The 121,896-nt window shown below is 42.9% G+C and overlaps 2 protein-coding genes across 2 annotated transcripts; one reads left to right on the top strand and one right to left on the bottom strand.

Annotated features, from left to right (window-relative positions):
* Nucleotides 1-5,126: 5,126 nt before the first annotated feature.
* LOC132655966 (histo-blood group ABO system transferase 1-like) lies at nt 5,127-13,058 on the top strand. The gene is made up of 7 exons (XM_060390519.1): nt 5,127-5,199; nt 5,686-5,755; nt 7,082-7,138; nt 7,955-8,002; nt 9,436-9,471; nt 9,961-10,095; nt 12,052-13,058. Exons 1-7 carry the CDS (start codon nt 5,127-5,129, stop codon nt 12,737-12,739), a joined length of 1,107 nt encoding a protein of 368 aa, XP_060246502.1. The 3' UTR covers nt 12,740-13,058.
* A 58,376-nt stretch (nt 13,059-71,434) lies between these two features.
* On the bottom strand, nt 71,435-121,001 carry LOC110541067 (uncharacterized). The gene is made up of 12 exons (XM_060390520.1): nt 120,842-121,001; nt 119,195-119,328; nt 118,490-118,563; nt 118,299-118,406; nt 116,439-116,540; nt 113,613-113,695; nt 75,929-76,150; nt 74,976-75,109; nt 74,157-74,230; nt 73,966-74,073; nt 71,680-71,784; nt 71,435-71,556 (listed from the first exon to the last, which is right to left on the bottom strand). Exons 1-12 carry the CDS (start codon nt 120,962-120,964, stop codon nt 71,528-71,530), a joined length of 1,296 nt encoding a protein of 431 aa, XP_060246503.1. The 5' UTR covers nt 120,965-121,001; the 3' UTR covers nt 71,435-71,527.
* Nucleotides 121,002-121,896: the final 895 nt, after the last annotated feature.

Consider the following 121,896-nt stretch of genomic DNA (forward strand, 5'->3'; position numbering starts at 1 on the left):
AACTCATTTCTCACTCTCCCTCTTTTCTACCTGTGGTAAAATATATAAAACAAAATTATCATCTTAACCATTTTACCCCATAACAAAAACGACAGAATTTTCCTACTCATGTCTGTGTGCAATGTGTACACATGGGTTTTGTGAGGAATTCAGAAGGCAACTCTGTGGAGATGCTTCTCTTTTACCTCATGGGTTCTGGATCTCAATCTTAGGCTGTCAATCTTAGGCAGAAAGGCTCTACCTACTGTGAGATCTTACTGGCCAATCTTAGCAATTTTAAGTGCAGATCTCAGTGTCTTTAAAAGTGTTATCAGAGGTATGTGGAGGGCTGGACACCCAAGGGATCCAGTTTGTCCTCATTTGTTCAGCCATGGCTGGTGGGTAAACTGTCAGAGGAACAAAGAGATTAAGCAGATAAAGGCTGCCCAGTTGCCAGGGCAGCTGGGTTATTGGCAGGTAGAGGGAAGTGGCAGGTGGGAGAAAGCCTGGGGTTTCTGATCTGGGCAGATTTTTCAAGTGTTTCTACAAAGGGTAGAAATACACCAGACATGTGTAGGGTTCGGGTGAGGAGGGTGGGTGGAAGGAATATCACCATTTATCCTCAGAGGACAAGGCTTGGAAAGCTCTTGAAGAACATACATTTGTTTTGAGCACATGAGAAACTACTAGCACAGCAAATGTAGGAAGACAGAGTGACCCAGCTCTCGCTGAGGTGTGGCCCAGGGTAATACAAAGTGTGAGGCACCAGGCAAAGGGGAAAAGGAAGAAACCACAGGAGCAACCAAAGGCTTGTTTTGTGGGAGTTGTAGAATCTTGTCACTGAGGTAATGATGTGAGATCTGTCCTGCAAATAGGACAACTGTGTTTGTTGTGGGAGACCAAAAGCACATAAAGAAGGAGCTTGGGAGGCATCAAAAAGGACAATAACATCTTGGTTTCCAGAGCTGAATTTGTCATTTATGTCCTTTTCCTTTGAGATCAGAAATTAAGTTGATATAGGAGTAACAGATCCTTGGGGTTGAGATGGCAAATTTGTTCATTTTATGATGCTAAGGGCAGGGGTTAATTGATTTATAATGCTTGTAGAGAATGAGTGAAAATAAGGACATGATGTACCTAGGCATGCTTCAGAAGGTTTTTATTGTAGGTAAGAGGAAGAATTCAGCCAGAGGCATATGTATGAAGCCAAATTGAATATGGCCAGTCAAATAGGCCAAGCCCTGAAAGGAGAGAGGGATGGAGATAGCAAGAGATAAAGAGAAGAGAAAGGATAGGAGAGAGGGAAAAACTGATGGAACAAAGATCCAGGCACAGAGCCAGGAGAGAAGAACCAAGAAAGTGTAGTCAAAATGGCTGAGTTATGTATGAAAGGAAAGCTGGGGAGAGGGGAAGAAACTGAAGAGAAGGGAACAGATGATCAGGCACTGAAGGGGTTCAAGGTGGAGGGCAGAGGTGAGAAGTTCTGAGAGGAGACAGGACTCAGCAACATATGCTTGCAAAGCTGGGACTGGCAGGCAGTTAAACTAGATTGTAGACATCTGATACACATGTTTTCCCGATACCCTCAAGCCCCAACATTCCTGCCTCTTGTTGATGATATGGACAACATAATCTCTTCTATATCTGCTTCTGAGGTGAATTTGAGTTGTCACTGTTGGTGGCCAGCAGCAAGGCTGGAATGATGGTCAAAGGGTGGGAAAGGAAAGAAGAGTGCAGTTCAGGGACATCTGTCTTGCTAGGTGTCCAGGTCCAGTGAGAACACCTGTAGACAGCTTTGGGCAGTGTAGGATGCAGGGGCTCAGGAAGGTGGAAACTCCTTCAAAAGCACCTAGGGATGCCACATTTGAAATAGTTTTCAGTCTTCATTTGATTAGAAATCTGCTAGGACAGCTGTAGACTAGGGAAAAATGTAAGTTAAGGAGTTTAGAGGAATATTTTAATCTTGGATATACTTTAGAAACTTTCAGTGCCGTGGTCCTGGTAGCTGGGGGAAAGGGAGGAATTAAAAGACCAAAGACCAGTGTAAGGGGGAGGCCTCTCCCTCAGCAAAAGGCAGGTGGAGAAACTCAGAGAGTTGATTGACAGGAGTTCTTATCCAGAGCCTATTTTGACTTATGAGAGGCAGATTTTTAAGCATCAGGTGACTTCCTGTAAGCTTACATAATTTTTTAAGTTTACAAATGAGATAAAAGTTTTAGAGGCATTGGCATTACCAGACTTTGTAATCTGCACTGAAATCTATACTATAGAAAAAGCAATAGATTCAGACTTTGAGTCATATTAAAACATGACTACTATATATATACAAATCCCACACCCTGAACTCAGAATCATTTCTTTGGGTCATATATATATATATATATATATATATATATATATATATGATAGAGATGTTTTCAGCATGGTCAGAGCACTTTTTAAAGTCTATACTTAGAAGACAACCAAAAGACATTTAAAGTTTTGAGCTTGTGACTATGATAATAGCAGTCAGTGTTTTGCCAGGACTAGCTTAACAGTTTATCAGAATTTCATCTGTTGTTAAAATTCTGAACTTTAGAAGTCTTAGTATAATGATACTATAGTGAGAAAGAAAGATATCTGAAATACTTTTTTTTTACATGCTGTTAAATCAGTTTTTCCGACTTTTACAATTTGCATTTACACACTTTAAATCATTTTCTTAGATACTGATAACTTACCTAAGCTTTTACTTCAGCAGACCTTTGTGTCTTGCATTTACACATCTTAAAACAGAGGGGGCTACAGCTGGGATACAAAGTGAATATATTGTAATAAATAAAAAATATAAAAAAACCAAAATATTTTCTTAGGCAAGGAGAATAGGTGGGGCTAGGAGCAGAGGAGGCTACAACAAGGAGATAAACTGAATTAAAAATAATTATAAAGCAAACAAAAAGAAAAGAAAACATTTCCTTAGACTCCCACGGTACTTCACATGCTTTTGTTTTGTGCTTTCATTTACCATGAGACACAGGTGGTTGATTACTGACAGCACTCCCTATAAAGCAAGTTCCTTTAAATAAGGGATTTATAAAAAGTTACACTGAAACCTGTTTGGTGAGTTTTTCTCTTTCAGAGTGAAGTCTAGCAGCAAGGTAAACTGTTCTGTCTCTCTCAGCTGGAGACCTAGAATCTCTAGAAAGAAGTGAGGCCTGTTTATACTTATGAAAGGAACTGACAAGCTAGCTGCAGCCTTGGGGAAGGAGCTGTTTGCTCCCTGCTGCCAAACTAAAAAAAGCTACAGTTAGCCTTCAACCTATCAGACATCTGAGAAGGATAAATTATAGCAGGAAGTATAATACAAAGGGACTATGTACCAATTAAAATGACAGAAACTTACTGTTATCTGGCTTACCCTAGCTTCCTCTGGGCTCAATGGTTTCCTTGAGGGATAGAAGTCACAGGTCTTTGGCTGCCTGAGAGGACAGCATTGGATTTTTAACTCCTACACAGGACAACATATTATGCCTTTGGCTGCAAGACACAGACCCAGGAAGTCTGAGAGATTGTCCTGTGGAACTTGGAAAAACTGGCCTGCTTTAATGGGGTAGATTAGAGGGGTCAACTCAGTGTCCACAGATTGGGCAGGGCCATGGTGGTGGGCCAGAAACTCACCTAGTGGTTAGGGTTGCCATAATTCAGATGGAGTTGTCTGTGCCCCATTTGTTTCTTTGGTGACCTTGGGGTAGCCACTAGCAGCTAGCATTTCTGTCCAGCACTAGAAGGTTTCTTTTTTCTTTCCATTACACATTTTAAATGCCACATCCAGCAGATCTCTGAACAGTTTGAAGATCGTTTGTTAAGTATACAGTATACTTATTTTAAACCGACTTTACTTGTTTTTAGTTATTTTAGGCTTAACCTTGAAAGCATAAGAAGCTAAATCAAGCTTGTCATTGTAAATGAGTTACATTTGTACTTAGCATGACTGAACATAGTTCTGAACACTGAAGAGTTTGATAATTTATGAGGAGACTGAGCATTAGCGGCATGTTTTAATTATCTCTAACAGCTTACAAGGTAGTGGCTTTTATAAGATTAGTATTTTACACCTTTACCCTCCTATGTTTGATTTTCACATGCTCATATGCCCCCCTAGAATCCCGACTTACACCCATACCCTTATAGGGTGAATCCTTTTTTATTCCAGGAGTAAGTCATTTATCATTCTGTGCTGGATGAACCCAGAGGATGGAGCCTCTTAGGGCCAAGATAGGGTGAAGAAAACAGATTTCTACCGTATGGAATCACTCAGAGCAGGGCATTCCAACACTCACTCCAGCACTCAGTGTTAGTGTTTGTTCAGCCATACTGTGTTTAGGCTCACTGACCTCTCAGTGTGAAGAGGTGAGTTGCTCTCTTTTGGCTGTGGGAGAGAGGTTTGGAGAGAGACAGCAGATGGGGTGAATAGAGTTGGGGTGGTACAACTGCCGTCTCTGCTCCTGTCACTGGGAATTATTTCTTGGGATGTCCTTTTCCTTCTAATGAATGTCCACACTTATTATGTAGTAAAACATACAGTGTGTAAAGTTTGATAATTTTGGTATCTGAGACAGATTCTCCAGTCAAGGTAAGGAGCAAACCAATTCCTTAATTCTTCCTGCCCTCAGGTCAGAGACTATTCATTAGCCTAGTTCTGGGACCCTCAGAGGACTGGGTCTTTTCAGTGGGTGTTCACACCCTTGAGACACCAGTTCAGGGCCTGGTCCACACCTGTACCTGAGACAAATGTCTTGAAGATTAAAATGTTTATGGTTTTTGAGGAACTTGACAAACTAGTGTCTGTTCTTAGGCTACCCACATTGTTTCATATCTGTTCGTCCCCAGTGAAGTTTGTTGAACACTGATGGTATCAGGAAGCCAGGTTCCAGGAAGTGTGCCTGTCACAGTGAGCAGGAATAGGAGGTAGGCCTGGAGACACGAGTCTCCATGTAAGTGAGAGGCCTGGTGTGTGGGAGTCTGGGAAGTAGTATGCCCTGAGAAGAGCCACTGCAGGGAGACCCAGGGCTAGAAGCTGGTGGGGTGTGCTGGAGGTAGAGAGGGCTCCCACCAGAAAAAGTAAACCTGGAGTTTAGATGCAGTGGTGGCTGGTGAGCTGGTTGGGCATGGCTGCTGTGTGGAATGGCTTCTTAGAAAGTGCTGGCTCCAGGAGAACTGACCAACCAGAGATTGTGGAAAGTGGGTGCATGCTTGTTTTTCGATTCTGCTCTTTGCTCAGAGCTTGACACATCAGCCCTGGGTTTCAATCCCAGCATGAAAGAAATTCACTAGAAAAGACCAGTTGCTGTCCCTGTGGAGATACGCGTACAGGGGCTGGGGGGAAGCTGGACCTAGCCTCCTGAGATGGAGTCAGCAGAGAGCCCAAGGTACTCATTTTGGTTATTTCAGTTTACCATGGGAGGGAGTGCTCAGTGACCTGAGGACATGGGCACCCAAGGAGACCCTGAGGGCCTAGGGAGCCACTGGAGTCATGAGCTGGAAGGGAACAACCTTCTCTCCCCTCTGAGTGCACAGTGGGGCTGGAGCTCCAGCCAGGATTGGGGCTGGCTGAGATGCAGTGGTGGCTGCAGGGCACAGGATGACCTCTGACTCTCAGGAGAGGCCTGGAGGGGCATCAGGCCTGAGAAGGACAGAGTAACTGGATCCTGTGCTGCTGTTTTTCAGGAAGACCAAATTGCTACTCGACTCACCTTGGAATCGTTCCCCTCCTAGTGCTTGTCTTAGTCTTCTTTAGGTAAGAATACAGGCTCATGAGCAACATTTGTGACCCTGATGGGGACCCTGAGCTGTGTATTAATGAGGGTGCTCTTTTCTCGGCACCCACAGTGGCATGTCCAGCTTTGGCTTGTCCACATAGTGAAGCCTCTGATTCCACAGAAGGGATCTGGGGCTGGATGCCCAGTCATTTGGCTCTAGCTGTGAGGGTGGGCTTGGGGAAGGAGAGGAAGTCAGGCCTGGAGCCTGGAGTTCAGCCCTTTCTCTGTGTGGATGGTCTGTGAACCCCCACAGAGCAGAGACACTGCCATGTCTAGTGGGGCTTCTGTAGACATACAGGAAATAGGTCCTGATGTGGCCTTGGCTTATAGGACCTGGCACAGAGTAGGGGCTGTCCACAGGTGCTGCAGGTGTCCAGAGGAGGGCCTTGTTTTCAGAGCCCTTCTTGGCCACAGAAAGAATCAGACTAACTTTGTAACCTATGTTTCTTTTAATTGCCTTATAACTTATATTTTCAAGTTTTCGGCCCATGTTAATTAAAGCCTCTTAGTGCTTCTCCAGAGAGCAGAGGAATGTAAGATTTCCTGACATTGGCCATCTGTGAGCAGAGATAAGTAAAAAAACAAGAAGAGATCTCTACTAAGTGGAGAGCAAATCGCCTGTGAGATAAACTTTGTTAGGAAACTGGGCCAAATGGCCCCAATCCTTCTCCTGAATAGCTCCTGACCTTTGACCCAAAGCCTGTAGCCCCTACTCCTCAGAACAGACACAGGATGAGTTAATCACTCTCCCACCTTTAACTGTGAGTATATCTCATATGGCAGGAAATTCCAAACTGATTTGAAGTTCAGATATTCCCCAGATATTCAGAACAGGGCTGACCAGACCTAAGGGTGCCCAGAACCAACCAATTATTTTGAAAGTTAAATACCTCATCCAATCCTGAATTGCCAAGACTGCAACCCCTGAAAATTCCTGCACTTTGTCCTTTAAAAACCTAAGGCCTTTGTCTCCCAGTGCCACTCCTTGCTGACCAGCAGGGGTGACCCCATTGTGCAATGGTTAAAATAAACTTCTTGCAATTTTGCATCGATGATTGGTCTCCTGAGTTCTCTTCATCCTCCTTGAGAAGTTAGGGTCCCCTAGGGTCCCCCCACCTTGGGCCTAACAGCCACCTTCTCTTCCAGTGGGGTGAGCATGCTTAGTCCTGTCATTTGGACCAGCATCTTTACTGGGACTTTCTGTGCTTACTGTGGTGGGTATGTCTGTAGTGCATTTGAAGAGGACAGAGAGAGTCTCATGTCTTTGTCCTGAGCAGCTGCCACTATGCCTGTCTTTCCTACAGCTATGGGTACCTGAGCCACAGAAGCCAGGAACTGAGAGACCCAGGAGCAGTGACTAGGTGAGTGGGCATTGAAGTGTGTGTGTGTGTGTGTGTGTGTGTCATATTGAGTGTGTGATGTGTGAACCCCTCCAGCAGCCTGCCACTCTGTTACTGAACATTGATTTGGGGCTCTGGCCCTGAAAGTTGTCTGTGCTTCCCACTAGATTACATGGCCTCTCACTCTCTTTTGGTTCTCACCATCTCCCTCTTGTGTCAGTTTTCCACTGCTTCAGAGCACTCTGCTGCATGCTCACTTATGCTGGGAGGGAGACACAACTTTGACGACTGCCAGAGTCACGGGGGGAGGGGGGTGTACAGACCCTGGTGGCTCTCTTATATTTCCAGTGGTTGAGTCCCTGGGCCTCCATGTGTGACTGGATTTCTCCTGAGCCAGGCTGGAAGGTTCTAGACCACTGACCTATTACATCTTACCTTGGGCACCCAGATGCTGGGGTTGAGGTCATCTAGCACCATTTCTGCCTTAGTTTGTCTCCTCTGGGACAGGAATAGACTCCACATCTTGGTAGGAGAATGTGTTGTGTGCTAGAACTCCTCTTCTGCTCAGGATCCACTCAGGAGTGGCTGGGGAGTGTGGAGCCGTGAACCTTGACTGTAGTCTCTGACCCTTGCGTCTATGGCATGGCAGTGTTTGACTTTGGTGCTGTAGGCATAATTCCATGGGGTGATTTCCATGGGGTGATCACCATGGTGTTGGTCTATAATAGTAATAGACTACTGTACCCTCAGGCACACTCTGCCCTTCCACCCAGCTCTGTGGGACTGAACCCTAAACCCTCCTGGTATAAACCTGTCTCTTGTGTTCTCTTTCTGCAGTGTGGCTGTTAGAGAGCTGGATGTCCGGGAAATTGTAACCCTGTCAAGGTATCTGGACTTCACATGGTGTTCTTCAGCTCTGGGCTGTGTGGTGTGGATGGAGGGCTGTGTGTGTGTGTGTGTGTGTGTGTGTGTGTGTCTGTGTGTAGCATGGGCCTTTGCTCTGTTCTTTCCTGAAGTGGAGCACACAACCCTACACTTTGTTTTGACTAAGTGCATGTCACCTGGCCTTTGAAGAGCCATGCTGGCATCTGGTACAGAGCTGAGTTTATGTGTGTGTACCACCATTCCCAGGACAACAAGCACAGCACAGGAGTTTACCATGCTCACAATTGCCACAGTTCAGTGTGGTAAGCACAGCCATGCTGTGGTGTAGCCATCTCCACCATCTATATCCAGAATATCCCATTATAGAAACTGTCCATTAAGCCCTGACTCATACTGGGGGACCTGTTACCCACCTTGCTTCTTCTGCAGTGTTCCTCTGAGGCAAAGAGGCCATAAAAGGCCCTCAGGTCCCCTGGAATGGGGGTTATAGACTGTTGTGTATCTCCACTTGGGTGCTGGGAACTGAATCCAGTTGTTCTGCAGGAGTAGCCATTGCTACTACTGCTGAACATCATTCCAGCCCACTGTCTGCTTTCCACATCCTCACAGGGCATGCCACGTACTAGCCGAAGCAGCTCTTGTCCCGTGCAGCTTGACATCCTTTGTGTGGACAGCCCACGGCTGCACACTGCTCCAGGCATTATGGTGGGAAGCACTTGACACTGATGTTAGGACTGGACTCTGACCAAGCAGGAAAGCCAAGATTCTATGTGCCACCAGCCAGGAGAGGACCAAGGCAGGATGCTGGCCCAGGAGGGATGGTTCTGAGACATGTTCAGTCTCATTCAGCTTGTGAATTAACACAGTTTTTAGATCTCCCAGCCTGAAGTATGGGGAGAGGTATCATGATGTCCTCACCCTTCCTTATGTCAAATAAGATTGTGATCTTCCTGTTAGTATTTTGGAACAAAACCTGCTTCTGGGTTACCTAGCAACTTATGATGTCATCATGTGTCATCTGCCAGGTGGCCACACCTTGAGGTTACCTTGCCCCTTAAAGGGACAACCCGACACGTGGTCGCTCTCTTACTCTTCTCTCTTAGTCTTCTCTCTCTCTCTCTCTCTCTCTCTCTCTCTCTCTCTCTCTCAGGAATCCTCCTCTTTTTCCCCACCATGTCCTGCTCTCCCTTCCCCCTTCCCTTCATATCCACCTAATAAATCTCTTTCATAGAAGATGGGTTGCCAGCTTCATCTTTAATTAATAGATCTAACACTTCCTGGTTAGGTTCAGCCTTTGATCCCAGGATCATGGGCAGGCAGGGTGGCTTGGTTGCCACTCCTCATGCAGGTCTGTCTATCTGGTGCATAGCTGTCAGTGACATGCATCCCAATGACCGTCCTGTCAACTTGAGTTCTGGTGTTTTCTTTTCCAGGATGACCTATCCCCACACAAAGGCGCTAATACCCAGGTGAGTAGATTAGGTCACCTCCTGGGCAGTGCAAGAGTCCTAAAGGCTTGAAAGGCACCAAACTATTGCCCTGGGGGAAGAGTGAGCAGCACCTGAGACTCCATGTCAGTCTCCAACACTGGGAAGAACTAAACTCAGAGAAACACAAAGACCTGAATAATTCTCATTGGCCTCAATTTACCTAACCTTTCACATTCTTAGGGCTGTCTGATTTCAGAACTGGAGCCCCAGAGCATCTTCTCTGTCTCCTTTCTCACTTGGGCTTCCACTCCTTGTCTCCTGTTCCTGTCACTATGGATTTGGGACATGGTGGTTGTGGTGGTAATAAACTCAATTGCTTTTATGGCTGGGGTGTAGTCAATGAGAGCTGCTTCTGATTGGCCCAGGCCCTCGTGATCATCCCTGAGGGAAGCTGCGGGTGTGGAATCTGAGAAGGGCTCCTTGCAGGACCTTTGGTCACATGTCGCCCCTGGCTCTCTCTCCATGCAGTAGGAAAGACGTTCTCGTCCTGACTCCTTGGCTGGCTCCCATCATCTGGGAGGGAACCTTCAATATCGACATACTGAATGAGCAGTTCAGGCTTCAGAATACCACGATTGGACTGACTGTGTTTGCCATCAAAAAGTAAGCAGTGGGGCTGGAGCGATGGCTAGTGGGTAAAGCACTTGCTTCCAGGCATGAAGATCTGAGTGTGATCGCTACCATCCATCTGGGCATGGTGGCATTTGACTGTAGTCAAATCAGGTAGAGGAGAGAAATGAGTGGATCCAGGCAGCTTGTTGGACAGGCTAGCAAAACAGTGAGCTTCAGAGTCAATGAAGAGCCCTGTCTGAAGAACTAAAAGGTGAATAACAGAAGAAGACACCCACAGCCAACTTCTGGCCTTCACACATGCACACAGGCACATAGATATGAACACATACAATCTGCACACATACACACACATGTGCACGCACAAGGGTCAAGGTGGAGGTGTAGGCATAACAAGCTCCATGGCTGTGTTTAGGATGCAGTGGGGGTGGGGCTTGTGGCACCTTCCTGAGCTCTGGTGGGCTCACAGGTGAATGAACCAGCTCTGCCTCCTCCCAAAGCCCCAGGCCAGCGTCCTTTGTGCTCTCAGTGAGGTGTCATTTGCAACCCTCAGCATACAGGTCAGGTGGGTCTCTCATTCCCAGGGCTGGCAGCAAGGAACAGGATGCCAGCAGAGCTGAGGCCACTGAGGTGTCCTCAGATTCAGGACAAGGTAGACAGCAGGGGTTGGGTGAAACACTCAACTTCTGACTTAATCTCAGGGTGAGCCCTGAGAATCTGCATCAGGCTGGCTTACCTCACAGACAAGAAATGGGGCCTGTGGGGGAATAAGAGACACCATTTGTGGTGTCTGCATTTGAGAAGGGCTTTGTACTTCCCTGCAGTGCTAGGTGAGGTCCAAGGACAGCTCTGAAGCCTTTGCACCAATCAGACTTGAGAGAGGTTTGGGGTTCAGCTGGAGGGCTCTTAGGTACCTTGAGAATGCCTGCCCCCCTCCCCCAGGGACAAAGGACTGCACAGTAACAAGACACAAACACTAGTTGTCTGGGTGCTGCTGGTACATGAGCAAGAGCCCTGCCAGGTAGGGTAGGTGCTTTGTGGGAAGAAGGCTCCTGAAGAAACTAGCTGGGAGCCCCATGGTCACCTTTGCACAGCCACTTGCCTGTTTCTGACATTGAAGAGGGTTGGGCTTGGCAAACTTCCCAGGTGATAGGGAGACCTGTTACCATGGTGGGGCACGAGGCCCTGGGGGTCATCAAGGGAGGAACAGCCCTTGAAGCAGGTGAAAACTTCTTGGCCTGGAAGATGACACAGAACCTGGGTTATAAGCCTTTTCGACTTGGACCTGAGGGTTTTGGTCTACGCTTATGCTTCTTCCTAAGGAGTCTGTCCCCTGTTCTCTGCCTACCCTTTGAGACTGGTTCTTGCTCTTGTGGAGTTCACAGGAGATGACCCTTAGGGACCTAAGAGAGTTACTGAGTCCCCTGTCCACAGGCCCCTTCTAGCCTCTGAGGAGGAAGGTCTAGGATACAGAGACCCTTTGCTTTCCTGAGACAGCCCTGGAGAGTGTCCAAAGTGGGCACACAGATACCAGGCCCTTGAGGAGCCACCTAGTTCCCCCGGGGTTGAGAAAGTGTGGCCTTAGGAGCCCAGGCGCTATTCAGGCCACTGCAAGGGCTCAAGGTGTGGAGTGTCTTGGGATGGAGCTGTCATTAGCAAAGGGAGGATGACAGACCCATGGGCAAGTGGCCTGCTGAGGAGTCGCCAAGACAAGAGAGACCTTCGGGGGATCTGCCTGGAACTCCAGGTCTGGAGTCAGCCTGCTCCCTGGCTGAAAGCATCCAGGATTCTACCTCAATGTTCCTTGCTAAGATGGGGTGCTGATGTTGCATCCTTCTGCTGCAAAGGAGGGTGAAGTGAGGTACAGACTGTGGACTGGTCAGGAGAACTGTAAAGTTGGGGGATCAAGCCTCCAGGTAGCCATGGTTTCTGCAGCCTGGGCCTCTGTCTTGGTAAGTTTTGTTCATACCTCTTTGTCCTCCCTCCCAGGTATGTGGTATTCCTGAAGCTGTTCCTGGAGACGGCAGAGCAGCACTTCATGGTGGGACACAAGGTCACCTACTATGTCTTCACTGACCGGCCAGGTGATGTTCCACAGGTGCACCTGGGGACAGGACGGCATCTGGTTGTGCTAACTGTGCGCAATTACAGCCGCTGGCAGGACGTGTCCATGCATCGGATGGAGATGATCAGCCACTTCTCAGAGCGGCGCTTTCTGCATGAGGTGGATTACCTGGTCTGTGCAGATGTGGACATGAAGTTCCGTGACCACGTGGGCGTGGAGATTCTCTCAGCACTCTTCGGCACCCTGCATCTTGGCTTCTACAATAGCAGCCGGCAGGCTTTTACCTATGAGCGCCGGCCAAAGTCCCAGGCCTACATCCCCTGGGATGAGGGAGACTTTTACTACATGGGGGCCTTTTTTGGGGGGTCAGTGGTGGAGGTGCACCATCTCACCAAGGCCTGTCATGAGGCTATGGTGGAGGACAAGGCCAATGGCATTGAGGCTGTGTGGCATGATGAGAGCCATTTGAATAAGTACCTGCTTTACCATAAGCCTACAAAAGTGCTGTCCCCAGAGTACATGTGGGACCAGCAGATGTTGGGCTGGCCATCCATCATGAAGAAGCTGAGATATGTAGCTGTGCCCAAGAACCATCAGGCAATCAGGAACTGATAGCTGAGTTCCTATTGGAGAGGCCAGGCCTATAGCCAGGGCACGTGAGGCTGGGTTGGAACTGGAAGGATTTGAGAGACATTGCTAAGTGTCACCCTCCACCCCACCCCAGAGTCCAGCAGGCCCAGTGCCACTTGGCTAACCACACACTTGCATCTGTCCCTGGAGTATCAACCACCTTCAGCTCCCCCTGTGTGCCTAAGCTCCTTGTATTCAGTGATATGGTAGACACAGACTTCAGAACGTGGGCAAAACTCTGTCACCCAGTTACCTGAGGGCCTGTGCATCCTCACTCAGTCCTGTCCCTCCTCTGTTGGGAGCTTTGACAGAGGGCCAGGGCCCTCAGGTAGGCAGGAGGGCAGGGAGTCAGCCTGTGGGCCACAGAGGTGCCTAGCTCCTGTTCAGCCCACTCAGGGCAGGTCAGTTCCCTGTGTCCATCAATGCTGCTCATTTTTTGTTTATTTGGGAATAGCTAGTGATCCATTCCTGACAATAAATGTATTTCTAGATGACATGGAATACTTTTTAATTTACTTTTTTTCCCTTGTTTTGAGGTATTTGACAGTGAAATCAGAGGCTCATCGATGCCCTCGCATACCCTTGCATGCTGCCATGGTGGTACATTTTTGTCACACCCTATTTTAGAGACACATAGTGACTGAACTTGCTGAGTGTAGCGTAACCTTGTTATTTTTGTACTCTAGTTTTCATTTAAATTTTTTTGTATTTTCCCTTATTTATTTATTTTTATTAATTAAAGTTTATTCACTTTGTATCCCCCCTGCAGCTCCCTCCCGCCTCTCCTTCCAATCCCACCCTCCCTCCTCCTTCTCCACCCATGTCCCTCCCCAAGTCCACAAATAGGGGAGGTCCTCCTCCCCTTCCTTCTGATCCTAGTCTATCAGGTCTCATCAGGACTGGCTGCATTGTCTTCCTCTGTGTCCTGGTAAAATCTGCTTCCCCCTCAGGGGGAGGTGATTAAAGAGCAGGCCAATCAGTTCATGTCAGAGACAGTCCTTGTTCCCATTACTGTGGAACCCACTTACACACTGAGCTGCCATGGGCTACATCTGTGCAGGGATTCTAGGTTATCTCCACGAATAGTCCTTGGTTCGAGTATTAGTCTCAGAAAAGAGCCCTGTGCCCAGATTTTTTGGTTCTGTTGCTCTCCTTGTGGAGCTCCTGTCCTCTTCAGGTCTTACTATCTCCCCCTTCTTTCATAAGATTCCCTGAACTCTGCCCAAAGTTGGCTATAAGTCTCAGCATCTGCTCTGATACCCTGCAGGGTAGAGCCTTTCAGAGGCCCTCTGTGGTAGGCTCCTGTCCTGTTCCCTGTTTTCCCCTTCTTCTGATATTCCATCATCTTTGCCTTTCTGAATGGGGATTGAACATCTTAGTCAGAGTTCTCATGAAACTGAAAAGATTCTGTAAAGCAAAGGAGACTTTCATCAAAACCAAAAGACTGCCTACAGATTGGGAAAGGATCTTCACCAACCCTATATCTGACAGAGGGCCAATATCCAGAATATATAAAGAACTCAAGAAACAGCAACAAATCAGTTAATCCAATTAAAAAATGGGATACAGAGCTAAATAGAGAATACTCAATAGAGGAATATTGACTGGGAAAGAAACCCTTAAAGAAATGCTCAATATCCTTAGTCATCAGGGAAATGAAAATCAAAACAATCCTGAGATTTCACCTTACACCCATCAAAATGGCTAAGATCAAAAACTCAAGTAACAACACATACTGAAGAGGATATGGAGAAAGGGAACCCTCCTCCATTGCTTGTGGGAATGTAAATTTGTACAACCACTCTGGAAATCAATCTGGTGCTTTCTCCAACAATTAGGAATAGTGCTTCCTTAAGGTCCAGCTATACCACTCCTAGGCATATATCCAAAAGAGGCTCAAGTATACAACAAGTACATTTGCTCAATCATGTTTGTAGCAGCTTTATTTGTAATAGCCAGAAGCTGGAAACAGATGCCCATCAGCTGAGGAATGGATACAGAAATTGTGGTACCTCTCTATAATGGAATATTACTCAGCAATAAAAAACAAGGAAATCATGAAATTTGCAGGGAAATGGTGGGAACTGCCAAAGATCATCCTGAGTGAGGTATCCCAGAAGGAGAAAGACACACAGGGTATATACTCACTCATAAGTGGATATTAGATATATAATATAGGATAAACATACTAAAATCTGTATACCTAAAAATTTCAATATCAAATTTATAAAATTTAAATACCCTTTTCTCCTGTGTAGTGTTGGGGTCTGACTCGGTTCCCATCCTCAAATTTTACTGTTTTAAAGGTGTTGTTGCTTGTTTTATTTTTATTGATACAATATCTATAGCACTCTGGCTGGTTTCAGCCTAACTTTGTGGCCAGGCTGGCCTTGAATTCATGGTTCTCTTGCCTCATCCTCCTGGAATGATAAGCAAGCCAACACACCTAGCAATGATATTCTTAATTTTGTTAAAATCCAACATATCTTGTTCCAAAATGGTTTCTGGGGTCCTGAAGACTTTATACCCTTGGCTGTTTTTTCATTTCTTACATTGTTATAATTTGTTTTCCTGTGACAGGATCCCTATGTCTTTTTCGATGTCCTGGAATTTGCTACTAGACCAGGATGGGCTGGAACTCAAAGACATCCATGCCCCTCTGCCTGTTACCACACCGGGCCGGCATTTTTTCCCTCAATCATAGGTGGGCAACCTACCAGTTACGAATATTCCATTAGCCTCCCACATATTGACTCCCATGTTTGTGCTGTCTGACATGCCCTGAACACTCCTGAGACTTGACTTCCTATAACACCCTTTCGTTTCTCAGCAATTGTGAACTAGTCAATAGCATGAGTGTTGAGTTCCAGCTCCCACCAACGCACCTTAGGGATAAGGCACAGTCACACCCTTGTTACCTCAAACACAAGCAAATTCTGGCCTTGTGTGCTTGTGCATCCTGTCTGAGTGGTGGAACACTCTTTTGCAAAATGAATTGCCTTGGTATGTTGATTTTTACTCTTTGTCCAAATACTGTCCAACGATGTGCAAGGTACAGCACAGTGTCTTACTTTCTCTTCTGTGCTCAGTAAATTTCCTGAACCCTGGAAATTTTCTGAAGGTTCTTCAAAATGATCAGATCCAGGGTGTAGACAGAGACACTCCTTAATGCCAAGAGTGTCATTTCACCTCAGAGATTATGGTAATCAAGAAAAAATGTGTGTGTGTGTGGGGGGAATTAGTGGGAGGAGAGGAGAGTTCAGACAAGCCAAAAATCAAGGAAGCCAACCTTAAAGCTTCTGAGGAAGGGGAAAAGGTGGGGTGAAGGGGGCTGTCACACACTGTGGGGAAGTGAGAAAGGCATCTAGAGGACATGGGCGAGGGGTGAAGGAAGGTAACCTTAGGAGTCCCTCCTTGGGGTTAAGGGAGATTTGCTCACTGATGTCTGAAGTCTCTAACTTTCTAGGTGTCTGCCATTCTTCTGACTCTGGAAACCTAAGGACCAGCTATTTCTACCCCATAAAACCCCAGCAAGCCCAAGGGAGCAGATTGAAGGAGAAGTTGGGGAAGAGAGAGTATGCGCTATGGGAGAGCAGGCAGTGTCTCAGGTGCCTGTCACAGCCTCACCCACAAACTCCTGGTGCCCTGCCTCTTAGTTTCTATCAGACCACAGGGAAACATGGTCTGCTTAGCTCTAGCTCAGGGCTAAGTCTACATGTGTAAAACATTCTGATGCTTTGAGCATGCTTTTCTGGCCATGCCTGGCAGCAATGTTCACACAAGAACAACCCCGGACAATGTTTTCTCTAATTAGAAACGAATCCTGCCTTACTCATGGGAGAGACCTGTGGTCAGCCCGGGCAGGAGATCAGAGCCTGGTGCCTAACCTTGCTCCTAGTCTGCAAGGTTCCTGGAGGCTTTTGAGTCAAATAATGGGCCCACTCTTTCAGTTTCCATAGCCAGTGACATCAGCCAGGATATTTACTCAGCTCAGCCCTGAAGGTCTTGTTGCTTGAATGTTCTCTGGTTTCCTGATGGAGGTTTCTATGCTTTTTTTTTTTTTTTTTAAAGTGCTACCCTGTGTCCAACTGGGATGGTTCATGGTCACAAATGACATTGGATTTGTGTCTCTATCTGGAACGTTCTTTCCTTACATCATTTCTCATGGGGTTGTTTTGGGTTTTCATAGAAGGAAGGTGGGACTTTCAGGGCAATTTACTGTTGTTGGGGTGATGGGGTCTCTGGAAGAGGACAGTGGGATGGACAGAGGATCTTTGGCAGGTTTCTGCTGCTGCTGTCCTTGTGAGGACTGGGTGTGTGCTCAGCCTCTGCTCTTTTTTGGTAAGTCTAGGCAGAATTGTCATGGGTGGCCACTCTTGCTGTCCTGTGGTGGAGCTTGTCTCTCTTTGCTAAGTCTTTTTGGTTACCTTTCTTCATTGATTATGGGACCTGCTGAGTCCAGGATGTTGTTCTGGGCTCTGCTCTGTTTATATCCAAAGGCTGAATCCATCCCACCCTGTGCTGCAGGCAAGATGCAGAGCTCTGGTCCTACCTTCAGGATGCCTGCATCCATCATCTTGATTCCTGATGATCCCTGGGCCTGTTAGGTTTCTGCCCTAGCCCCTTTCCATGGTCCCCTTTCCATGGTTTGGGATGAGACACCTTCATGCTCCAGCATTCCATGTTGATGTTCCCATGCGTCCACCTGCAACACAGTTCACCAATCCTCCAGCTTGGCACACCTCAGCTCAACTTCAACCAACCTGTTCTAAGCCAGTGTCATGTGTGCCTGCATGGTGGACTGTGGCTTCCCTGCTGTGCTGTGTCTGCCCTTGCTCCTGCATGCCATTCTTTCCCCTCTGCCCATGGTTGTTCCTTGAGTTGCTCCTCTTTCACGGCCTTGGAGGAGCCCTACAGCTTTCTAGGGACTTCTCTGTGTTCTTTTCAACACTGCTTGGTCTTCACTCCCCACTCATGGTTTGGATATTTGGGGCTGGAAGCTGAGAGTTTGGGAGTCTTTATGGGAACAGGTGAAGTAAGGTAGAGACCTGAGTATTAAGATGGAAAACACTGAATGATCCTTTCTGTTAAAAGCCCCTCAGGTGCCTTCCTTTATCCTTTTTCTCCAAACATCATACAAGCTCCATTTTGAGAAGAACTAAAATGTCTTCAAACGGTGCCTTCAGCGTCCCAGGGTCCCAGTTACTCTATTCCCCTGTTTCTGAAACCTCTTCCGGCTTTTTGTGCTCCCGACCTTCTTCCCTCAATCTTTGATCATAGGTCCACACTGGAGAGTCTCGCCCCAGCGACATCCATAAAATGGCAGCTTCACCCCACACACCGCTGCCTCACTTTCTAAACATCACAGAAAAATGCTTAGAATGATCTCAAGCTGGATCTAGGACCACACACCTGTAATCACAGCACCTTGAAGGTGGGAGTCAGGAGGGTCAGCAGTTGAAGGTCACCCTCAGCTTCTTATTGAGCTTAAGGCCAGGCTCAGCTACATGTGACTGAACCACAAAATATATATTAAAAAACAGTAGAAGTAAAAAAAAAAAAAAAAAAAAAAAAAGCAAATGACAGAGTCTCAGGAAGTTGAATTCGTGCTATGGAAAAGACTATCACCCACACCCCAGCTTCCCTCATTCTTCACCCCTCCCTGACTGTACTAGGATGGGAGAACCAGGAAGCTGTGCTTGTGCCTGAGAACCAGCAGTGCAGACATAATGACTTCTCATGGTTGAACTGAGCCCCAGCAGCCATCTGCTCCATCTCTAGCTGTGTCCGTTTCTGGCCACACCCAGTTGCTCTGGTTGTTGACCCACAGCCTATGTGTGCATGTGGCAGTGTGTCTAATCTGCCAGTTCCCTCACTGAAGGCCCAGTTTGAGATAATTGCAGCCATGAGAACTTGTGTGAGATTTCCTTGCAAATTTACTGCTTAGTTCATACCTTGGAGTGAGATGTTTGGATTGGGGAGAGGGCTGTTAAGAGTGTGATCCATTTGGCAAATACTGCCTAGTGTCTCCATCACCAGCTGCAGGATTTTCCACTCTCTCAAAAATCAAGGTTTCAGTTGCTCCCCTTTCTGCCAGAATTGATGATGTAGGTGTTCAGGGTTCTGTCCTTTTAACACAAGCATGCCCTATTGCTTGATTTATTGGTGTGTGTGTGTGTTTGTGTGTGTGTGTGTGTGTGTGTATGTTATGGGGGAGGAAAAGAGGAAGAGAGAGAGAGAGAGAGAGAGAGAGAGAGAGAGAGAGAGAGAGAGAGTTAGTTAATGTACCGTGGCAGACATGTAGAGGTCAGAGGATAACTTTTGGGAATCGGTTCTCTTGCTGTTCAGCTTAGTGGTAAGCACCTGTGCCCACTGAACCCTCTTGCTGGCCTGTGTTTTAATTTGCAATCCTCTGATAACATTTAATGTAAAATACCTTTCCATGTTTATTTTTACCTGTATGTTTTCTCATGAGATCCCTCTACAATTTTAGCCCATTTTCCTGTTGGGTTGTTTGTATTCTTATTGCTGAGTGAGGAGAGCTCCTCTTTGTGCGTTTCATGTCTTAACTTTTTGTATGAGAGATGTGCTTTGCCAATGTTCTCCTCTCATTGGTATCTTGTCTTTTAATTCTCTCTCCTTTAATTCTCTTTAAAGCATCTTTTTTTCCTGTTTTTCTTTTTGAGGAAGACTGTTGTGTGTCACAAGCTGGATCTGAACTGGCTATGTAGCCAAGGATGGCCTTGAATTTCTGATCTTCCTGCTTCCACTCTTCTGGTGTTGATGTTGTACTCGTGTGCCTCCACAGCTGGCCAGTGTAATGCTGGGGACTGGGCCCTGAGCTTCCTGAATGCTGGGAGAGCGTTGTAACAGCTGAGCTATATCATCACCTGAAGACCGCATCCTTTCCAGGGCAGGAGTTTTTCATTTCAATCGTGTCATTGTATCAGTTGGCTCTTATGGCTTGTGCTTTTGATGTGAGACTGCCTGGACTTTCTTCCAGGAATTGTCTAGGTATTGTATGATTTTTTTCACTCCATAGTTAAGTTTAAGACCTGTTTTCAGTTTTGTTTTGTTTTGTTTTGTTTTTTTTGGGGGGGTGACAGAGTCTCATATCTAGGCTGATGTTGAACTTACCATGTAGCCAAGGATATGTTTGAACTCCTGATCCTTCACCCTCCACTCATTAAGTACTGGGATAAAGTTTACCAAATCACACTCATCTAAAGAGCATTTTTATGAGACAGGCATGTGTGCTTTTTTTTCCTCACGTGGGTGCCCAATTATTTCAGCATAAATTCTGGAAAAGACTGTCTTTTTCCATTGGGTTAATTTACTCTTGTAAACAAACAAATTGGCTGCACATCTGTGGTTCTGCATTTTCTGTTCCCTATCGTGTTCCACTATGCTCTGTGTCTCCCTCTGCCCATACCACATACTCTCAATCACTGACTGTATAGTGCCGTAAAATCATGAAGACTTTCCAAGTGTGTAGAAAACTCATGTTCAGGTGCAGGAGTTGGAAACACTAAAAGTCTGGCCCTCTTTTCAAGTCACAGTAAAAACAAAAACTCTGTGAAGCAACATTTTTATCTGTGCCCTGTGTATTCAGTGAGGCAAATAGATTCCTGGAAGAGCTCCTTGGGTCATTGTGTATTCCAGCTTCCTACCCACACTAACATTATCTCTACCATCTCAGAACTGTGTGACCAGCATCCCAACTGGGCACTTTCCTCCATTCCATGATGCTGGCAAGATGCAGTTTGCCTCAGCATCTGCTGGCTGAGATAAAAAAAAAAAAAAAAAAAAAAAAAACCACACCTGTGTTAACCTGCCCTTCAGGATTGGTAAACTTAGGATCTTCTGAAGTGTCAGGTAATTAGGAGGAAATACATGAGGAAAATGGCAGTGGAAAAACTGAGGTTAAGGGAGAATGACACTCAGGCAAGCAGACCTGTGTCAACCAGAGTTGAGAAAGAGGTCATTTCAGCAGCAACAGTAGGACCTAGACAGAGCTGTAGTGGCTTTGATGAAAGCCATTATGCTGGCTGTGGAGGGAGAAGCCCTTACCAGTGGAATACCCAACAGACACTTCCCTAATGGCATGCCTAAGAGTCCTCAGGTGTGGCCCATGCAGGGTGACTAGAAATCCCATGCTTAATTACTGATTTATAGTCTTTATAAATGTGACAAATGGTTGGGCATGGGTAAATGTGGGAGCCATGTTCAATATATTCTTGTGCTGCCCAGAAATGTCAGCCACAGAGATGGAGATACTGTGGCTACAGGTAGAAACAATGAAGTTGGCTTCCTTAAATATTCCCTGTGCCTTTTAGTCCTGGGGCTGAGCCTAATTTTCTCAGTCAAGGACCTTTTAATAGCCAGGTATGGCTGATGGAAATCAGGTGGCTAGAACTGCATGCAGTGGTGTTCAGGACTCTTTGATCCCAAGCAAATGGGCTTCTGGTAGCAAGCTACCCTATACCCTTTTGTCATTAGGCATGGCCAAGTAATATGACCTGGCTTCACTGAATTTATCAAGGAAATGGAGATACACAGAGGCCCCATGGGAACAACCCCAGGATAAAGAAGCAGAATGAGTGGGAATTACAGAGAACTATTAAGGGGTGCTCATATCCATCTATCCATGCTGCTGTAGCCACACTGACCTCCTGAGGAAGTGACTGAGATGGCTGGGGGATCATTCCATGCTGCATCAGCCCTTGCTAACACATTACTCTAATATCCACTTAGTTGCTGACTCAGGGTTGGAATGGATTGCAGTGGACTTTCAGAGTAATGTTCAGAGGTTATCCGCACAGCCCCACTACTTGTCATGATCATGGATGGCGGCCCAGGTCCTTGCTCTCTAACGCTGCTCACCCTCTGTGAAAAGTGTTCACCGTGTAGATGACATCATGCTAACCTGGTTTGTTTATCAGACTTGCAAACTCACCTGAGAGATATGCCATCATCCCTGGAGGTGCAAAGGAGGGAAACTGTATCCTTGAAAAGGAGAGGAAACAGAATGGCAGCTGATGGCTGAGCCGCACAGTGTTCAACTCTTCTTACAGGAGAGTGGCTGAGTGCCGCACAAGGCCTTAGCCGCGAAAGGCTTCGTTCCCAGAGTCCTTGGGACCTGTCAGGTTGACCTTGGATTCTGGGGATTCTCCTAGTAAATTTCTGCTTTAGAGATCTGCAGAGACTGAGTTTACAGAATGACCAACAGGGAGAGCAAGACACCAAGAGAAGGTTACTCAGAACCTGCACAGACACAGTGAAATCCCACTGTGCGCTTACAAGTATGACTTTCCTACTCTATGCATTTCACAACGCTCCAAAGTCCCATCATTTGGCTTCCATGTGTAGAGCCTGGCCATGCATAAGGCTGCCTGAATCTCATACACACAGTGCCTGTCTGCGTGCCATTTCAGCTGTGTGGCTCCACCTGGTGGTTTCTCACCGATTAGCTTCCTCTCATGTGATCTGCAGCTGTCTGTGGCATACCTGTGTGATTCCTCAGCTCTGCAGCTCCTGTCTGTTCACATGACTCCTATATACTTCATGTCTGTGGGGCGCTGACTTTCTCCCACTGTGCAAGCTGTGATGTGAAGCCCCTGAGACCCCAGCATCACTGCTACTACTTCAGCCTTCACTAGCCTGATCTGTTTTCTGGTCACAAATGACCCTGGCTTCAAGCTGCCCAGGGCACCATCATTGAAGAATCTTTCCTATAGGACAGGAAATGAGCCCCCTTTTTGGCCCATCATACTGCTCCTCCTCCACACATTTCTTTTTTTTTTAATTTTTATTTTATTTTACTCCCCACATTTCTGTAAAGGACTTCAGCACTCCCTGTGTCTCTGTATGCCTAGGGGCAGGTAACCCCAGATCCTTTGAGGATCTGCTGAGAGGAGGATGAGTGGAGAAATGGGCAGGAAGAGTAGGAAGACAGACGAGGATTACTCCTGGTTCTCTTGGTGGTGCTCCTAGATAAAATATAGGTGGTTCTAGATATTAGGGGTCAGAATTGGCCTTGGGCAGTACACAGGACTAAAGACATGCTTGGGAGGATGGATTACATTGCCCTGCTGTAGTTGATAAGACATCTAACCCACACTGGGGACAGAGGCAGGAGCCCTTGACTGTGGCCGTGTTATTGGACAAAGCTCTTGAAGAGTGTCAGGCGAGTCATCATGCTGCACAGCTCAGTGTTAGGGTGCTCCTTCTTCAAAGCTGTGGATGAGAGGTTCCATCTGGGCTGACTGACAAGCTCACATGTCTGCTGTTTCTGATACAGTCTGATACGTTTCAGTATCATTGTTGATTGTCACAAAGAAATCTCTCATCAGATTGTGGCTCCAGCTGTGCTGGCAGAGGGAGGTTAACGTGTGCAAACAAGATGTGGAGTCAATCTTTCTTGAAATTTTTCTCAAAATGGAGTAATTCAGGTCAAGGCAGTGACTGTGAAATAGATTAACTCAAGGCTAGACTCACCCTGAAAGCTGATATTGCCTGCAACATGGAGGAGCTTGGAGCAGCCCTGCCTGGTGTCCTCATCAGGCTGCAGCCTGAATGCTGAGCTGTCTTGAAATCTCCACTGAACAAGTGAGCCCATAACTGTTCAATTCAGCCTCACTCATACTGCCAGGACATCAGCAGAATGTAGCTAGATTTTTACCATGGTGTGACATGAGTGGCTTCTAGCTCTGGTCCAGATAGCAGCCTCACTCCCATCCTAAACCTCAGAAGCTCAGGGTCTCCTGCCTGCAGCTTCTAACCTTCTGAATTCTCTTGCATGATGCACTGAGCTGTGTGAATGGTGTTGCAGGATCTCTGTAGTGCACAGGCCCAATCTTCCCAATTTCCTCTGCACTCCACTTTCTAAGGTCTAGGATCCACATGCTCAGGCTTATCAGGGCAAAGATTGAATTTCTTAGTAACAATTTCTCATGTCAGATCTCGAAACAGTGACAAAAGACACAACAGACACACCTGAAGGGAGGAGGAGTTTATCTGGCTCATGGTTCGACAGCAATCATGATGTTGGGAATGCAGAGTGCCTGAAACAGCACTACTTTCAATCAATACTGATGGATATGGTAAACAAGATATTCCATGACAAACTAAATTTAAACAATATCTTTTCTCAAATCCAGCCCTACAGAAGATACTAGAAGAAAAACTCCAACACAAGGAAGATAACTATACCTAAGAAAATAGTTTCACCCCAGCAAAACACATACACACAGACAGACATATATACATGCACTCATTCACATGCCTGCATGTGCCCGTGTGTGTACATGTGCGCATGCACACACACACACACACACACACACACTACTATCACCAACATTGAAATAACAGGAATTAACAAGCATTGGTCACTAATATCTTTCAACATCGATAAACTCAATTCCCTAATAAAAAGACACAGGCTAACAAAATGGATACAAAAACAGGATCCATAATTCTGTTACATACAAAAAACATACATCAGCAACAAAGATAGACACTACCTTATAGTAAAGGATTAGAAAAAGATTTTCAAAGCAAATGGACCCAAGAAACAAACTGGAGTTTTTAACCTAACAAATAAGACTTTCAATCAACATTAGTCAAGAGTTGGTGAAGGACACTTTACACTTACCGAAAGAAAAATCCACCAAGATGATATATCAATTCTAAATATCTATGTCCCAAATGTGAGAGCACCTACATTTGTAAAAGAAATATTAAAGCTTAAATTACACACCTTAAGAGTAAGAGACTTCAACATACTACTCTCACCAATGGACAGGTCATTGAGACAGAAACTAAAAAGTAAAATCATGAAACTAACAGATGTTATGAATCAAATGGACCTAACATATTTACAGAACATTTCACCCAGACAGAAAAGACTATATCTTTTTCTCAGCACCTCAAGAAACATTCTTCAAAATTGACCATATACTCGGACACAAAGCAAGTCTCGAAAGAAAAAAAAATTGAAATAACTTCCTGTATCTTATCAGACCCATAATTTAAAGCTGGACCTCAATAATAACAGAAATAACAGAAAGCCTACAAACTCATAGAAACTGAACAACTCTATACTCAATGATCATTGGGTTGTGGAAGAAATTAAAAAAAAGAAATTAGAAACTTTCTATAATTCAATGAAAATGAATGCACAACACACTTAAAATTATGAAACATTATAAAGGCTAAGAGGAGAGTTCATAGCACTGTCTCCAGAGGGAGCTTGGGGAGGTCACGTACTAACAATTTAAAAGGTCACCTGAAAGCTCTAGAACAAAAAGAGGCAAACACACCCAAGAAGAGCAGATGGCAGAACTCAAACTCAGGGCTAAAATCAATAAGTTAGAAACAAATAGAGCAATACAAAGAATCAACAGAACTAAGAGCTGGTTCTTTGAGAAAAACAAGATAGACAAACCTTTAGCCAAACTAACTAAAAGGCAGAGAGACAGTATTCAAATTAACAGAATCAGAAATAAAAGGAGGACATAACAACAGATACTGAGGAAATCCAAAGAATCTGAGATCTTACTGCAACAGCCTGTACTCTCCAAAATTGGAAAATATAAACAAAATGGATGATATTCTAGATAGATACCAATTACCAAAGTTAAGTCAAGATCAGGTAAACAATTTAAATAGATCTATAACCACTAAGAAAAGAGAGTCATTAAAAGTATCTCAACCACTGTCTCTGATATGAACTCACAGGCTGGCTCTTGGATCACCCCTACCCGAGGGGGGAGCAGCCTTACTAGGCCACAGAAGACAGTGAAGCCAGTCCTATTGAGACCTGATAGACTAGAGTCAGATGAAAGGGGAGGAGGACCTTTCCTATCATTGGACTGAAGGAGGGGCATAAGAGAAAAAAAGGAAGGGAGGGTGGGACTAGGAGGGGATGGAAGACAGGGCTACAACTGGGATACAAAATGAATAAACTATAGTTAATAAAAATAAAATTAAAATTAAAAAAGTATCCCAACCAAAAAAATGCCCTGGGAAATAGGCTTCTAGTGTAGAATTCTGCCAGACTTTAATATGAAATTTATTAACTATTCTATACAATAGAAACAGAAGGAACATTGCCAAACTCATTCTATGAGATGACAGTCATCCTGATACCTAAACTACACAAAGACTCAACTAAGAAAGAGTTTCAGACCATTTTACCTTCTGAGCATTGGTTCAAAAATACTCAATAAAATACTAATCCAACAACACATCAGAAACACCACTGACCATGATCAAGTATTTTTTATCCCAGGGATGCTGGGATGGTTCAACATACAAATATCTATCATTGTAATTCATCATATAAACAAAATGAAGGGAAAAATCCACATGATCATCTCATTAGTTACTGAAAATGCCTTTGACAAAATTCAGCACTCTTCCCTGTTAAAAATCATAGAGAGATCAGAGTTACAAGGTACATACCAAAACACTATAATGGCAATATTTAGCAAGCCAATAGCCCACTTTAAATTAAATTGAGAGACACTTAAAGCAAGTCCACTAAAATCAGAGACAGAGCAAGGATGCCTACTCTTTCTGTGTCTATTCATCATAGTACTTGAAGTTTTAGCTAGAGCAATAAGACAACTAAACGAGAGCAAAAGGATACAAATTTGAAAGGAAAAAGTAAAAATATTGCTTTTCACCAATAGTATGATAGCATGCGTAAGTGAGCACCAAAATTTTTTCCACAGAGCTTCTTCAACTCATAAATACCTTCAGCAAAGTGGCTAGATACACAACTCAAAAAAATCAGTATCCCTCCTTTATACAAACATTCTGATAAACAGGATGAGAAAGAAATTAGGGAAACAACACTTTTGACAATAGCAACAAATAATGTAAAATATCTTGGTGTAACTTTAATCAAGCAAGTGAAAGGCCTGTATGAGAAAAACTTCAAGTTGCTGAAGAAAGAAATTGAAGAAGATAGCAGAATATGGAAAGATCTCCATGATCATGGATCAGCAGGATTAACATAGTAAGAATGCACATCTTCTGGCTATTACAAATAAAGCTGCTACAAAACATGGTTGAGCAAATGGCTTTGCATACTTGAGCATCTTTTGGGTATATGCTTAGGAGTGGTATAGCTGGAGCTTGAGGAAACGCTATTCCTAATTGTCTGAGAAAATGCCAGATTGATTTCCAAAGTGGTTGTACAAGTTTACACTTCCACCAGCAGTGGAGTAGTGTTTCCCTTTCTCCACATCCTCTCCAGCATGTGCTGTCATTTGAATTTTTGATCTTGGCCATTCTGATGGGTGTAAGGTGAAATCTCAGGGTCATTTTGATTTGCATATCCCTGATGACTAAGGACTTTGAGCATTTCTTTAAATGTTTCTCTGCCATTTGATAATAGCCAGAAGCTGGAAACAACCCAGATGCCCCTCAGTTGAAGAATAGATAGAGAAATTGTGATGCATCTACACAATGGAATATTACTCAGCAATAAAAAACAAGGAAATCATGAAATTTGCAGGCAAATGGTGGGAACTGCCAAAGATCATCCTGAGTGAGGTATCCCAAAAGCAGAAAGACACACAGGGTATATACTCACTCATAAGTGGATATTAGATGTATAATATAGGATAAGCATACTAAAATATGTACACCTAAAGAAACTAATTAAGAAGGATGACTCTGGCTAAGATGCTCAATCCCCATTCAGAAAGGCAAAGAGGATGGACATCAGAAGAGGGAGAAAACAGGGAACAGGACAGGAGCCTACCACAGAGGGCCTCTGAAAGGCTCTACCTAGAACCCCTGCACAGATGTAGCCCATGGCAGTTCAGTGTCCAAGTGGGTTCCATAGTAATGGAAACAGGGATTGTTTCTGACATGAACTGATTGGCCTGCTCTTTGACCACCTCCCCTGAGCGGGGAGCAGCCTTACCAGGCCACAGAGGAAGACAATGCAGCCACACCTGATGAGACCTAAAAGACTAGGATCAGAAGGAAGGAGAGGAAGACCTCCCCTATCAGTGGACTTGGGGAGGGGCATGGGTGGAGAAGGGGGAAGGAGAGTGGGATTGGGAGGGGAGGAGGGAGGGAGCTATAGGAGGGATACAAAGTGAATAAACTTTAATTAATAAAAATAAAGAGTTTACAAGGGTGAGAAAAAAGAATGCACATCTTAACAGATGTCACCTACATACTCAATCCAATTCCCATTAAAATTTCAACACAAATCTTTATAGACCTTGAAAGAGCAATTCTCAACTTCATATGGAAAAAAAAAAACAAACCAGGGTAGCTAAAACAATCCTGTACAATAAAAAAATCTTCTTGAGGTATCACCATTCCTGATTTTAAATAGTACTGAGAAGCAGTAGTAAAAATCAAATGCATGGTATTTACATAAAAACAGACAGGTTAATCAGTGGAATCAAACTGAAAAGACCGCAAAATAAACCCACACACTTATGGACACTTAATTTTTGACAAAAAAAAACAAAAACAAAAAACATACAATGGACTAAAAGCATATTCAATAAATGGTGCTGGTCTAACTAGATGTCTGCATGTAGAATACAAATAGATCCGTATCTATTACCCTGCACAAAACTCAAGTGCAAGTAGATCAAAGATTTCAAAATAAAAACAGATACAGTAAATATTTTTGTTTTAAATCTAGGTGTGTGATATGAGACTGCTTCAGATTATCCACAGCATCTGATTATGATTTGCCTAGTGCTCTATTTTGTCAGCTGCAAATAGTTTCTGTGATTGTGTGATGTTTGTAATTCTGGAGACTTTCGAGAGGCTTTATAAATGCTAGGGCCCCGAGATATGAGGGGTTGTTGGGAATTGTTGGTTGGTTGTTGTTCTTCATGGTTTGTTAAGTAGTCATGTGCAAAAAAAGAAACAACAACAAGAAGAAAGTAGATATCCTGATGGCAAAGAACAAACTTGACCCAAGGAACTCCATGCTACTAATCAGCAGCAAGTAGTGTAAGTTGAGACAGGTGATGCTTAGAATAAGTATCACAATTCAATGTCCGGATTGAAACAAGAGAGTGGGGGAGAGAAATCAGCATTTGAATGAAGAAGGGTAAGGAGTATACATTTCAAAAGAACATTATGCCAACAGAAATTGTTTCCTGTTTTCTTGGGTATAGTTAACGTCTTTGGGTTGGCTTTTTTTTTTTTTTTCTTCTAGTATCTTCTGTAGGGCTGAATTTTTTGATAGACAGTGTTTAAATTTGGTTTTCATGGAATATCTGTGTTCTTCATCTATGGTTATTCAAGGTTTTGCTGTGTATAAAAGTCTAGGTTGGGTTCTGTGGTCTCTTAGAGTCTGCAAGACATCAACCCAGGCCTGTTGACTCTTAGAATCTCTGCTGAGAAGTTGGTATAATTCTAATAGGTCTGTTTTTATATGTTTAGCGGCCTTTTACTTTTGTAATTTTCAATAGTTAGTAATTTAGTGTTTTGATTATTATGTATCAGGGGGACATTTTTTACTGGTCCAAACTTTTTGGTGTTCTGTAAGTTTCTTGTGCATTGTTTTAGCCATCTCATTCTTCAGGCTACAGAAATTTTTTTTTTCCTGATTTTGTTGAAAATATTTTCTGGTCCTTTGAGTTGAGAATCTTCTCCTTCTTGTATTCCTATCATTCTTAGGTTTGGGCTTTTCATAGTGTCCCAGATTTCCTGGATATATTGTATTGGTAACTTTTTAGATTTAGCATTTTTTGACTGATGAATCAATTTCTTCTATCATATCTTCTACACCTGAGATTATCTTCTTTGTCCTGTATTCTGTTGGTGATGTGTGTGTCTGTAGCTCCTGTTCACTTACTTAGGTTCTTTTTTTTTTTTAATCTCCTGGATTATTCTTGGTTTGCGTGTTCATTATTGCTTCTATTTCCATGTTTAGGTCTTGAACAGTTTTATTAATTTTCTTCACTTCTTCATATTATTTTCATTTCTTTAAAGGATACATTCATTTCCTCTTTAAAGGTGTCTATCATCTTCATAAGATTTGATTTAAGGTCATTTCCTGTGCTTCATCTGCTTTGAAATACCCAGGGCTTGCTGTAGTAGGATACCTGGGCTCTGGTGGTGCCATATTGCCCTGGCTGTTGTGTTCTTATGCTGGCCTATAGTAATTTGGGTTTGGGTTTATTGCTGATTTGAGTGCTTATTTCTGAAGTTATCTTGAGAGACCAAAAGATAAGCAGCGATTGTTAACACTATGTAGAGTAGGCGCGGTATAGCAGTAAGTTCCCTGAGGGGAGAGCTACCTCGCTGCATTCTTTCCCGCCTTCCCGGTTCCGGGTACGTGACTTGGCTCACAATCTGCCTTCCCGCCTTCCCTGTTCTGGGTCCGTGACTTAACTATGGCTTTGTTCAAACCACCCAATCAGACCCCTGTAACTATGCTTCTCGCTTCTGTAACCGCGCTTCCTGCTCCCGAGCCCTATAAAAACCCGTCACCCCAACCAAGAGGCGCGCAAGTCTTCCATGGGAATCTGGTGCTGTCATGGCCTCTGGGAAATCAGCTGGAGTTGTGAGCCAGAACATGGAGATAAAGGGACAGGGATCTAATGGCCAACTTCATTCAGAGCATCTGACAGTTTATACTCTGGAGGTTAAGAATAGTCGCATGAATATAGTTCACAATTAGAAAGGAAGCCAAAGTGGCAGACAAGCTGCACATGGAAAAGCCACATTTATACATAGAGTCATATAAACAAAAACAATAGCCAGCTGTAATGAATAATCTAAAGCAAACTCAATCTTATCTGCAGTACCTGAGAAAAGCAGAAAAGCATAATCTAAGAACAGTCCCTTGTTTTTCAAAAAACTGAGGTCCCTAGACCCTTGTCTTAATTTTCACTCAAAAATCTTCTCACATGATTCTATTCTTAGACAGTGTTCCAATAATCATCTGCCATACTTGAGTTTTTCTTTGGATAATTTTTAATATATGTTATTTATTTTTAATTCACTTTACAGCCTGATCATAGCCCCCTTCCTTTTTCTCCTCCCAGTCTCACCCTTACACCTCATCCCCAATTCTCCCATCTCCTTATACCCAGAGAAGGGGAGACCCCCTTGGGTACCAAACCACCCTGGTACATCAAGTTGCAGAAGGACTAGGTGCATTCTCTCCCACTAAGGCCAGACAAAGCAACCCAGCTATGTGAAAGAGATCCAAAGGCAAACACCAGAGTTGGAGACAGCCACTACTCTAATTGTTAGGGTCCGCCCAGGAAAAGCTAACTGCACATCTGCTGCACATGTGTGGGAGGCCTAGGTCCAGTCCATATGTGCTAATTGGTTGGTGTTTCAGTCTCTGTGAGCATACATGGGCCCAGGCTTATTTGACTCTGTAGGTCTTCTTGTGGTGTCCTTTTTCCCTCTGGATCCTTAATCCTTCCTTGACTCTTCTATAAGACTCACTGAGTTCCACTGAGTTTGGCTGTGGGTCTCTTCATTTGTTTCTATCACCTTCTGGATGAAATCTATCATAAGACACTTATGCCAGGCTTCTCTCTGAAAGCATAGCAGAGTGTTATTAATAGTGTCAGGAGTTGGCTCTGTCCCATGGAGTTGGATGTGAAGTTGGGCCAATCATTGGTTGGCCATTCCCTCAATGGCTTCTCCATCTTTACCCCTACACTTCTTGTAGGCAGGACAAATTTAGGTCAAATATTTTGTGGGTGGGCTAGTCTCTCCTCTTCTCCACTGGAAGTTATGCCTGACTACAGAAGGTGTTCTCTTCAGGCTCCATTGTACCCTGCAGGTAGAAGTCTCAGCTAGGGTCACCCACAGAGACTCCAAAAGCCTCCCCCATCCCAAAGATGCCCCCCATTGATTTCCATTTTCTCTCCCAGCCTTCTCCAATCCCCACTCGTGATTTTCACCCCTGCTCCTCTACCTATTTGTCTTCCATTCAGTTCCCTCCCTCATTCTAGTTCAGATGCCTGTTTTCTTTTTTGAGTGTGATTCAAGAATCCTCCCTTGGGCCCTTCTTGTTACTTGGCATCTTTGTGTCCATGGATTATAGCTTGGTTTTCCTGTACTTTATGGCTGATATCCATGTGTAAGTGAATACATACCATGTGTGCCTTTCTGTGTCTGCATTACCTCACTCAGGTGATATTTTCTAGTTCCATTCATTTGCCTACAAATTTCATGACGTTCTTCTTGTTAATAGTTGAGTAAATATATCACATTTTGTTTATCTATTCTTTGTTTGAGGGACATATAGTTTGTTTCCAGTTTCTGGCTATTATGAATAAAGCTGCTATGAGTATAGTTGAGCAAATGTCCATGTGGTATGGTGGAGCATCTTTTAGGTATATGGCCAGGAGTAGCATAGCTGGGTCTCGAGGCAGATATTTTGCCATATTTCTGACAAACCACCAGAATCATTTCCACACTAGTTGAACAAGCTTGCAGTCCCGCCAGCAATGGAGGAGTGTTCCCCTTGCTCCACATCCTTGCCACCATGAGCTGTTAATTAAGGTTTTAATCTTAGTCATTCTTATGGGTGTATGATGGAATCTCAGAGATGTTTTGATTTGCATTTCCCTGATAACTAAGGATGTTGAATATTTAAGTATTTTTCAGCCATTAGAGATTCCTCTGATGAGAATTCTCTGTTTAGCTCTGTACCTCATTTTAAAACTGGGTTATTTATCTTGTTGTTGTTCAATTTCTTGTTCTTTTTTTATATTTTGACCTTAGTCATCTGTCAGATGTAGGATTGATGAAGATATTTTCCCATTCTGTAGGCTTCCATATTGTCCTATTGAAGATGTCTTTTGTTTTACAGAAAACTCTCAGGTCCCATGTATTAATTGTTGAGCTTAGAGCCTGTGCTGTTGGTGTTCTGTTCAGGAAGTTGTCTTCTGTACCACTGCATTCAAGGCTATTCCCCACTTTCTATTTTATTAGATTTGGCATATCTGGCTTCATCTTGAGGTTTTTGATCCACTTGAACTTGAATTTTGTGTAGGGTGATAGATATGGACCTATTTACATTTTTCTACATGCAGACATCTATTAGACCAGCACATTTGTTGAAGATGCTTCTTTTTCCATTGTATGGTCTTGATTTCTTTGTCAATAATCAAGTATCCATATTGTGTGGGTTTATTTCTGGGTATTCAATTCCATTCATTTACCTGTCTATTTTAACAGTAATACCATGTGGCTTTTGTTACTATTGCTTTATAGTATAGTTTGAAATCAAAGATAGTGATACTTCCAAAAGATCTTTTCTTGTACGGGATTGTTTTAGCTAGTCTGGATTTTTATTTTTTCATATAAATTTGAGAATTGCTCATTCAAGTTCTGTAAAGAATTGTGCTTTACTTTTGATCAGGATTGTTTTGAATCTGTAGATTGCTATTGGTAAGATGATCATTCTTACCATGTTAATACTACTGATCCATAGGCATGGGGGATCTTTCCACCTTTTGATATCTACTTCAGTTCCTCTCTTCAGTGACATGAAGTTTTTGTCATACAGGTCTTTTACTTGCTTGGTTAAACTCACACCGATTTATTTTATATTATTTGTGACTACTGTGAAGGTTATTGTTTCCCAAATTTCTTTCTTAGCATGTTTTTTATTTGTATAAAGAATGGATACTGAATTTTTTATTTTTTATTTAACTTTTATTAATTACACTTTATTCACTTTGTATTGCCCCATAAGCCCCTCCCTTCTCCCCTCCCAATCCCACCTTTCCTCCCCCTTCTTCATGCATGCCCCTCCCCAAGTCCACTGATAGGGGAGGTCCTCCTCTCCTTCTTTCTGATCTTAGTCTATCAGTTCTCATCAAAAGTGGCTGCATTGTCATCTTTTGTGGCCTGGTAAGGCTGCTCTCCCCTCAGGGGGAGGTGATCAAAGAGCAGGCCAATCAGATTATGTCAGAGGCAGTCCCTCTTTCCATTACTATGTAACCCACTTGGACACTGAACTGCCATGGGCTACATCTGTGCAGGGGTTCTAGGTTATCTCTTTGCATGGTATTTGGTTGGAGTATGAGTCTCTGGGAAGTTCCCTGCATTCAAATTTTCTTGTTCTGTTGCTCTCCTTGTGGAGTTCCTGTCCTCTCCAGCTCTTACTATTTCCCACTTCTTATATAAGATTCCATTTCATTCTGCCCAACAGTTGCCCATCAGGCTCAGCATCTGCTTTGATAGTCTGCAGGGCAGAGGCTTTCAGAGGCCCTCTGTAGCAGGTTCCTGGGTTGTTTCCTGTTTTCTTCTGGCTTTCAGAGGCCCTCTGTAGCAGGTTCCTAGATTGTTTCCTGTTTTCTTCTGCCGCTGATGTCCATCCTCTTTGCCTTTTGGGATAAGGATTGAGCGTTTTAGTCAGGGTCCTCTCTCTTGCTTAGTTCTTTAGATGTACAGATTTTAGTGGGTTTATCCTATGTTGTATGTCTATATGAGTGAGTATATACCATGTGTGTCGTTTTGCTTCTGGGACAACTCACTCAGGATGATCCTTTCCAGGTCCCACCATTTACCTGCAAATTTCATGATTTCCTTATTTTTCATTGCTGAGTAATACTCCATTGTATAGATGTACCACAAGTTTTGCATCCATTCTTCAGTTGAGGGGCATCTGCGCTGTTTCCAGCTTCTGGCTATTACAAATAGAGCTGCTACAAACATGGTTGAGCAAATATCCTTATTGTGTACTTGAGCCTCTTTTGGATATATGCCTAGGAGTGGTATGGCTGGATCTTGAGGAAGCGCTATTCCTAGTTGTCTAAGAAAGCGCCAGATTGATTTCCAGAGTGATTGTACCAGTTTACATTCCCACCAGCAGTGGAGAAGGGTTCCTCTTTCTCCATAACCTCTCCAGCATGTGTTGTCACTTGAGTTTTTGATCTTGGCCATTCTGATGGGTGTAAGGTGAAATCTCAGGGTTGTTTTGATTTGCATTTCCCTAATGGCTAATGACGTTGAGCATTTCTTTAAGTGTTTCTCTGCCATTCGATATTCCTCTACAGAGAATTCTCTGTTTAGCTCTGTTCCCCATTTTTTAAGTGAATTACTTGGTTTGCTGCTTTTCAGCTTCTTTAGTTCTTTATATATACTGGTTATAAGTCCTCTGTCAGATAAAGGGTTGGTGAAGATTCTTTCCCAATCTATAGGCAGTCACTTTGTTTTGATGACGGTGTCCTTTGCTTTACAGAAGCTTTTCAGTTTCATGAGGTTCCATTTATTGATTGTTGCTCTTAGAGCTTGTGCTGTTGGTGTTCTGTTCAGGAAGTTGTCTCCTATACCAATGAGTTCTAGGATATTCCCCACTTTTTTTCTAGCTGATTTAATGTGTCTGGTTTTATGTTGAGGTCTTTGATCCACTTGGACTTCAGTTTTATACAGGGTTATAAGTATGGATCTATTTGCATTTTTCTACATGTAGACATCCAATTGGACCAGCACCATTTGTTGAAGATGCTATCTTTTTTCCATTGTATGGTTTTGGCATCTTTGTCAAAGATCAGGTGTCCATAAGTGTGTGGGTTTATTTCTGGGTCCTCTGTTTGGTTTCATTGATCCACCATTCTGTTTCTATGCCAGTACCATGCAGTTTTTAAAACTGTTGCTCTATAGTACAACTTAAGATCAGGGATGGAGATACCTCCGGAAGATCTTTTATTGTAGAGGATTGTTTTAGCAATTCTGGGTTTCTTGTTATTCCATATGAAGTTGAGAATTTTTCTTTCCAGGTCTGTAAAGAATTGTGTTGGTAATTTGGTGGGAATTGTATTGAATCTGTAGATTGCTTTTGGTAAGATGGCCATTTTTACTATGTTAATCCTGCCAAGCCGTGAGCATGGGAGATCTTTCCATCTTCTGATATCTTCTTCTATTTCTTTCTTCAGAGACTTGAAATTTTTTTCATACAAGTCTTTGACTTGCTTGGTTAGGGTTACTCCAAGATACTTTATGTCATTGTGAAGGGTGTTGTTTCCCTAATTTCTTTCTCAGCCTTTTTGTCTTTTGTATACAGGAGGGCTACTGATTTTTTTAAGTTAATTTTGTATCTGGCCACTTTGCTGAAGTTGTTTATCAACTGTAGGAGTTCCCTGGTAGAGTTTTTGGGGTCACTCACGTATACTATCATATCATCTGCAAATAGTGACACTTTGACCTCTTCCTTTCTGATTTGTATCCCCTTGATCTCCTTCAACTGTCTTTTTGCTCTAGCAAGGACTTCCAGAACTATGTTGAAGAGATATGGAGAGAGTGGGCAGCCTTGTCTTGTCCCTGATTTCAGTGGGATTGATTTAAGTTTCTCTCCATTCAGTTTGAAGTTGGCTATAGGCTTGCTGTATGTTGCCTTTACTATGTTTAGATATGTGCCTTGTATCCCTGATCTCTCCAATACTTTAAACATGAATGGATGTTGGATTTTGTCAAAGGCTTTTTCAGCATCTAGGGAGATTATCATGTGTTTTTTTTTTTTTCTTTCAGTTTGTTAAGATGGTAGATCACATTGATGGATTTCTGTATATTGAACCACCCCTGCATACCTGGGATGACGCCTACTTGGTCATAGTGGATGATATCTTTGATGTGTTCTTGTATTCGGTTTGCGAGTATTTTGTTCAGTATTTTTGCATCAATGTTCATAAGGGAGATTGGTCTGAAATTCTCTTTTTTTGTTGGGTCTTTGTGAGGTTTAGGTACCAAGGTGACTGTGGCTTCATAGAATGAGTTTGGTAATGTTCCTTCTGTTTCTATTTTGTGGAATAGTTTGAAGAGTATTGGTGTTAGCTCTTCTTTGAATGTCCGGTAGCATTCTGCACTGAAACCATCAGGTCCTGGGCTTTTTTTGGATGGAAGACTTTCGATGACCACTTCTATTTCCTTGGGGGATATAGGACTATTTAATTGATTTACTTGGTACTGATTCAGCTTTAGTAAGTGGAATCGATCAAGAAAATTGTCCATTTCATTTAGATTTTCAAATTTTGTTGCGTATACACTTTTGAAGTAAGTCCTAATGATTGTTTGGATTTCCTCAGTGTCTGTAGTTATGTCCCCCTTTTCATTTCTGATTTTGTTGATTTGGATGGTGTCTCTCTGCCTTTTAGTTAGCTTGGCTAAGGGTTTGTCTATCTTGTTGATCTTCTCAAAGAACCAGTTCTTGGTTTCATTGATGCTTTGAATTGTTTTATTTGCTTCTAATTGATTGATTTCTGCCCTGAGTTTGATTATTTCTAGCCGTCTACTCCTTTTTGGTGTGTCTGCTTCTTCTTATTCTAGGGTATTAAAATGAGCCATTAAGTTGCTTGAATGAGCTGTCTCAAATTTCTCTTTGAAGGCACTTAGTGCTATGAACTTTCCTCTTAGCACTGCCTTCATTGTGTCCCACAGGTTTGGGTATGCTGTGTCTTCGTTTTCATTGAGTTCTAGGAAGACTTTAATTTTTTTCTTTATTTCTTCCCTGACCCAGCTGTCATTTAGTAGCAAGTTGTTCAGTTTCCATGTGTGTGTGTAGGCTTTTTGCTATTTCTGTTGTTGCAGTCCAGCTTTATTCCATGGTGATCAGACAGGATACAAGGGATTATTTCAATCTTCTTGTATCTGTTAGGGTTTGCTTTGTGACCAACTATGTGGTCTATTTTGGAGAAGGTTACATGAGGTGCTGAGAAGAAGGTAAATTCTTTTGAGTTTGGGTGAAAGGTTCTGTAGATGTCCGTGAGGTCCATTTGATTCATGACCTCTGTCAAGAGTTATTGTTTCTTTGCTTAATTTCTGTTTTGTTGACCTGTCCTTTGTTGAGAGTGGGGTGTTGAAGTCTCCCACTATTAATGTGTGGGGGTGTATGTGTGGTTTAAGTTTTATTAAAGTTTCTTTTACAAATGTGGACGCCCTTGCATTTGGGGCATAGATGTTCAGGATTGTGATATCTTCCTGGTTGATTTTTCCCTTGATGAGTATGAAGTATCCTTCTCTATCTCTTTTGATTAATTTTGGTTGAAAATCTACTTTATTAGATATTAGGATGGCTACTCCTGCTTGCTTCTTGGGTCCATTTGCTTGGAAAACCATCTTCCAGCCCTTTAGTCTCATGTTATGTCTATCTTTGTGACTTAAGTGTGTTTCTTGTATGCAACAGATTTTTGGGTCTTGTTTATGCATCCATTCTGCTAGTCTGTGTCTTTTTATTGGAGAATTGAGTCCATCAATGTTGAGGGAGATTAATGACCAGTGGCTGTTAGATCCTTTGATATTGGTGTTGGCCATGGAAATGTGTTTGTGTGTTTGACTACTTTTTGTTTTGCTGTAGTGAGGTTATTTATTTCCTGTGATTTCTTGAAAGTAGTTAGTTTTCTTGGGTTGTATTTTTCCTTCTAGTATCTTCTGTAATGCTGGATTTGTGTGTAGGCATTGTTGAAATTTGTTTTTGTCGTTGAATATCTTGTTTTCTCCGTCTATGAGGACTGAGAGTTTTGCTGGGTACAGTAGCCTAGGCTGACATCTGTGTTCTCTTAGGCTCTGCATTATATACGTCCAGGCTCTTCTGGCTTTCATAGTTTCTGTTAAGAAGTCAGGTATGATTCTGATGGGTTTGCCATTATATGTTACTTGGCCTTTTTCCCTTGCAGGTTTTAGTATTTTTTCTTTGTTTTGTATACTTACTGTTTTGATTATTATGTGGAGGGAGGATTTTCTTTTCTGGTCTAATTTATGGTGTTCTCTAGGCCTCTTGTATTCTTATAGGCCTCCCCTTTAAGTTGGGGAAATTTTCTTCAATGATTTTGTTGAAAATATTTTCTGGGTCTTGGAGGAGGGAATCTTCTTTTCCTCTACTCCTATTATTTTTAGGTTTTGTCTTTTTATGTTGTCTTGAATTTCTTGGTTTGTGTCAGGAATTTTTTAGATTTATTATTTTCTTTGATGGATACATCAATTTCTTCCATTGTATCTTCCACACCTGAGATTCTTTCTTCCATCTCTTGTAGTCTGTTGGTTATGCTTACCTCTGTAGTTCCTGTTTTCTTTCCTAGGTTCTCCCTCTCCATGATTTCCTCCATTTGTGTTTTCTTTAATTCTTCCAATTCTATCTTCAGATCTTGAACCGTTTTGTTGATTTCCTTCACCTGTCTGACTGTATTTTCCTGTTTTTTCTTCAATTCCTTCAGCTGTTTGTTTGAACGTTCGTCTATTTCTTTTATTTCTTTCAGTGACACAAACTGTTTGGCAGCATCTTCCTGTATTTCTTTACGGATAACCATAATCTGTCTTATTATATCTTCCCCTAATTCTTTACACATTTTATTTACTTCCTCCATTAACCTCTTCATAAGCATAGATGTAAGGTCATCTTCTTAAATTTCACTTATGTTAGGGTGTCCAGGGCTACTTGCCCCTAGATAACTGGGTTCTGGGGATGCCATATTGCTTTGCCTTTTGTTGGTTGTGCTTTTTCGCTGGCCTCTACCCATTTCTCTGTCTCAGGTGTTGCCTGTTAATTTCTGGTGCCTGCTGAGTCCTGGTATGGGGAGAATCCATTTGGCGGGGTTCTGAAGTTCTCCTCTGTTTTTTGGGTGTGGTCAACTGAATGGTGGTGCTTCTCAGGAATTGTCACAGTTCACTTCAGGTGTATGGACCTGTATGGTAAATGTGGTGTTCAGGAAGGCTCTCCTCTCATCAGGAGAGGTCCTGGTGATGGCTGCCCTGCTGTTGGGTTTCTTGCTCTGAATTTAGTGAGCAGCCCTCTTGAAGAACCAGGGATTCCCACAGTTTTGTCAGTCTAGCTAGGGATAACTGGTTGATCCTTGGCTCAGTATCTAAGGGCTGCTGTAATAGCTCTCTGGCTTTTGTAGGTCTGAGGATACAGCTATGTGCCCCAGTGCCCTAGGGGTACTCAATAATGGCAGGTGAGCACAGCGCTCCTGCCTGCAGTAGAAGGCTAGAGCCTAGAGTCTGCGTGAATCCAGAAAGGCTTTTGGAGCTGGGTGTCCTGAGTGTTGGCCCTGATAATCCCCCTGCTGTGGGGTTTCCTTCTGACAGGGACACCCAGTCTTTGCTTTGGGGATAGCCTTTCTGTCTGTGATGGTGAGTAGAACCTGCAGGCACAGACTTACTTCGCTCTGCCTTTCTGCCTTTTTGGTGATTGGGTGCCTGGGCGTCTGCCGAAACTGGGTAACTTTTCCGAAGACCTTTTTAGGGTGGTTATCAGCTGAGTGCTCTGAGATCAGACTGGCCGTTCCCCTCCCTGTGGGTTTGCATCCGGCAGAGAAACTCATTCTCTGGTCCCCTGGGGCCCACAGTTCTATCTGGGGCAGCGAATCAGGTGCGCAGGCAGGGCTCTGTGCCAGCACCTGGGTCCCTGGCTCTGGCTCTGGGCTGGCTCCTGGGGCACCCGCAGAACCCGAGTATTTTCCAGGGCATGTCTAGGTGACCTAAGGTCTGTCCTAATCGTTTCCTGCACCGTGGGGTTATCTCTCAACTGGAAATCTCAATATCTGATATTGTGGTGCCCACAGTACAGTCTGGGACAGTGATCAGAACATGCTGGCATGTGGCTTTGGGCTGGCGACCAAGCGTCTGGTGGAACCGGGATCTCTTCCGTGGTTTAACTGGGTGAGTTAAAGCTGATTGAATCCCCTACCTCGGGGTATCTTTTCACCTGGAAAACACAATCACTTGTGTTTTACGGCCTCGAGTTCTGACTGCTGGTCACTGTGCTGATCCTGCGTGCTGCGAGAGTCATCCCGGCACCGCCATCTTGCCCTCCCGAAGGCATCTGTTGTCTCTCACAGGCTGAAAGTTATCTTTCCAGGTCCTTCTAGTTTTTAGAGTCTCTGTGAGAATTCAGGTGTAATTTCCAAAGGTCTGTCTTTATAAATTACTTTGCCTTTTTCTTTTGCAGCTTTAATGTTCTTTCTTTGTTCTGTAGATTTAATGTTTTGATTATTATATAGAGGGAGAATTTTCTTTTCTGGTCCAATCTAATTGCTAGTTTATATGCTGTTTGTATGTTTATAGGCATCTCTTTCTTTAGGTTGGGGAAATTTTCTCCTTTGATTTTGTTGAAAATATTTTCTGATGCTTGGAACTGGGACGCTTCACCTTTCTCTATTCTATTATTCTTAGGTTATGTCTTTGTATAGTATCCCAGATTTCCTGGCTGTTTTGTGTAGAGATTTTTTAGATTTAATATTTTTTAACTGTTGTATCAATTTATTCTATTATATATTCTATGCCTGAGAGTCACTCTTCTTCTGTGGAGTGGTGGCTGGACAGTAGAGCCTGGAATTGTGGTATAGCATGAAGCTCACACTAGTTATAATGCTGCAGGGGACATGGAGAGCAGGGGATTGTTGGAGAAAGGGATATAACTTGGATGTTCTGGAGAAGCAGACCTGGTGAAGGTGGGCAGAGCTGCATGGGCATTTTTTAAACAACAGGGTGTTGACCAGGGATCTTGTCTCATGGCACTGGATGCTGGAATCCAGTCCTGATACTATATAACAGTACAGATCTTTAGTGGCCATCCAGTATGCCCCATGACAAAGGATCCCATTTACATTCCTGCTCAGTGCAAGAGTACACAAAATGCCAACTGATAGGGAAGAAATGGTATTGAGGATGGGTGGATGGGCTTGGATGTAGGTCTTACACATCAGGAGGGATTATCTGAAGGCTAAGGCTAACAAATCTGTTTAACAGAGCCAGGAATCACAGATATTATCACAGATAAAATTTAGAGCTGGGAAAGCAGGAAGAAGCAAGCAACACTCTACCCAGAGCCCCAGGAAGCCATGCCCAACACCAGCAAACTTGGGAACAGCAGCATTCATCCATGAATATTGTCATCATCTCTGTACATCATTGATTTTGTCATTTAAGTAGGCTAAACCAACGTTCTCCCCTCCAGGGAACACTATGGTGACCTACTGTCACATACCTGCAGACAAAGAACAAGACTGTGGCTGTCAGGTTTTCTCCCAAAGAGTCTGTGAAGTGTGACAGAGTAAATATTTGCACTTACAGAGAGTGAAGTATCAAGGTTTGTTCTTTGTTTCATTAAATGCCATCTTGAAATCAACACATCCAATGGGTTTCCTGGACACAGGGCAAAAACACATTTCTCTCCTTCACACCTGCCCTGTCCTGCTCCCATGTCTGGTGCCCAACAGTAAGCTGAGCTCATTTCTTCCCCCTAGTACATACAACAGCCAGCCATAGCCCCAGGCTTCCCACAAGCCATGTGTTTTGTCCTGTGTGTTCCATGCCACAGTGTTGTGGAATGATTGATACATAGGTGCTGAGCCTTTGACCAAACTATACTCTAAATTCAGAACAGTCTTCCAACCACCACACCCCAGACTGTCTTCCATGAGGATGCTATGGGCTATGCTATAAGTAGCTATGCTGTGGTCTCCAAAGGTTTTTTTGTTTTTTGTTTTTCAATGGAGGGCATCTCCCAGATGACATGATCCTGAATATGCCCACAATCTTCCAGGTTCCTAATTAACCCCAGAACCCACTGAAATCCTGAAGAACCAGAGACTCCCTCCCTATACAGAAGTAAGTAAGCTCTGTCCACACTGGTTTCTAAAAGAGACAGAGCATTGCATTTGGAAGTTACTGTTATTCCCAGTATGCAAAACTACAAAATGCCTTAGGTGGGCCCCTATGTCTCCTGTGCTAAGCTCATTGTTCCTAGAAACAACATTCCTGAAGTTACAGAAGTCACCTGAAACGTTGCCCAGACAAGACTAGAGGACTCCATGCTTACATCCATTGTCTCTCTGAAGTCAAGTACATGTGGGCAGTGAAGATGAGGGGATCATGGAGCCAAGATCCAAGCAGGCAGACTGAGGGAAGGTATTTATGACACGTTCATCTTGAACGACAAGTCACAGATTCCAGTTTTGGCTAAAGGAAAGGGTGGCAATGGGCTTCTTAGCTTTGAATTATGAATTCATTTCCTAAAATCTAAATGGGGAAGCTATCACTGAGCAGAACATGAGGGAGAAAAACTGTCAGGCAAAAGTGCATTTTAGATTGTAGCTGAAGTGGGAGCAGAGACAGAAGGTGTTTTGAAAGCATCTCAGTGCATACTGGAGGGTCAGGAGGACCTTTGTCATGGCCAGTACCTCTGCATTGTTGGCAGGCTGTTCTAGGCAAGGTAAAGAAGAAGTCTCCTGGGAAATGCTGTTCCTGGAATTGGATATGGTCATGGCCATACACAAATCACTTTAAAAGAGTGGGGAAAAAAGTCACCTACTTGATAAAGCTGTTGGTAGAGTGTATAGAGATTAGATATGCTCAGCCATGGGTGGGCAACACCACTAGAATCCATTGAGTATTGGGTCACTGATGACCATACCCATCCTAGCTGTGTATGCCTTGTTCCTGGCGTCCACTCTCTGCATCTTTCACTAAGGACTGGAATCATCAATGTTTTCCCAAAACCTCATTTGTACTTAGTGGTATCTCTGGACTACAGTTCTGAAGAATCAATCATGTGGGATTAAAAGAAGGTCCTGAGAGAGCATGGCTGAGAGAAGTAGGCAGTGTGACAGAATGAACAGACAGATGCCTCCATATGCCATCCATCTGCCTGTGGGTCCCACCTGCCTAGCAGAGAATATGAAAATGCCATGTTCTTGGGCACAAAATTAGGTAGCCCACAAAAGTCTCTAAAGAAACCCACACTCTCACCCTGTCCAACATCATGATCCTGAAAACCTGGTTTCCATCTTCAGTCTTCCCAGAGATCTCACCTTGTCTGTTGTAGCATATGCTTCATGATTAATATAGCCTCCCACAGAGAGTAATGGTCAGAAAAATGGTCGACAGGAACAGCAGCTTGGTTGCCATGGTGCCTATGCCTACCTGGCCTCTGATAAGCACATTTATCCTACACTTGGTGCCAGACACCCCTATCTCATCTGCAAAAGGCTCTATTCCTGCTGTGGGCTGACTACACTGCGTCTTTCAACCTGTTGAGTTGCATAGAAATGAGGATAAATGAACGGTTGGAACCACTGGGAACTTTAGTCAATAGCCTGACTCTCAACTTCTTGGTGCCTGGCAAGAGGGAAGGCAGCAGCTGTGAGACACGGTGACAATTTCTGTAGGAGATGCCTGGCTGTGCCTTCACTTGCTCTGAAGAAGCCCATCTGGGGTGTGGTGGTGTTAGCAGTGTTAGAAATTCTGCCCAAGAATCCCAAGCCAGGAGGATAACCAGGGCCCCGGTGTTCACACCTGCCCATGCACAAGCACCATTCCCACCAGAGACAGGGGCCACTGGAAGTGAAAGTGAGTAGCCATTGGACGCAGTCCAATATATTCCCATAATAAGTTTCCAAAGAATACGTAATAAAAGGAAAATAAAGATCAGAGCAGAAACTAATGAAAGAAAACAACAGGGCAATCAGTTAAGCAAAAAGTGAAACATTTTTTTTAATTAACAAGCTTTTTAAAAAATTAGCTAAGCCAATCAAAACAAAATAAACACACATTAATATATTAGAGATAGGAGTTGGAGAGATGGCTCAGAGGTTAAAAGCGCTGGTTGTTCTTCCAAAGGTCCTGAGTTCAATTCCCAGCAACCACATAATGGCTCATAATCATCTACAATGAGATCTGGTACTGTCCTCTCGTGAGCAGGCAGAATGCTGTATAAGTAATAAACAATAAATGACAAATCTTTAAAATATATATATATATTAGAGATAAAAGGATAATTTACATCAGATACCAAGTGAAATTGAAATAATCATCAAGGAATGCCCACAAAACCATATTACAAACAATTAATAAGCATAGAAGAAATAGATAATTAATAGACAACCATGACTAAAAAAAGTTCAACATGAGAAAAAGAGCAACTCAAGAGTTCAATAATGATGATGAGGTGCAAAATAAAATCCTATCTAATAATTAAAGCCCAAGCAAACATGGAGTCAATACAGAAAGATAACATACCTTAAATAAGAATAGCCCTCAACAACTTCATAAGACAGAAAGAGGTGGAGTGCTACCAAACCTTTCACAAACCTGGCAGTACAGTGATACTAATTCTAGAAACACACACACACACACACACACACACACACACATCTTTCAAATGAACATGGAAGCAATTCTCAATTAAATAGTTGTCAACACATTAGAAAAATTAGTTACTGTGATCAAGTTGACTTCATTCCTGGGATACATGGATGGTTCAACATACGCAAATAAAAGATGTAACACGGCAAACAAGTGAATTCAGTGACAGAAATGTCGTGATAATGTTTGGTGCAGGAAAGCACTTGGACAAAGTGAGCTGCCCTTTGCTATACCTGCCAGAAGAAAGTAATAGCAGATGAGCAAATCTGCATAAAGAAACCCTGTTAAGAACTAAGTATCAGGTCACAAAATCAAGGGAAAAAACGGTAACTTCTATGTGTTGTGTCACTGTGCACAGTAGTGCACACATCGATAACATAACCAGGGAAATCCCATTATCACTAGTTCAAAAGTAAAAAATTTAATGTCTTGAAATAAACCTACCAAAAAGTGAAAACTCTAAAAAAAATTTAATTGAAAATGTTAAATTGAAGAAGACACTAGAGGGAAGAAATACTTCCCATGCTCAGAGATGAGCGGAATTAATACTATGAAAGTATCTTTATTATAAAAACAGTCTAGATATTCAATACTATTCACATCAAAATCAATACAATTCTTCACAGAAAGAAAAAACACAATGCAAAAATTCACATGGAAACACAAAAGACTCTAAATAGACCAAGTAATCCTGAGCAGAAGAAAAGATGTCAAGAGTATCATCTTCCTAGATTTCTATTTATAATATGGTACTGGCAGAAAATATAAATATAGACCAAAGAGAAGTAATAGATGGCTTTGGAATGAAGCTACACCTTGTGAGCACCTTATTTTTTATAATTATGTCCCAAAACCCTACATTGGAAGAACAAAAGCTTCTTCAACAGATGCTGATGGAGAGCTGAAGGTCAGGTCCAAGAACGGAACTGAATCTCCACTTCATCCTGCCAAAAATCAATGAAAAAAATGAGTCAAAGATCTTAATGTAGGAGCTGAAACTCTGAAATTGTTAAAGAAACTAAATCACAGAGGCTTCAAGGGAGAAAATATCTGGAAAGGAGCACAATAGCTCAGGAAATAAAGCCAAGAGTTGACAAATGGGATTGGGTAAAATGAAAAAGCTTTTCCAAAGAAAGATACAACATGAGTGAAAACAGGCCTACAGAATGGGATAACCTCTGGCAGAGGATTAATATGTGCAATGCATAAAGAGCTAAAAGGGGCACTGGAAAGATGGTTCAGAGGTTAAGAGCACTGGCTGTTCTTCCAAAGGTCCTCAGTTCAATTCCCAGCAGCCACAACCATCTATAATGAGATCTGGTGCCCTCTTCTGACTTCCTGGCTCACATGCAGGCAGAATACTGCATAAATAATAAAGAAATAAAAACAAGATGATTCTTAAAAAAAAAAAAAGCAAAAAGAACCTGAATACAAGCATCCAAACAATCCAATCAATAAATAAACTGAAATCAATAGAATTCACAAAGCTGAAGAATACATGGGTAATGAGAGATAACAGTACCGATCATTGTTCACAATTTTTGAAATACACACTCGGATCCCACCTTAGGGCAGAAAAAGAAGAGGCAACTGATGTAACATTTCAATCATTTTTAAGTGAAAGGGGCGGACATCTTTCAATAATGCCAAGAAAATGAAGTTAACTAAGAGGCCCTAAAGCAATGTGGCAAAGATCTGCGTTGCAAAGTCTGGTTTGCTTATGAGGAGTACCAGACACATCTATAGAGATCATTATTAACTTTAGCTTAGTGGTGGTATGCTGCACTTGAGTTTTTGATACATTTAATTATAAATTGATAAAATTAATGTAACTTTTAAGGCATTGTTGACTCAAGTTTCTAGAATAATGAATACAAAGTAGAGTTATGTCAGTCAAGTCTTCTGTTTGCTGTAATCATGGACGTTCCCATCATGCACCTCAAGTTACTGAGGCGCTGCCCTGACTCTGCCGCTTGAGGCTGTCTCATCGTTACATGGCTTCCATGGAGACGACGTCTATTCAAACACCACAGGGCAATCACAACAACAACAAAAAATTCACTCCTGTTCCGCTTGCATCACCAGTGAGATTCCGGGTGGGAACTTGTGAGGTTACGCTCATGAACAGAGGTGTCTCAGAGAGTTCCATCCTCAATACCCCCACTCCAACAGGGGAGAGCCTCATAAAACTTCATCGCTAAGGCAACTGCAGCAGAGTCTTCTTCCCGGCAACTGCTACAGCTTTGTGATCATTCAGAGAGAGAGAGAGAGTCATGAGGCTTGTGAGTTCTAGTAATTTTTTTTTTTTGCGAGTTTTGTGAGTCTCCCCCTCTTTTCTCCATAAGAGAAAACTTCCATCTGGAGGAACTAGCCATGAGGAACTCTACCCCTTTTCTGGTCTCATTTTCTGTGCAGTCTTCTGACCCAAAAACGTGTTTTTCAGATGTTTGATTTTCTTTAATTTTTTTATGAACACTGGGCCGCTATACCTCTCCAACAGTCACCTATTCTCAGCTCCTTGATCAGTTACAAGCTGTAGTAACCACCACCCACAGCATAAATAACTTTCCCACTGAAATGATGCTGACAGCACCAGTGATCTATGGGCATGAAGAGAAGCACTTAGAAAGCATTTGTCAGGCATATCATCTGCCTTTAGCAAAACAAAAGGAATGCTCTCCTCATTCGTGAGTTTCAAAATGTTCACTTGCTATTATTGCTTTCATTCTTGAGAATTCTCTGTCCATTTCATCAGACCATGTGTTAAACGAATTTACTAGACCTTCGTTATTTAGGATCTTGAATTCTTTTCATAGTTTGCATATAAACACCCTGAGAGTTGCATTGAGTTTTGAACAGCGTGAGATGGAGAGCCAGTGCTCTTCTGTACATGTGGATATTTACTGCCCAGCAACACATGTTGAAGTGTCTATTTTTTTCCAAAAGTCACAGGGCTGTTGTCATGTGAATCTTTTCTACTTTTCCCCAGTGACACACGTACTGCTTTCTTCTGCCCGTAGCATGATGTTTTGTTAGTGTGGACTAACTTGAAATCAGGGTTTGTAGTATACTAAGCTATAACTTTGAAGCCAATCTTGTCCATGTATCTCGGGATTGCTTTGGCTATTTGGGGTCTTTTGTGCTTGCACATAAAGTTTAGAATTATATTTCCTATTTCTGTGAGGAACTGTAAGTTTAGTGGGGGTTCAATGGGATCTGTAGATTGCATTGATAATACAGTCATTATCCCAGTATTGATTCTGCCAATCCATGCACAAGGAAACTTTCCATATTTCATCTTCTTCAAGGTTTTCCTCTTTGTGTTTCAAATGTTAATTCTTCACTGAATATAAAATTTCACTGATGATGCCTTTAACTCCCTTGCTTGGCATTTTTCCATGGTGTTTTATTTTTCTTTTGCAAGCCAATGCTAATTGGAGTATTTTCTTGATTTTTCTCTCTGTATGACTCCTATTGGTATGTGGGAAAGCTGTTGGTTTGATTTTGTAACCTAATGCTTTTGTGAAAGTGTTGTTTTGTTCTTAGAGGGTTTTTTTTTATATCTGTATCACAGCCTCCTCCCTGAACTCCTTTTGGCCCCACCCTCCTTCCCTTTTCCACCTATCCCCCCTTCCCTACTCCTCAGAAAAGAGGAGCCCCACTAACCCACCCTAGCACATCAAGTCACATCAGGACTGAGCTCCTCCTCTTCCCTTGTGGACTGGTGAGGCATTCCTGCCAGCAGGAAGCGATCAACAGTCAACAAAGTCCATGTTAGACACCCCCTTTGCCCCCCTTACTAGAAGACTCACATGAAGACTGAACTGCCCGTTGGCTATATCTGTGTAGAGGGTCTAGGTCCAGTCCATGCATGATCCTTGGTTGGTGTTTCAATCTCTGCAAGCTCCCTGGGCCCAGGTTAGTTGGCTCTGTTGGTATTCTTGTGGAGCTCCTGTTCCCTCCAGCTCCTTCTATTCTTCCCCCAACTCTTCCACAAGACTCCATGTGCTCTGCCCAATGTTTGGCTGTGAGTCTCAGCATCTGTTTCAATCTGCTGCTGGGTGGAGCCTCTCAGAGGACAACTATGCTAGGCTCCCTCTGAAAGTATAGCAGAGTGTGGTTAATAGTGTCAGGGATTGGTTCTCTCCCATAGGGTGTGTCTCAGGTTGGGCCAGGCATTGGTTGGCAATTCCCTCAACCTCTGCTCTATCTTTATCTCTGCACATCTTGTAGGCAGAATAAATTTTGGGTCAAGGTTTGTGTAGGTGTGTTGGTGATACCCTCCCTCCACTAGGAGTCCTGTCTAGTAAGAGAGTGGCCTCTTTGGTCTCCATGACCCCTACTACTAGGAGACTCAGCTAGAGTCACCCCACATCCTCCAAGGAGCCTACCCTGTTGTAGGTCTTCAGTTTGTCTCAGAGACATCCCCACCCATGGTTTCTCTTCTCTCTGCAAGCCTTCTGTTCTCCCATCCCTGCTCTCCCCACATCTGATCTTCACCTTCATTTCTCTCCTGCTCCCTCTTTTCATTGGCTTCTGATGTCTATTCTATTTCTTCTTCTGAGTGAGATTTAAGCATTCTCCCTTGGACTCTCTCACCCAAGCTACCACACAGCAGATGAGAGTCAGGGACAGCTCTCCTGTGCTCACACCCCTGGATCTGGTTCACCAGCGACCCTGCCATCAGGGTCTGCTCTATTGAGATTCCCAGGTAAGAAGTGGGTCAACTCTCCAGTGTAGTGTCTGGCAATAGTTGGGACCAGATCAGCACAGTGCTTCAGGCGACAATCCAGATCAAGGACACCTGCACGACACATGAGCCTGGAACATCAACACAGACCCTTGCTGCCGTAGGACCCCCATGACCTCAAGTGTCAGCACAGGCACTCAAATGGGCTCCAGTAGCAACCCACACAATGGATATCCCCTTGGCCTTTGGTGGTAACTTGGGCCACAGTCATAAACAGATATTCCATCTACAACAATGCAGAGACCCAGACATGGCCCTTGGTGGCAGCCTGGGCCAGGATTTCACCATCACTTCCTCATCTTTTCATTCCTCACCCCTGTCATGTCTGTAGTTCCAGTTTTCGCCACAGTGTAGAAACCCCAGTTTTGCTTTTTCTTCCATCTCTCCACAGTGTACTCCATCTTTCCCATCACACATTTGCACATTATAGTGGTGCCCACATCAGTTTCTTGGGTGTCTTTCTTCTGGCTACCCTGGGCCAATATGACTGGGGCAGATGCTTGTATATCTTTGGGCCACCCATGCTGGGGAGTAAGTATAAGTTTTTAAAGTGTATTCTCAAGATCCTCTGAATTGTATAGGTTAGCAATGTGTCTTTTCTTACATCTCTGATTGCATTTAAGTTTAGGTTTTATTTCCCTCCTAACATATTTTTATTGCTTCTTTGGCAATTTCACATCATACACTTTGATCATATTCTCTTCTCAGTCCTCTACTGCCCTTGTGAAATCCACCCTGGAAAAACAAACAATAGTCCAATTTGTGTTTATATATTCAGTGGAGCATGATCAAACTCTCAGTGGTCTGCCCATTAACTAGAGTGGAGTCCTTTCCTCCCACACCCATGTTGAAATCCATCCATGGATGGATGAGCTGTGGAGAGCTGTAGTGAGCTGCTTTCTTTAAAAGCCCAGTTATGCTGTGTGAATATGCTTTGCTTTAATCCCAGGTGTGAGCTATGGAGCTGCTTTAGATTGTCTACTTCGGCTAGCTATAAAGTGTCTCCTGCTTTGACAGAGGTGTGATTTTTGACAATTGCAGATAGTTTAATTCTGGGAACTCCTGAGAGGGTAAAATGCCGGAACCCTGAGAGGGACTGGGGCTCCACAGAGAGGCTGATGCTCTCTTTGCTGTTGATGCTGCTGGGTAGTTTCAGTTTGTTGCAGTTGGTTGTGGTTTGCCAGGCAGTTATGCACAAAGAGATGAGAAGAAGAAATTGAATATCCTGACCTTGAAGGTCTAACTTTCCCCAAGTAACACTACACCCCTGATCAGCAGGAAGTAGTCAAAAGAGGTCTGTGCCCCCTTTCCCATCTAAACATTTTGTTCAGCTCCCTAGTGTTGGGGGGTTGAAAGGGATTGAGGTGGAGAAGGGTGGTAGATATAGGATCCCAATAAAGTAGCCAAAAAACCATGTCTATAGAAAGCGACACCAGTTGTTTTTTTTTTTTTTTTTTTTTTTTAGATTTCTGTCTGTATATATGCCAACACACCAGAAGAGGACACCAGATGTCATTATAGATGGTTGTGAGCCACCATGTGGTTACTGGGACTTGAACTCATAATCTCTGGAAGAACAGCCAGTGCTCTTAACCTCTGATCTCCCCAGCTGGACACTTCAGTTTTTAAGAGTTATCTTTCATGGCTTCCTGTTTAAGTTGTTACTATCTGGGGAGGTTGAAGTAAAAGTATGGGTTGTCTCAAAAGTGTTCAATGTCCCTCCTCAACTGTGTGCCTGTAGTCATCAATATCACTGACAAAATAGCTTATTTAGAATTTATGATCCATGGGAGACCATGATCAGAACTCCCAGTTTTAGTAATTTAATGGATATAGATAAAGTTTTCAGATACAGCTGGGATTACAGACATCAACATGGCTTCAGGTCAAAGCACAGACTACAGACATGTGTCAACATGGGCCACAGACATTCACACAGACTCATTTACAATAAGACCACAGATCCATACATGGGCCTCTGTGGCATTAGGTATTATCTTGCTTAGTTTGGCTAAAAGTTTGGTATTCTTGTTACTCATTTCAAAATATCAATTTTTTAAAAACTTTGTTTATTATTTATATAGTGTTCTGCCTGCATGTACACCTACACACCAGAAGAGGGCACCAGATCTCATTATAGATGGGTGTGAGCCATCATGTGGTTGCTGGGAATTGAACTCAGGACCTTAAAAGCAGCCAGTGCTCTTTAATCTCTGAGCCATCTCTCCAGCCCCCTGAAAATATCAATTTTTATTTTATTTCTTGTTAGTTCTGGCACTTGGGGGAACTTGAACAAAAGCTTGTTCATATTTTGGTGGATCAGGAAGCTGAGTGCTCAGGGCAGACCCAGATGGGGATTCCGCTGACATCCATGTCTTCTAGAGTTGCCACAGTGCCAAAGGTTCCATATTCCCCCCCCAATTGTATCTCCATCATTCCAAGCTACCCCAACCCAAACACATGCTCCACCAAGCACTCAAAACCTGTGTAGAACATTTCCATAATATCCAAGAAACTAATAAACAATATACACACAAACACACATAGACCTATTATAACAATTCACACAGACATATGTGAATGAGCCAAAAAAGGTGTGCACACAGTCACACACATATGCTCAGTGACACTAGTCACACAGAAGCACACAATTGTGAGTAATCATAAATATAGGTACAGATTCAAAGTACATACACAGTGATACAAATACAGTCAGAGAAACATACAGACACAAGTTTACACAACAGGCAGAAATACTGACATACAGACACTTGCACACATGAACACATAAATACTAATACTGAGGTGCAATCACCCACAGCTGCACAGACACACATGCACATTAAATATACCAGGCACACACAGCTACACATGTGTGCAGTAAAAAGACAATGAATTTGCTTTGTGATGTGGCATAGAATTAAAGAAAATTGGTGTGGCACAAAATAAAAGATAAATGAGAAGTGGGGAGGCCCGCGGTACTTTGGTCAAGGGGCCTGACTCCCAACTTTTCCTGGAGCCTGGAGAGAGGTAAGGCAGCTGCACTATGAAAAGCTAGGTTGGGATTGAGGTGTGTGTAGGGGCCCAGCTAGTAGCTTGGTGTGGCTCGGCTGTGAGAGGGTAGAGAGTGAGGGACGTTGGCAGCACTCTCATGAACATGGGAAGCTAGAGGAAAGACCAGCCACGGTGCTGAAGAGTGATACCATAGCTCAGTCCACAGGAGACTGTGGCTGAAAAATACGCTCCTGTGGGCAGCAATGCTGGATGAAGACTTCCTGTGGCTGTTCTTGAAGATGGAGGTTCTGAGAAGGAAGAGAACATGTTGCGACATTTTTTGGGGGCAATTTAGCCAAAGCATTGGGAAGGTGAGAGCACAGGAGCCCTTTTTATCCTCCTCGCTCTGGGTTTTCAGGGCTCACTGCCCACTTTGATAACATTCTCTCTCTTGACAAGGCTTCCTGAGAATGAGTAAGAGTACAGGATGTGACTAATTATAGAAATGAGCACCATATATTCATGAGGTCCAAACAAAGCAGAACAATAACCCTACTGTTTGGATGCTGTCTTTGTACAGAAAGGGTATCACCCACGGCAGATAACATGCCGCAAGGATGCCAGGAACACAGAGGCATCGCGGTGACCATGCGGATGCTCCTGCTGACTGTGGTTCTGACCCTGCCCTCTGTGGAGGGAATCCTCAATGTTACCCCAGTGTTGACAAGGTGAGGGTGCTGGGAAGACTGAGTGTGTGATCTGGATTGGGTGAGCTTCTCAGAGATGCTGAGAGCTACAGTTGGACATCAGTGAGATACCCTGTGAAATGACTCCGTGTCTGTCCTTCAGCCTGGTTTTTCTTGATAGCTCACATCTGGGGCACCCAAATGGCAAGGGATAGCTTATGGAGGTATCTGTCTTATCAGTCTGCCACAAAACCCCATGCCTCCATTCTCAGCTTGTGACCTTCTAAAGACCTTCTTTTAATTCCACAGAAATGGCTGCTCAGAGTTTGTTTCTCGATGAAAGCCTTATGCAGGATTATGTGCACAGTGCAGGGCTGCTGTTGCAGAGGGCTGAGCACTGCTGTGGATGAGGAGGTCTGGAGGGACGGACTTCCTAAAACGTTTTGATGTTTAAAATAATGATGTGTATTGAGAAAATAAGAGAGTATGGAAAGGTTATGGTCTGCCTTCCTCCCAATGCTGGCACTGATGGATAAAGGTGCCCCTTGTGGCCTACCCAGTTTCCTCCTGCATCTCCTCACATCTCAGTTCTTGCCAGGAACCTATTTGCATGGTTTCTCCTTTCCATGCATTTCCCTTCAAGGTGGTTTTCCTCTCTAGCTTCTAGGAAAATGGTGCATAACTCACTGGGCAGGAAATGTGCCTGTTCCTGCACAGAAGAAGTCAAGCCTTCTGCCTCCTTCATGTCTGTCAGGAACATTATTGGCAGGTTGGAGTTGAGGATGAACATCTCGTGAGTACCTTTCCTCAGACAGCCCTCTCTGCTCTTGGCCCCCATGGCCTCCCCACCCTCACCAGAAACATGTTCCTGATCTTAGCTAGACAGTCCATGTCAACATGGAATCCTTTTGTATTGTGTGAGCAATGTGTCAGGTGACTTCTGTAAGCACAGAAGAGATGTTCACACGACATCAGCCACAAGCCTAAAGCCGAGTGCATCATATGGTGTTTTCCTATGACACTCCTGGGGGACTGAAGCTTTTCTTTCCAGGGCACCCTGGAGCCAGTGCAGATGCTGTGCCTACTTCAGTGCAGGCACAGATCCTAGTGACCATCAGGATTTCACTGATTTGCATGTGCAGTGAGGAGACAAGGGTAAGGAAGAACCCTTACCTGTCTTCTCTTAGCCCTTTCTTCCAGGGATAACTTTGGAGGTACATTAGCAGAATCAGGGCAGTTGTTGGCCTTTGAGGTACAATGTCCAGGACTGGCTGGAAGTCAGTCCAGAACTAGAAATATGGGCAGGTCTTCAGATATATACCATTTCTTTCTGGTTCTCCCTTCTGTCAGGGTGTGGAGCACATAAAGAGGTGTCACAGGGGTAGGGGGTTGGCAAGCCATGTGCTGACACTTGGTTAGCTGCTATATGCATCAGAATAAAGATCAGGGGTCAATTTTCTGTATAGACTCACAGATAGCAAAAGGGGAGGTCAGAGCTGGTGGTAGGGGGAAAGCTGTGCTTGCGTCCTGTGTTATAGAAAACCCATTGGGTGTGTTGAGTTTAAGATATATCTGGATGAAGATAAAGATAAACCTGGTTTCTTCTGCATCTGTGGGTGCTTGGGTTCAGGTTTTTCATTTTCTGTAGCCTTTAGCAAGAGATTTGAAGATCACGTGGCACATTTTCTTCCTCAGGGACAATGCACGAGATTGGCACTACATTCATTGGTGAGGAGGATTTTATTATTGCTTACCATATAGAAAGAGTCAGTAACAAAATCCACCAGATGATAATGTTCATGGGTGAGTCTCATCCTGCCTAAAAGCTGAACATAGATTTTTGGGTCGCTATCTTCTAGTTGCCACTTGGGAGTCCTTTCCTGAGATGGCTGGGGTCTTTGAGAGAGGATTTTGTAAGCTCCTGGTACATCTATCCTCAGATCTCTCCAGATCATCTTTGAAGGACAAGGTTCACAACCACCCCCATCCTGCTTAGTCACAGTACCTCCATTCCTTCTCAGTTAGTTTTTCTCCTGTCTTGGTCTAGGAAGGGATCTGGTGGAAATCATTTCCCACTGGGAATACTAGGAAACCTTTGGAGACAATGTGCCCTTGTCATGGCAGCTGGGCCTTGCATGACATCCGGCTGGTGAAGGAGTCCTGCACCATACCTGTTGTACACAAGTTGCTGCCCTTTTACCAGGCAGGTCTGAGGTACTCAAGTCAACAGTTATCACATTAAAAGAGAAGTGAGAGAAAAGTAGGTGAAGGAAGGTTCCAAGTACAACTTTGGCCAGTGCAAAGTAGAGGAAAATGTTTCCTTGCTCTCTGTGCTTCTCTCCAACAGTTTAGAACTTAGTGGGAAGCTTGAGCAAGGCTTGGGATTACTGAGTTAAGGGTTCTTGCTCTGCAGGCATGAAGACCTGAATTCATGTCATAAGAGCTCACAGAAATATCTGGCCATGGCTGAGTGTGCCTGTTACCCCCTCATTGTGAAAGAGCTGGCTGTCCAGACAACCTAGCCGCAATGATGTACTTCCAGTTCAGTGAGAGGATGTGTCTTAAGGCAACAATGTTGAGAGCGCTACAGTAAGATGATTGGCATCCTACTCTGATTATCATGCTTATAAACAGACACACCTAACTATCCACCCTACTTCCCTGTTCTCTCTCTCTCTCTCTCTCTCTCTCTCTCTCTCTCTCTCTCACACACACACACACACACAGACACACACACAAACACACACATTGGGAGGAAAAACCAGAACTACTTAGGCATTTGTGTATTTCCTAAGAGACAGGTTTTCGGTCACATCCTGGGAAAGACAGGTGTCCTGATCAAGTGTCCCATGCTGTCTCTGTTCTCACAGGGGATCTCTGGACATTGAGGTAGGCATGGAGAGTACCTGGGTCCCAAACCACCAGTGCTAGGTGGAGATGTCATCTCCCCTTGTCACCATCACCAAGTACTGAGAGCCTCTGCTTGTACTCTCCAGTACCTCTGCCCACGTGATCCTTCTGAACATTGAGTTGCACTGTATCCCCTCCTTTTCTCCAGGTCACCCTGTCCACCCACCAGTCTTCAGCCAGTAGTCACTGAATTCAGGAGATTACAATGGAGAGTGTGTCTCTGCCTAGACATGAAAGCTCTAGACAGAAACACCTACTTTTGTCCACTGGCCCTACCTTCAGATATTGACCCCTAAAAGCTTTAGGGGTCATGGTGCTGCCCAGAAGCTGTAGGAATTTCTAGGTCACTCTCCCAATTCAAATGTCGCTGGGCCCTGGAGGAAACCCTCAAAACTAGTCTCATTTCAAGATGTATTTTTGTGAAGCTGATAAGCTACTGAGGGCACTGTTGGAAGACTGGGTTAGCAGGTGCCTGAAGCATAATTCTGACAGAGCTGGCCAGTCGCTCTTCCGCTCCTTCCCACTTCCAGATGTTGTCAATCAAACACATCCAGGAAAGAACTGAGAAGGGTGGGTCAGAGTGCCCCATGGGCAAAGGATGTGCTTTGCATGGGGTGTTTGGGGTGGTTACGTGATTCTTTGCATATGACTTCTCCCAACCATGTGTGAATATGTGAGAGCCTTTTTTTGAGCAGCCTTTGTTGAGTGTGCCAGGGGCTGCCCACCTCATGGGAGACCTATGTGCTCAGGTGACACTTGTCACAAACAAGATGTAAACAGGGTTTACTCTGACCGTGCTTACCTGGCCTCTCCTCTGCTCAGGATTATTCAGATGGAAATGCTCTTTCTAGGACTTAAAATCTCAGGTGTCAGAAAAATTCCTGAATGATCTGTGGGGAAACTGTCCATAGTAATATTCTTTTCCACCTCCTTGTTCCATACCCGCGTGGCCTCCAGGTGGCAACATGGCTCCAAAGAGAACACTGCTATTGGATTTTGAAAAGATTGTAGAATATATAGGACTGAAAAGAAAAGATATCATCAACCCTAGATGTGACGATAAAGAAACTGTAATTTTGCTTATTTACAAAAGCCTTCCACTCACGATATCCCTCTAAGACAAACACGCCTCTCAGATAGCTGTGTTTGTCTGTAGCGTCCTGTGAGTTGTCCAGAGAAACTTAATGCATGGAAAACTGCCACAGAGTCTGCATAGGAACATGGATCCAAGATGCCTGCACTCACCCTCTGCTCCTGTAGACAGAGCGCTAGCGACCAAGAGAAGACATCCCCTCATCCGCACCCCCTCAGAGCCTCAGCTTTCAGTAAATGCGGTAAATATTCCCCTCTCTGTGTTAATGTTTAATCAAATGGCTCCTGACTTAGTGTTATACTCAGGTGTAAACTGCATGCAAAGCATTTGCTGTCTCTGTCAATTAGGAAGCCTGGGGCTGAGGGAACCAGAAGCAAAAAGGTCCTGATATAGGATCACCAAAAAATGAGGGAGTAAACAGAGTCATGCTCCTCCCCAGGTCCAGACAAAAAGAAAGAGAAAATTTACACATCTCCACTGACATTCCATCAAACCATGGGTCCTTCTTTTACATATCACCAGCCTTTTCTTGGGAAATATTCATACAAAATGTAGACATAGCATAATGTAGACTTTAGCATAATGACTCAACTAGGCTTTTTCATGAAGTTCCTGAAGGCCAGGCTACCATGACCATGGACTGTGTGCAGTGAAAATTCAGCCCATCTGGCTCCTGACAGATGCCTACCATGTATTACTGTCAGGCACAGCTGGTGTGCTACCTATGTAGTGAGCAGAAGGGAGGACCTCAGGTGTCACAGCCATAGCTTTGGATGACCATGTTCATGGAGCAGGAAATAGGATGGATTCTGTTCCTGGAACTTTCTTAAGATACCCTTTGTGCCTTGCAGCTAACATTCGTAGACCTCCTGGTAATGGATAGTTTCAAAGTGCTCCTGGCCCTCTGGTAGGTACTGTTGTGTGAATGGACAAACACCTTGTCACCCAGGACTGGAACATACAACAAGACAAACTACAGTTCCACTGAAAACCAACTCAGTAAACCAAAGGTTAATGTGGTTATGTAATGATCAATGGTGAGGGGTTGCTTAGAGGAGTGCAGGCAACCGCAAGCAGCCACACCACTGAAAAGCCTCACTCCAGCATGGGTGACAACTTCCCCACTGTTCTATAGTGGTGTTTTCCCTCAGTTAACTTTTTATCTATTTCAAAACTACTATGTTGGTACAGAGTTACTTGCATCTGGTAGGGAGGTCCAGAGGGGCATGGCTGGAATCTCAGCTGAGGGCTTACGGGCCCACCCTATGGTATTTGAGGCAATGTCTATAGACCTGAACTGAATGGTTTCTTTAGTCTTCACAGCCACTGAAGAACTTGGTTGTCATTTAAGCTTGGGAGACAGTGTTCTAACACAAGGCTGAGCAGGAGTTTGTAGACCTCTGTGGTACAGGAGGATGGTGGGAATCATCATGATCCCTTGATGAGGCTCCTGCACCCTGGGAACCCTCAAATCCCCTCTGTAGCTTCCCTCTGAGTTAATACTAGTAATGCTTTACTCCCTTTATTCATTTGGACCATAGGTGGGAACAATTATTGGTATCTATGATATCCCTGCACACTTGACCCCACCATAAAGCCTGGGTGGCTTTGCTCTATCAATAGAGCATTATGGGATTTAGACACTGAAAAGGGTGGACTCCATTCACATTATCCCCTGATCTAATAGACTCAAACAGATCATTGGTCCCTTGATGTTTTTTACCCTAGCCTAGATATAGAAGTTCATATAGTGGATGAGATTTCACAGGGAAACCACAGCATTGTTTCAGAGACCGTGGTAAGTGGCAGAAGAGCCTGCTGGATCAGGGTGCGATGAGTGGAATGCTGTTTTGTGAACTTCCCCCATAGTGCCCTGTGAAATGTGATTCAGAGCTCCTCTTGACTAGAGGCCCTGATATAAAGCAGCTCAGAAGCATGGCCGTATAGAAGCTTGCTTCTTGGATATGGCAGAGGTGAGCTGGATCTTACAAACACTGAATATGTAGCTTGTTTCTTGGGCTCCGTGGGAGATGACGAATTAAAGGTGCGTCAGGGCACATGCCTCTTGTTCTAGGTTATTAGTTTTGTGAGTAGCCCCAGAGAAAGATAGTAGTGTTGGGACTGGATTCTAGCTCTGTCTAGGTTTAGAAAGGTGGTTCAATGCCTCTTCTCCAGGCAAGAGTCAAAGCTGGGTCAACTAGGCATGACTGCATAATTGTATTCCACTTGGGGTCTACATTCTATGCATCTAGAATTGACTTTTTTACTTTTCTATTAATGTGACAAAAAGAAGTGATAAAGGCAACTATTAATGATAGAGTTTAATTGGGTTTTCAGTTTTGGAGGGCTAGAGTACATGATTGGAAGCAGAGGCAGGGTGGAAGGAACAGCTCAGAACTCACATCTTGATCCATAAGCAGAGGGGAGAAAGCACCCTGGGAATGGATCTTTAGAATCTTTTCAAAACTCAAAACCTGCACCCAAAGACACACCTCCTTTTACAAGGCCACACCTAATGCTTCACACATTTTACCAATGAGGGACAATCAAACAAATGAGCCTATGGGGACCATTTTCTGTTTACCTTGTATACCATGAAAACATCATTGTATCCTGCTACTACAATGGTATTGATCCTGGAGACTGCCATTATATTGTGTGTCTGAGAAAGGTCTGAAGTCTGACTGCTCTCATTACAGCTGTCACAGCCTCAGTTGTACTCCGGCCCTTCCAGCTGTCCTGGTTTAGTTCCTTACAGCCATATCAGGTGGTCTTGTCCTATACATAAGCATGTGCACTTAAAACCATCTACACTCCCAGATACTTCAGGATGAGGAAATCATTCATCTGCATCTGACTCGGAGCTCTTCTGACCAGACCCCCGAACCTCCCGGGGCTTCTTACTCCTTCTCCTGATCACAAAGTCTTGGAGGGTGCAGAAACCTTCCAGTTTTGACTGGCTTGGTGACCCTCCTGCAACGTATTAACACTGGGGCTTGTTTTCTTCCTCCCAAACCTGGGAGCAGACTAAAACATTCCATCAGTCCTGCTTATCATTTCAAGTTTAAATCAAATTTCAAAAAGTGTGGTATGAAAGCTCTGACTTAGTAAGCTCCAGCCCATCCAACTCAAATCTGGCCACCATATTCTGATAATGGCCATCACTGGCCCTGATTTGGAGCTTCCAATCTTGACAAACGTTCTCAAAAAGTCAGCAAAGGGAAAGAGACTGAGATCCCTCCCCCATGTAGCACCCTCCCCACCCTAGCTCATTTTAACCCTTCTCACTCCAGCCGCTCAGCTCTCACATCTCAGCCTAGATCTGGCGCTTCGTACAGCTGGAAAGGGAATGGAGACAATGTACGGTGTCCTAATGCCCCCCTACCTGACACACGGCGGTCTTTTCTGCTTGGGGTCTCCTTACCCTATGGCTTCTGTTTGCCTTTGATTTTCCTCTACCAGGCCTGTATACTCTTGTTTTCATTTCTGATTTTCAGTTACTTGTTAGGTTTTTCAGCGTATCTGCCCCAATCTGCAGACTAACATGAACTGGTTCTGGAGATGTATATCACAGGGTTCAGCCTTATAGAGATTTTTTTAAATTTTTTAAAATATTTATTCATTATATATCCTGATTGAAGCCTCCTCCCTCAACTCCTCCCTCTCTCTTTCCCCCTATTCCCTTCCCCTAATCCACTGAAAGGGGGATGTCTCCTCCTCTGCCATCTGTCCGTAGCTTAGCAAGTCTCATTAGGACTGCCTGGATCCTCTTCCTCTGTGGCCTGGCAAGGCTGCATCACCAGGAACAAGTGACCAAAGAGCAGGCCATCAAGGGGCAGCCTCTGGCCCCTCTTTTGGGAACCCAAGTAAGAGACTGAGCTACCAATCAGCTACATCTGAGCGGGGGTCTAGGTCCTCTCCATTCATGGTCCTTGGATGGTGCGTCAGTCTCTGTAGGACCACCTGGGCTCAGATTTTTTGATGGCCTCCTTGTGCAGCTCCAGTCTCCTCTGTGTCCTTCTATCCACACCCCCATCTTCCATAAGACTCCCTGCGCTCTGCCCAAAGTTTGGTTGTGAGTCTCAGCACCTGCTTCAATCCCCTGTTGGGTGGAGCCTTTCAGAAGACCCTTGATTGTAGGCTTCCATCCTGCTTCCTCTCTTCCACAACTTCTGGTATCTGTCCTGTTTGCCACTCTGACAAGATTTAAGATTCTTCTCAGCACCTCACTGAACCTTCTCCAAAATAGACCTTACAGAGATTTAAATGTCCTTCGGTTATGGATAATATTTAAAAATCATCACAGAGTATATTACTTCACTGAAAAGCCAAAGAAAAAGATAATATGTACTAAAAATAAGTAAGAAGTAAAGTATGTTGATTAGAGACTACTATTGTTTATTTCACAGTATAAAGGTGTCTGTAACAGAAGCAGCTAACAGGGTGATCATAAATATACAGGACAAAAGGGATCCTCTGGCTAAAATCTCCCAACATTAACTCCAACATCATAGTCCTATTGTGGTGTTATAATCCACTGGGATTAGGCTCAATTCAAAGTTAGATTAAATGATTTTATTCTTACTGCTGGCAGAAGGACTGCAGCCTTGGAATCAAACATCGTGTCATGTGGTTTTAAAGTGGACATCAGAAAAATATGTATTGCAACTATCCTTAGAATCCACAGCTGGGCAAGAAAATTGCTTCACTTTTCTCAGTTGTTTTTTACTTTTGCACAATATATTAACAACAACAACAAACCATTCCGTTCTTTTCCCATAGTGATAAGCAACTGTACAGAAGCAAAAGCAGCTCTTACCACCTCACAGCCATCATACTCTTCTCATCTCACCTGCAAGCCGCTGGGATCTTCCAGAGAGCCCAGAGCAACACATGGTTTAAGGGCTGGCTGGCTTCATATTAACTTCCTGGAGTCATCACAGGGGCCTGTGTCAATTATCACTCAGGTCTGAGCACTCAAATGACTGGGATGGAGCAGTTCATTTTTGGGCAGGCGGAAACACAGTGCCATCAGGTTCTAGCCCCTCAGTTTCAACAGGGCGTTCTCAGCTAAATTCTGCCAGGTGATGCAAACATAAATTTGATGATTATAATAAAAAATCTAACTCTATGTAATACATAAGTTATACAGGCTATCTTATATGTTCTATATCACTTACCCACAAGTTACAAGGACTAATGTATTAACAATAGGTACACATATGACATTAATTCATTGTCTTACTCTATGTGCATAATTTGGATTTGATCCACTTATTAAGGTGATAATGCACAATGTCTTTCAAACTGAAAAAACTCTGCTGTCTTCAGAATTCCAACTGTGCCTGCTTACAGTAAGTAGAGCGAGATTTTTAAAATACTCCTTTAAATAAGGAGGACATAGACAAGTTAGTTGGGCCTTCATCTGAGTGTCCAGTGACTACTACAGGCTGGTTGTACGGAATTAGGCCCCAGTTTTCTGGGACCTCAAGATATCTATGGTTGAAAGTTTTAGTACTAAAAAAGGCACAATTCAAAATTGTTTCTCTCTCTCTCTCTCTCTCTCTCTCTCTCTCTCTCTCATATTACATTCTAACCACAGTTTCCCCTTTCTCTTCTCTCCCAGATACCCAACCTCTCTTTCCATCACTCCTCTTTGATTTCCTCTTAGAAAGGACAGGCCTCCTTGGGATAGCAAACAAACAGAATATCAAGTTAAAATAAAATTAGACAACTCTCCTTGAATTAATGGAAGAAGTGACCCAGTGAAAGAAAAAGATTACAAAAGCAGGCAAAAGAATAAGAGACAGCCTCCACTCCCACTATTGTGAGTCATACAAGAAGTCCAAAAAATACATCCGTAATATATATGCAGAGGGCCTAGGCCAGACCCATGAGGGTTCCCTGATGTGGGTCCAGTCTTTGTGAGCCCCTCTGGACTAAGATTAGTTGATTCTGAGTGTTTTCTGACAGTGTCCTTGTCCTCTCTGGTTCCTACAATCTTTCCTCTCCCTCATTCACAGGATTCCCCAAGCTCCACCTAATATTTGACTGTGGGTCTTTGCATCTGTTTCCATCAGTTGCTAAATTAAGATTTTTTTAATGATACTTATGCTAGACTCCTGTCTAGCAGTATAGTAGAATATCATTAGAAATCATTTTTCTGTCTTTTTTTTTTCTTTGCTGGTAGTGTTTGGCTCTATCCTAGGAGTCTGGGCTATGCAGCATCTGTTCCTGGCCCTCGAGGCAGTGTCGGGGTGAACTTTCTCTTGTGGTGTAGGTCTCAAGCTGGACAACTCATTGGTTGGCCACTCCCCTAATTTCTGAACCACCTTTATGACAGCACATCTTGTAGGCAGGACAGATTGTAGGTTTTGAGGCTAGGTCAGTTACAGGAGATGGCAGGTCTGGCTCCATGTCCCCCTTACTAGGAGTCTTAGCTAGGGTAACCCTCATAGATTTCTGAGTTCCCATTGCTGAAATGCTCCCAAATTCCAGTTGTCTCTCCAAGTATTCTCTTCTTCCATCATCACATCACCTGATTCCCTTTTTTCCAATCCCCACCTGCATCCAGTCTAATCTTAAAATCTATTCTATTTCCTCATCCCAGGGAGATTCATGTGTGTGCTCCCTCCACAGCCCTTCTCGTTAGTTAGCCTCTCTGGGTCTGTGGGTTGTGGCATGATTATCCTATACTTTACAGCTAATATCCACTTATAAGTGAATACATGGATGCTGGTCATTCTGGGTCTGGGTTACCTCACTCATGATGATTTTTTTTTCTAGCTCCATCCATCTGCCTGCAGATTTCATGATATTTTTTTTAACAGCGGAGTATTGCTCCATTGTGTAATTGTACCACATTATCATTATCCATTCTTTGTTTGAATGATATCTGGGTTGTTTCAAGTTTCTGGCTATTATGAATAAAGCAGCTATGAACATAGTTAAGCTAGTGTCCTTGGGGTAGGATAGGATATCCTTTGTGTTATGCTGAAGAGTAGTTGTTTAGCTGGGTGTTGAGGTAGCTATATTCCCAGTTTTCTGAGGAACCTCCATATTGATTTGCATAGGGTATGTGCAAGTCAGTACTCCCACGAGAATGGAGGAGTGTTCCCCTTGCTCTACATTCTTGCCTGCATGAGTTGTCACTTGTGTTTTTTATCTTAGCCTGTCTGGCAAGTGTAAGATGGAATATCAAAGTAATTTTGGTTTCCATTTTCCTGATAACCAAGGATGTTGAACATTTCTTTGACTTCTCAGTCATTAGATATTTACTGGCTGTTCTCTGTTTAAACTCTACCCTATTTGTTTATTGTTATTATTTCTTTTGTTGATGTATAGTTTCTTGTGTAGGCTTAAATTTTTCACCAAACCTACTTTATTTAGGGTCCTTAAGCACCTTTACCTTCCTTCCAACCTCCCACAACCTTAGGTAGAAGATTAGTAGTGAAAAGAGCTGTAGTCCTCTTTTATTTACTTCCTGATGATTAGGGTCGATGGGTCATTAGGGGATTACCAGACTCAATTGTCGGGATACCAGCAGTCCAGTCTAAAGGCCGATACAAAGCAGCCACATGAAGTCAGTGAAAGCTGAAAGACTCAGTTGGCTTGCCCGGAGAAGATCTCTGGAACGTTTCTCTCTGTGAAGTCAAGTGTCAAAGCATGAAGGTAAGCACAGCAGTGTCAATCTGAAAAGTGATGTGTCACTGTGTGTGGGCCTCTCTATGTGTCCTCTCCTCAGAGTCCACCCACAGATGTTCTCAGCTGGCCAAAGTCACACCTCTCACATGAGAGAGCAAAACATCACTTGCTCTCTCACAAGCCAACCTACAGCAAAACATCACATGCCCAGCTTGAAGCAAAACATCACATGACCAAACTGAGTCCAGAAACTTCTACTTCATTCTTGAGTTCTTTACATATTTCAGATATTGGTGAAGATATTTTCTCATTCTTTAGGCTGCTGTTGTGTCCTATTCACGGTGTCATTTACCTTACAGAAGCTTTTCCGTTTCCTAAGGTCCCATTTATTAATTGTTGATTTAGTGTCTGCACTACTTGTTTTTAGTTCAGGAAGTTGTCTCCTGTGCCAAGGTGTTCAAAGGCATTTCCTGCTTTCTCTTCTATCAAGTTCAGTGTACCTGGTTTTATGTTGAGTTTTTTGATCCACTTGCAAATTTGAGTCTTGTTCAGGGTGATAGATATTTATCTTTTTGCACATGTCTACATGCTGACATCCAGCTAGAACAGCACCTGTTGTTTTTTATTTTAATTTTATGTTTTATGTTAATTATAGTTTATTCATTTTGTATCCCAGCTGTAGCTCCTCGCAATCCCACCCTCCCTCCCTCATTTCCTCCCATGCCCTTCTCCAAGCCCACCGATAGGGGAGGTCCTCCTCCTATCAGGTCTCATCAGGACTGGCTTCATTGTATTCCTCTGTGGATGGTAAGGCTGCTCCCCCATCAGGGGGAGGTATCAAAGAGCTAGCCGCTGAGTTCATGTCAGAGACAGTCCCTGTTCCCCCTACTAGGGAACCCCACTTGGACACTGAGCTGCCATGGACTATATCTGTGTAGGGGTTCTAAGTTATCTCCATGCATGGTCCTTATTTGGAGTATCAGTCTCAGAAAAGATCCCTGGGCCCAGATTTTTTGGTTCTGTTGCTCTCCTTGTGGAGCACCTGTTTTCTCCAAGAGCTCCCCTTCTTTAATAAGATTCCCTGCACTCTGCCCAAAGTTTGGTTATGAGCCTTGGCATCTGCTTTGATACCCTGCTGGGTAGAGTCTTTCAGAGGTCCTCTGTGGTAGACTCCTGTCCTGTTTCCTGTTATCTCCCTCTTCCGATGTCCATCCTGTTTGCCTTTCTGAGTGAAGACTGATCATCTTACCCAGAGACCTCCTTCTTGCTTATCTTCCTTAGATGTACAGATTTTAGTATGTTTATCCTATATTATATGTCTAATATCCACTTATAAGTGAGTATATACCATATGTGTCTTTCTGCTTCTGGAATTCTTCACTCAGGATGATGTTTTTTAGATCTCACCATTTGCCTGCAAATTTTATGATTTCCCTATTTTTAATTGTTGAATAGTATTCCATTGTGTAAATGTACCACAATTTCTGTATCCATTCCTTCGTTGAGGGACATATAGGTTTTTTCCAGGTTCTGCCTATTACGGATAAAGCTGCTACGAACATGGTTGAGCCAATGTCCTTGTTAAAGATGGTTTCTTTTTTCATTGTATAATTCTAGCTTCCTTACAAAAAAATGAGCTGTACATATGTGTGTGGGTTTACTTCTAGGTCTTCAAATCGATTCCATTGATCAACCTGTCTGTTTTTATACCAATACTATTTTTTAAAATCAGTATAGCTCTATCTATAGAAGAGCTTGACATCAGAGATGGTGATACCTGTGGAAGTTCCTTTATTGTACAAAATTGTTTTAGCTATCCGAGGATTTTTTTTTCTTCCTTCCTTTTTCTATTTCCTTAGGGGATATAGGACTATTTAATTTATTTAGGTAAATAAATTTATTTGGATAAATAAATCTTTATTCAGCTTTGGTAAGTGGAATCTATCAAGAAAATTGTCCATTTTATTTAGATTTTGAATTTTGTGGAGTATAAGCTTTTGAAGTAAGACCTAGTGATTGTTTGGATTTCATCAGTGTCTGTCATTACGTCTCCCTTTTCATTTCTGATTTTGTTGATTTGGATTGTGTCTTCCTGACTTTTAGTTAGTTTGGCTAAAGATTTGTCTATCTTGTTGGTTTTCTCAAAGAACTCTTGGTTTCATTGTTTTCTTTATTTCTAGTTTATTAATTTCAGCCCTGAGTTTGATTATTTCCAGCCATCTACTCCTCTGGGGTGTGTCTGCTTCTCTTTTAGCTAGGGCTATCAGGTGAGCCAATAAGTTGCTTGTATGAGATGCTTCAAATTTCTTTATGAAAGCACTTAGTGCCATGAACTTTCCTCTTACCACTACTTTTATTGTGTCCCATAAGTTTGGGTATTTTGTGCCTTCATTTTCATTGAATTCTAGGAAGTATTCAATTTCTTTCTTTATTTCTTCCTTGACCCAGTTATCATTTAGTAGACATTTGTTCAGTTTTCATGCGTGTGTAGGTTTTTTACTATTTCTATTATTGTTGAGGTCCACCTTTTGTCCATGGTGGTTTGATAGGATACAAGAGATTATTTCAACCTTCTTGTATCTGTTGAGACTTGCTTTGGGACCAACTATATGGTCTATTTTTAAGAAGGTTCAGTGAGGTGCAGAGAAGAAGATATATTCTTTTGGGTTTGGGTGAAAAGTTCTGTAGATGTCTGTTAGATCTAATTGATTCATGACATCTGTTAGTGTCATTGTTTCTTTGTTTAGTTTCTATTTCGTTGAGCTATTTTTTGGTGAGAGTGTGGTATTGAAGTCTCCCACTATTAATGTGTGTCAATCCAAGTGTGGTTTAAGCTTTATTAATGTTTCTTTTACAAATGTGGGTGCCCTTGTATTTGGGACATAGATGTTCAGAATTGAGATGTCTTCTCAGTGGAATTTTCCTTTGATGAGTATGGAGTGTCCTTTCCCATCTCTTTTGATTAATTTTGGTTGAAAGTCTATTTTATTAGATACTAGTATGGCTACTCCTGTTTGATTCTTGGGTCCATTTGCTTGGAAAACCACATTCCAGCCCTTTCTCTCAGGTAATGTCTATCTTTGTGGTTGAGGTGTGTTTCTTTTATGCAGCAGAATGTTGGGTCCTGTTTATACATCCATTCTGTTAGTCTGTGTCTTTTTATTGGAGAGTTGAGCCCATTGATGCTGAGAGAGATTAATGACCAGTGACTGTCAGTTCTTTTTATTTTGATGTCAGTTGTGGTAGTGTGTTTGTCTACTTTTAGTTTTGCTGTAGTGAAGTTATTTATTTCCTGTTTTTTCCTAGGTGTAGTCACCCTTCTTAGGTTGTATTTTTTTTTCTTCTAGTATCTTCCGTAGGACTGGATTTGGGGGTAAGTACTGTTTAAGTGTGTTTTTGTCATTGACTATCTTGTTTTATCCATCTATGATTATTGAGAGTTTTTGTGGGTATAGTAGACTGGGCTGACATCTGTGGTATATTAGGGTCTGCATAATATCTGTTCAGGCCCTTCTGGCTTTCATAGTCTTTGTTGAGAAATCAGGTATGATTTTGATGAGTTTGCTATTATATGTTATTTGGCCTTTTTCCCTTGCAGATTTTAGTATTTTTCTTTGTTCTGTATATTTAGTGTTTTGATTATTATGTGGTGCGAGGATTTTCTTTTCTGGTCTAATCTAGTAGGTGTTCTGTAGGCCTCTTGTATGCTTATAGGCATCTCTTTCTTTAAAATGAGGAAACTGGTTCACCTAGCTATCTATTCTTAGAAATACCCCTTACTGTTAAGGATCTTAGTCTTCATCAATTACCTTAAATTGTACTTGGAGATACCCCCCCCCACACACACAACACACTTATAGGATAATTAAGTACTATGTTCTCCTTCTTTTGATAGGACCATGCTACTTCATGGAAAATGAGGCACTGTACCACTACATGTAAATCAAGTATCCTTGACCTGTGACCCTAGTGAATCAAAAAACATTCACCCTAGAAATCCCTCCCTTTGCCCAAGGTTTATGAATTCTTGATTTCAAATAAAGGTGCTGGGAGTGCATGCATTAGATTCCAGAGGTGTACTGATCTTGAGGTATGAATGATTGAGGCAATGGAAAAGAATTGTGTAAACATGATATATTGATCCTCTTTTAAGGGAACAGCTGGAGGATGCCTGTCATTTCCCTCTGTTCCTGAACATCTACTGAGTACTACTTCAACACAGTTATGCTTCCTCTCACATTCTGGGACCAGGCACACAGAGCTGATTGCACTAGAATAAGACACTGTGCTCTGCAGCACCACAATTTAGTCAATACAAATGGTGCCTCATAAATCAACTACATACTTTCTGCCCTTAAATACAAATCACCTCAACTTTGTCTCACAGAGAAGCCACCCTGTGACCAAGCCTCCCAAGTTTCATTGGGGCTGCAGTCTACAAGGGGCTTTGCATTTCCCTGAGGTCACTTTGGGGCTGGCCCCTAAAAAGCATTGTTCCTTATAATACTCCCTGATCTGAGAAAGAACTCCAGTGAGTTTTCACAGGAGAGAACTCATCCACTTAACCTGTCTCTGGCTCCCAAGGAAATCTCTTCAATATGTGAGAATCCTGTCCCTTCGCCCTATCTGTGGTGAAAAATTTCTGTAGATAAGCCCTGTTTCCCTCTGCCATGGATTGTTATGAACGAGGTCATACTGCCACTTTCTCTAGGCCATGGTATGTGTTCTGTCAATGAAGTAAGGCCAGCCTGGCTCCATACTTTTGTCCAGTGTGCAGTGATATGCAGGGTACCAGTGTGGGTCCATACCCATGATCCCAATATCCAGAGAAACAAAACAATAGTAGTAGTGTGCAAAGCCATTTGCATCTTTGGGGCACAGCTCCAGAGTGGATGAGCCTCCTTGGTGTCTCACAGCCCTTAGGTTATTTAGTCATGCCAAAATCCAGAGGAATGGGCCAACCCATTCCTTCCAGCAAAGGTGTTGCAGAGTTCCTTATACAGGCCTACTGTGGTTCAATGTCCCCCGAGTGCAATCCCTACCACCACTGTTAACACCAGTTGTGGCTACTCAAGAAACCAGCAGTATTAGGTCTGTCCAGGGATCCTCACAGGAGGAGTAAGTGTCATCATAAATCTCTCACCTGAGGCTCCATCCACTCTCACCTAGGGTATGTAATTCTTCCCCAGGCTAGAATTGTTCTCACCTTATGGGATATTTTATAACATAGAGAGAGTTAAAGGTTAACGGAAGGAGACACCCTATCCATGCTCCTGTGGTGAAATTTCCATGTACCTCTGATAAGATTTTTCAGTTATGTGGCAGGTTTGGGGTTACCCATACTCCTATAACTAACACTTTACTCACCCATTGCCAGAAAGCACAATACTCTTTGGTTCATCAAGTTGGACTTCAAAGGAGTTCTACACTGGTCTGAACTATCTTTGATGAGTCTATCTCCATAGAAAACATTCTTTATCACCATACTTTATTACCAGACTGCCCAAGAGAGCTGACTAGAAGAGACACACAGTTGTAATAGGAAATTTGTAACATCTGTTGCTTTCTGGATCTCTGGGAGCAGGTCCCTTCTTGAACCCTGGCCCCTGGACATGTTCATCCTGGAGTGAGGTTGGATCTTCTAAGGTCCTCTCTTTTCTTCCCTCCTTCCAGTAACACATTCTCTATGGCTGACAATCATTGCCTGGCACTTCACAACAGACAAGGGACAGCACCACTGACTTTTTCAGTGTATTTATCAGGTCGTCATATGTAATAGTCCTGAAACTAATCCATGAAAGGGCTCCAAACTCACTTGAATCATTTCTTCAAAGCCTCTTTCTTCCCTGGAGTTTAAAATGATTATCCATGGAGGATATAAATGCACTTGCTATGAATAACATCAGAAAAGATTATTATATTTGAAAAAGCTCAACACTTTGTTTGTTGTTTTTTTTTTTTTTTATCTTAAGTGCAGAATTGGAGTAAACTTTTCCCCCTCTTTCTCTTGTCTTGGCCACAGGTTTGCATTTTTGGTGTTCTGGACTCTGGTTTCTTTATCTCTGCAGGAGGTGACTACAAGAAAGCTAATTCCCAGATAATGAAGGCCTCAGTAGCAAGCCCAACCTTCTGCATGCACAGAGGTCACAGTGACACTACTACGTGGCTTCTCTCCAGGCCACCATCCATCATCACCAGACAGAACCTCAGGGCAGCACTGAGAACTCAGGTTCTTGAGTGAGTCACACTGGCCCACATACACCTGCATCACTCTTACCCTGCTCAACCTTCACTGGCTGCGATGCAGGCTCTTTCCCCAGTCCCTCTCTCCACCTGCTAACCACTGAGCTCAGTATCCCTGTGTGCCATAGCCCTTTCTTTCTGACAATCAAGGTCAGGTGTGAGCCTCTTTTTATACCTAATTACCAGAGTGTTGGAGCCCAATGAATCATTCTTGACATAGATAGCCAGGAGTATCTATGACCTTTATTAAAAGCAGAGGTGGGAGTGCCCTGTCCTCTCTTGGCACCAGGCGTTCTGTCTTCTGCTGCAGAGAGAGAAAGGTCACAGCGCAGGTATTTATATGTGCACTAGGATTCTTTGTTCAGTTCACAGGAATCTATTTGTGGACCCAGAAAAAAAAAAAACAAAACAGTGGGATGTGAGGGTGTTGACATGGCCAGTGTCTTACAAGAAAATCATGAAGAGAAGGGAAAAAAATCAGCAAAATCTTTCTTATTACCATCATAAGGAGGGTTGATTATGCTTGTTTTGTTCAGGCCTATGCCGACAACGAGTGTTTCAAAATCCAGCAGTAATGTTGAGTCTGCAAAGTGATTACGGCGACCTGCAAACAAGATGAGGATGGGAAGAGGTAAGTGGTGAGTGGGAAGGAGTCTTCCTATGGACAGGTCACTCACAACTCCTTTGGGAGCTCTTCTGTGATACAGGCAGATTCAAGCAACAGACAAGGTGTTTTCACACAAAATTTCCTAAGAAGGATGCTAGGCACATGGGAGCAATCAGGAGGGAATCAAGTTTACATCCTGCTTGAGACAAATACCACCTGAGCACTGGTGAGACTGGAGCACCAACAGTATCCCTCTTCAATGGCTTCTTGTGAAGGTTTCCAACCACTCATCATGGAGGGCAGAGGAAAGATGCAGAATTCTCCCATCCTGAACTCACACCTTGACCCACTTTCTTCCAGGAATAAAGTCAAGTTTAAATTTGACATCATATGTAGCGTGAAGTGGGAAGGTGAGGTATCTTCTGACTGACCACCTCTCTGCCTTTTTTCTGTTTCCAGGTCTTTTTAACAAGACACCATCCCACAATAAGACCCTCAGTAAAACATCATCTGCTCCCAAAATATATACTATAAAAGGGCCCTTGCTTCTCCTTTTTCCAGGTTGATACTTCATATTGGCAAAGTAGGTAGGAAGCTAGAGACACCAATGGTGCTAGAGACAGCACCATGACCCCTGGAATCCTCCGTCACAATGTTATTTTGGCCAGTAGACATCAATAGATGTTTCTATTTAGGGCTCCATGTGTATGCTGAGACACTCTCAGGCTCCTGTTAGAATCTCATGGGTGAAGAGTCTGAAGAAGTTGAAGAGGATGAGAGCAAGGGGGAAAAAAGGACATGTACAGAAATATTTAAGTAGGGCAGGGGAGACAGCTCAGTGGGAGACCTTCTCAAGAAGGATGCTGAGAGCAAGAGTATCAAGAGAATGCTCTTGGTGTTTGGAAGTGTGGTGAAAGCTGCATGTATCAGGAGGGTACAAAGGTCTCAGTGGTTATTGCTGGTGACAGGCAGAGGTCAGATGTCCAGCTGGCATTGGGATCTTTGAAGTCCTGGTATAGCAGTGCCCAGAATGCTCTGTGAAAACAGAGACAGCTTGGGAATTTAGACCAGGAGAGCGGCCCTCCTCAGAATGTTACTGATCACTCAACTAAATCTACACATGCTTAATTTCTGGCTATTCTTGTGTGTGTGTGTGTGTGTGTGTGTGTGTGTGTGTGTGTGTGTGTGTGTGTACTTTTGCATGTCCATGCACTGTTCAGTGAACAATGCTAAATCTTTCCTCATTACTCTTTTGAGAGAGAGTCTATAATAAATCCAAAGCCCCTTTTTTGGGGATGTGCTTTCTGGCCAGCAAAGGCTTTAGGGATGTGCTCTGTAACAGGTATGCTCAGATGTGGCTGGCTTTGTATATTAGTGCTGGGAGTGGAACTTAGGCTCTGTTCCTTGGGGGCGGGGGGGGAATGATACAATACTCCTAGAATCAAAGTCAACAACCTGTTCTCTTTGGTCCATTCTACAAACTGTATACTGTCCAAGTGAAAGACAGAAGTAACTTAAAAGCTGTTTTTGTTTTTTGTTTGTTTGTTTTCTCCCTTGCCCCAGCCAGAGTTAAAAACTGAGTCTCCCGTAACTTATCTGACTTTTCTTTTTCTTTAAATTGGTGATGAGCCATAGACTTTGGGACCTCAGAACTATGTATACAGTTAGCAGAACCAAGAAATGGGAGCTTCGTATTTAGTTAGAAACTGTCTTTGAAGAGAGTAATATAAAAAGACTTACCACAGTTTTCTGAACAGTAAATGGGCATTTTGTAAATAAAACAGGGCTTTGACCAGAGCTGGTGTCTCATGCCAATGGATGCTGGAATCCAGTCCTGCTACCTGATAAGAGCCCACGTCTCCAGTGGACAAGCAATATACCCAGTGACAAAAGATTCCACCTCCGTTCCTGTGCAGTACAAGTGTGCATCAAATGCTGACTGAGAGAAAGGGAATGGTGCTGAGGATAGATGTATGGGCTTGGAAGTGTTTTTTAGAAATCAGGAGCGATCATCTGAAGACTGAGGCCGACAAATCCTTCTTTCAAAGAACCAGTAATCAAAGCAATGATTCACAGGCAAGATCAAGAGCTATTGGAGCAGGAAGTAGCAAGCGACTCTGTACCCAGTGCCCAAGAAAGCCATGCCAATACCAACAAATTGAGCATGGGAAGACACACCCATGAGCATTGCCATCAACTGTACAACATCATTGATGCTGCTCTTTATGTGGGCTAAAGCGAAGTTCTCTCCTCCAATAAACTGTATGATGACATAGTGCCACATCCCTGCAGACAAAGAACAAGCCATGTGACTGTCAGGTTTTCGCCAAAGAGTCTGTGAAATAGAACAATGTAAAATAAGCACTTACAGAGAGTGAAGTAGCAAGGTTTATCTTTTGCTTCATTCATGGCCATCTTGAACTCAACACACCCAATGGGTTTCCTGGACACAGTGAGCAGAAGCATGGTTCTCTCCTTCATACTTGCTTTATCCTGCTCCATTGCCCAGTGCCCAATAGTAAGTTGAGCTTAGCTGCCCCCACTCAATACATACAACAGCCAGCCACAGGCCCAGACTTCCCACAAACCATGTGTTTCCTTCCTGTGTGCTCCACATCAGCGTAGTATGGAAAACACAGATACAGATAGATGCAGAGCCTATGACCAAACCATACTCTAAATTCAAGACAGGCTTCCAACCAATCTACCCCAGTCTATTGTTCATGAGGATGCTAAACTATGCTGGGGTCTCCACAGTTTTCACCAAGGGCCTCTTCCAGATGATTTGATCCTGAATATACCCATGATCTCCCAGGCTCCTAATTTATCCCAGAACCCACTGAAATCCTGAAGCCAGGGACTCCATCCTTACATAGAAGTAAGCTGCATACCCACTGATTTTTTTCTAAAAGCTAGAGCTAGAGCATTGTGCTTAAAAGTTCATGTCATTCCCATTATGCACAACTACAAAATGCATAGGTGGGAACCTATGTCTCCTGTGATAAGCTCAGTGTTCCTGGGCACATCACTTCTGCAGTTACAAGAAGTCACTTGACACATTGCCCAGACAAGATGAGAAAACTCCATTCTCACATCCAATGGACATCTGAATTCGAGAGCATGTGTGTGGTGAGATTGATGAGAACATGTAGCCAAGAGCCAAGCAGAGACTGAGGAAAAGTACTCACGAGATGTTCATCCTGAACTCCAAGTAGCCAATTCTGTTTTTGGCCAATACAAATGGTGGCAGTGGACATCTCAGCTTTGATTCTGGGAGGGGAAGGTTTCCTGCCCAGCGAACTATGTACCAGTTTCCTAAAAGCTAGACAGGGAAAGTCACCACTGAGTAGTAGAACACGAAGGAGAGGGAGAGTCAGTCAAAAAGGTTTCAGAATGTAGCTGAAGTGGGACCTGTGACAGGAGGTGTTTTCAAAGCATCCCAGTGCAGTCTGGAGGGTCAGGGTGACCTTGTTCATGGACATCATTAGTAGGCTGTTTTCAGCAACATAAGGCAGGGGCCTCCCGGGAGATGCTGCTCCTTGGATTAGATATGGCCAGAGCTCTACACTAATCACTTAAAAGAAATAGAAAGAAAAAAACTCACCTAGAAGATAAAGTTGTGGGCAGAGTGGACAGAGATCAGAAATTCCCAGCACTGGTGGCTGATAACACCATGACCACTGAGTACTGGGTCATTGATGATCATACACATCCTAGCTGTGGGTGCCTTGCTCTTGGGGTCTACTCCCTGCACCTTACCACTGTCAGGTACTACTTCCTAAGGACTGAGGTCATCAGTCTTCTCACAAACATTCATTCCTATTTAGGGATATGCTGAACCACAGACATTCTGTTCAATCATGTGGGGTTACAAGAAGGTCATAGGGAGGCTATAGCTGACAAAAGGAGGCAGTGGGTCTCTGTGTGGCAAAATGGACAGGCAGATGCCTCTATTAAGTCATCCTTCTGCCTGTGTGCCACCTGCCCAGCAGAGAATTTGAAAACACCATGTTGGAGGGTGGATTCTGGGACATAACAAGAGGTATACCACCAAAGTCCAACAACAAACCCAGACTCTCACTCTCCAACATAATGCTCTTGAAAATCTTGTTTCTATCTTTAGTTGGTCCAAAGATCTCACCTTGTCTATTGTGGCACACTTCGGCTCGTTAAAGAGGCCTTTGACAGCTGTCAGAGTCAGGCCTATGGTCAGCAGGAACAGCAGCATGTTTGCAATGGTGCTTCTGTCTACCTGGCCTCTGAGAAGCACATTTATCCTATACTGGGTGCCAGACACCCCCACCTGACCAAAGGCTCCATCCACACTGTGAATTGATTGCACTGTTTTCTTTGGACCTGTTGTCTGGCATAGAAGTAAGGATAAATGAGAGGTTGGAACCACTGAGGACTTTAGTCAATACTCTGACCCCAAACTTCTTGGAGCTTAGAAAGAGGTGTGGGTAGCAGCTTTGAGACAAGGTAATAATTTCTGTACAAGACATTTGGCTGTGCCTACACTCATTCTGAGGAAGCCTGTCTGTAAAGAGAATGTTGATTACATTGGAAATTCTGCCCTAGAATACAAAGCCAGAAAGATAACCATGATTCCTGTGTTCCCACCCTTTCATGGCCAGGCCCCACTTCCACTGAAAATAGGGTCTACATACATCCTAATCTTTCCCAGAACTCTCAGATTCAAGCACAACCACCAAACTCTCTACACACATAAATGCTGGACACACAACTGTGTTCTGCAGCCACAACCTTCTGAGCACTGTGCCCTCTTCCTCCAGCACCCTGGCTCCTGTGCCATGTCTTTCCCTCTGAATTAAATTCACAAGGGCTCTGCTGTCCTCTCTTGCCCTCACTGTTTGTCCTCAGTCACCCAGAAGCTGGGAACCAACTATGAACCCAATTCCAATTCATCTTTTCTTAGATCAACTGCCTTTCCTCTTTTCCTACTCCAAGTGAAGCTGGGGGTAAGACCATGGATTAAAGGCCCTCAGCAACTCCTACTCCTCACTTTTTCCTTCTCTTTTACACTAAATAGAAAATTCATTGTCTTTCTTTCTGGAGATATGTGACAGTGTGCATGTGTATATTTGCATTTGCATGTGTCTTTTGGGTAGCCAAATGCAAGAGTGCACTACACTGTTTGTTTGTGTCATCAAGTGGATGACTCTCTCTGTGTGTCAGTGTCTGCCTCTGTGAGTATGCACACTATGCCTTTGTGTGTCTTCGTCTGTGTGTTTATATCTTTATCGTGTTTGTGTGTACCTCTGTGTGATCCTATGTCATTGTGTGTAGGCACTGTTTTTTAAACTCTATTGTGTTTGGGGTTCCTTAATGCCTCTACTTTCCATCCAACCCTCTGACCCTAGTAGGAGAAAGAGAAGGTTTTAAGGGAAAGGGAACACAGACCTCCTTAGACTTAGTTCTGGCTGGTTAGGGTCTTCAGGTTCATTGGGAAAACACCAATCTTAGTTGTTAGGATATCTAGTAGCCCAGCAACAGCAAATGTCAAACACAGCAGCTGAATGAACAAGTAGTCTTCTTATTCCTCTGTCTGTCTCCTTCAAGCCAGTCTCTAGGTTCTTATATTTATACCCTCTCAGAGTCCTCAGAATGCCAATATCTGCAGCTGGCTAAGACCATGCCCCTCTCCAAGTCAAACAAGGTTTTTACCAGCTGGCAAAGACCACACTCCTCATGAAGCAATTATCAGCTGTGCACTGACTAAGGCTGTGCACACTTGGGATTAAAACAGCAACATGTTTACATAACATAACTGAGTTTTTAAAGAAACCAAAACTTCCATGACATTGTGCTTTGAGGAACATGATTGTTCATATGTGACTGTGTATGCATCTCTGTTTCTGTGTGTGTGTGTGTGTTCATGTAAGAGGTTCTGTGTATGAAAATCTATATGGATCAGCACATATATTTCTGTGTTTATGTTCCTGTGCATGTTTCCTGGGTATTCCACACAACCTCTTGTATCTAAACTCCTAGACTAAACTCCTAAACTCCTAGATGGAGGCTCTTTTCTGAGAAACATATGAGCCTCAGCCCTGAAGTCTCTCAAGAAGACATAGGATGCTGGTATTATCCACCCCTTGCTCTTAATCATACCTTAAATCTTCAAGATGCAAACAAGTTATGTGGCCAGCTAACTCATTCATGGTTCAGCTGTTTCAGGTACTATGCCTTCCTCTTTCCACTTTGGATGGTAGCTCCTGAACCACGAGCTGGAATAAATCCCTATTCCATCGTGTTGTTTCTGTTGCACATTTTTTTTCAAGTGACAAGAAGAGGAATTAACACAAGAAATTGGTGCTGAAAAGTAAGATCATCACTTGAGAACCCTGAGAATGTAGGTTTTAGGCTTCTAGAAATTAGGAAGGAAAACCAAAGGAAGGTATAGACAAATATTCCAGATGAACATGCAGACAATGCTCAATTTAATAATGCTCCAAGCAAATTTAATAACACATTAGACCAGTACCATGCAGTTTTTATTACTGTTGCTCTACAGTACAGCATGAGATCAGGGATGGAGATACCTCCAGAAGATCTTTTATTGTAGGGGATAGTTTTAACAATTCTGGGTTACTTGTTATTCCATATGAAGTTGAGGATTTTTCTTTCAAGGTCTGTAAAGAATTGTGTTGGTAATTTGATGGGAATTGCATTGAATCTGTAGATTGCTTTTGGTAAGATGGCCATTTTTACTATATTAATCCTGCCAAGCCATGAGCTGGCATAGAAACAGAATGGTGGATAAATGGAACTGAATAGAAGACCCAGAAATAAACCCACACACTTATAGACACCTGATTTTTTACAAAGATGCCAAAACCATTCAATGGAAAAATGATAACATCTTCAACAAATGGTGCTGGTCTAAGTGGATGTCTACATGTAGAAAAATGCAAATAGATCCATACTTATCACCCTGCACAAAACAGAAGTCCAAGTGGATCAAAGACCTCAATATAAAACCAGACACACTAAACCTGTTAGAAGAAAAAGTGGAGAAGAGCCTGAAACTCATTGGCACAGGTGACAACTTCCTGAACAGAACACTAACAGCATAGGCTCTAAGAGCAACCATCAATGAATGGGACCTCATGAAACTGAAAAGCTTCTGTAAGGAAAGGACACCATTGTCAGAACAAAACGACTACCTACAGATTGGGAAAGGATCTTCACCAACCCTATATCTGACAAAGGGCTAATATCCAGTATATATAAAGAACTAAAGAAGTTAAAAAGCAACAAATTAAGTAATCCAATTAAAAAATGGGAAACAGGACTAAACAGAGAATTCTCGATAGAGGAATATCGAATGGCAGAGAAATGATTAAAGAAATGCTCAACATCATTAGTCATCAGGGAAATGCAAATCAAAACGACCCTGAGATTTCACCTTACACCCATCAAAATGGCTAAGATCAAAAACTCAAGTGGCAGCACATGCTGGAGAGGTTGTGGAGAAAGGGGAACCCTCCTCCACTGCTGGTGGGAATGTAAACTTGTACAACCACTCTGGAAATCAATCTGGTGCTTTCTCAGACAATTAGGAATAGCGCTTCCTCAAGATCCAGCTATACCACTTCTAGGCATATATCCAAAAGAGGCTCAAGTACACAATAAGGATATTTGCTCAACCATGTTTGTAGCAGCTTTATTTATCTGGTCATTGCCAGAAGCTGGAAACAACCAATATGCCCCTCAACTGAGAAATAGATACTGAAAGTATGGTACATTTATACAATGGAATACTACTCAGCAATAAAACAAACAAACAAACAAACAAACAAGGAAATCATGAAATTTGCAGGTAAATGGTGGGAACTGGAAAAGATGATCCTGAGTGAGCTATCCCAGAAGCAGAAAGACACACACGGTACATACTCACTCATATAGACATATAATATAGGATAAACCTACTAAAATCTGTACACCTAAAGAAACTAATCAAGAGGGAGGACTCTGGCTAAAATGCTCAATTCCTATCCAGAAAGGCAAAAAGGATGAACATCAGAAGAAGGAGAAAACAGGGAACAAGTTAGGAGCCTGCCACAGAGGGCCTCTGAAAGGCTCTGCGCTGCAGACTATCAAAGCAGATGTTGAGACTTATGGGCAACCTTTGGGCAGAGTGCAGGGAATCTTATGAAAGAAGTGGGAAATAATAAGATCTGGAGAGGACAGGAACCCCAAAAGGAGAGCAACAGAACCAGAAAATTTGAACACAGAGGTCTTCCCAGAGACTCATACTCCAACCAAGTATGGAGATAACCTAGAACCCCTGTACAGATGTAGCCAATGACAGTTCAGTGTCCAAGTGGGTTCCATAGTACTGGGAACAGGGACTGTCTCTGACATGAACTGATTGCCCTGTTCTTTGATCACCTCCCACTAAGGGGAGAGCAGCCTTGACCAGGCCACAGAGGAAGACAGTGCAGCCACTCCTGATGAGACCCGATAGACTAGGATCAGAAGGAAGGAAAAGAAACCCTCCCCTATCAGTGGACTTGGGGAAGGATATGCGTGGAGAAGGGAGAGAAAGGGTGTTTGGGAGGGGAGGAGTGAGCGAACAAGAGGGGGAATACAAAGTAAATAAAGTGTAATTAATAAAAAAATTTTAAAAAACGGATTAGAAAGATCATTTACTATGATCAAGTTGAATTCATTCCTGGAATACATGGGTGGGTCAACATACGCAACTAAAGAACGCAATACAGAAAAACGGATGCAGTGACAGAGATATCATGATCATGTCCGACTCAGAAAAGCACTTTGACGAAGTCAGCCATTCTTTGTGATATCTGCAAAAAGAAAGTAATAGCAGAATGCACAAAGACACACAATGAAAGCTCTGTTCAAATTTAAGAACAACATTATCCTACATGGAAAAAAACATTATTATTATAATGTCATCAAAGAAAAAATGTTTACATTCTTCACTCTTAATAAGTAATGTTAATGTTTACTCAATAAATAATTTACCCAATAAATAAAATGCAATGTTGACCATTCAATAAGACAAAGAAAAGTGATAAAAGAGATAAAAATAAAAAAGGAAGAAATCAAAACATCACTATTTGATGTTATATAATGGTGACATGATCTTCTATATAAGAGACTTTAGACATTCCACAAGGAAACTTTAAAAACTTATAAACACTTTCACAAAATTATCAAATCAAAATCAAGGTAAAAAACAGTACATTTTCTTTGTACTGTGTCATTATGTATACTGGTATATACATGAATAACATAATAAAGGATAAATCTGATTCTCATCAGTCCAAAAATATTGAGCTTAATGTCTTAGAATGATCCTACCAAAATCGAAAGAACTCCAAAATTTAAAAAATTAGGTAGAAAATGTTATATTGAAGAAAATATTAGAGGTCAGAAATATTTTCCATACTCACAGATGAGTATAATTAATATATGAAAGTTTCTACATTATAAAACACAGTCTACAGATTCAATAATAGTCACATCAAAACCAATATCATTTCTCACAAAAAGACAAAATACAATCCTAAAATTTATATGGAAACACAAGATATCCAAAAGTAATAGCCAAATAGACAAAGTAATCCACTCCTGAGTAAAAAAGCAGAAATGAGAAATATCAGCACTCTAGATTCCTAGTAACAATATAGTAACCAAAACATTGTGGTACTGGCAACAAATAGAAATATTGACCAAAGAGAAAAGAGTAGATGGCATGGGAATGGAGTCACACCTTCTGACCACCTGGTTCTTGACAATTTTGTCAAAAACCTGAATAATGGCACAATGAAAGCTTCTTCAAAAGATGATGATGGGGACATGAAGGTCAGGTCCAAGAACGGAACTGGATCTTCACCTCACACTCAAAAATCAATGAAAAATGAGTCAAAGTTCTTAATGTAGAAGCTGAAACTCTGAAATTGATAGAGAAATTAAAGCCCAGACACCTCAAGCGATGACTGTAGGACAGAAAGTCTAGAAGGGAGCTCAGAAGCTCTAGAAATAAAGCCAAACTTGACAAATGGCATTGGATGCAATTAAAAAGCTTTTTTGAAGGAAGAAACAATGTAAGTGAAAACTGGCGTACATAATGGGATAACCTCTGGCAAGGAATTAATATGAAGAACACATAAAGAGCTAAAAAATAAATTAAAAAAATTTTTAAAAAAACCTAAAAACTAAATCCAAAATCCATACAATCCAATCAATAAATCAGAGACTGAAATAAACATAGTTCTAGATGCTGAAGTATAAATGGGTAATAATGGACAGCAGTACCCCCATGTTCGCAACCTTAGAAATGCTATCTTGGCATTGCTATTCACAGTGTCTTTAGCATGTCTTTAGGACTTGCTTTTGAAAGCTTCTGTATTCTCAGAACAAGAGCACCAGTCTGAACACCTGTAAACTTCTCAAGGCCACAGCAAGACTTGCCTGTGGTAATGTTAGCACAGAAGCTTGCTGAGAGTATGAACTCAGTGGATGGTGGGATTGGTAATTGCTGTGGTCCTGGGAATCACGGCATTAACTTCTTCTGCTACCACAGTTGGAGTTGCTCTTAACAAAAAAGTTCAAACTGCTTAATATGTTAAAGACTGGCATATGCATTCTTGTGAGATTTGGACTCAACAAGATAAGATAGAAGGGGAAAGACTTTATGAGATAGCTAAAATGAGACGAGCTTTAGCTCATTGCCATGTCACTTAGAGGCTTTTCTTTAAGCATTTACTATTAATGGATATGGTTCATGAAATTTTGATGCCTCTAATACATTTCCTATTAATAATTTTCAGTGGTTTTGGCAATCCAGTGTGAGAGGAAATACAAGCTATATAAAATGAGCAATTTCTGTGTCTACTTGCCTGTTGCAATTGCATAAATAATGAGTTAATTCTGACTTATCTGGAACAATTTCACCAGTTTCTATACGTAAATATATAGAAAATGTAAATGTAGATATAAATGCAAATATATAAACTGCAATTTCTCCATGTTGAGAATCAGCAATTATATTGAGAGCTTCGTGAAAATCTAATTATACCATAAGGATTGCATACAGTTTTGATTTTTGAACAGAATAGGACCTTTGAACTATTTTAATTATGTTTTCTGGTTTATAACCTGCCACTACTAATTTATTTGCATCAGAGTAAAATGTGAAAGCTCCAATAGTTGTACTATCCATGGGAGAATTTATTCTGCCCCTTCTATAAATTGAAGTCTTTTGCTTTTAAGATTATTTTTGTGAATTTCTCTCAATTAATTACTGGAAGCTCTCTGCCAGTTATCATCAATCATCCATAGTTGTGAAATTTGAGCCTTTGTATTTGTGACTACAATCTCTGCTGAATCAATTCCTGTCAACTGATGAAGTCTTATTCAGCCTTTTATTTTATTATAATTTTATTATAATTCAAATTTCCTTGTTTTTAATTGCTGAATAGTATTCCATTGTGGAAATGGACCACAATTTTTGTATCCATTCCTCAACTGAGGTACAACTGGGTTGTTTCCAGATTCTGGAATTACAAATAAATCTGCTATAAACATGGTTGAGCAAATGTCCTTGTTGTATACTTGAGTATCTTTTGGATATATGCCTAGGAGTGGTATAGCTGGATCTTGAGGAAGCACTATTCCTAATTGTCTGAGAAAGAGCCAGATTGAGTTCCAGAGTGGTTGTACAAGTTTACATTCCCACCAGCAATGGAGGAGAGTTCCCCTTTCTCCACAGCCTCTCTAGCATGTGTTGTCATTTGAGTTTTTGATCTTAATCTTCTGATGGGTGTAAGGTGAAATCATTTCCCTGGGGACTAAAGATGTTGAGCATTTCCTTAAGTGTTTCTCTGCCATTCAGTATTCCTCTATTGAGGAATTATTCTGTTTAGCTCTGTATTCCATTTTTTAATTGTATTACTTGATTTGTTGCTGTTTAAATTCTTGAGTTCTTTATATATTCTGGATATTAGCCCTCTGTCAGGTATAGGGTTGGTGAAAATCCTTTCCCAATCTATAGGCTGTCGTTTTATTCGGATGACAAATTTTTTCAGTTTCATGAGATTGTTGATCTTAGAGCCTGTGCTGTTGGTGAACTGTTCAGGAAGTTGTCTCCTGTGCAGATCAAAGCTCTTTCCCACTTTTTCTTGTAACAGGTTTTGTGTGTCTGGTTTATTTGTAGGCAAATGGTGAAAACTAGAAAAGAGCATCCTGAGTGAGGTGTCCCAGAAGCAGAAAGACACATATGGTATATACTCACTTATAAGTGGATATTAGACAAATAAAATAGGATAATCATACTAAAATCTGTACACTTAAAAAAGCTAAGCAAGAAAGAGGACCCTGGGTAAGATGCTCAATCTTCATTCAGAAAGGCAAACAGGTTAGACATTGAAGAGGGAGAAAACAGGGAACAGGACAGGAGCCTACCACAGAGGGCCTCTGAAAGACTCTACCCAGCGGGGTATCAAAGCAGATGCTGAGACTCAGCCAAACTTTGGGCAGAGTGCAGGGAATCTTATAAAAGAAGGGAGAGATAGAAAGACCTGGAGGGAATAGGAGCTCAACAAGTAGAGCAACAGAACCAAAAAATCAGGGCACAAGGGTCTTTTCTGAGACTGATGCTCTAACTAAGGACCACGCATGGATAGAACTTAGAACCCCTGCACAGAGTAGCCCGTTGCAGATCAGTCTCCAAATGGGCTCCCTAGTAAGAGCTGTCTCTGACATGAACTCAGTGGCTGGCTCTTTGATCACCTCCCCTTGAGAGGGGTGGGGAGCAGCCTTACCAGGCCACAGAGGAAGACTATGAAAGACAGTCCTGATGAGACCTGATAGGCTAGGTCAGATGGAAGGAGAGGAAGACCTCCCCTATCAGTGGACTGGAGAAGGGGTATGGGAGGACATGAGGAAGGGAGGAGATGAGGGAGAGAGGGCAAGATTGGGAGGAGGTGAGGGTGGGGCTACAGCTGGGATACAAAGTGAATAAATTATATTAATTTAAAAATTATATTAAAAATAAATAATTTTAAAAAGGAAAAAAGGCCTTAAATAGTAAAGATGATAATAATAATAAAATTATTCAGAAATATTTTTATATAGGTTTTTATCTTTCAGTCTGTTTATGTGGTTAAAATTCTATTCTAAATTATAGTATATACTCTTTGAAAAATTATTCCAGTAGGAAAATGAGTGTAGGGTAAAATAACTAAAACACAGTCAAGTTTAGTGTCTAATCTGTTTACAGACAGATGCAGTCTCTAATCTACCTGGGCAAATCCCTTCTCTGCTTCAGATGTTAATTTTTATGGACTGTTCAAATTTTTATCACCTTTCAGGGTTTGAAACAAATTATTTACCTCTTGAGTAGTTAATCCAATAGTAGATTTTGAAAATCATTGAGTTTTTAATTTACCTTCTAATCTGAGTTTTTGGGGATTAAATTTTTTGTTGACTCAATTTAAATCCTTAATAATTTTCTGAATTTCCTTTCTGTATTTTTCCAGGTGCAATCTGTATTCTCTCCCCAGTCAGGTAAAAATTTTCTTCTTTCATTAAACATTTTTCTGAAGCATCTGTATTGGAATCATCCAATAAAATATCATCCCTGTAATAGTAAATAATGGACTGAGGAAATAGTTTACAAATTATTTCTAGCAGTTTTTAGACAAACTATTGACATAACTTTGGACTATTTAACATTCCCCAAGGAAAATCATTCCATTGATGTCTCTTGTTTATGCAGTAGAACAGTAAAGAAAAAATATTTTAAATTAATAACTACAATAGGCCAATTGGTGGTTAGTATGGAAGGTAATGGAATTCCAAGCTGCAAAGAACCTATAGACTGAGTTACCTTATTTACCATTCTTAAATCTGTTAATATTCTCCATTTTCCGTATTTTTTTTTATTAAAAATACAGGAGAAATCCAAGAACTAGTAGATTCCTCCATATGTTTTGCACCCAGTTGTTCTGGTACCAGTTGCTCAAGGGCCTATAATTTCTCTTTCATTAAGAGCCAGTGCTTGATCCGAACTGGCTTATTGTTTAGCCATTTTAAGGCAAGGCTACATTTGGAAAGACAGTTCCTGTTTTATTCTGCTTATGGACAACCTGAATAGCCTGTGATCTTCCTTGAAATTTTTTCCAATGCCTTTTTTTTTAATATAGCCAATTTTAAGCATCATTTTATGAGCTGTTTCTGAAATTGAAGAAATATTGCATTCTCCATTATTCTAATAAATCCCTTTTCCATAGGTTTATGGCTATATCAGCCACATTCAGTTTTAACTTTCCTACTTGGCCTTCTGACCCTACACATTTAATCCAGTCAACGCTCTATTCCAATACCAATAAACTGAGTGGAGTCCTTTTGCAAAGACCAGTTTTGATCCTCAGATACATCAGCCGTAGGGTCCACTAAAAACTTCTGTTTCGGGGCGGCAAGATGGCGGCGCCGGGAGGACTCTCATTCTGAGCAGCAGCACAGCAGGATCAGCACAGTGACCAGCAATCAGAACTCTCAGCCATAAAACACAGTCATTGTGTTTCCCAGGTGAGAGGATACCCCACGGTGGGGGATTCAATCAGCTTTTAACTCACCCGGCTAAACCGCGGAAGAGATCCCGTTTCCGCCAGACACTTGGCTGCCGGCTGCCAGCCCCAGCCCCAGCCCCAGCCCAGAGCCACAAGCCAGTGTCTCTGGTCATGGTCCCAGACTGAACCATGTGCACCACACTATCAGAGACTGGAATTTTCAGTTGAGAGATAACCCCAGGGTACAGGAAACGATTGGGACCGGTCTTAGGTCACCCAGACATCCCCTGGAAAAGACTCGGGCGGGTTCCACGGGCACCCCAGGAGCCAGCCCGGAGCCAGAGCCGGGGACCCAGGTTCCAGCATAAGAGCCCTGCCTGCCTGCGCAGGCCTGATTCGCCACCGGAAATAGAAACAGCGGGTCTGATCTCAGAGCACTCAGCTCACCCCCAACCTGAAAAGGTCCCCGGAAAATTACCCAGCTTAGGGAGGCACTCAGGCTCCCAAAAGCCACAAAGGCAGACACAGGCAGTTTCTGCACACCAGACAGCTGGCAGAGACTGAGCCGCCATCACACAGCTGTGCTCCAGGCACAGGCAGCTTCTGCGGCCAGCCAGCTGGTGGACACTGAGCAGTGTGCACCAGGGCAAAAAAAGACACTGGGAGTACGTGTCTCTAGAGAATCCACGGGGAAGGAAGGAAACTACTGACCTAAATCACCCAATCCTTCCCTAGAAAAAGTCTAGCAGTCTAGTGGGGCTAAGGCGCCAGCACTCAGCTGTGCTCCAGACACAGGCACAAACAGTTGAGGCGTGCCTGATGCCCAACTGGGTCACAGCAGCTGATCATTAAATTTACAACAAGAAACCCAGAAACAGGGCAGCTGCCCTCAGGACTTCCCTGGGTGAGAGGAGAACCCTCTCGACTAACAAAGACCACAGTTACCACTCAGGTCTATATCCCTGAGGTGAGCAACTCCTGAAAAAACACCAGCCATCCAGGGACTATACCCAAAAAGCTGAGAAGACATCCTTCAGGAAAAACCAGCTTTCTGCAAAGGGGATTCTCTCCACCACAGGATCCCTAGGAACCACCAGAAAATAATCCCAAACACCTAAGATAACACAATGGGTAGAGGCCAGCGTAAAAGCTCAAGCAACAAAAGACAGAGAAATATGGCATCTCCAGAACCCAGTTACCCAGGGGCAAGTAGCCCTGGACACCCCACCATAACTGAAATCCAAGAAGATGACCTAACAAGTATGCTCATGAAGATGATAACAGAGGAAACAAATAAGATTTGTAAAGACATAGAGGAAGATAAACTCAAACAGAATATTACCATCCATAAAGAAATAGAGGAAGTTGCAGCCAAACAGTTTATGGCCTTTAGAAAGGAAATGCTTAAAACAGTGAATGAAATGATAGAAACAGAGTTGAAGGAACTAAAAGAAACACAGGAAAGTACAATCAGACAGGTGAAGGAAGTAAACAAAACAACTCAAGACCTGAAGATAGAATTGGAAAAATTAAAGAAAACACAAATGGAAGAAATAATGGAAAGGAAGAATCTAGGGAAGAAAACAGGAACTACAGAGGTAAGCATAACCAACAGACTACAAGAGATGGAAGAAAGAATCTCAGGTGTAGAAGATACAATGGAAGAAATCGATGTATCTGTCAAAGAAAATGTAAAATCCGAAAAATTCCTGACATAGACCATCCAAGAAATGCAAGACAATATGAAAAGACAAAACCTAAGAATAATAGGTATAGAGGAAAAAGAAGACTCCCTTCTCCAAGGCCCAGAAAATATTTTCAAAAAAATCATTGAAGAAAATTTCCCCAAGCTAAAGGAGAGGCCAATTAGAATACATGAGGCCTACAGAACACCCAACAAATTTGACCAGAAAAGAAAATCCTCCCGCCACATAATAATCAAAACAGTAAGTATACAGAACAAAGAAAAAATACTAAAAGCTGCAAGGGAAAAAGGCCAAGTAACATATAATGGCAAACCCATTAGAATCACACCTGACTTTTCAACAGAGACTATGAAAGCCAGAAGGGCCTGGACGGATATCATGCAGACCCTAAGAGAACACAGATGTCAGTCCAGGCTACTATACCCCACAAAACTCTCAGTCCTCATAGATGGAGAAAACAAGATATTCAATGACAAAAACAAATTTCAACAATACCTACAAACAAATCCAGCATTACAGAAGACACTGGAAGAGAAAATACAACCTAAGAAAGCTAGCTACATTCAAGAAAACACAGGAAATAAATAACCTCACTTCAGTAAAACAAAAAGCAACCAAGCACACAACCTGATGACCACAGCCAACATCAAAATCAAGAGATCTAACAGCCACTGGTCATTAATCTCTCTCAACATCAATGGACTCAACTCTCCAATAAAAAGACACAGATTAACAGAATGGATACGTAAACAAAACCCAGCAATCTGTTGCATACAAGAAACACACCTAAGACACAAAGATAGACATTACCTGAGGGTAAAGGGTTGGAAGACGACTTTCCAAGCAAACGGACCCAAGAAGCAAGCAGGAGTAGCCATTCTAATATCTGATAAAATAGACTTTCAACCAAAATTAATCAAAAGAGATGGGGAAGGACACTTCATACTCATCAAGGGAAAATTCCACCAGGAAGACATCACAATCCTGAACATCTATGCCCCAAATACAAGGGCACCCACATTTGTGAAAGAAACATTGATAAAATTTGAAGCACATATAGATCCCCAGACATTAATAGTGGGAGACTTCAACACCCCACTCTCAACAAAGGACAGGTCAACAAAACAGAAATTAAACAAAGAAATAATGTCTCTGACAGAGGTCATGAATCAAATGGACCTAACAGACATTTACAGAACTTTACACCCAAACACAAAAGAATTTACCTTCTTCTCAGCACCTCATGGAACCTTCTCCAAAATAGACCATCTAGTGGGTCACAAAGCAAGCCTCAACAGATACAAGAAGATTGAAATAATCCCATGTATCTTGCCTGATCACCATGGAATAAAGCTGGACCTCAACAATAACAGAAATAACAAAAAGCCTACACACACATGGAAACTGAACAACTTGTTACTAAATGACAGCTAGGTCAGGGAAGAAATAAAGAAAGAAATTAAAGTCTTTCTAGAAATCAATGAAAATGAAGACACAATATACCCGAACCTGTGGGACACAATGAAAGCAGTGCTAAGAGGAAAGTTCATAGCACTAAGTGCCTTCAAGAAGAAATTCGAGACAGCTCATTCAAGCACCCTAATGGCTCACTTAAAAACCCTAGAAAAAGAAGAAGCAGACACACCAAGAAGGAGTAGACGGCTGGAAATAATCAAACTCAGGGCTGAAATCAATAAATTGGAAACAAATAAAACAATTCAAAGAATCAATGAAACCAAGAGCTGGTTCTTTGAGAAAATCAACAAGATCGACAAACCCTTAGCCAGGCTAACTAAAAGGCAGAGAGACACCACCCAAATCGACAAAATCAGAAATGAAAAGGGGGATATAACTACAGACACTGAGGAAATCCAAACAATCATTAGGACTTACTTCAAAAGTCTATATGCCACAAAATTTGAAAATCTAAATGAAATGGACAATTTTCTTGATCAATTTGACTTACCAAAGCTGAATCAGGACCAGGTAAATCAACTAAATAGTCCTATATCCCCCAAAGAAATAGAAATGGTCATCAAAAGTCTCCCATCCAAAAAAAGCCCAGGACCAGATGGCTTCAGCGCAGAATTCTACCAGACCTTCAAAGAAGAGCTAACACCAATTCTCTTCAAACTATTCCACAAAATAGAAACAGAAGGAATATTACCAAATTCATTCTATGAAGCCACAGTCACCTTGGTACCTAAACCTCACAAAGACTCAACAAAGAAAGGGAATTTCCAGCCAATCTCCCTTATGAACATTGATGCAAAAATACTTAATAAAATACTTGCAAACTGAATCCAAGAACACATCAAAGATATTATCCACTATGACCAAGTAGGCTTCATCCCAGGTATGCAGGGGTGGTTCAATATACGGAAATCCATCAATGTGATCCACCATATTAACAAACTGAAAGAAAAAAACCACATGATAATCTCCCTAGATGCTGAAAAAGCCTTTGACAAAATCCAACATCCATTCATGTTCAAAGTATTGGAGAGATCAGGGATACAAGGCACATATCTAAACATAGTAAAGGCGATATACAGCAAGCCTATAGCCAACATCAAACTGAATGGAGAGAAACTTAAAGCAATCCCACTGAAATCAGGGACAAGACAAGGCTGCCCACTCTCTCCATATCTGCTAGAGCAATAAGACAGTTGAAGGAGATCAAGGGGATACAAATTGGAAAGGAAGAAGTCAAATTATCACTATTTGCAGATGATATGATAGTATACGTGAGTGACCCCAAAAACTCTACCAGGGAACTCCTACAGCTGATAAACACCTTCAGCAAAGTGGCCGGATACAAAATTAACTCAAAAAAATCAGTAGCCCTCCTGTATACAAAAGACAAAAGAGCTGAGAAAGAAATTAGGGAAACAACACCCTTCACAATAGCCACAAATGACATAAGGTACCTCGGAGTAACCCTAACCAAGGAAGTCAAAGACTTGTATGAAAAAAATTTCAAATCTCTGAAGAAAGAATTAGAAGAAGATATGAGAAGATGGAAAGATCTCCCATGCTCATGGCTTGGCAAGATTAACATAGTAAAAATGGCCATCTTACCAAAAGCAATCTACAGATTCAATGCAATGCCCATCAAATTACCAACACAATTATTTACAGACCTGGAAAGAAAAATTCTCAACTTCATATGGAATAACAAGAAACCCAGAATTGCTAAAACAATCCTCTACAATAAAAGATCTTCCGGAGGTATCTCCATCCCTGATCTTAAGTTGTACTATAGAGCAACAGTTTTAAAAACTGCATGGTACTGGCATAGAAACAGAATGGTGGATCAATGGAACCAAACAGAGGACCCAGAAATAAACCCACACACTTATGGACACCTGATCTTTGACAAAGGCGCCAAAACCATACAATGGAAAAAAGATAGCATCTTCAACAAATGGTGCTGGTCTAACTGGATGTCTACATGTAGAAAAATGAAAATAGATCCATACTTGTCACCCTGCACAAAACTGAAGTCCAAGTGGATTAAAGACCTCAACATAAAACCAGACACATTAAATCGGCTTGGAAAAAAACTGGGAAATACCCTAGAACTCATTGGTACAGGGGAAAACTTCCTGAACAGAACACCAACAGCACAGGCTCTAAGAGCAACAGTCAATAAATGGGACCTCATGAAACTGAAAAGCTTCTGTAAAGCAAAGGACACCGTCATCAAAACAAAGCGACCACCTACAGATTGGGAAAGAATCTTCACCAACCCTTTATCTGACAGAGGACTCATATCCAGTATATATAAAAAACTAAAGAAGCTGAAAAGCAGCAAACCAAGTAATCCACTTAAAAAATGGGGAACAGAGCTAAATAGAGAATTCTCTGTAGAAGAATACCGAATGGCAGAGAAGCACTTAAAGAAATGCTCAACCTCACTAGCCATTAGGGAAATGCAAATCAAAACGACCCTGAGATTTCACCTTACACCCATGAGAATGGCCAAGATCAAAAACTCAAGTGACAACACATGCTGGAGAGGTTGTGGAGAAAGGGGAACCCTTCTCCACTGCTGGTGGGAATGTAAACTTGTACAACCACTCTGGAAATCAATCTGGCGCTTTCTCAGACAACTAGGAATAGCGCTTCCTCAAGATCCAGCCATACCACTACTGGGCATATATCCAAAAGAGGCTCAAGTACACAAAAAGGACATTTGCTCAACCATGTTTGTAGCAGCTTTATTTGTAATAGCCAGAAGCTGGAAACAACCCAGATGCCCCTCAACTGAAGAATGGATGCAGAAATTGTGGTACATCTACACAATGGAATATTACTCAGCAATGACAAATAAGGAAATCATGAAATTTGCAGGTAAATGGTGGGATCTGGAAAGGATCATCCTGAGTGAGTTGTCCCAGAAGCAAAAAGACACACATGGTATATACTCACTCATATAGACATACAACATAGGACAAACCCACTAAAACCTGTACATCTAAAGAAACTAAGCAAGAGAGAGGACCCTAACTAAAATGTCCAATCCCCATCCGGAAAGGCAAAGAGGATGGACATCAGAAGAAGAAGAAAACAGGAAACAACCTAGGAACCTACCACAGAGGGCCTCTGAAAGCCTCTGCCCTTCAGACTATCAAAGCAGATGCTGAGCCTGATGGGCAACTGTTGGGCAGGTGAACGGAATTTTAGGTAAGAACTGGGAAATAGTAAGAGCTGGAGAGGACAGGGTCTCCACAAGGAGAGCAACAGAACAAGAAAATTTGAACACAGGGAACTTCCCAGAGACTCATGCTCCAACCAAGGACTATTCATGGAGATAACCCAGAACCCCTGCACAGATGTAGCCCATGGCAGCTCAGTGTCCAAGTGGGTTACATAGTAATGTGAAGAGGGACTGCCTCTGACATAAGCTGATTGGCCTGCTCTTTGATCACCTCCCTCTGGGGGGGAGCAGCTTTACCAGGCCATAGTAGAGGACAATGCAGCCACTTTTGATGTGAACTGACAGACTAAGATCAGAAAGGAGAGGAGAACCTCCCCTATTAGTGGACTTGGGGAGTGGCATGCAAGCAGAGGGAGGAGGGAGGGTGGGACTGGGAGGGGAGGAGGGAGGGGCTTATGGGGGGATGCAGAATGAATAAAGTGTAATTGATGAAAAATTTTAAAAAAAGGGAAAAAAAAACTTCCAAAAAGTATACACTTTTTAATAAAAATATTTTATTTCATCATCTTTCACTATAATACATGATGTATAAATCACAAATACATTCATAATAACCAAACATATATATGCACATTCTCATGTGGACATACATACACATTTACCAATAATGTACTGCATATACCAGTATGTGGTCATACATAAACCTATAATACAGTTCATTTTTGCATACCAACTTTCATATATTAAATATCACAATATAATAATCTTTTTGCCTCATAACAGACATATAGAGATTATCAGGTTTGCAGAAATTATAAAATATTAGATATATTTCCTCAATTAATACTAATTTAGATAAAATCATTTAACAGACATGTCACTGGTTATTTCCATAAATAAAATATTATTTTCATAAAACCATTATGTAAAATATTATTTCCATAAGCATCACGTTGAATGCCACCTCCATCTTTTAAACTGTTAATCTTCAGATTGGATGAAAACACAATACCAGGTACCTGCTCTGTTTGTTTGTGTTATATAAAGAATCATGAGTCTTGTGCCTTGTGAGATGTTACCTATTTTAAGCTTAATTGATTTTATTTTAATATATGAATTCTCAAATTCCCACTTGTAATAACAATGCTTGCCAAATCATAAATATATTTTTCTCTTGCCAATAAGAAAAGTCAAAATAGTGTATTGTTACCTCATGAGCCATTTGTAAATAATACGGCAAAGCATTTCCAGCTGACACTTGGGAAAGGTGAATGTTTCGTGGACTTAAATAATAAAATTCTCAAAAGGAAAAACAAAACCTTCTGTTTCAATATAATTTACCATTAACCTTAATTTTGGTCTTTCATTATTCATAACAGTTTTCCAAAATGCTTTCCCTTAGTACTTCCAAGTCTTTCTGCCCTATTGTTTGGAGCTCCTTTATCTTTACAATATGGAAGTGATAGTAATTAAGCAATGTCAGCGCCTGGCTCTAACTATATGGTTTTCTTAACCTAAGCTGTGATTTTAATTCCACCTTGATAATCTTCATCTATTAATCCTAACTGTACAATAAACCCTTGATCTGCGAAACTACTTCTTCCAGAAATTACTCTTACTTGTTCCTATAGGAACAGGACCGTGCGCACCAGTGGCTATTTTACGACAAGGACTTGTGAAGACAGTGTAAGATGTCTGTGCACTGCCCCTTAAAGAGCAGTACAACCTGAAGTAGCGTGCATTAAATCTCCAGGAACGTGTTTTCATGCCCCTAATTGCCTTGTTGGTGAACTATTCTATTGCTGACACTTATTCTATTGTTGGCACCTGTTTTGGGTCTTGGGGCCCTGAGCCAAGCCCCTCATCTGCTTTCCCAACAGGAAAAAGATGCCTCAGAAATCTCTTACAAAAGTGCATTCATTAGCTCAGTATCCGCCTTCTCTACATCTATTACATCTGTAAGCTACATGATTAAACATCTCTTCTGCTTGGTTTAATTCCTGGCTAACCACATTTTCTAAATTTGTCTTTTATACCTTTCCTCAACTTTCAGAAAGTAACAATTTTTTATTTTCAAACTCGTCTGCTTATTTCAGGACATGGTTTGTTGTGGTGTGTGTGTGTGTGTGTGTGTGTGTGTGTGTGTGTGTTGTGATATCCTCTTTCCAGAACTCACCTTTCTATTATTATTTTTATTTTATTTTATTTTTAATTACACTTTATTTACTTTGTATCCTCCCTCTAGTTCTCTCACTCCTCCCCTCTCAATCCCTCCTTTCCTCCCCCTTCTCCATGCCTGCCCCTCCCCAAGTCCACTGATAGGGGAGGGTTTCTTTTTCTTCCTTCTGATCCTAGTTTGTCAGGTCTCATCAGGAGTGGCTGCATTGTCTTCCTCTGTGGCCTGGTAAGGCTGCTCCCCACTCAGGGGGAGGTGATCAAAGAGTGGGCCAATCAGTTCATGTCAGAGACAGTCCTTGTTCCCATTACTATGGAACCCACTTGGACACTGAACTGCCATGGGCTACATCTGTGCAGGGGTCATAGGTTATCTCCATGCATGGTATTTGGTTGGAGTATCAGTCTCAGGAAAGACCCCTGTGCTCAAATTTTTTGGTTCTGAAAGAAGTGGGAAATAGTAAGATCTGGAGAGGACAGGAGGTCCACAAGAAGAGCAACAGAACCAAAAAATTTGAGCACAGGGGTCTTTCCTGAGACTCATACTCCAACCAAGTACCTTTTATTTTTATTTTTATACCACCCACTTTTTTAAATTATTATTTTTTATTATTCCCCATTTACTTACTTATTAATCATTTTACAGCCTGAGGCCCCTCCTTCATCTCCTTCCAGTCCCATCTTCATGCCCCCTCCCACTTGTCCTCTTCTCTCCTTTTCAGAGAAGAAGAGGCCCCCAGTGGGTAACAATCCACCCTGACACCTCAAGTTGCGCCCAGACTAAGCACATCCCCTCCCACTTGAGGCCAGACAAGGCAGCCCAGCTAGGGAAAAAAAAAGATCAAAAAGCAAGCAACAGAGTCAGAGACAGCCTCTGTAGACAGCCCCACTGGTAGGGGACCCACATGATGACCAAGCCGCACATTTGTTATATATATGTCGGAGGTCTAGGTCCATCCCATGCATGCTCTTTGGTTGGTGGCTCAGGCTCTGTGTGTCTCCATGGACCCCAGTTAGTTTATTGTGTAGGTCTTCTTGTGATGTCCTTGACCTCTCCCACCCTCTCAATCCTTCCTCCCACTTTTCCACAAAACTCTATGCACCCAACCCATTGTTTGGCTGTGGGTCATCAGCTGCTGGATGAAGCCTCTCAGAAGACACTTATGCTAGGCTCCTGTCTGCAAGCATAGCAGAGAGTCATTAATAGTGTCAGGGGTTGGCTTTCTTCCATGGGATGGATCTCAGGTTGAGTCAATCATTTGTTTGCCATTCCCTCAATCTCTGCTCCATCTTTAGCCCTATATTTCTTGACAGTGAGACAAATTTTGTGTCTCATATTTTGTGGGTAGATTGGTGTCCCCCTCCCTCCACTGGAAGTCTCATATGGCTACATGAGGTAGCAACTTCAGGCTCCTTTATCCCCTTGTTCTTAAAAGTCTCAGCTGGAGTCACACTCATATACTCCCAGGACCCCCCCCCCCCGTTCCAGGATGCCCCCATCATTTTCCGTTCTCTGTCCTGGTCCACCTCCCCACCCCACTCTCCCTACACCTGACCCCTACCCTTGTTACCCTCCCCAACTCTTCTCCCACCCAGTTCTCTCCTTCCATCTATTCCAGATGTCTATTTCCTCTTCTGAGTGAGATTCAAGAATCCTCCCTTGGGCTCTCCTTTGGCTCTTTTTCGGTCTATGGATTGTAGCATGGTTATTCTTTGTTTTATGGTTAATATCCATTTCAAGTGAGTACATACCATGTGTGTCTTTCTGACTTTGAGTTACCTCATTCTAGTTCCATCCATTTCTCTGAAAATTGCATGATGTTTTTGTTTATAATAACTGATTAATATTACAATGTATAAATGTACTACTTTTTCTGTATCCTTTTTTTTTTTCCTGAGGAACACCAAGATTGTTTTCGGTGTCTGGCTATTAAAAATAAATTCTTATGAACATAGTTGAGCAGGTGTTTTGTGGTATATGGAGTATCTTTTGGGTACATTCCCAAGAGTGATAGAGCTGGGTCTTGAGGTAGATATATTCCCAATTTTCTGAAAAACCTCAAGATTGATTTCCACAGTGGTTGTACAAGTTTATACTCCCACCAGCAACAGAGAAAGTGTTCCCCTTTTTCCACAGCCTCACCAGCATGTGCTGTCACTTGAGTTTTTAATCTAAGCCATTATGATGGTGTATTATGGAATCTCAAAAACTTTTTGATTAGCATTTTCCTGATGATTGTTGATATTAAACATTTATTTAGGTTTTTTTTTTTTTTGGCCATTAGAGATCCCTCTGTTGAGAATTTGCTATTTATCAAAATAACTCATTTTTAATTGGGTTATTTTGTTTGATGGTGTTTAATTTCTTGAGTTCTTTACATATTATGAATATTAGCCCTCTGTCAGATGTAAGGTGGTGAAGATCTCCCATTCTGAAGGTCCCCATCTTGCGCTATTAATAGTGTCCTTTGCCTTGCAGAAGATTTTCAGGTTTAGGTCTCATTTATTGATTGTTGTTCTTAGTGCTTGAGCTGTTGGCTCAAGCTAACAGGAAGTTGGCTCCTATAGAAATGGGTTCAAGGCTATTCCCCAATTTTTCTTCTAATAGATTTAGTGTATCTATGCATATTTATGCATATATGTGTGTGTGTTCTTCTACATGTAGATATCCAGCTGGTGTTCAGCACATTCAGCAGTAAGACCTTTAGCAATAGGCTAAAGATCCTGAATACTATGGCTGCAAGCATGGAGAAATCTGGCTATAACTGAGCAAAATTTCCTTTGGACTGATTGGCTCTTTTAGTGTCACAAGGTGGTGGGTATGCTGATACAGAAAATTGCCACCTGTGATTCTGCTTGGTTATGGAAAATTTGTGCTTCACCACCAAAAAGTTAGGCAACATTTCTCTGGTAGTGCTGCAATGATAATGCTGTGATGGGTACAACCAATCACTTTCTAATTGAGTGAAGTGGCTGTACAGGCCAAAAGTCTTGTTCAGTTCAGTAATCAAGGGCAAAAATTTGTGACTACAAAGATCAAAAGCTCAGAGATATGATTATTGCTTTTGCCCATTATGTGGTTGCCACTCTTGTTTTGTTGAACAGTGATTATTTTTATGTAAAGATGTCTTCTAAGCTTATGTATTGATGACCATAGAATGCTGTTATGTTTAGCCTCAAAAAAGTCACAAAATTTTTTATTTTCTTGTAGTCAGTACAGGTTACAGCAGAGACTAATAGCTGACCAAATTTCTGAGAATTTATAACTCATACAATATATGAAAGAAAATGTCTTCTGTATCACCTCCATCAAAGGCTCAGTGAACTTTAGATAAGACTGAGCAGAAAGAATGGAAGAGCTATAAGAATGTGTGGAGTGCTCTGTACTTTTTTCTCTCAAATTGAAACATTCCATTATGGAGACACTTGCAGGTGGCCCACAAAACTCACAGGAAATTTACATAATTCATGACCCCTACATGATTCGGGAGCCATCTGAGAATGCCTGTAAATGGTGGAGGTTAATCAAGCTACTCAGCTTTCATTGAAGTATAATCAATGGAGAAGGCGCTTTTGATGATGAAGTGTCCTGAGTCACACAACGCTTCAAAGTAGCCTCTCAAATTGTCCTAATAAATTCAACAGGACAGCTGGTAGACATGGTTGGGGTGCATTGTTTGTTTATTGTCATTGTCAGTGGTGGGGATGAAGAGACACTCACGTTACCCCAGGAAAAGTCATACAGCATTGCACAGGTTCCAAGAGATAACCCGGAGGCATCTTCATACATCAAATTGTGGGGTGATATTTTACAAATGACTCCACGAAGAAAAGTTTGGTGATGAAACTGTGCTGGAAACACAGATTAAAATGTTTAAAGCATAGAATGGAATAATGCCTCCCAGCACACAGGGAGGCAGAAGCATGTGTAACTCTGTGAGTTTGAGGCCTAGTCTATAAAATGAGCCCAGGTTGGCCAAGACCTCACAGAGAAATCCTGTGTCGAAAAACCAAATAAAAAAACTAACAAACAAACAAAAAAAACCTCATTCAAACAAAAATCCAATGAAAAAAGTTAACCTTAGTAAATAAATACAAAGTTGTGGTTTGGATTTCTTTGATACTGGGTTTTGATGTGTATTCCTGGCTGTCCAGAAACTCTGCATATAAATGGCACAAGTCATAAACTCAGAGGTCTTCCTGCTTCTTTTCCCAGGTGCTGGAAATAAAGGTGAGTACCACTCTACCGGGCTCACACACTGATTTCTAAAGCATGATGTCTACTTAGGTGCAGTCAAACCTATTTTGTGCATTCAATTTTTATCCTATGTTTTGATATTGTGAAACTCAATTTTTATCCAAAGTTCAGTAAATGCTTCCACTTATTTTTTATATTCTTGCATGGAGGTCTTAGACCTTTCCATAACATACTTGGGTTTCATACTGCAAAGACAAACACAGTGCTCATCAGCTTTATAAACTTCTAGCTATCCTTTTTCTGCAACTTCTCCCTGCACCCTCAGGTTCATCTGGTAACTGAAGGGTTGACTACCTTTCCAGGTGACCAGGTCCAGGCAGAGAAAGGGAGAGAGATAACAAAAGGTCAGCATGGGAGTTGGGCTGAAGGGTTAGTGCTGATGCTCATCTGAGGGCAACCATCAGCTTTTGGAAAAAAAAATAAAAAAAAAAAAACAATGTTGCATACTCATCCTCCAGAAATGCATGTCCCACTGAGATTCTGGAGATATATATATATATTTTTTTTTTTTCAGAGTACTGGCCCAGGTACCTATCAGTGTGTTCCACCATGTTCTCAGGACAGTGTCAATGAGCCCCAAATACTGGCCAATCACAGAAAACCTTTGGTGAGTAAAAAATACTCAGATAGCTGCACCTAGGTCTGCCTTGCTTGATCTTGATGAGGGAGGGTCTGTCAGTCTCCCACCCTCACCCCTGGTAAACTTCCTTCCTCCACCCTGCCACTGCTTGCTCCTAGGTTACTCAAAGCTAGGTTCCCTACTCCCTATCCCCAGGATTCCATGAAGTTCCTCCAAAGCAGCAATAATTCTGTAGAAACCTTCAAATATTTGCAGCCATGATGCCATTACCCAGTTCTCCCCATACTGGTGGCTACCTAAACTCTCCTAGGCCAGTGTCAAGTCTTTGATAAGAGCTCTGTGTGCTCTTAACCAATGAGCTAGCTCTCCAGTCCCTTGTTAATTATTGTAGAACCTGTATTTCATAACTCTTAATACTCAGTTGTAGAATAAACTCAGTTTGAAGTACAAATGGGTCAGTAAAAGACATGGACCATGGTTGTAGTGCTCAAAGACCAGCTTTCTTGGTACTTTTGCAGGGCCTGTCACAGTGATCACAGTTCTCACTTCTGGTGTTTGCACCCCTCTTTTCTGTGTTTCCAGTGAAACACACTGGTGGAGCCCCAGACCTGCTTTCAATTACTGCAGCTAATTATGGCAGTTCTTAATTGGATAAAACAGCCTACTGTGTGGTGCACATTCCCAACACTTGGAAGGCAGAGGCAAGACGATCAGGAGTTCACTGTCAGCATCAGATTTATACTGAGTTTTAGGCTAGCCTCATCTACATTAGATTCTGGTTTAAGAAACAACCCACCAAACTGCCATGGGCTACATCTGTGCAGGGGTTCTAGGTTATTTCCATGCATGGTACTTGGTTGGAGTATGAGTCTCTGGGAAGACCCCTGTGTTCAAATTTCTGGTTCTGTTGCTCTCCTTGTGGAGTTCCTGTCCTCTCGAGATCTTACTATTTCCCACTTATTACATAAGATTCCATGCACTCTGCCCAACAGTTGGCCATAAGCCTCAGCATCTTCTTTGATAGTCTGCAGCGCAGAGCCTTTCAGAGGCCCTCTGTGGCAGGTTTCTAGCTTGTTTCCTGTTTTCTTCTCCTTCTGATGCCCTTCCTCTTTGCCTTTTGGGATGGGGATTGAGCATTTTAGTCAGGGTCCTCTCTCTTGATTAGTTTCTTTAGATGTACAGATATAACATCCTATGTTATATGTGTATATGAATGAGTATATACCGTGTGTGTCTATCTGCTTCTGGGACAGCTCACTCAGGATGATCCTTTCCAGGTTCCACCATTTACCTGCAAATAGTGTCCAAGTGGGTTACATAGTAATGGGAAGAGGGACTGCCTCTGACATTATCTGATTGGCCTGCTCTTTGATCACCTTCCCCTGAGGGGGTAGCAGCCTTACCAGGCCACAGAAGATGACAATGCATCCACTCCTGATGAGGTCTGATAGACTAAGATCAGAAGGAAGGAGAGGAGGACCTCCCCTATCAGTGGACTTGGGGAGGAGCATGCGTGAAGAAGGGGGTGGGAGGGTGGGATCAGGAGGGGAGGAGGGTGGGGTTTATGGGGGGATACAAAGTGAATAAAGTGTAATTAATTAAAAAATAAAGAAACAACCCACCATTTTAACAGTTGAAGTAGAATTTTTTTGCATCGTGTCAATCAGTGCTGGAAAGTCATTTGACAAGATTCTGGGTAAGAACTGTCAGAGGAGTGTGCTCCTTATGTTGACAAAGAGCCTCTACATAAGATCTGCAGCACATGTCATTTCTACTGTGTAATATTCCACTCTCTACAGCCTCTAGGGCAAGCAACGAGGTCCACTCTCCCTTGCACATGTAACACACTGCAGAAAGTTCCAACTGTAGACTTGACACTAGGTTAAAACTAGGTTAAAGGAGAAATAAAAGATATACAAAAATATGAGAAGAAACAACCTACGTAAGGATGGCATGCTTGTCTCTGTGGATCCAATATGTCTAAAAGTTAAACCAGAACTGCCAAGGTTCCAGGCTGTGACACCTTCCTGACACCATGGTGCAACCATGTGTGGAAGGGATTTTTACAGCAAAATGGTTTCCTCCACTGACTTGCAATCCTCAGTTACTGTGTTTAGTTAGCTCTGCTTACACTTGTTAAGTGTCCATTGTGTTAACTAAACTTGCTCGGTCTGCTGTGCTCCTGTCTCCTGATTAGTTAATTATATATTATTACAAGTGTGTCACATGCCATGCAGGAGCTCCAAATGGAACAAGGTGGACAGCAACTATAGGGGTAAGGAGTTTGTAGAGTAAACGGATTGTCAGCTGCACAAAGGGGATATTTAAACACATAATTGAAGGTGGTGAAGGAAATGAACCATGAAGTGACGTGGAAGAGTATTCCAGGTGGGAAGAACGTTCAGTGGGGCCTGAAAGGGGCAGAGGGAGCCTGGCTGTGCCAGGAACAGACTGTAGGGCAGAGAAGAGTGAACAGATGTCAGGGCAGGGAGAGGAAGTTCGCCAGAGACAAGGTTAGAGAAAGGGCGGAACAAACTGTGATTTGTGAGCCACTGTGGCATTTGCCCTTTTACTGTGAGTAAAATGGAGACAAGGGGAGGGTGTTGTCATGGTCAAGACACACCTCAGTGTCTCAGACAAAACCAACAAGTGAAACAAAAATGCAGTAGATGGAAAGATAACAAGAGCCAGAGAAGATTCACAGGGCTGGAACCTTCTGAGTGAATTTATTCAGATTCCACTGGGGTTTTCAGGTTCTTTCCTGCTTCCTCAAAGTCTCAGTGTTTCACCATGTTAAATGGGTGTTCTCTCTGGAGTGAGCCCCTGTCAGTGCTGCCGTCTCCCCTTCAGATATCCCACTGCCAAAGTGAGTTCTTGGGCACTGCCCCACATGTCCTGCAGGCTTCACTTTGAACTTCAAAGAGATCTTGGCACCTTCCCAGTTGGGCTGCCTGCCAGGTTTCTCAGCTGTGAACTCTGTCACCTAGAATGGGGCAAAGAGAACTGCTGACCTGAGAAGAGTTAGTCAGCTTGCACTGTCACTCTCCAGGGATTTTAGTGCCCTGTGGACAGACTGTTACACTAGACATTATTAGTCTACCACTGAGGTACCCTCCCTAACAAAATTCATTCTGTCTTTATTGTTCTTACACACTTCCTTTAAAAGTTCTTCTTGATCCTCTTACATGGGTGTAAATCACTCTGCATTAGCCAAAAGCATCTGCTTCTAGAGTCGTTCTGTTATTAAGGTACGAATGATGTAAACATGACTTGTTGGCCCAGCTTTGAGGGGACAGCTGGAGGATGTCTGTCATTTTCCTGTGTTCCTGAGCAGCTGCTGGGTCCAACACCACCACGGTCACAGGTTTTTTTCTCACACTCTGGGGCCAGACACACAGCTCTGATTGCTTGGAGACACTGTGCCCTGGAGACCACAACTTAGTCAACACACACGGAGCCTAATATATCAGCTACAAACCCAGTGGCCCTTAGATCCAGCTCACCTCCACCCTGTCCCACAGACAAGTAACCCTGTGAGCCAGCCTCCCAAACTTCACTGGGGCTGCAATCCACAGGAGCCACACATTTCCTTGAAGTCACTGTGGGGCTGGCCCCTAAAGAGCATTCCTCCTTGTAGCATACTTGATCCAGAAGACACCTCCAGTGAGTTTCCATAGCAGAGAGCTCGGCCTCTCAACCTGTCTGCTGCCTCAAGGAAAATCTTTTCAACATACATGAATCCAGTTCCTGCGTCCAGGCTGGGGACACTTGTCTGAGGACAAAGCCACTTTACCTTTCAGTGGTTGTTATGAGCGTGGTCCACCCTGTCAGTGTCCCCATTCCATTGTCTATATTTTCTCAGTGGAGCAAGACCAGCATGGCTCCACAGGGTAGTCCAAAATTTATGTAAGGATATTCAAGGTACCAATAAAGTTCCCCATCTATGTTTCTAATATTGAAAAGAAACCAAAATCCAATAGTTCCACCCCAGATGTAAGGTGTAAGGGCATTTGAATCTATGGGGCACAGCTCCCGAGTCTATGAAACTCTGAGAGGGTCACAGCCCCTGGGTAGTTCTGTCATGCCAAAGATCCAACGGAATGGGCTTATCACTTCCTTCCTAGATGGCAAAAGAGGGTGTACAACTCCTGGAAAGGCCTTCTGTGGAGCACTGTACCCTGAGTATGACAACAACCACCATCGTCAGTGGCACCAGTGGCTACTCAGGAAGCCATCAAGATGAGGTCTGTCCAGGAATCCTCTCAGTAGAAGGAAGTGGAATCATTAGACCCTCACCTGAGTTTCCATCTACTGCCACCTGCTGTATGTAGTTCTTCCCCAGGCTACATGTGGTCTTCTCCTCTCAGGAAGCTCCTTAGAATGTATAGAGTGTTAAAGGTTAACTCAAGGAGACACCCTATCCATGCCCCTGTGGGAAGCTGCCATCAAGCTATGGTGAGACCATTCTGTGATGTGATTGGTTTGGGGTCACCCATACCACTATAAGTAAAATTTTATCCTCCCATTGCAAGCAAGCACAGTACTTCGATGAATTCTACAGTGAACTTCGATGGAATTCTACAGTGGTCTATCACTGTGACCTATCCTGAGTGAGAAGAAGTCTGTTTATGTCTCCATAAGAAATACTCACACAAGACACAACCGAGGCTCAAGGACAACTGGCCTCCTTTGACCCCAGGCACTCTATGAGGAACATCTTGAGAAGACAACACAATTGTAAGAGAGATTTGTCATGCTCTCCATGAGCAGATCCCATCATGAAGGCTGGCCCATGGGCATGTTCATCGTGGGATGCGGCTGTGCCCTCTGTGTCCCTCTCTTCTCTTCCCTCCTCCAGAAAACACGTCCTCTGTTGCTGACGATCATTGCCTGACACTGCACAATGGACAGGGGCAGATGCACTGACTTTTCTCAGCACGTGGATCAAACTATAATAACCTAACCTAAAGAAATCTAATCCACAGACAGAATCCAAGTACACTTAAGTCCTTTTGTCAAAGCCTCCTGATTCTATTGAGTTTGGAAAGATGGTCCAAGGAGTATCTGGTTGCATTTTGTACGTGAACAGCATCAGCAGAAAAGATTATTTGAAAGAACTGAACACTGGTTTTAGATCTTTAATGGAGATGTGGGGTAAATTTTCTCCTCTGTCTGATTTTGGACATAGGTTTGCATTTTAGTGTTCTGGCCTTTGGGCCTCTTTGTCCCTGCAGGATGTGACAAGTAAGCTAATTCCCAGATATTAAGGGCCTCAGTAGCAAGGCCCATCTTCCACCTGCACAGGGGCCACGTCTACCCTCCTCTACGGCCTCACACCAGGGCCACCAGACATCAGCAGAGACAGAACCAGAGGGCAGTACTGAGAACTAGGGTTCTTGCAGAGACACACAGTAGCCAACATACACTTGCATCCCTGTGACATTGCTCAACCTTTTCTCCCCTCACATGTTACCATGCAGCTCTTGCTCTTGTCCCTCTGCCCTCTGCTGAGCTCAGTGTCTGTGTGCCAGGGCATGCCACCTGCGTGGAGACTTGTGAAGGTGAAGTCTTTTCTTCCTGACAATCGAGGTCAGGTCTGAGCATATGCCTACACCTGATTATCAGAGAGTTGGAGCCCAATAAACCATTCTTGACACAGACAGCCAGTAGATTTCTGCCTCCTTTATTGAAAGCAGAGGGCTGTGTCAGAGTGGAAGGACCTGTCCTCTCTTGGCACCAGGAGTTCTGCCTGCTGCTGTAGAACTATGCCAGGTTCCTACATAGTCTCTACAAGGATTCACCTGTGTGCTTTGCCCAGTTCACAGAATTCTAGTTGTAGACCCAGAAGAAAACAGTGGCATTGGAATGTGTTAACATGGTCACTATCTTCAGAAAATCACGAAGATAAAGGATTTGCTAATTCTTATCAGCAAAAGCTTTCTTATCACGATTGATGATGCCTGTTTTGTTCATTGGTAGTTGGCTCACAAACGTTTCATAGTCCACCAGCTTTGCAGTCTGATTACAGCAAGAATGGTAAGAGCTGTATGGGAAGAACTCTTACTAGACAGAGGCCACACACAAGTCCCTGGGGGGAAATTCAGTGATATAGGCAAATTCAACAAACAGACAGAGCATTTTCACACCAAGCTCCCTAATAAAAGAATGCCAGCCACATGGGAGAAATTATACAGGAAACAAGTTCACATCTTGTTTGGAACAAGTACCATCTGAGCACATAGTTCTTTGGAGCACCCAAAGAGTCCCTCTTCAATGACACCTTATGAAGGTTCCCAACCTTGGAGGGCAGAGGACAGATGAAGGATTCCCCACAGGCACATCCTGAATTTAGGGACACCCTGACCTGCTTTCCTCCAGTATCACTAGAGGCAAGTGTTGCATTTAACAATTTGGGCTAGTATGAGGTAGAAAGGGGAGGTGTCCACCAGTGACTGACTGCCTCTCTGCCTTTGTTCTGCTCCCAGGTTCTTCTGGCAGGACACCTTCATATAAAAAGGTGTTTAGCAGTATATCTTCTGCCCCCAAAACTACATGATGAAGGAGGTCCCTTGCCTCTCCTTTGTCCACGTTGATATTTCATATTGGAAAGGGGGGGGCAGCCCGAGACCCCAGCAGGGTCTGAACAGCACCCTGAGCCCTGGCGTTTGGGTAGTCATGTGAAGTTGAAGCCAGTGGGCATTAGTAGGTGTTTACGTTTAGGTCTCCAATGTTCCAGGCCCCTGCTAGGATCTTATGGGTGCAGATTGTGAAGTGCTTGAGGCAGAGGAAAGAAGGGAAGACACAAAGGAATGCATGAGTTGAGCAGGGGAGAAAGCCAAGTATGAGACATTGAAAGGAAGCATCCTAGGAGCAGAGTGCCAGGAGGTTGCTGGCAGTGTTTTGAAAAATGGTAAAAACTGCAGGGACCAGTAAGGGGACAAGGTATCAAGGATTGGTGGCTATGGCAGATGAAGGTCAGATGTCCCGCTGGCAGAGAATACTTTGGCACATGAACACTCCATTGGTACAGCAGTGTCCTCTCAGTACTCCTGTGAGACCAGAGACAGCCTGTTAATTTGGACTAGAAGAGATGCCTTCCTCAGAACATTACTGATTTATCTCTCAGCTAAATCCATACATGCTTTTCATTTCTAGCTCGTGTATATGTGTATGTGTGTGTGTCTGTGCATGACTATGTACTGCTAAGATAACAGTAGTAAGTCTGTCCATATTACTCTTTTGAGAGAAGGTCTCTAAGAATGAAGCCCCTTTTTGAGCAGGTCTGCTAGCTGATCAGAAAGAGCTTTAGGAATGTGTGTGAATAACAGGCATGAGAAGCTGTTGCCAGCTTTGAATGTTAGTGCAGGAGGTTGGAAGCCATGCCCTGGAACTTGTAGAGAAAATACTCTAGCCACAAAGCCAAAACCCCTGTTCTTTAGTCCTTTCTGTAGGCTGTAAACTGTCTGAATGAATGACAGAGAGAAATTGTAAGTTTTTCTCCCAAGCACTGGCCAGAGATAAAAACTGAATTTCCCTTCACTTATCTGTCATTTCCTTTTGAAATGGTGGGCTGTGGACTTCAGGACATCAGAACTATCTGGCCAAGAAAGAGCATCTGTGAGCAGCAGGGTGTTAAGCAGACTCAGTCCCCATGATACTGGATCCTGCTACCAGGATACAGGATGCTATGAGCACAGGTCTCCAGTGGATACACAATATACACAGGGACAAAGGATCTCACCTATATCCTTGCTTAGAGCAGGATTGCACCAACAGTGAGTGAGAGGGAAGGCAGGGCATTGGGATAGAAGGATATGGCAGGAATGTGGGTCTTAGATGTCATGAGGGGTTATCTGAAAGCTGAGACTGAAAAGGCTAAAAAAAAAAAATCCCTCTCACAAATAGCCAGGAATCACAGCAAAGACACCCAGGCATGATCTAGACTTAAAAAAGCAGAAAGTAGCAATCGACTCTCTACCTAGTGCCCCAGAAAGCCATGCCAATGCCAACAAGCTCAGGCAGAGCAGGACCCACCCAGGAGCATCCCCATTTTTGGCATACATCATTGGTTTTTCATTTACACAGGTGATGCCAAAGTTCTCCCCTCCGAGCAACACTATACCAACACAGTGCCACATTTCTTCAGGCAAAGAACAAGTCCTGCAACTGTCAGATTTTCCCCAAAAGGATCTCTGAAATAGAAGAATGTAAATATAAACACTTATAGAGAGCTAAGTAGCAAAGTTTGTCTTTTGTTTCATTCAAGGCCATCTTGAAACCAACAAATCCAATGGGTTTCCTAGAAATAGGGCATAAGCATGGCTCTCTCCTTCACACATGCCCTGTTCTTTCCTGTTTCCATGCCCAGTACCCAACAGTGAGGTGAGGTCACCCCTTCAGTGCAATACATAGAACAGCCAGCCATATCCACAAGATTTCCCACAAACACTGTGTTCCCATCCTGTATGCTGCAGGTCACTTTGGTATGGAAACGATTGATAGATAGATGCGGCGTCCGTACACTGAATTCAGAGCAGTCTTCCAAACAATCCACTTCAGACCTTTTTTCACAAGGAGGCCAGGCTATGCCCTTGGTCTCCAAAGATGTCTTCAAGGGTCTCTCCCAGATGATACAATCATGAATATTCCCATGACCCTCTGAGACTCCTTATTAATCTGAGAACTCAATGAAATCCTGAAGATCCAGAGACTCCTGGCCCATACAGAAATTAACAGTCTCCACACTGGTTTCTTTAAAAGCTAGCAGTACCTAGAGAAGTGCTTGGAAGTCCTGTTATTACCATTGTGCAACAGTACAGAATAACTGGGTAGAAATTTTGGTCTCCTGTGCTATGCTGTTAGAGAAGTCACCTGATACATTGTACAGACACAACAAGAGGATTCCATCTTCACATCCTTCTCCAAGCTGAAGTCAAGAGCATGTGTGTGGTGAGGACGAAGAGACCATGCAACCAAGAGCCAACCAGATGACCTGAGGGCAGGTACTCCCAAGATTTTCATCCTGAGTCCAAGTAGCTAATTCTCATGTGGGCAATGTGAAGGGTGTCAATGGGCTTCTCAGATTTGCTTCTAAGAAGGGAATGTTTCCTGCATAGCTAATTATGTATTGGTTTTCTAAAAGCTGGGTGGAGGAAGCCACTGCTGAGGAGGACAGGAGGGAGAGAGAGAGTCAGGCAAAGGGGTTTCAGGCTGTAGCTGGTGTTGGAACAGATGCAGGAGGGGTTAGGGAAACATTTCACAGGGCCAGGGGGACTTGGTCATGACCAACCCATATGTATCATTGGCAGGCAGGTTGTCTCAGGAAGGTAAGGCAGGAATCTCCTGGGAGATGCTGTTCCTGGGAGATTTGTCCCTGTGCAAATCCCTCAAAAGTATTAAAAAAAAAAAAAAAAGACAACTAAACTATAATGTTGGAGGAAGGTCTTCTGCACTGTGCTTTCGCATGTTGATTTCACTGACCTGAGTTCTGGTTACCACCCTGCCATGGGCATTGTTACGAATATGAACCATCTTCTGCGCCCATTTGATATAGGGAATGTTCCCCAATTATCCCTGATTTGTTCAATAATGTTGCCTACACTTCTGGGCATGGAAGAAATGAGGTAGGCATGGTGAAATTTGTGGGCGTGGAGGACAGAGGATCACAGGAGGGAAACAGGTAGAGGAGAAAGAAGGAGGGAGAGCCACCATAGTAAACCTATGTGTGGAGAAAAGCACATGGCCAGATCAAGGTGGATGGAGGAGAGCAGCCCAGATGAGAAACGTAAGCAAGGATTTATGAAATTACGGATGAGAAGTAGCCTAGATAAAAGTTATTAGAGCAATTGGCTTGGAATGTGGGGTTGGGAAATAACAAGGTAGTTTAGGGAGCTAATATCTGCCCAGCCCCAGGTAAAAGAAGGCTTATCTAAAATCTCTCAGGGTTCTGTGTCTTCTATTGTTTGATAGTGAGTTAAATAAAACCACTGTAATAACAATAGGTTTTAATAATAAACTTTATTAGCCATATTTTCATTTCCAACAACATTCCTTTAATTTAAATTTAAAGCCTGAGAAGTCTTGGGTGAAAGGCAGTTTCTAATCCAAAGGTGAGGGAACCAAAGTTGAATACATTTCAAAGGTGCGGCTCTCTTAAGAGAAGCTGCTGCCTTCCAACAAAGCCGACAGAGGGTAGTGCTGCAGTCTCCCTCAGACCAAAGCCTGAGGGCACAGTGACAGGGTTATGACCATGGGTCATGTCAGATGCTGGTCTAATTTATCACAGAAACATGCTTCCTAGGTTAAATAGATAGATAGATAGATAGATAGATAGATAGATAGATAGATAGATATGATTCCATAGTAGACAAATTATGTAAAAATGAAGAGATATGGTTTTTAAAAAGCTCAGAGACCTACAGAATATGACATTTAAAAAGTTCTTATTATTTTAAGGATTCTTTGACAACATGCCAGCTCCTGGCAGTACCCCCAGCCTAACTCTAAGAAGATGACAGGTATCAAAGAAACTCCATTAGGAGATGGCTTTAAATGTGACAAAGCCACTTAGTAAAGAAATGCTCTTACTACTGCAGACAGTATTCTGCCTAAAATGGGCAAGCTTGGATGCAGGCCAAGTTGACTTCCGAGCTCTGCAAAGACAGGATAAGTACATCCATAATAGTTTCTACTTGACAAATATATCTGTCAAACACACCGGGCCAGAAGTCTGAAGATAATGCTCCAACAAGCTTTTCAGGCAGCAAACTACCTCTGTGGTATTTATTTATTTATTTATTTATTTATTTTACTTTGGAAGCTGCAAGCCTGTTTACTCACGTAATTAATTTTATTCCTTCTCAAGTCTCTGATGAGGTTGAAGACTAGATAATTATAATTAAGAAGATGTTTTAAGACTTAGGTAAAGGTTTTAGGTTGATAGAGAATAATTTAGGTACAAATCTTTAGACTCACCAAGATAGGATAAATAGTATTTTCTTCAAGGTTGCCAAATACCTTTAAACTAGACATTATGTGTGTAAGTACTACCACTGGTTTTTCTGATTCTTTCATAATTGTTCTTACTGTATGTGGTTTAATATATATGAGACTTTTATTGGACTAAAATGGGGAGATGTTGGAGGAGGTTCTCCTGTACTGTCTTTTCATATGCAGATTTCAGTGCCCTGAGATCTGGTTGCCACAGGCATATGTTGATTTCATTTTGATGATTTGTCCATTGGAGAGAGTAGATGTTGAAGTCTCTAATGGACAGATCATCAAAACGAAACTAAATGGGGAAATAAAGAAACTAACAGATGTAATGAATCAAAGGGACCTAAGAGATATCTACAGAACATTTCACCCAAACACAAGAGAATATGGCTTCTTCTCAGCAGCTCATAGAACCTTCTCCGAAATTGACCATATACTCAGTCACAAAGCAAGCCTCAACAGATATAAGAAGTTTGAAATAAACCCTTGCATCTTATCAGGTGACCATGGATTAAACCTGGAACTCAATGGCACAGAAACAACAGAAAGCCTACAAACTCATGGAAACTACACAACTCCCTACTCGATGACTACTGGGTCAGAAAGAAATTAAGGACTTTCTAGTATTCAATGAAAATCAAGGCACAACATACCCAAACTTATGGGACACAATGAAAGCAATGCTAAGAGGAAAGTTCATAGCAGTAAGCACCTACATAAAGAAATTGGAGAGAACCCATACTACAAATTTAGCAGCATGCCTGAGCTATTGTGGGATAGTTTGAATTAATCTGTGGTATCTGGTGAGCTGGAGCTGAAGAATAACTGTGATTAGCCAGAGACCAGCATGAAAGCCACTAATTCACTCAGGCACACATACTGGTTAACAGGAGCTGAGAATTTAGCAGTGATTGAGAAAGACCAGAATCACCAAGGTTCAGTCTTGCAGGAATGTGCCCTCAGGGTCAGAACACAGAAGGTGTGGTCCAGAGGGGGTAAGGCTGCATCTCAGGCTTCCATCTGAACTTGGTAATGTGTAAGAGTCTCCCACATGGTCCTGGGTTTATACAAGTTTTATTAGACTTATTCATTTCATTTTACATGTGAGGGTTTTGTCTAAATTATGTCTGTGCACCATGTAATGTTATGTCTGATGCATCATGCATCAGCAGAAGAAATAGGAAGAGGGCATAAGATCCCCTGGAAATGAAATTAGACATGGGCTGAACTACCATGTGGGTATTGGAAATTAATCACTATTCCTTTGCAAGAGCACCAAGTGCTCCTAACTTCTAAGCCGTTTCTCCAATCCCCGAGACGGTCCTTGATTTGAAGGAATGAAGGGGTCAGGGAGAGAAGCTGAGGGTTGGTATTGTATGGCAGGGCTGCTGGCTCTAAAGAGAGACCGGAGGCCATTGGTGGGGTAGTCTGTTCAGGTGCAATGGGGACATCAGGACTTTGAAGATACCAGAACCATATGTAGTCACTGCCAAAAAGAGCAGCGGAGGTGAGGTGGAGGCTGCCCTGAGCCTACGAAATGGGCTATTTTTTCTGTAAAGGGCGGAGGTAGAGAAGCGGAGCTAGCTGCCCAGGCTTTTCGGAGCCCAGAAAATTACAACCGGGTCTCAGACATCAAGCACTGTTTGTACTGGTGAAGTCTGGTTGTGCTTCAATTCGGCTCTAACTGCCCTAGTTCTTCCCAGCCAAGTGTCAGGAGCAAGAAGCATTTAACTGTTTAGGGAGTTCTGTTTTGTTTTGTTTGTTTATGCTTTTATTTTGTTTTACAAGAGCTCAAAGTTGAGAGACTTTAGATTTTGAAAGAGACATTGGAAAAAAAGAAAGAGAAATTGGGGTTTTTTTAACAGAATTTTTTTTACAGTGTTGGAATTTTTGAAGACTGTGGGACTTAAAGTTGTTTCAGTTTTACATTTTAATATTAATGTCAACCTGACAACTTGGGTGTGTTTGTGTAAAGTTGTTTCAGTTTTACATTTTAATATTAATGTCAACTTGACAACTTGGGTGTGTTGTGCATCAAGCTGATAAGTGGTCCATTTTGCTGTTTACTTTTTATGTCAGCTTGACACAAACCCAGACCTTGCTGAGAAGGAGGAATCTCAACTGAGGGATTTGATCCATCAGACTGACCTGTAAGGAAGTCTGTGGGGCGTGTTATTGACTAAAGAATGATGTGCGAGAACACAACTCATTGTTGCGAGTAACCCACACACACTGCACAGCTGGTCTTGAAAGCAAGCTACACTAAAGCAGGCTGGGCAAGTCATGAGAGCAAGCCAGTGAGCAGCTTCCCTCCATGGCTTCTGAGTCCATTCTCACCTCCATGAGCATGCATGGGATTGCCACGTTGGCTTTCTTCTGTCATGAATTATAACCTGTAAGTTATAAGAAATAAGCTCTTTATCCCCCAACTTTGATTGAGTCAGTTTTTTGTCAAAGCAACAGAAACCAAACAAAACCCTTATGACGAGCAAGGAACAGTGTAGTGACTTCAAATACAGTGAGAATGGAAAAGGGAATCATAAACAAATAGATTTGTAGGAAGAAAAATGACCCTATGTGAGGATGCTGCGATTGTCTTGTGGAAGGATCCACTGAGCCTAAAAACAAAACCAGAACTGACAAGTGACTGTCAAAACCACAGTTTGTAACAATCTCCACCATGTTAGAACCAGCCAAGTGTCAGGGATCTCATCACAAAATGGTTCCTTCCACTGATATCCTGTAGCCCTCTGTTAGTGTCTCTCTCTAGCTCCCCTTACACTTGTATTGTTAAGTGTTCATTGTATTAACTATCCCTGCCCAGTCTACTGTATGCTCCATTCCTGATTACTTAATTATATATTATTACAACAGTGACACATACCATGAGGAAGCCCAAATTGGAACAAGGTGGAGAGGAACTAAAGAACAAAGAGTTGGTAGATTCAATGGAATTTCCCAAGTCACCTGCACAAAGAGGACATTTAAAGACATCATTGAAGGAAGTGAAGGAAATGAACCATGACTGGGAATGTAGAAGAAAACTCCATGTGGGAGAAACATTCAGTGGGGTCTTGAAGAGGCAGAGGGAGCCTGGATGAGCTAGCAACAGACTGGAGAAGACAGGAGGAAGAGTTAGACGCCACGGGCCATGGAAAAAGAGAATAGAATAAACAACAATGAGCTGTAGGCCACTGTAAGTACTTTATGTTTAGTGTGAGTAAAACGGGTAAATGTGTTGACACAGTGAGCGTGTGACATGACAGTTTTATTTTACACTTATTTTTCCAAATTTAAAAGTTAGCACACAAGTGATGAGTGTAGTTGTGGTATATTTATCTAGCAGTGGATAGTTTTGTTCTAATTTGTAGTCTTCTGGCGATATTGTTCCATGTGCCCATACCCCTACCATGGAGGAGTAGACAGGTCATTAAACCTGAACCTAAGTTTGCAGGCAGGTCCTTCCATTCTTCCCTAACTGTTCTATGTACTTCTGCCACAGCTGCCTATGTTCTCCTGTCTCCATGTCATGCTAGAGAATATAGAGTGTCAACTGAAGTGGGGACTCCAGCCCTGCAGCTGGGGAGAACTGTCTTCCATGCTGGGGTGATGCCTTTTTTTTAGTTAATTATTTATTCACTTTACATCCCATCATAGCCCTCCTGCTTCTCTTCCTGGAACCACCCTTCCTCCCTCTTCCTCTTACCCTCTGTCCCTTACTCCTCAGATCTCTCCAACCAACCCACCCCAGCACATCAAGTTGCATCAGGACTGAGCACATCTTCTTCCCTTGTGGCCTGTCAAAACAGCCCTGCCAGGAAAAAGTGATCAAAAAACAGGTAACAGCATCCATGTCAGAGAATCCCCTGCCAAACTAACTAAACTAACTAACTAAAAGGCGGAAAGACAATATCCAAATCAACAAAATCAGAAATGAAAGGGGGTCATGACAACAGACACCGAGGAAACCCAAAGAAAATGTAGGTCTTACTTCAAAAGACTGTACTCCACAAAATTAGAAAATCTAAATGAAATGCACAAATTTCTTGACAGATTCCATTTACCAAAGTTAAATCAAGATCAGGCAAACAAATTAAATAGTCCTACAACCCCTAAGGAAATAGAGAATCATTAAAAGACTCCCATCCAAAAAAAAAAAAAAAAAGGCCAGATGGGGTAATATTTCTTAGTGGTGAGTCAACTTCCATATCTTTTCAGAAACCTGCTCCCATGCCATGCCAGTAAGCAAGCTAAAGCCATTCATTGTCCAAGATAGACTTTCATCAACTGTACTTAAGTTTGCCATTGGTAACATGCATAGAGTAAGGTGAGTATGCTCATGACTATCCATTAAACCTCACACAAGTCACATTAAATGCACTGGAACACCTCCACCCATTATGCTCCAGCAACTCTGTGTGGAACAGCTGGAGAGCACACAACCTAGAAAAGGTCATGTGCCATTTTGATGTCGACCATGAGCAAGACCTATCCTGGAGTTCACCCCATGAACATGCTAATCCTGGGTCATCTGGGGCTCTCACTTCCATTCCCTCCTCAGGGAGCACATTCACCATGGCTGCCAAGCTTTAGCTGGCCTTGTACAGAGACACGGGGAAGAAGGGCTGAATTATCACACCTCTCAGGTCATGGTGGCCTGGCCTTCAATAAAAATTTTCCACAGATTTTTAAAGTCTTGCGTCATGTCTTGGAAATTTCCCATTTCTGCGTAATTTGGGAAGATGGTCCAGGTGGGATCTGGATGCATTTTGAATGTGAATAATGTGCCCAGGAAAGGACTACTGGGGTGGAAAACAGGACACCATCTCTGGCAACTTCAGTGGAGAGGTGGGAAGGTCTTCCCCTCCTGTCTGTGTTTAGTGACACTTGTGTTTGTTCTCCTCATTCCTGCATATTTTGTTGTAGATTCAGGCCCCACTGCATCGGGAAAAGTTCCATAGACACAATGAAAATTTCTCCAGATAGTCTGTCCTCCACATACTAAGAGAGAAACACACACACACACACACACACACACACACACAACCCTATGCCTTCGAACGGACAACCACCACCCATCATCAGGACAAAAACACTAGACACCCTGCTAATAGAGACCCACATAGGAAATCCATGCCTGCCTCTCTGTGACCCTCCCAACATTTTCTTAATAGTTACCACAGAGACAGGAGCCCTGTCCACACTGCATATGCACAGTTGCTTGCTACTCGGCTCTGTGACCCTGTGTGCCCCAGGATGCCACTCAATGGCCACCTGTGAGTGCAAAAACAACAATAACAACAACAAAACAAAAACACTTCTTTTATTTTCTATGATTATGCTTGGCTCTGATCATCTGCCATCATGTGATTAACACAAAACTGGGACCCATTAGACTGTCATACATGTGCCCAGATAAAGATCAGCTTTATTGAAAGGAGGCTTGGGAGAGTCTAGGCACAGGGCTATGACCACTCTTGGCAAAAGAAGTCCTGTGTTCAAGTGCAGTTGGTGGCAGGTATCAGCTCCTTGTTGTTGAGTCATCTCTTCAGAGTTGGGTCCATGTGCTAGGATTCTTAGATCACTCGCAGGAATCTATTTGTAGAACCAGATAGAGACAGAGGGCTCTAAGGAGTGCCTCTCCACTCATGTCTTACAGGGAAATCCTGAACAGAAAGGAAGGGGAAACTAGGAAAAACCCAATCTCTACCATCACAGAGAGGGCTGAAGATGTCTGTTCTGTTCAGCCCTGTGTTCACCACATATCTTTCATACAACCTCACAGATTGTGGGTTCGGAATCAGAGAACGACCTGTAAGACACATAGAGTGATAGTGTGCAAGATTGAAAGACACCAGTCCAAATAGAAAAGGGAAACAAAGTTTTAGGAAATGAGGGACCCTCACTACAAATAGGCCACCTAGTTTCCTCTTGAATCATCTAGGACCTGAGGAGACTCAGGCCAAAGAATGGGTAGCCCCAGTTCAAGTTTCCTGAAGGAAAAAAAAAAGGCCAGCCATGTTGGAGGAGTTAGGAGGGACTCATGTTGATGGTTTGGGACAAGTGACCCCTCAGCATATGGGTCTGTATAGGGCTGAAGTCTCAGGTGGTTCACTCACAAAGGCTTCTGAGCAGAGGGATCTCGCCCACACAGAGCTGGTAAATAGAAGACATGTGCAGAATTCAGCACACAGACACAAGCTGGATGCATAGTCTACACCATATCTTAAAGGGAAATTTTGAGTTTGACAGCTGGGCATCATAGGGGAAGGGGATGCACCACCAATGATTGTCCACATTCATGCACACATTATACTCTACACTCCACCAGCCAGGCCCACATCTGCTAACATAACCCTGAGTGCCCAGTTCTTGACCAAAATAAATAATGTAGACAGAGAGCTCCATTTACCCTTGCATACTTCAGTTATATCTGATGCAGAAGGTGACGGTCAGAAAGAAAACTAGCAAGACATAGAGGAACTGGGCAGCACCAGAAACTTGGAGTGTTGATCGGGATGTGAAGGTAGGGCCAGAAGGCATTTCTCTCTAGGTCTGCAAGCTCTCTGAGTGGCATGGCTGCAGAGCCTGAATTGAGGGCAGGTGGATGGTTGAGAAGGTTGGCATGGAGTACATGATGGAACCAGCACTGTGACTCCCAGTTGGGAAGAAGCCTGGAAGCAGAGAGGCTAGAGAACAAGAGAAGTGTAAACTGTTCTCAGAGCTGTGAGGCTGATGGTTAACACCAGGCTATCAGTGCTTGGGAACAGTGACAGGTGGAGGTCATGTCTCCTGGTGACCTTAAACAAACAAACAAACAAACAAACAAAAAATTCCTTGTATTTCTCAGTGTCCAGAGAAGCCCTGTGAGAATGAGGACAGAGTGGTTCATTGGACCATGACAGCTGCTTGTCCCAGGATATGGCTGACAACCTGTCTCTCAAAAAATACACAGTTGTCTATTTTTTGACCTGTTTAGTTTTCTCAATAAGCTTTAAGTTTTTTGAAGCAATGGCAGAGAAAATTTGTGAGTTTTTCTCTCTCCTCCAGAACTGCCAAATGTTATAAATTGACTCTCCCTTCAGCTGTTTTTCTCTCCTCTTTCTTTTAAATAGGCACTGGGCTGTGACCTCAGGGCCTCAGACCTGTGTGAGCAGAGAAGGGCACGTGGTGTGCAATTGGATGTAGAATTCTGGGCTCCACTTACCAGGAACCCACACCTGCTACCAGGAACTCACCACAGTCTCAGGATGGGACCAGTGCCCCCTGCAGCAATGGAGTCCCACTAGTTGTCTCTTCAGGGAAAGACCACAATGGCAAACAGAGAAGAAAAAAATGGAATATGGGCTGGGTGAGTGGAGACTAAAAGTGGGCTTGGGGATTAGGACTGGTTATGTAAGAGCTAAGGAGAAGAAAGGATAAGAGCTTACAAATCAATTTCCCAAAGATATCCCAAGAATAACAGGAATTGTCCCCAGTACAAAACTAGACTAAATAAGGTAGGAAGAAGGAATACATTCAGGAGCCGTTGCCTCAAGAGTTCATGGGCAAGTCTCAAAAACTCACATACCCATGAGCATTGTCATTATGTAAGTGGGATGTTTAAAGTTATCCTTGTAGTAGGCTATGGCGAACTGCTCTGTGATCAGGAAATAGATGCCAATGTAGTGCTTTGACCCTGTGGACACAATGAGACATGTGCTTATCTTGTCTCTTTAGAAGTCTGTATTGAAAGGCAGAAATAAGGGTGTAAGCACTTACAGGCTTGAAACAAACCAGGGTGCTTTGGGAAGTCATCCAGGTACTGCTTGAACAAAACACATCCAATGGGCTTCCTGGAATACAGGAGAAAAATAGCTCTAATTAGGACAGTTTCCTGCCTTTCTCAGCACATATCATGGGCCCAGACAATTAGATCAGGAGAGCCTTTCCTCCCAAGAGCTGTGACTCTGGCAGCAGGCTCAGAACTCAGATAGCAATGACCTTGTATCCTCCCTGTATGCTCTAAGTCACTCTAGGAGAGCATCTGACACACATTGGTGCAGAAATGGTGAAGAGCCCAGACCTTCTTTCAGGGTTTTTTGTACTTGAAACTCATCAGGCCATTTTAAACACAGCCTGGATCAGCAAAGGTGTCTTCAAAGACACCACCCATACAGCAGAATTCTGGACCATCATATGCCCCTCCTGGGCTTCTTACTAGCACAGAAACCATGGAAATATTGAAAAGTATTAGCTGATCTTTGAGCAGAAATGACCATAGCACCTACACAATTATAATCAGCTGTTTCCCTGTGAGCACCATTCTTGAAGTTATAGAAACACAAACAACACAACACAAACAACACAGAAAGATTCTATGTTGACATGGAGAATCTTGCTGAGACCAGGAAGCATATGTGAAATGAATAGGGTGAAGAGGATGCAGCTAAGAGCAGAAATATCTGCCTGGATGTATACACTTACATGATCTTCATCCTGAACTCCAACTTCCCAATAGCATTAATGATAAGCGTGAAGGGTGGCAGAGGGCTGGTTTTCTTCTTTGCAGGAATAGGCATGTTTCCAGCCCAGCGAGTTATATACCACTTTCCTAGAAGCTAGATGGGGAACCATACCTGAGTCAGGATTCAGGGTCAAAGAAATGGTTCCCAGGCTGAACGTAAAGTGGGAGAAAAGGCTGGGAGCAGCTTGGGTAGCATCTTAGGACAGGCAGGAGGGCCCCGAGACACCTGAAGGACATCATGAAACCTGGTCATGATTTGATCATCCCCACCATTTTCAGTTAAAGACAGGCACGCTGAAGTATGGGATCTCCTGGGAGATAAGCTTTCTAGAAGGGACTCAATCCAGTGTCCTTGTAGAGGTCCTACACAAGGAGCTGAGAAAGTCACCTGGAGAATGAGGCATGATGCAGAGAGGACAGAGCTCAGTGTGGAGCAGTGATGGGTGAAAGATGCCACCAAGCACACACGGACTATGGGATCATTGAGGGCCACAGTCAACACCCTCACCTGTCAACTGACCCTGGAGTTCAGCCCCTGCTTTTCCCCAGGAGTCAGGGAGAATTCTCCAAGGACTGGACTCCTCAGTGTTGCACAGAATTCATCAGCATTCAGTACTGTCTCTGTCCCTATCTTGACCCATTGGCCTCAGGGACATTACCACGTCTCTTCACACCGCTTGAGCACCTGCCTCCCCATGGTCCTGACTCCTAGGATCCACACACTTTTGACCTCATTTTTCCTGTGGAACCCAAGACTAAGGTGAGAGTATGGATGGATGGCTTTTCTGCTTTTGTGGAGGACAGACAAGATGAAGACCAGGCATTTCTTATGGAAAGAACAGGGTAACATTGAGTCCGTAGGCCTGGGTTGTGCCTGGGTTGCCAAGATCATGAGCAGCATCTACCAAGCTCCCTGATATTAGAAAAGGACATAGGTCTCTGTGAGTCAGCCATGTGGCCATGATACTCATCTCAGTGAACTGGAGTTACACACAGAGGAGACAATGGGCCTGGATACCAGCCTCGGATGTGGAACCCCATGTGGCAAAGATGCTTCTTGGCTATCAGGGCAGACATCAAAAAGCAGAAAAGGCACAACCAGGTAACTCTATTCACCAGTTAGAGGGCGTGGGAGCATGGCTGAACATCTTCAGACACTCAAATCTTCTCAGAAAGACACACTAGTTGCTAAACATAACCGCTTGGAAGACCCTTTCTCCCTGACCTTCCCCCCAGCAATGCTCAACCCCCCGCAAACAGCAGGGCTGCGTCTGTGCAAATGCTCATGGATTTTCATTGAGAACAGAAATTCTGAAAAGATTCGATTCTGTAATTGGAAAAAAATGTTCTTGGGAACCTTCTCTGACAGAGAAGGCAGTGGTCACTATGGCAGAGCGGTGAGTCAGGTGACTCTGTAACTCATCCCTCTGCCTGTGGGTGCCACACCCCATGGGGAGCTGACAGGTGATACTGGAGTTCATAGCCTAGCATGAAGCACAGGAAATGTACAGAATTATACATGTTCACCCATCAAATACCTCAGACACCTAGTCCAAGGTAACGGCCCCAAACCCCATATCCCACTTGAGCACTCCCAGGGCTCTCACCTTGTCAACAGTGGCAGGAAATAAGCTGGCCCTGTAGGCAGCAGCAGGAATCATTAAATCCCTTTCATCTGCTGGTGCTACAGAGAGTAGAGTCAGGCCCACAGTCAGCAGAAGCAGCTGCATGGTGCTCTGTGCTCTCCTGGACTCTCTTCAGCATGTATGTCCAGCACAGGCTGCACCCAGCCTCACCTACAAAGGCCCATCCACGTGTGGGCTGAGTGTACTGTTTTGTTTGGACCTCGTGGACACATGGTGCAGATTTCTGTAATTAGTCACCCGGCTGCGCTTTCACTCATTCTGAGGAAGCCTTGTCAGGAGAGAGAATGTTATCAGAGTAGGAAGCACTACGTCAGAATCTAGAGTAGCAGAATAACAAGGACTCCCCAGTTCCTACCCTTTCCATGTCCAGGACCTATTCTCAACAAACCAGTCACAACACTTCCTCTTCCCTCCCAGAACTTCCAGCTCCAAACACAGCCACCAGTTCTTCTCCATGCAGCACGGATTGATACAAAACTCAGCCCCCAATCTATCTCCCCCAGAAAGCTCAGCTCTGCTCTTTCCGCACCACAATCTGTCTCCTGTGTCCTGTCTTCCCCACAAGCTTCTGAGGCCCCTATACACCTTCCTGACTCTGCACGTCCTCCCTGCAGCTCCCATCCCAACAGCAGTTTGGCTTCTGGAAAGCCTCCAAATTTTACTTCACCTTTTCTCAGAGATGTTCATTGCTCTCAGTTCTGGCTCTAAGACTTGGACAGACTGAAGTCTCCCAGGGGTGCCCACCTTCCATTGATCCTCTGTTCTATGCCACAGCACAGTGAAAATGTACGCTCTTGCTTCTGTGCACATATGGAGCTGTGCATGTGCTGTGTACAACTGTAAGTGTGCATGTGTGCCTGTATAGGAATGTCTGAGAGTTCACGTGTCCCTGCCTTGGAATTTAATGTATCTACCTGTGTGCATATGAGTGTATGCTATGTGCCTGGCTATGTGTCTCTGTCTTTCTGTAGTCACATACATGTGCCCGTGTGTATGTGTGCTTGTATCTGTACCTG

The sequence above is a fragment of the Meriones unguiculatus genome, chromosome 8 (genome assembly GCF_030254825.1).
Source record: "Meriones unguiculatus strain TT.TT164.6M chromosome 8, Bangor_MerUng_6.1, whole genome shotgun sequence".
Lineage (NCBI taxonomy): Eukaryota > Metazoa > Chordata > Mammalia > Rodentia > Muridae > Meriones > Meriones unguiculatus.

Bases quoted from the DNA above. Each gene is read 5' to 3' on its own strand.
- LOC132655966 (XM_060390519.1), top strand. From the start codon at position 5,127: ATGGCTGCTGTGTGGAATGGCTTCTTAGAAAGTGCTGGCTCCAGGAGA. The intron at 9,472-9,960 runs GTGAGTAGATTA...CTCTCCATGCAG, and splicing joins ACAAAGGCGCTAATACCCAG to TAGGAAAGACGTTCTCGTCC. The intron at 10,096-12,051 runs GTAAGCAGTGGG...CCTCCCTCCCAG, and splicing joins ACTGTGTTTGCCATCAAAAA to GTATGTGGTATTCCTGAAGC.
- LOC110541067 (XM_060390520.1), bottom strand. From the start codon at position 120,964: ATGCAGCTGCTTCTGCTGACTGTGGGCCTGACTCTACTCTCTGTAGCA. The intron at 74,231-74,975 runs GTGAGTACTTTT...CACTGTGTCCAG, and splicing joins GAGTTCAGGATGAACATCTC to GAAACCCATTGGGTGTGTTG. The intron at 71,785-73,965 runs GTGTGTCTTCCC...TCTTGTTTGCAG, and splicing joins GTTGATGGCAATGCTCATGG to GTCGCCGTAATCACTTTGCA.